At 40.3% G+C, this 144,179-nt stretch overlaps 1 protein-coding gene across 17 annotated transcripts; it reads left to right on the top strand.

The window, feature by feature from the left end:
• The first annotated feature begins 30,725 nt into the window (after positions 1-30,725).
• Positions 30,726-124,075, top strand: ELAVL2 (ELAV like RNA binding protein 2). Of its 17 annotated transcripts, none has more exons than XM_085043810.1 (8): positions 30,737-30,821; positions 73,693-73,783; positions 77,476-77,713; positions 98,371-98,474; positions 112,832-112,985; positions 115,440-115,665; positions 120,814-120,852; positions 121,320-124,075. In XM_085043810.1, exons 2-8 carry the CDS (start codon positions 73,712-73,714, stop codon positions 121,648-121,650), a joined length of 1,164 nt encoding a protein of 387 aa, XP_084899936.1. In that variant the 5' UTR covers positions 30,737-30,821; positions 73,693-73,711; the 3' UTR covers positions 121,651-124,075. The 17 variants fall into 17 exon arrangements, with proteins under 17 accessions (XP_084899947.1, XP_084899936.1, XP_084899932.1 ...); XM_085043806.1 differs by having other exon boundaries at positions 30,738-30,821; positions 77,473-77,713; XM_085043808.1 differs by lacking the exon at positions 30,737-30,821 and adding an exon at positions 30,959-31,579.
• The last annotated feature ends 20,104 nt before the right edge of the window (positions 124,076-144,179 follow it).

The following is a 144,179-nucleotide window of genomic DNA, read 5'->3' as shown; positions in this document are numbered from 1 at the left end:
GAACTGAAATCACATCTCTGCATTCACAAGGTTGGCACATTCACAGGGATAAATCTAAATTTACACTGGGCCCTCTGTACAAGGCTGAGTTAAGTTTCATTGCCCCAGGGAAAAAAATACCACTGTAGAAATTGAAACACAACAGTTGCCCACAGTGTACTTGCTCAAATCGTAAAAAGAAAACCATAATTTCTTCAACTGACAAATATTATGCAATCTTCAGAATACATAAAGTGACATAAGTGATTTAAATGGGATCGATTTTTTTGTATTTTTGTATTCCAGCACAACCTTATTGAAAAGTAGATGAACTAGGATTACTGCTTCAACCTCTATTTCAACGAAGGATAAAGTATAAAAACCATCAGCTGAAGCAATGGAGTGTTTAAGACAACAGAAGAGAAATAAATATTTCATGCTGCATCAAAAAACAAACAAACAAACAAACAAAATATTTCTTTTTTTTCTCTAGATCAGGATGCTCTGATATTTGATCATCATTTATATAACACATGCATTTTTTCCAAAGAAACCATAAGTCAGCAGGGAACTGTGTAGGATGCTGGAAGCCCTCTTAAGTGTAATTATCAAGAACTCCTTCACAGTAATAAAAAAAGCATAAATCTTGAACTGCACATTCAAAACTATCCCCTCAAACTGAACTCTGTGAGGACAGGTGTTGTCTACAGCAGCCTTTAAACATGCACAAGAACTGGGGCTCTGCTGAGGAAAAGAGAAGGAAACTCTGAGCAGAAACAGCATGTCTGTAATGTGCTCCTTACTCAAGCAGAACCCATGCATTTGGTCCTGTTCTGTTTCATAAAACTTCTTAGCTGAACTGGAGAAGGAAGCTGATTATGAAGAACAGTTCTGAAATTCAGCCTGCATCCTTCCACTCTTTTTGATGTTAAATTCTGAAATAATTCTAATATTCTTAGTGGCTGTTTATTTTAAATGTGTAGAAAATGAAGGAAATTTTTATTATTATCTGCATTCCAAACACATAATGAAAGGATACTCAAATACCAGAGCAGATCATATATTGAGGTGAAGTAGAACATCATGAAAACAGTCTGGTAGTACCCCTGACAGTTAATGTATGCTAAAGCAATAAAAAACTTCTAACACAGAGGGATAACATTTAGTGTACATTCTTATGAAATATTTGGGGAGGCCTTTCTTCCTGTTTTCACTTTCTGTTTTAGCTCAGACCATCTCTTTAACCACCTTTTCTACCAAAATGCACTTTTACAATTCATAATTTAGTATATGAATCAGACTGAAGAAATATTCAGACTCTCAAGAATTGAACACCAGTTAAACCAAGTTTTCTGCAGCAAGAGATACAAACCAGGAATGGTGTCACTAGCTAAACCCTAGCACGAACATTTTAAATTTCCCTCAGCAAACACTATAGAAGGAGGTATTTAGAACACTCAGCAGAAAGGGAAGCAACTCACCTGTACATACTTCACAACAAGGTGAAGTGGCATTGGTGTCTCTTGCCCAGAAGACAGAAAAAGCATGGCCAGTAGTGAAGATAAGAAAATTGTTCTGGTATTATTTGCATATGGTGTATGTAAAGTGAAAAGTTTTGAACAACCTGAGGACCCTCACCACTGAGAAGCCAAGGGTAAAGGACCACTGGGACACCACTGGATCCACAGGTGGGGAATATCTTCTAATTGATTCCTCCCTCCTCTGCCTCTGTCTCACTCTCTCCCTCTCCCTTCTCTCTCTCCCTCCCTCTCTCCCTCCTCCCCCTTCCCTCTTTTTCTCTCATTTCTTTCTGTCTATCTCACATTCCTTGTTAAACAAAACCCACACTACTGACTTTGGCATATGGTTTCATTCACACCTTAATTTGGGCAGAGGTCTCTCTCACAAATCAGCTCTTTACAAGGGGGACAGCCTACTACACTATGGTCTTCAGCAGGGGCTGCAGGGGAATTTCTGCTCCAGTGCCTCTAGCATCTCCTCCCCTTCCTTGTTTACTTGGCCTTAGTGTCTGCACTCCTCCAGCTGCAATATTTTTCTGCACAGTAACATTTTTTCCTTCTTAACTGTTTTGTCCCGAAGGTGACATCACTGTCACAGATGGACTCAGCCTTGGCTAGCAGTGCTTACATCTTGGAGCCCACTGGCCTTGGCTTCATTGGACATGGGAGAAGCTTCTAGCAGATTCTCACAGAAGTCATCCCTAAAACCCTCCACACCAAACAATTACCATGCAAACCCAATACAGTGTTGGTCTTATTAGAAAAGTTAAGAATGTATCATTTTTCTCTAAAAATCATATGACCTGCACCACTGAAATTTACTATTGTTTCATAGTTACTGTTTTCACTTTTTACCTCTTCTTTCCTTTCACTTATCATTCCTTCTGGAACAATATTGAATACTTAAATCCCATTATAATGACCAATTATTTCTATTTCAACACTGGTTCAGGTGACTGCCATGTTTGGTGGGGCATTTTGAATAACCAGAATGTTTTCAACACATCATTCATCCTACATATTTTTACAGGTAATAACATAATTGTGTCACCCACACAAAAGGCTCCTTGCGGTGTATTACTACTACTATTACTACTAATAATAGTTGTAATGAACCGGGGAGGGAGAGAGGAATAAAAACCAGGAAAGACAAGTGGTGAACGTAATTTCTCATCACCTGAGGACCAATGCCCAGCTCACTCCTGAGAAGTGATCAGCTGCTCCTTGTCAACTCCCCCCAGTTTATACATTGGGCATGACATTCCATGGTGTGGAAAATTCCTCTGGCCAGTTCAGGTCCCCTCTCCTGGCCATGCTGCCACCTGGATTCTTGTGTACTCCCTCACTGGCAGAGCATGAGGCACTGAACAGTCCTCAACTCAGGGTAAGCAACAGCCAAACCAGCAGTGTGTTATCAACATCATTTTCACACTGAATCCAAAACACAGCACTGTACCTGCATCTAAGCTGAAAACCATATCTGCAGAAACCAGGACACATACATTGGACACCTCTGAGGAAGTGCTTGTCTCAGACTCCCGTGGACTTTACAGGAACAGGAGCAGATTGGGGAATGTGGTTATAAGAAATCAGAAGTAGCTTAAAAAACTAAATTTATCCAAATCCAATGAGAATAGTAGTGAAAACTACATTTTAATGCCTATTACAGAGGTTAGGGCTCATACTAAAATGTCACTAAAGTCTGTGGCTTTTTAATGGAAATCTAATGGTGTTTTGAATTTGTGCGTAATCAGTTCCATTACAGTTCCTCAAACTAAATCATTCAGAGTATTCATTAATTATTAAAAAAGGTCTATTAGTTACATGACAGAAGGGAATTCTGGAGAGAGAAAATGTCATTTTAGGAATTCCAAACTATGCAGCCAGAGTGCTGAAGCGTCTTTAGGCTGTTGCTCTGAGGTGAAAAAGAAAAACTTGGTCTCAATGGAATAGTAGCGTATTTATGTTAACACAAAACCACAATAAGTCAGAGAATGGGGCTTTCCACACATACATGGTAAGCTCATTGTCCTCCAAATTAAGCTACTTTTCCAACCTGTTGTGAAAAGTGCTTTCTGAGTTTTGTTAAGCTTAGTAATTCCAGCTTAGAAAACAAATCTTGTAGTCCTCAGAGAAAAAAAAATTATTTTCCCTCCTTTCCGCTTTACCTGTGAAAATGATTTCTGAAGTAAGTATAATCACAGACTTGGGATCTGAGGTGAGAACAGAAATTAATAGCTCTTCTTATTGATCCTTCACACTTTGTAACCACTCACTAGATTGCTCACAACATCCTCGCTTAGCTATGAATTCCTGCTGCAGCCAGACTCGCATAAAACCCAGCACCACCTGCAGTGTGCTGCATTTCAGCAGCAATTCCCTTTCACTCACAAACCAATTTTATTGTGGCCTGAAACGCAAAGGGAAATCTTGGCCTTGTGACAGTCAGACAGGATTTTGCCAACAGATTGTTATGCTATTGGTTCATTGGCTCTTCCTACCACCAACTCTCTTATATCAAGATACAGTGAAACTAAAGCTAAGGGGATACTGAGCCAGATTTTCATTTGGCATGTGACCAGATGCATATTTCATGCACTCTTTCAACTCCTTCTCGATGACTACTCTAACATCAAAACATCCTGCAAATAAATTAACTATGTGTGCTCATGCAATCTGTTTACATATTTCTTAGTTTTCTCCTCCTCAAAAGCCTGGTCAGTCAGTATAGAGTATGCTCCAAAGTCTGACTTCAGCAAAATACCTTCTGTCAGAAAAAATTGCCAAATTAAGTCACATAACTAAGAAGTCATAGGATTTTTAAAAACATTTAATTTAAAAGTAGTGTTTTTTCGGAAGAACATTAGGTGCCTTTAGTGTTAATATTTTGTGATGCTACATCAAAGACTTGTACACACAGTAGCAGTCTGCTACTAAAACATGTAGAAATAAAATATGTGAGATGAAAAGACTTGCATATATACAGTTTTGCAGATACAGCCTGGTACCCACCTTTGGTGGGAACTTCTGTCACTTAATTCATTAGCTAAATTAACAAATGCATCAATAGTAGGCTTTGTGTTTTATGTGGTTTTCTTCTTTTTCTCCATTTTTGGTGCATATTTCTGAAGCCTCTAAGTATGTCCAACATCTATGTAAATTAGTGATGGGAGCTGGCATGGAGACAAGAGAGAAGTTATCCTTAAAATGAAGAGCAGCTTCAAATACCTGGGGACTTTTTTCACATTTTCTAAGTATAGTAAAATCACCTGGAACTCTTTTTCAGATTTTCACATTTCATTAGTGATTATGAAAAGAGATTTTCTCATTGATTTTGCCTTGGTTTACCCATTTACCAAATGTATGATGAAAATGCACTTATGTCACAAGACCAGGAAGACATCAACTTAAACTAATTTTAAGATGTTTGAGTGAAAGGCACTCTGAAAGTAAAAAAATATTTTTGCATTAGAAACTAACCACTTGAACTGTGTAACCAAAATAAAACAAACATTTCAGTCTATTTATCTGCCTTTAAATCTTTCCCTGTCTAAAGGCAAGAACTTGTCTTCCTAAGATTCATCTTTCATCAAAATGGTTGTAAGTCTATCTTCTTCTAAAGGAAATAATGGAAGTCCACATTACCCCTAAGATTACAGGTTAGTGTGAAATAGAGGATAAATTTCCTCCAACACCAGAGTCTGATGGTGATGACTATACACATTCTAATGCACATTTCTAGCTGAAATGAGCCTGCTCCTAATGAGCCTGCTTCCTCTTCTGCTCAGCAACCAGCCTTCAGAGTGGCTTAGGCAATTCCTGAAAGAGAGAAAAAGGTCTTTGCCATGCAACTAGATAAAAAGGAGTGAACCACATACAGATATTTCTCATTACAATGAAAAGCATTCCCATAAGGTCTTTTTTTATCTAATGGATGGGATGTGGAAGGGGAGGAGAAGTAAAGGCAAAGTTATTTCTCAAATGCAGTGGTGCAGTTCGCATGCTTCTTGGTAATTGTTGCAATGGATAAATAATGCAACCCTTCAAACTGTTGTCAGTTGGGATGGCTGACTTTATCAGCTACACGTTCTCTCATCAAAACTGTTGTCTGTCTATTCACTTTCTGAGTGAAAATTTCTTTTTGATTTTGTCATCTGATGATCTTTAAACTACATTTTGTGTTTTCACAGTTAGTGGGGCTTTTTTCTTAGTTCAATTGAAGATGGATGGCTGTAGAGGACTGACACGAAACAGCAGCTGGAAGGACAAAACTGAAAGTTGGCACACTTCCTACTCAGGCATTCCCAAGGGAACAGAGGTACAACCTTCTGTAAAGGAGTTGTTGGCATTTCTCCCCCACCCCCCACCCCCACCCCCCCACCCCTTCCATTTCCTTGAATACTAACTTTTCAGGAGGAGATGTTCAAACAGTAGAAGCTGTAACATCACAGAACAGAGAAATCAAATACCTTTGCCAGGAGGAGTGAGAGGAAAGATGGAATCTCCCCGACACCCATAAGGACATGAAGTGAGGTGAATCTCTAACTGCTTTTTAACAACTGGATTTGGTGTGAAAAGAGTGGAAACTAAATAATGTTGCATCTGTATCATTAAGCTGAGTAACTATATTACAGAATCATCAGATGATGCTGTTGCATCGTTAGCTGTTGTCACAAAGGTGCTGCAATGCAATGGTTTTGTAGCTCTCTGTAGTATTCTTTGATGATATGATTTATCTCCCACTGCTAAAGATAAAGTATCTCTGTGTTTAGAATAGGAATTTACCCTACTAATAGACAAAATTTATGTATTTTATTCTGACCCTGTTTTCCAGATGGTACCTAAGTATGTCCAGGCCCCAAGGCAGAAGAGAAAATTTGAAACTGCTTACACAGAATCCCAAAATGAAAGACAGGAAGAAACTAGACAAATCCTGTCATTGCAGTTAGGAGACTCACATACTCTTCTGCCACAGGTGTGCCTATAACTTGAGAGAGTAGTTCACCTATGCTAGGGATGGTAAATCAAAGTCACATGAGTTATCAGGGGATATATAAAGCCAAAAGCCTAAGTCATCTCGTCTTGGCAGAAAGCCAAGACCAAACATTTATAATTTACTAACATTCATTTTCCAGAGTCCAGAATGAAGACATATTTCTACCCAAATCCAGACTGAACAATAAGGCTTATATTATATATTTTTTTATAATGCTACTAATAAAATAAAACACTTGAGTACCTACGGAACCAATAGATTCTCAGCAAGTTAGATCTAAAAATAAGTTCATACACAAACTGAAATAAAATATATTAGCCATTTTCTTAGAGGATATAATAAGAAAAACATAGCAAATGGATTATATTCTGATGATATTTGCATTGGCTGATTAAAATCTGAGGGCATGACATTTGCCTAGCAGCTAATGAGAAACTAATTGTTCTTTGTTTGTCATGTTACATAAATAACATCGACCTAAAAACACAGATTGTGGGAGCACAAAATCTGTTGAAACAGTGAAGACAGATATGCAAATGGAATATGCACTCTTATTAGAATAATTTTGGCTTTGAAATATCTCATAATCAGACGCTGCAGTGACTCAAGAGCTGAAGCCTTACCTCCATACTTTGCTCAGGTTCAGATACCTGTAAACTGGTATAAAACCCAGAAAAGGAGGTGAGCAAGAACAGCCTCCAATAAGGAGAGCAAAAAAGCTATCAGTCAGAAATTTAGCTAATCTATAATAATCAACATGCTGTTTCATTATTATTATTTTTATTTGCAACAAATTTATCAGTACATCAGTAGGCTAACCAAAGAGAAATCTTTACCATCTATTATAACATTACATTAATTATTTTTTTTTTACATTCTTTACATTTTTGAGGGACAGAAATCTTGGCAGTGTAAAGGTTTCCTTTTTCAACGATGCAATCATCCTGATCTCCACGAATTCCAGACCATATTGAGGAAATTCACTAGTTTTCCAACTTGTTTCAATAACTTAAAACTGGGTAAAGAGAAGAAGCAGAGTAGAAAGATGCAGAAGAATCTAAGAACAAACTAAAGAAAACGTACATTTAATTCCACAACCACTACAGAGTACAGCAAACTCTCCTTGGACTTCACTAGCTAACAGGACATAACATCAATGAAGCAGAGTGCTTGTAAAAGCTTGAGAGAGATTAGGGACATTACAAAACAGGCAGAGAAGGACATGGCTTTCAAAAGCCATTTGCCCTCACAAATACTACAGGACTCTTGTCTAGATGGTCTTTTTGAACAAATATAGCCAGTGTACACTTTCTAAGTTAAAAAAATATGAAGGGTAGTATTGCTTAAAATAACTGTATAAACACTTAACACTGAACACAACAACTTTGTGACCACCAAATGCTTAGGGACTTTGCTGAGGCCTTTGTTCCTCCTACCATTTAATGGCAAGCTGTCATCCCCTGTCATTTTTCCTCAAAAATCAGCCTTTGTGCAAGGCCAGACCATCATTTCCAAGTGGGCTATGGGTGGAATAAGCCTTCCTCCAAACACAAACCTTTATCTTTAGGTCCACAGGTATGGATTGTGGTAGAGACTTCTGGTTCTCTGGAGAAACTGGGATCCAAAACCTGGGTTCTCATTCAGGGTTGTCATACAGTTTGTGCATTGTATATATCCTTATACATAAGAATAATTCTATTTTTTAAGTATTCATTGTGAGTATATAATTTTTAGAACCAAAATATTTGGGGTTTTTTTGTATGCTGCTCTCCAGCTCAGACACAGAGAAATGCAAATAAAAGCATATTGTAATTTCCTATTCTTCCATAGATTCAAGGATCATGGCAAGGTTGATAACAGTATACTTGTGGTGCCTATCATAGGTGGGGAAACAACAGATAGAAGATGAGGGTAAATAAAGGACTTTTAAGAATTTTAACTCCATTTGATTTATCTAAACTCACACCATGAAGCAAAGGAATGAAATGCACCCTTGTGTCAGGAGATGGATTGATGACTACAGAGGTACTCAGTTCTTCAGCCGGACAGCCCAGGGGCATGAGGAGAAGCTGTTGAGCAAAGGAGGAGGAAGAGGCAGCATGAGTTCATGATGGGCAGGGAAGACAGATGAGGAGGCATTATTTTCCAGAGAAAGGTGTGTACGGCCATGGGCTCCATGTCATCTGAGCGAACACTGTAACAGAGGAGCGGTGCCAGTCTCTGGGAGGAAAAGGAGAGTGTGTGAGGAGTGAGGGAGTCAGAGAAGGGCGTTTTGCAGACACGACAGTTTACGTGTGGATGTGCACATTGACTGTCAATGCTCCACAGTATTGGAGTTGACAATGCAAAACCCCTCTTGCCAAACACAAGCAGCAGCTTCCCCGAGGGACACCTAAAATGCCACTCACAGTGTCTGGCGTGCCACAGGGACTGGCGCAGGGGCACCGCTTCGGGCAAGGGCCAGGAGGCTGTCAGGAGGACGGCACAGGCTGCCCAGGACAGGGAGGGCAGGACGGCGTCTGGCTGCACGCTGGCGGGGTGGATGATGCGTGCCGCGGCGGTGCGGGTGCGCCAGGTGCGGCTCCGCCAGCATCACCTCCGGGCTGGACCGCCACCCCAAACCCGCAACCCGCAACCCCCACCCCTAACTCCGCACGCCAGCAGGTTTTTTTTCTTGGTTTTTTTTTTTGTTTGTTTGTTTTTGTTTTTGTTTTTTTAAGGCGGGTATTTCTTGCAGTCGGATGGGAGCGTAGGTCCCTCCCCTCTACCCACGCTTCTCCACCCACCTCCCTTGCTTTTCCTGCGTGGTCTGGAGGGGCGGGGGGGAGCGTTTGGCCCGGGCTGTGTGGGCTGATTTCCTAGGTGTACTCGGCAGCGCAGGCAGTTCCACCCATCCCCTCTGTGACCCCGGCACAAATGTTTTGAACACGCCTAACTATGCGCGCGTGTGTGCATGTGTGTGTGTGTCTGTGGGGTTTTCCTTAAGCCCATGACAAAGCACTGTGAGGTCAGAATGGTAAGTGTTTTGGTCTTTTTTTTTTTTTTTTAATTAGTGTAATTTCCTCTGGAATCGGGGGGTTAAAAAAAAAAAAAAAAGGAGAAAAGCAAAGGAGGAGGCAGCAAGCACTGGAGAAGAAGGAGGAGAAAATCGTCGCACGTAACATAAAGCTGGTGTCTAGCCGAGGTGCGGGCGGGGCAGGCGGCCGGCGGGACGGGGCTGCGGCCGGAGCTGTCCCCGGGGGTGGCGGGCGGGTGTCCCCTCGGGCAGGGCAGGGCAGGGCAGGGCTGGGCTGGGCTGGGCGGGGCAGTGGGGAGCCGCCTGCGGGCGACCTTCGCTGCGGCGCTCTGCACTTCGCTGCTGCGGGACGGGCGGCCGAAAACAGCGCCCGAGAGCAGCGTCCGTGCGCGCCGGGATGGGGCTGGGCACGGCGGAGAACCCCACCTCCCTCCTGGGCACCACGCACCAGAGAAGCGGGGCAGTGCACCGGGAGGGCTGATTTATTTATTTATGTATTTATTCATCCACTTATTTATTTATTTAATCTACCAAATTGATCTGATTTTCTTAAGGCACGGATGCTTAGAGCTGCTTGAGCCATCTAAAGAAATAGTAAGTTTCCTCGCTTCGTGATTGCCGTAGGTGACTTTGCTCGTTGCAACATTTAGCAATGGGTGAGAATTTATGTTGGCTGGTAGACAGCAATAGTTAACTTGCACCGACTTTGTTCTGTGTATATCAGGATAATGGAATATGGGTAGTAGTAATAAGTATTACTTAACTTCACCATTACTTAAAGCAATACGGATAATTTTCAGCAGCTGTAAATCTAGTCACTATTCTGATGACACTTTTAGACTATTGACTATTGTTGAAAGGACCCGAGTTTACCTGTAGCCTGAAGAGAGGTACTCTAAAGTGAGTCTAATAGAGGAAAAGAAAGGGGTGGAAATACGAAGTCTGCCCTGGCTGAGAAGGTTCCAAACTATGAACTTCCTAGATGTAGCTATAGTCAGGGTTGTTTTTCCCTATGATCATTTTATATTTAATAAACAAGATTTTGCTTTATCTTATTTTTTAATGTTGTCTATTCAAAGACAGTAATGTTTAGATTCATATTTTCCACGAATACAGCTAGGTGAACGCTCACATATTGCAGAATTAGTTTGCACTGTCTTCTTTTCAAAAATACTGTTCTTTCTCTGAAAAAGTCAGTAACCTGTGAAATATATGAATACATTCAGTTTACCATTCATTAGGAATGGTAACTTCTGCACAGTTTTATCTGGCACTACCTGCAGTTAGCTGAACCATTTGAAGAGACTGCAGGTAGTAAACTCTACGTGTATTTTTGTAGCCAGAAATCTGTATTTCTTTTCTTCCTATCAGAAAGGCTGTTTCTCCAAGGAAACTAGATCCCCCACATGTATTAATATTTTCCTTTTATAGCAACGACACAGAATTCAAGTGCTATAAGTATTTATAATTTTTATGTCTTCACTAATGGCTTACCTTTTATTTTCATCATATTTTAAGCACTAAGCAGGAGAAAAGCTGTGAGCGTGGAGAGGAAAAGATGTGGAATTTGTCAGGAAACTCACCTAACTAGAAGGGAACTCACTTTCCTCACATATATTCTCCACAAATGCCATTAACTTCAAGGGCAGGGAGTAGTAGATGGATTTACCTGTGACCATGGTTAGTTTGTTTTCGTATCACCCTTCAGGCAGATGCTCTCAGACACAGTGGCAGCAGCCACCCTCCGGTGTGCTCTCTGCCCAGCGCTCACCCATTCTGCCACAGTGTAGAGGCACAAGCAGTACCTTCATTTACCCTCCCCTGCATCTGCTTATGGAGATATCACAGGCTATGTGTTAGTGACCCTGGATGTAAGAAAAAAAAAATTAAAAAAAAAAATCCGAAACCACCACCACCACAAAAAGCCCAAAACCAACCAACCAAACAAAAAACCCCCCAAAACCCCCACAAACAAACAAAAAAAAACCTACCAAAAAACCCCAACATGAAACACCAAGAAAGCTAAAAAAGCCATATATCATATTTAGCCAAAACTGCTGATAAAAGAGTTTGACAGCCAAGAAAACTCGAAGACTTGTGGCTGTAATACTTGACAGATTTATCTTGCTTGACAGTGCTAAGAATTTGATTGCCTGAGTAGGTGATTGTAGAGGAAAGGCTTTATGTTCCTCAGTGATTAAAAGTACCTAGGGAAAAAATCTGCATGCTTGTGCAAACACATTGTGCATGCTACCTTCCTGAAGAATATGTGGATGGATGTTCTGATGAAAGTGTTACTGAAAATTAGAGCAGTGACTGTGAGCAAAACATACACAGAGATTTCCTGTGTGAAAGTACAGGGGGTGGGATGGGAAGCCCATGTATACACCTTTGAGCAGACAAGTAGGAAATGAGTTTAAATTTTTCAGATATCACACTTCCTAACTTCAAAGTGGAGCCTTAGTGTGAAAAATGTGAGTTAAAATTGAAGGGCAACAGCAAAAGTACCAGAACTACATCAAATAGGAAAGATTTTATTGAAAATTTATTGTAAAGGTGATTTTCTGGAGCTTCCTGGTCACCCTCTTCTGCTTCCTCATGACTTTCTAAATAATTCTTGGGGATTACTTCCTTCCCCAGCCACATAGAATCTGTGAAAGCCCCTGTCACTTGCTAGATGCCAAGTAGCAAAAATGCACAGAAGACATCAATATTTATTCAGTTAGAAGAATTAATTACAGCAATAGTTTAATATTTGCAATACTTAACAAGGCAGCAAGCACCTCTTGTTTTAGTCCCTTAATATAATTAAAAAATAAAAATAAGCACAGTTCATATTCTTTATTTTCTGGCAAAGTATTTGTGTGACTTCATAAAGTCTTGAGCTGTAATACTTTGAAAGTTTATGTTTTACAGGTTTTATATATAATCAAAGGATGATTTCATGTTGGACTATTTGCTAGTTCAATCACTAATTTTCAGTAATGATTCTCCTCCTCAGAATAGAGTTTGAAATTTTGGGAATCAAAGTTCTAAATGGCATTGCTTTGCCTATTTTTGCAGAAGAGATTGGAAGTAATGGAAAAATAAGATTGCAGTTGTTGCGGGGTTTCCATCCCCAGTGCAGATGTCTATTAGTCAGAGGTGTGAGAATCATTTAAAATTTATCTTAGCTTCAGTCATGAAATCACTGAGCACCTTACATATTTTAAGCTTAGTCAATTGTGTGCTTAAGTCTACCGCCTTCTAAAATTTCATATGCAGGAAAATAAAAAAATAAGAAAAAATCACATGACTTTGTTTAGGAGGTATCTGGGTCTTTTTAGACAAATATTATTAGCATCAGTTAATTTTCTTAACCTGAATGTTTGGTGATTCATATAAGGAAAGCTGTTGACCCAAATCCTGAAAATATTTTTGCACGCCTGTAAAGTAGAAAAAAAACCAGTCCAACTTTAGACATGCTCTTAGAGAAATGCATATATATTTGATTCTCTCTAAAAGTACCGTAGGTGTCATGAATGTGCTTTCATTCTGTACTTATAATAGGGTATTGGTGGATACACATGCACAGATATTTACTATTTACTCATATTTACTACAGACAACTAAACATTTTTGATTTTGTCTAGTCCTTGAAATTAAACCTTTAAGCATCATCAAAATGAAAAATACATTATAATATATACTTAAGAAACTCTTCTTTGAGTCACCAAGTCTTTTAAAACCTCAGTGCTTGAAACTTTTACTTTTTTATGTATTGGTGACATTACGGCCAGTACTTCAAATTTCAGGCATTCAGAAACCTCTGGCATTATAAGAAAATGTACTTAAGTACCTGTGAAAGAGAATCTGTATTGAAATGAAACCATTTAGGTGGTGGAGAGTGGAGTTCATAAGAGCTGTGTTTTTCTTGGAAGTTCACTTTACAGGTTGTGTTACTTGCCCTGGGTGTTGTTCGATGTCATGGTGACAAAAATGTCAGCCTGGTCTAGCTCAGAAGTAGAGTTGTATGGGTTAGAAATTGCAGGTATAAAAATCAGGGTTCACGTGACCAGGGTGTTACTCTACTGAGTAGTCAGCAATGTAGGTTTTTGGGGTAGACAAGTTGTTTCTGTGGAATGCAGAAGGTATTGACCAGTCTGCTCTGAGTGTTGTGATGCTGTGCTTGTCTTGGGGTTATGAAGAGAAGACTCCCTTCCCCTGTTCACCTGATACTTATGTTTGGCCAGAGAATTAAGACTGATTTCTCTTCTAGAAATTAAGTCCTCACACTCATCTGCATCTATGGCCAAGGAAGTGCAAAACTGGCACTTCGGAGAGCTGCTTTTTTAAGTATGAGATCTAAATAGCTAATGTCATTAGCAGTATCAAGAGGTATGGCCACAAACGGCCTCAGCATAAGGACAAATCTACAAATACTACCATTTCAAACACTTTTTTCCCCCCAAGAGCACAGTTTAATGTGTATAAAGTGTTTGCTGCTTCAGTGGCTACTTCTACAATGTGTCATAGCTGCTGGGGTCAACATAGTCTAAAGTAAAGCTGGTTATTCCCTCCAGGCATGGTTTCACACTGCCTTGTTCCTGTAGCCCTACTGACCATTCAGACAATCTGCAGAAGTGATAATTTATAAACAGAGTGACAGGAGTGGGTATTGAGACCCAGGGAGTACATGATGTTATTTTTAGCCAATATTTACCAGGGAATCAAGGTTTTTGTTCTGAGCTATATGAAGTTCATAATGCTTGTAGAGTTCCCTTTGCCTTTCTAGTTATGAAGTGTTCATTAAAGCAGGCTGGGATACTAAATCCAGATGATGTAATTTTTTTAAATGTGTTGAAATATTACATTAAAATATTTTAATATATAAACAAATATATTACAAATTTAAATTAAAAAAAATTACAAGGCAAGTCTGGGAGGGGAGAAGGTGAGACAAGAACAAAGAACAAGAACAAAACAAGTTCCCTGACTAGTGTCCCACTGTGAGTTATGGTTTCTTTAAAAGTGAGTGACTACAGGATTGACATTAAACTGAATATGTTGTGATGAGTTTTTACATCCCATGGCACACAGTGTTGTTCAAAACATGCAGCATATGAAACAGATGGCTTGGGAAGACTGTCAAAAAAACCTGCTGGGCCATCTCTGGTATTACCTTAAAGCAAAAGAGAGGATGAGTAAGTGTGCTGTAATTTTTGGCCTTAACACAGCATTCAGGAAGCTCAGCTTCTGAAGACATGCTTACTCAATCACAGTAACACATATAAAAACAGATACCTATTTGAGGATAATAGAACAATAGCAATTATTTGAAATCGTATGGGTGAAAGAAAGAATGGAAAATTGCAGTGGGGGAGAAGGGCAGACATTTGTTTCAAGATGCTTATCACAGGACTGACCAAAGCAGAAAAATAAATTTAATCAGGACTTTCACTGGACATCTTTAAATATTTTTGTGTACGATGTAGTGGAAGCTAAGTCCTTCAACCTCTAATTTCATTCTTTTTTAAATTATGATTTCATAGGTCTCCTGGTGAAAATAACACTTGTGCCTCCAAGACCTGCTTGGTTACGGTTTCAAAATCTCTAAGCATGTAGAATCTTCTAACCAAGGGCGAAAAAGGTATTTTGTACTAGAGGCATGAAAATCAGACCCTACTGCATAAATTTGAGTCCACGAGACAGTGTCTTTTTAGGAGCTATGTCATGTACTGGTAGTATTATAAATAGTAAGCAATCCAAATTCCTCACATTCTTGTCCACAATAAATTTTTAGAAATAGCTGGGTACGTTGTTGTTTTGGTTTTGGTTGTTTTTTTTTTTTTTTTTTAATCTCATTCCTGCAGCTGCATACTGTCATAGCTAACCTTGACTGAGAATGACTGAGAATGACTAGATCTAGTATTTCAAGTCAAAATTACTAAAAGTAATAAATACTTAGTAGTATTTAAAGAGCAATTCCATCTTTGAGTTCACAGTTTACTGAAATGAAGATTTATTTTCAGAAGCTAATATTACTAGGTAACAGTTCAAAACGTGGACATTGCAGCATAAGTAAAATAATTTTCTTTACTCATTGCTGAATTTCTGTTAACTGTAAAAATGACCATCTGAAATGATTGCTGAAAGCTTCATAGATAGTGTAAATTTTTGCAATTTATTTTTATAATCTGTTCTTAGTTTCTTTTAAGTATTATCATTGTTCAGTTGTCTTAGAAAGCTGAAATATTTAACTGTCTGTCTCAGCTATATTTTTATTTTTCAAGTCTGGAAAGTAATTGCACATGACTTTGCAATACAGTTACATCAGAGCTTTGGGAGATTAATACCACTAAATGATGATATAATGCTGAAGTTTATCTATTATTTTGAAAATGCACCTTTAGCCGATTTTTACTTAGTCTCTTTCTTGGCAATGGTTTTTTATTTCCATGTTTTAGGAAAATCCTATAAATGTTGTTATGTTACAACTTCAGAAGGGGAAGGAAAGGAAGAAACATGTGAAATACTCTTGTACTCATTTTGCTTGTGATTTTGAATAGCTTTCAAATTAGAATGATTTTCCCAGATTTTTATAGGCTTGCCCAATCCAGCTGTATATTTTATATGCTAATTTAAGTTCTATTTTTGTTCCCCTTGGGATTTTGAGTGATTATAATTGTTGCTCTTCAAAAGCCAAACAGATGATGATTGCTGCTTCAGGAATATACCAAAAGAAACCGGCTTTCATTAAACCTGCTCATCCACTTCATAATTATCTCCATTTTTTTCTCAGTAAGAAGCAGAAAAATGGCAACTACAGTTCATTGAAGCCAGTTCAGTTATTTAAACATCACTTTACTGACATAACAGGAGGTGTTAAAGCAGAGAGGCTTTTCAAACACTAAGACGTAGCCAGCACTGTATTGGGGTTGCCAACTGGAAGACCAGACCCTTCATGTCTGCTTGAAATGCAGTGTTAGAGGCCAGAGACAGCAGAAGTTGCTGTGATCTCTGCTGTGGCTGGGACCATTTCTGGAAGACAGAACATAGATTGACAGAGATTTTGCAAGGTATTTTTGGTCTTACTGTACTGCAAGAGATGAGAAGTGAGAGTAAGCAGAAACTTGGGGGAGGATGAAAGGAGGTTGGAGCAGGCACTGAACATAGACACTAAAGAAGATAATGAACAGGTAAATGGTACAAGCTTTGATTATAGGTTCACTCTTCGAATCTGTCAGCCCTAGTGATGTTTGGAATGAGCTGGGCTAGACCAGAAGGTTTCTCTACAATTTGTTTCAGCAATAAATTTTACTTTAATTCTAGTTTAAGAATATTCATAGAGAAGCTTTGCAGTGAAGATCCATGTGGCAGAGAAATTAATCCCCATGAATTGCAACAAGATGCTGCAATATCTGTCAGTCCATGAGCACTGGCATAAACAGGGGTAAAAAGACTCAGAGGTTTATCAAAATCTAGAAACATGTAGGCAGTTCTTTATTACACATAACTAGTTAAAAACCCCACACATTTATATTTTTGCAGATATCTTTTGATGTTTTCCTTATCTTACAAATGTAAATAGTGTTGGTTTGTTAGGTTTTTTTCCACCTGCCCTCTGAAGTTTGATTCTTGCAGTTTACAGGAAGAAGTCTGACCATATGTGTTGCCATTTGTCCTCTGCTGCTTTCTTTATGCAGGCAATTAATGACAGTGTCTCTGTATAAATCACAGTTTACCACTCAAGAGGGCCTATACAAAAACAGTTCTATCATCAGTTTCTTCTTCAAAGACAGACTGCAGCAGCTGTCTTAAAACCTGGATCTTTCCTCAAAGAAAGCAAGAATCTTTCACAATTCTAGTCTCCCACAGGTCACATTTAGGCAAAGGCGATGACCAGAAAAAAAAGTAGGGATTCACAAAGGGATTAATTTGGATTTTTATTTCCTAAATTTAAATACCTGTATGACAGCAGAGATTAAACTCAGCCAACCATCAGAAACTTCTTTCCATCAATCATGGAAGCAAAACTTACGTCAGCTCATGCCTTTCTAGCTTATCTGGAATGTTGCTGAGTTTTGGCTGTAGCAGTGTAAGCTGAGAGAAAAATTGCATGGCCCACAGCCTGGAGGGGGAGAAAAGAAAGGCCTTCCAAACAGAACAGAGCTGAAGCATCCACCATTGCAGTTTTTTTGGTACAGCATGGGGAGTCACACAGTCACTCCTGCAAACTCGCAATGCCTTGTCAGCATCAGCAGCACAATCCGCATCTCCTGGAGACCAAAAGGCAGAGGGTGCAATCCTGGAGCACAGGCAGCACACTGCCAGGAACATGGCTTTCTCTTTCAATTCCCGAGCAGCTGCATTCGGTATGGCCAGCAGTTTTGTGGCAGTTTCATCTCCAGCTAGAGTGTCTTAGAGCTAGATCAAGCTTCCCATGTAATCCAGGAGCCACAACAGTGAGGTCTGCACCGGAAGGATCGTCATGCCCTTGTCACATGTAGACCTGGATTAGGTTTTACAAACCTACAAATGCAGACTATGGCTGAGAGAGAGCAGAGGTCTGTTTCCTTTTGAAAACTGCTTTCAATTGAAAACATCATTTATGTCCTCCAAAGGTTTGATACTGAATCTACTTTTGTCTCCATTCCCATTGTTTAAGGAAAAGTTTTGTCTGAACTGAGCTGTGCTTTCCTCCCTTCCTCACCCTCTGGGGGAGAAGGATTCCAGAGGCCACAGCAGTGCACTTCTTTATGCAGCTGATCAGGAAAATGAAATGGGTTGCCGAAAGAGGAACCTTAACTCCTATCCATAGGGCAAATGAAGAATAGGTGACTGATCTTAAATGTAATGTAAGAGTTTATTAAAGCTATCACCTACTTCTCATTCATTATTAAGACATGTTTCATTGTGTCACCCACCACTGCCTAAAGACCAGAGCTCAGCCCAGAACAACAAGGGTAAGGAAATCCTGAGCTGTGAATCCTGTCTCCATGTTTTAACTTTCTTGCTTTGCCCTCCATCCTCTCTTACTTAATATGAATTTATGTTAAATCAAACCAAAAATGTATTTTGGACTTAGTTTTCCCATTGCTGGTAATTCAAACTTGAATCTGCAAAATGTCATGCACTTAACAAGGTAAGGAGCAGGAAAGTGTAGATTGTAGAGAATATTGTATTAATTCTTTTTATAAATGGATTGTTAAACAAACCCCTATATCTATGTTCTAAATTTACTACCTTTCCTAAGTTAGCTTAATTGTATATCTGCTTCCTAAACTATCCATGGTGTGTTTCTGTGCTAGTGAGTTTGTGGCATAACAGTGTGCATTCTGCCCTATCACTCTCAGATCAAACACCAGACTCTGGGCAGACAGTGCATTTTCACAGTGGCAAATGGAACTTCAGAGGCCTCTTTGCAAACTGGCCACACTGCATACCTTGAGTAGCAAAGTGCTCTCAGACTCTGCAGCTGAAGAAGTATTTAGGCATCTTCTGTGAATGCTTGACTGTGTTTCCTCCTTGTTACATTATAATTCAGACTAATGTAACAAGTGAGCCAAATTAACGTGGAAGGTATTGAAAGCATATGCAAAATAAGCATTGAAAGAAAACTGTTCAAAAGCAGAATATTTCATAATTCATTGAAAAATACCATTTTGCATGTTAGGAGCACTTCAACGAGGTAGAAAGCAACTGTAATTTGTATTTGGATTTATTTTTATTGTTTTCCAGGTTTTTGCTTTCTTAATGGTAGATATTTGATCTCATCCCCATGTTGTCTGCTTCTGGTTGTTTTCCTTATTTCATTTAGAATCAAAAGTTGCAGAATTGCAGAACATTCTTACAGAAGCAGTAAACACTAATAAATTAGCTGTGATGTTATAAAGAAATTGTTGAAGATGATGCCTCAGTATTTAATGGCTATGAATACAAATTGACAGGGTATGTTCAGAAGGAAGTTTAAAAAAATATTTTTTATTTTAAAAATATGGTATCTTTATTCTCAAGTCTTTTTTGCAGAGTTCTATGATTTGGAAAAAAATGAGAAAATTAAAGTCTACTATAGATAACAACAGTGAAGCCAATGAAAGAAAGAAGAAAAGGCTTAATTGAAAATTCTTGGCATAATAGGAGTTAAACTATGTAAGACTAGAAAGAATTCTTCTTTTCTCTGTAACCTAACGGCAGCATAGTAAGAATAAAAGAGATGTTCCACAGTATATAATGTCAGAATAATTAATGAAAATATCTGTTGCTACTTGAACATTTAAAAACATCTTTATTACACTTTACATTTATGCATTTGACTTATGATTACTAAAGCACTTCCTAAAGCAACAGTAATATTTATTTCTCATTTGAAACTGCAAAATTAAGAAGGTGGTACATTGCCATTCCATTTGAGAACAGCTCTTACACACAGTAGAAAAATTAACTCAAGCAAAATGATACATGTATAGGACACATGTGTTAAAAAATAAAAATTCTTTGAAGTTAAATAGATGAGACTTGTTCTACACATTTGACCTCACATTCTGTAGATATTTGCTTTTCTCTCAGTAAGATTGCCATAACAAGGAGAGAAAACTGTGTGTTGGAGTTTCCTCAGTATTACGGCTCTACATCACTACTCCTATGTCCTAGCCAAATGGAAATGACAAAAGTAATTTTCCACAATGGCAGCAAAACTTAAAGGCAAGGAAGAAAATATTCTGTCCACTCATCTGGTCTGTACAAACATTTTCTGGATTTGTAACTTTGTTCTTAAAGAAAAATAAAAAAGAAAAAAATTCTGTAGCTAACTTTTCTTTCAGTTCAAAGCATTTAAACTAATCAACACAATTCTGGCTGCGGCTGAATCAGCACTTTACAATCAGAGCTGGGAGAAGCAACAGTTATATAAAGACTAAACCCAGCTCTGTTGTTTTTAATAACCTTGTTCTCCTTGTCTCAATCGTACCAAGACAGAAGAAAGACATAGCCATGTAGACTGAAGAAAGATGTAAAGGTGATGTCTCCAAACAGCAGAACCTGATCAATTATCCTTAATGTGCTGTGGAGTTGCAAGAAGGGTGTCCATCAAAGTATGCAATTAAATATTTATTTTCTTAGGCTATATATCCTCTCTATATCTTAACACACACTATATTGAAACTCTGGTGATTCTACACAGGTACAAGGTATAAGTAGTTCATCCATCTGTCTTAGTCTTCCATGGAAAACACAATTATTCCAAGCAGAAAAGACTGCAGAATGAATAACTGAACATCGCATTACATAATATATTTGCATGACCCAAAATGCTCATTTGCATAGTTATTGCATAGTAGGCTTTTCAGAAATCAAACACCCAGTCAAAACAGAAAAATACAAAAAAAAATTAGGCTATTTGAGCATGCTAAAGAAACATGGGGGATCTGAATACATGTAACAATGACTGGGAGAACTAATAAGATCCCATTTGAAGGCAAATAAATATATATCTGATTGTTATAAAGTGAAAAGATGGCTGTAAGTTTCACAGTTCACTTTTACTCTGGCTCTGAATGCTCATTGACAGTCACAGGCATGCATTACGAGAATTAAGAAGGAACTGTAGCAAAAAAAGTATTAAATAATTGGAGTGTAACTTGATATTTACCTTTTGTTTTAATATAGAAGCTAGGAGCATTCTTTAGGTATTAGGTAGAATAAATACATCTTGTCAGTTTCAAGACTTGCCATTCAGGGAAAAGAGGAAAAAGGCTGTGGATGGAAAGGCTAAGTAAGCCTTTTTACAGGAGTTTTAATAATTGTGACTTAATTGCATTTGTTGCTTACATCCTCTTTCATGCACATTGGAAATGTTGATCTCATATTGTTGGGAAGGGCAGTGTGTTTCCAGAATCAAGATGCGACCTCCAGTTATCCTTTAATGCTAATTTTCCTTTTTTTCCCTGTCATCCTATTAAAAAAAAAAAAAAAGAAAAAAGAGAAAAGCTAAATTCCTTGTGCTTATAGGTGATTTGAAGGAGGGAGGCAAGTCTTAAGTTTGCAAAGCAAATTTGAGTAGCAACAAAGATACTTTACAGCTTCTTGACCCATGACATGACTTTATTTTCTGTGTTGTGTTAAATATCACATGATTTAAATCAGTTTTAAATCTCACAATGTATCTTCCATTTCCTGTAAAGGATGAAGAAAATAACATAGATATGATTGGAGAAACATTGTAGAAATCATACTATCATGAAAATACTGTTTAAAACCAGTTCCCATCTGGTTTTAGTCCCGTTAGGAACTGGTTTTAGATCATGAAAATTTAAACCTGGTCCTTAATCATATATATTTCAGTATTTTGCTATTTGAAGGTAAAAAGCAGATTCTTCATTGTGATTTCATGCTCTACGGGTTACAGGTGAATCAGTAGCATTATTGATATGTCTAATAAAGACACTTAAAGTGTAGAATTTTTTTCTTCTTGTAGGGAAGGAATTTGGTAGGTGTGCATTTATGCGTCTAATGCAGATTTTTTTGTAGCCCAAAGTTGTCATTAGTAAGTTTATATTTCACTGTTTTAAGTGCCCAAATGGAAATTATGAAAGCATGCGTGATTTTTCAGAATGCAGATTGTCTGTATCTAGCTTAATTCTGGATTCCCATGTCTCATGTGGACCAAAAAAACATAAATTGAAAATCAACTGCCAAGTGCTGAAAGGCACTTTGAAGTTAGAGGTCTGGAAGATCAAAAACAAATCCAAATCAACAATCACTCATTGAATTCATGTGAAAAAATGCTAGAATGCAAACAGCTTTGCTCATCAGACTTACAGTTCCTTGGTTTAAGTGCTTACTGAGAAAAACAAAAAAATGTCTAGAGAACTTGTCCAGTACTTTACATGTTTTTTAGCCTCTCAGATCTATTTCTTGGTGTGGGGTTTTTTTTGTTTTTTAATTGTTTTGGGGGTTGTTTTTTGTTTGTTTGTGATGGTTTTTTGTTTGTTTTAGTTTGGTTTCTTTGGTTTTTTGGTGGTTAATATGTTGGGTTTTTTTCTCAGACATTTGACTGATTATAAAAGACAAAAAGGGAAAAACAGTATTTAGAACTACAATCATTTTGGTGGTGGGGAATAATATCTGATTGTTACAAAACTGTTATTCTCTGAGAGAAAATAAACTTTACATCTGACTTTGAACCTCAGCAACTTGATTAAGTAATGTGACCCAGTACTTAACTGCTCTTTAAGAATTCTTTCCAGTTGCTAAACTAGATTTCATGTGTTGGGATTTTAGCCATTTTCTTCTTTTTTAACTTACACATGAAAACTACTTGATAATAATCTACCAAAAATTGTTATTTCTAAAAGCATTTTCCTGTATTTGTCAAAATAGTTTCTCTCTCCAAACAATTGCTCTCTTAAATTATATTCACTTTTTCTAAAATCTTTGCTTTCACATACCCTTTTAGGGACTTTCTCCAGCTTTTCTTCAAATAAGGAAAGACTGGCTGCAGTGTTCTATTTTCAGCTCATCAATGTCAAATAAGAAATGCATTAATGTATGTCTTTTGAAATCACACTCTTTTTGTTCATCTCAGAATGATACCCCTCTCTCTTGCAACATCATATTTCCATGACTCCTGGTAGTATCTACAGCCTTGTCTTCAGTACTGCTGTTATTCTCTGGTTCTTATTTGCACATTTGATTATGATCCTACTTTTCTAAGAGTCACAGTCACTTGCCACTTACCCTTATTGAGGTTTATCTTACTGGTAGGTTTCTCTGTTCTGAAAAGATCATGTTGTATTCAGCGCTTAAACAAATGCCTACTGCCATTCTGCTTGCTGCAGTGAAGAGTTTTCATAAACATTCACTATGTTCCATCTTCCAAAACATGGACAGAAATACCGTCTCAACCCTAAGAGTTATACTCCTGTGAGTCCTTATTTCATAGAGCCATTCATTTGCTGATGAACTATCTCTAAGTATTCTCTAGATATATTATTGTATACCCTTTTTACAATACTTTAACAAACACTATGCTTTCTTTTTTTCCCATGAGAATGCAATTCAGGTTGGCAACAAACATTTAAAAATCAATGTATTCTATGTCTCTGCCTTATGCAGGATGCTGATTGTAGAAGAAAATAGGATCTGCCCAAACGTTTGTTCCTCAAAGATCTGTATTTCTTAGTGCCATAATATTGGGGGCTTCTTTTGAACTAAGAAGCAGAAGTAAGACTTGCTAGTCTGTCTTTTTCCTGAATCTCTGTTACAATAATGAGAGTTAAAAAATATAGCACTTTTGTGCCTGTTCTGTAGTGCATATGTTTATGACATGATGACCAAATACACAGAAGAACTTTCAGGAGAGTAAGTGTCCATGACACTTACTCATCAGAATTATCAAAATCATTTGCTGTAATTTTATTACATATTTTGTTCCAGTAAGTTGTACAACAGTAGAGTAGGTTACTATTAGTGTGAATAACCTTTTAGATATCTGCAACTACATGACCCTTTATGATTTGGATTTGCTGATTACTCAGCTCCGGCAGAATCAAAGTAGTACAGAGCTATGCATAGTATTTCTGATGCAAAAACTGAATTGTATAAGCAAGAGAAACAAAACCTTCAGCATTTAAAGACCAGAAAACTAGGTCAGCAAGAGTGAAAGAATTTTGTCATCCACAAGTGAGTAACTTTGACATAAAAAAGAATAAAAAATAGTTATTTAAATACTTTTAAGCTTGATGGTTCAAAGAAAGATCTTGATGATCGATGTAAGATAAGGAAAGTGCTTTTTGAAAGTGAGATCTGTTTTTCTTATCTAGTAATTGCAAGAAAAAACTGACAAACATGTAACGTATAAAAGTAAAAGTAGAAAGAACTACGTAAAGTTACATGGCAAGCATGGAGTTCACATGAAAAAAGAGGTAACTGCCTTTCACATAATGCTATGAAAAAATAATTTTTTATATCCTTTCTCAAGAGTGTGTAGACAGTTGTCCACTCCCCATGTTTGTGCAGTTGTAGCAGGTGTGTGTTAAAAAAAGATGAACTCTATTTGGAGGAGGAGGAAGATAAACTAGTTTCATACACCTTCTGAAATCCTGCCCTTATATGTTAGTGCAGAGCACCATGTGTACCTCCAGTGACTCATAATTGCTAACTGGAGTCATATTATCTTAATTGAATAAAACAAACAAACAAAAAAATCAAGTTGATACTTAAAATTATGTGGAAGTTATTTAAATACTTACTTTACAAGGTAAAAAAAATCTATTACCTATGTGGTCTGATTATCTGAAAATTATATAATTGCATATTATACAAACACTGGAATTTACAAGGACTATTTCAGTAAAATAATGGTAGCAACAGCTACTATATTGCTTCACTGTGCTGTCAGCAGGAAATACGCTGGCATACTAAAAAAGCTATCTTTGAGTAATTCGGGTTTTCCACCTCAACAAATGAAAACAGACCCAGGCTGTTGAAAAAAAAGTAAAATCCATCTTTTTAGTCAATATTCCTGTAGCTTTAATACCACAAGAGGATATGCTCATTACAGTTACTTTATAGCCATACATCTTTTTCTTGGAGAAACTTATTGTTATGGTGGAAGTCTAATCTAACTGAATTGACAGTATTTGGGATGATTCACTGAAGAACTTAAAAGGACTTGTTATTTTTGGATAAAAAGCAGCATTAAAAATATTGATTGCATTTTTGTTTTCCATTGTCTCTTTCACACAAGGTTATTTCTCCTCACATTTACACAGTGTTTTCCTGGCAAGGGTATCAATCACTTCAGGCTCTGGTTACATATTCCACAAATTAGAAGGGGCAAGGGCAAATTGTGATAGCTGAGCTCTCTGGCTTGTGAATTTTATCAAAACTACCTGCCTACTTGTGAACTCTGAAATGCATCTTAAAAACCAAGTGTTTTTCTGATTCAGGGACACTGATTACTGCCACTTGGCAGTAATTTGCATGTGCTAAAACTGCACAGCAGACCTAAGTTGCCAAACAAGTTTGACCTCACCCACATCTGCCTTACACTATCTCACATCACACTCTGGTTTAGCTCTATGTCACATCATTAGAAAAGCCTCCAGATCTTAGGGACAAGCAAAAAGGTGTATCTAACAAAGTGCATGTGCCACAGATGCTTCCCTTCTCCCCTGATTCTGCCTTTTCTCTTGCCTCTGAGAAAGCTTACTCTCTTAAAATATTAAATATATGACTTATTTTCTGTGTCCTATCAGATATGTTTAAGTGACAGGCTAAGGCCAAATGTATGTGGTTAGATTGTCGGAGGACAGAACTAGTCTCACCTCTCTGTCCTCCATTTAATGATCTGAGTGCTAAGTCTTTAGGTTTCTGTTCAGGTTCAGGTTTCACTTGGCTTAAGTACCTTGTCTTTCATTAACAAATAGTTAACCTTAATTTATTATTTGAAGAAGATAGAAAGTTAGCTTAAGTGACCAAAATTAGATAACATAGTGTCTTACAAGCCTATACAGTTACTCTGGCTCTTCAAGAGGCAATTACAAGGAATTGAGTGCATGTAGCAAACCCGTCTTTAGAAAATAATGCTCTGTGACCTTAGGTTATATGCTCCAACTATATTCTTTCTAATTGCATTTTCTACAAAGGTTTCTTCAAAAAAACACAGATCAAAGGTAAATTGAACTCAGTCTAAAGCAAGTATTCCTGCTGGAAAAAGGTGGAGCTACAGTCTTCTAATCTGATTCTATAAAACTAAAAACACAGTTTGAAACAGGATTTTTTTTCTCCGATAAAATATATTAGTGTGTGTACCTTGGCTCATATTTTTTCAAGTGAACAATTCCAAAGGTCATTATAGATCCTTTTCACAGCAGCAATTAATTTTTGTTTAGCTGTTCTCACAAACACATACTTGTATTGTCTGCTACAGAATTGAGCCTTGTGTGCTTTAACGTGGGCTTGACTGTTGTTTATTAAAAATCACAGTGCAGTTCCTACTCCTGCAGAGGAAATGGGGAATTGAAAATAAGCTACTGCAGTTTCAAAGTGAAAGTGTTTTGTCCTTTGTAAAGAACTTGACAGCCAAATGGATGGTTTGTTCTGGGACTCAAAGATATGTCACAACAGCGAAACAGACAAGGAACCTCCACCCCAGTTCAGGTACTGCTGGGACAGTGATTTGGGATGGGGATGTTAAGGTGTTTTTATTACAGCAGCATCAAGTAAGAGAAACCTATTTCTCTTTGCTGAAAAGATCCTAATGACAGTTTACTTCACTGGATTATCAGCAACATGCTGGCTGCTGTGCCACCTGAATTTCAATTTCTTAATTTACAGCACAGATAAAATAGAATAGAGCTCAATCTCTGCTGCTCTCTACACTGGGCTGGTCTTATCAAGCGCAAAGTTTGGCGCATTGCAAAGCTATTCAAGTCATTATCTGTTGAGGACCTCTTGAGCCATCTCTATCTCTGCAGTGTGCTGATAAGACAGATGTTTCTGTAGCTGCACTGTCTCTCTGGGCCTCAGTCTTCTTTCTGTGCAAACTACAGCTTTGTCACTGTGCCCTGATGCTGTCACTTTCTCTGTTGTGCAATAATTTGATCCAAGCACAAAAGAGGTTGATGGCGGTGGCTGACTGGCAGGTGACACAGTCTTAGTTTACAATTAAATGTGCATTTCACACCACTGGAAATACAAATCCTCAATAAAAGGAGCTACCCCAGCTGTGGTGCAGCAGCAGACTGCCTTTTCCTGGTTGCAGTAGGAAACAAGCAAAGATACAATGGTTTAGATAAAGAGACAACTTCTTTCAGGTATTACATTTTTCCAGATGAAGGTTCCATAGCTGTCCGTAGAAAATCTGAGCAGTTGTGGTTACCTTGTGTGAAGACACCTTTTCAGTTTCAATTGAAAAAACAGTGAAACACCCCCATTTCCTTTCCCCACCCAAATGCTAACCCCTTTTTTAAAATAGTTTTTATTAATATTCAGACATCGCTGTGTAATAGAGAATGATGTAGTAATCTCAGTTGCAGTGTTCGTACTGGAGAAGAAGTAGGTAAGAATCCTGCACCCATTTTGAAGGACATGCAGATATGTTTTGTCCCAGGAAGTGTGTGTCTGAAGTGTGTGTCATGAAACCTTCATGCCTGTTACCGTTTGTTTGTGAAAATAATGGGAACAAACATAAGTCAGCACTGGGAAAGGAACCCGTAGCGTCCCCGTGGCTGCAGTAACACACATGCACACCACATACACCCGCATCCTTATGACGGCATCCCAACGCCACCAGTCAAAAACCATTTGTCCGAGGTGCTCGAGAGGGAGCGCCAAGCCCGCACGGATGTCACGTACAGCATCGGGGTGTTTCTCGAGGGTAGGGAGGGGACATTCCCTTCCCGGGAGCGGCCCTTCCGCAGCCGCGGCGGCACCGCGCCGCTGTCCGTGGTGCTGAGGCGGCGGCCGCGCGTTCGCTCCTGGCCCAGCCACTCCCGAGGGCAGCAGCCGCGCGTTCGCTTGCGGGATTTCTTATTTTCTCGCTTTCATTAAAAAAAAAAAAAAAAAAAAAAAAATCCCCTTTGTGCTAGTTGTTAAACATTTTTCTTCAAGCGCGTTGCTGTTGCTGTTTTTACTGCTATTCCCTGACCACTCAGTCCTGGCCAGAGGATTCAGGAGGGTTCAGCATGCATCAACAAGCAGTGCCCTTCTCTCCTGCTACAGCTTTCCATGTCCAAAGCCTGCTTAATAACCCATACACGTTTTAGCTAAAGGCTATGTCCAGACAGCCAGCTACCGCTGATCATAAAGACTTCTTTTCAGACATATTACCTAAGCAAAGGGGAACTCCACGAGAAAACGTCTTTCCCGGGAGAACAGAAAATTTTGCTTTCCTTTTTCTGCCATTGCTGGAATAAAGGGCCTCTGAATAGACATCAGAGATGAGAAGGGCCGATGACAAGGCAATTTGCTAAAACAGCTATTTTCTGCCTAATTTCACTTTAGCACTGTGTATTGACAAACATGACAGATGTGAGTGCATTACTGGTCGAGATATTAAGCCTCGAAAGAAAACGCATAAAGTTTGGATTTTGTCTCTAAAAGCTGGTCACTAATTACAGCAGGCAGACTGTTCCTTTTGGGTGGGGAGCAGGGGGTGGGGGGATGGGAGGGGGAGATGGAATCAGGAGGCCTGAATATCAGACCTGACAAGGAAGCTGCTTGGAGTAGAGTCTTTTAATTTCCTGAAAATTCAGAAAGACACACTTTTGGTTTCTAACGGCATGCATTCAGGCATCCACTTTAAACTAAGTTTCTTTATTTCTAAAAACAGAATGTGTATTCACACTGTTTTAAAACTTGGGGGAGAGGGGGCTGACGTGTTTGGGAGTGTTGAGTGAATGCATCAAGCTGCTTAAAAAGTCTAAATAACTTTTTGTTTTCTTCCTTTCTCTCTTTTCATATATTACCAATGTTCTGCACAGTTTTTACAGATGTTTTCTACTTGGTAGAACAAATAATATTTTTAGTATTTTTTTCGGGGACACATATATAAAACTTGTTGATAAATGCTCCCGTAGCATAAAGAACTTGAGCAGATTGATTTTGGTATCATTAGGAGACTTTCAGAAGCAGTATTGCCATATCAAAGGATAAATTTTGCCACAATTAAACAAGTCTGAGCTGAAAAGCAGTGTAGACCTTTTTGGATACTTACATTGCTAAGAGCACAATTTACACGTGCATCCACAACCTCTGTGTAAATAGCCATCGCTTCATGTAGGACTTCTGTATAAACAGCTTTAAGAAAGTAGCCACCCCCACCCTGTTCTTTATTTAGAGCCAGAAGTTTGGTACTTATTCCATCAGGGAGTTATTCACCTTTTCAGAATGCTGCTGATTTAAAACGTTGGTGATACATTGTTAATGATCAGACTGTGTGTTCTAGAAAAACATCAGATGCATTAAGCATAGAACTAATGATGTAAAATGTAAAATCAGTCCCTGCATAACTCTCAGTTGTTGTCACAGTGGTAGGATAGGGATATCATTAGAAACAGATGATACACGATTCATTGTATTAATCATTTATAAACAGGCAGGGACACTCTCATTGAAACACTATGTCTCTATTTGAAATCACATGCCTCTATTTTTGTCCCTTGCTACACGCAAATGCCAGAATATTCTAAATAAGCATTTGCTATGTACAGGGTGTAAGTGCTTTACTATTGGAAATACATGACACACACTTGTGTTCAAAAAGACAGAAGAAAAGCCACATTTAGGAAGCACTTCTGATTCTGAAAATAAATGAGCAAGTGTAGTGAAGGTCACCAGTATACAGAGTAAAAGGCATCCTTTAGAATACCATGCAGAATTGTTTCTTCCATACTCCTCTTTCTCTGCTGTGCAAGACTTCTTAGCCCTGCAAGACATAGGAATTGACTACATAATGAATAAAAGCTTTTTTAATGCATCCTCCCTTCCTTCCTTCCTTCCTCCCTCCCTCCCTCCCTCCCCTCCTGCCAGAATGTTTGTTAGAAGTACCACTCACTAATACAGCCACGCCCAGAAGGGCAAATGCAACGAGCGGTCCCTGGCCGATAATAATAAACTTGACACAAGTGCAGCCAGAACTGCGCGGAGCGGGGGCCTACAGCAACAACAACAACAACAACAACAAAAACAAAGAAGAACAAACCCAAAAAACCTAAACCGAACAGACAAATAACACAAAAAGAAAAAAAAGGGCTGCTTTCTCAGCAGCACTTCTTGCGAAGGAACGGTGGCACCGCAAGCCGGCCGCCCCGGGCGCGCCGAGATGCACCGCCCCGCTCCCACGTGGCTGACAGAGCAGGCAGCAGCGGCCGCGCCCCCGCGCAGCTGCCCGCGCAGCCGGAGCACCGCCCGCCCGCCCGGCGCCTCGCGGGACGCGCTGGGAGCGGAGCAGCCGCCGTGCCATGTCGGGGCCGCACTGGGGCTGCGCCGTGCCCGTGCCGGTGCCCGTGCCGCTGCCCGTGCCGGTGCCCGTGGCGGTGCCCGTGCCGGTGCTGGTGGCCGTGCCGGGCCGCCCGCCCCTGGGCCCGTGCCGGGCAGCCCGCCCCCGGGCCCGTCCGCACGCCGAGGCGGCCCCGCACGGCGCAACGCACGCTGAAGCGCGGCGCCATGGGCCCTGCCGGAGTGGCGGCCCGGGCGACCAATGGACGGCCGCCGCCTCGCCGGGGGCGGGGCGAGTGGGCGGTGGCCGGGCCAATGTGGGAGCGCGGCGCCGCCAGCAGCCTGCGTTGCGCCGGGGTGCGGGGACGCGGCCGCGCGTGGCGCCGGGGTAGGCGTGGGGCGGCTGCCGCGCGGGGGGGCGGGCGCGGACGGACGGGCGCGGGACGGGACGCGGCCACCCCTGGACGGGCACACACCCCCCGCCGCGCCTCCGCGGCCGCGCCGCCGGGCGCGGCACGCAGACGCACGCACCCCGGCGCGGCGGAGGGCAGGAGCCGGGCGGCGGGGCCGCTATAAATCTGCGGAGCGGTCCGCCTCCCTGCGAGGCACAGAGCAGCACCGCACCGCACGGCGTCCTCCCCCCGCGCACTCCGCGATGCTGCAGTTGGCTCGGGCGGCGAGCCGCTAGGAAGTGACCAGCAGGGAGAAAGGGAGAGAGAGAGAGAGCGAGAGAGAGAGCGCGTCTTTAAAATCGCCTTTCCATCCCTCTTTTCTTTGTTCCTTCATTTCTCCCTCCCCTCTTTTTGTTCCGTTGGGTTGCGAAAGGAGGGTCGTCCTGTCACTCTCTCCCTTTTGAGTTCTCCGGTCTCCATTTTTTCATTTTCCATTTTTTTTCTTTTTGATTTTTTTCCCTCTAGTGTTGGACTGTTGGTGGGGGAGGAAAAGGAGCTTTTTGGTTTTGGGTTTGTTTGGTTTTTATTTGCTTCCTTTTAGAACTGTCAGCAATTTAGCTCTTGTCTGTTGTCTTGAGAGAACTATCCATCTGCCTCTTACTCAACGGGAGAACCGCACCGTTACTTTTTTTTTTTGGTTTTTTGGTTTTTTTTTTTGTTTTTTTTTTTTTTTTAGTAAGCCGAGGAAAGGAAGGTAAGTTATGGCTTGATTGTTTCCGTTATTGTACGGGTGGGGTGGGGGCCACGCGATCCATTCCAGAGCTGCATGCCTTGTAGAATTACGCTGATCACCTGTGTTTGCCCCGTATTGACACGGTTCGTGCCGACGGCGCTGAGTGAGGCAGTTTGTGGGTACGGCAGCGTGCCGGCGGAGCTGAGTTGTTGGAAGTGTTTGCAGCCTGGGGAGGGCAGCCGCTGAAACTGGGGGACCGCACCGCACCCATGCAGGACAGCGTGCGCATCCCTACCTGGGCTGGCCCAGCTGCAAAGTTCCCGGCGTGACCGCGCCTGTCCAGCTGCGGATACGTCTCCTTGCGGCAAAGTATCCGAGGGGACGGACCCGCACCGCGTGGGTGAAGGGAGACGGTATCACTTTGAAGAGATAAAACCGCATTTCCAGATTAGCCGGGATAAGGCTCCCCTCGCCTAATTGCATTAGCCGCACGGTGTTTTGTGGCTTCCTGCGGGGCTGAGAGGCGGCTGCGTGCCACGGCGCACAAAGACGCGGTCGGCTGTATTGTCAGCGGGTGCGGAGAGCGAGCGGCGGGGTGAGGAGAGCCGCTGAGCTTTCCCGGAGAGAAGTCTATTACCGTCGGGCGGGGCGGGGGAGAGAGGGGGGCGGACCCGTGTCTTTTCGTGGGGATGAATAACCCGCCGCGGGAGGGGGCGCGTCCCTTTGTTCGGGGCGTCGGGGCACTGCGCGGCGGTGCATGGGCAGCGTGGGCGGGGCGGCCCTGATCTCTGTCCGTGGTCCTACTGGGGCGGCGGGGGACGCGGACAGCGGTCACCAGTGTGCTCGGGCAAAGTTTGCATCCGGCAGCCGCGGCAGGGGTCCCGGCGGGGCTCCGGGCAAAGGGACGGACGGAGCGTCCCGTTCTCGGGCGCGTCTCCCGTCCTCTCGCCCTCCGTCCCCGCGGCGGTGGGAGGGTCTGGGCAGGAGGAGGAGGCGGCGGTGGTAAACGCCGGCACTGCAGCGTGTGCTACCGGCAAGGACCGGCCTCGAGCACTGCCATTGTTGTTTAATTTATGCTGCAACCAGCACGTTACACAGTCCTCGTCTGTTTCACATACGAAAAGAACTAAGGTGAGATCTATGTGAGCTAGGCAAATTGATAGTTGAACCTCAAGTCGTTCCCACGGACCGGCTGTGAGACAGTGTATTTTGACTAGCTGGAGCGCCGGTAGGGCGAGAGAGACACCAAACCATGCGCTCCCGCTGGGACGGGACCACCATCCCCCTCCCAGTGACACCCTCTGGGCAATCGCCGGAGCGCTAGCTGCGCGGAGCAAGCCGCCCGAAGGAGCGCAGGTTCGGAGTGCAACCGCGGTGCTCGGCAGCCGAACCTTGCGGGAGGGCGAAGAGGGGTCCCCTCGCTGTCGCACGCCGCCGAGAAACGGGACGGCGCTGTCGGAGCTGCTAATGCGCGTCGCAGGTCGCGGAGCGCTCGCTTCCGCTGCGCCCCTTCGGGCGGGCGGCTTGGGGGGTCGTCCGCCCCGCCGAGCAGTTTCGGGAGAGGAGGCAGCGTGGAGCCTCCCGGGACTCGACATTTTATAGGGAAAGTCGGCCAGTCGGGGAGCCTTAGGGAGACGACCAAGACAGTGGGTGTCCTGCCGCTAACCCCACCGTGGAAGGGATGGGCAAGCTCCCACCCTATTCTGCTCGGCACACTCCGCTACGTCTTTCTTCCCGCCGCCCGAAGGTGCTCGGCGGTAGTCGCGGACTGGGGCCCGCCCGGCCCTGGCTCTGCCAAGTGCCCGCATTGCCCGGGGGCGCGGCCCCCCGGGCTCGGGGCTTCTTGAGTGGCCGCCGCCAGCGTCACTCAGGCGGTGCCCACGGGGGCGGGCTGTGGGGGCCTTTATCTTGCCCGTCACAGAGCCGCTCCCCGCTGTTGGCGGCAGGGTGACTACGGGACGGTGGGGTGGTTGGAGCACCAAAGCCATCAGGTGAGGTGGCTGCGGCGCGGCTGCGCCGCTCCAGCAGGCAGCGGACCTTTCCCCCAGCCCGCTCTCAGCCTCGGGCGGCAGCAGCAGTAACCACGCTCCGCGAAACTCGCTGCTCCTGCGGGACAGCGAGCAGATGGACCGCCGGTTCCGGGCTGCTGCAAGAAGGGAGGGTCGAGGGGCTGGGTACGAAGCCGGGGCTTACGGGGAGCCATGCGACCCTGGCAGAGGCGCGGCGGGACGCCGAACTCGCCCCGGAGCAAGATTGGAGGAGAGCTGGTCCCGGAGCGGGGCTGCAGCCCGCGCGGGGAGCACGGCGGGAGGAGGAGCGGCCTGGGCGAGGGGCAGGCTGGGCTAGGGGCCGCCGGCGCATGGCCGGAGTATTCCGACCAAAAGGGGTGAAACACGGCGTGTGCGGAGACTTTCACCCTCCCCTGCTACTGTAGGTGACCGGTGGCTTTCCGCCGGTACTGGCTTGTTGCGGTCCGGATTTCAAACTCCACGATACTAGCGGTGTTAGATCAAGAGGGGCTTCTTGACAGTTGCTGAAAGTGGGTTTTTTTCTGCGAACGGTTATTTCATTCCCTTCCTCCTGTCTCATACTGGATGGGTTTAATCACTTTTTGCTTTAGCCTTTGGGCTTCTCTGACTGTTTTCTTTGCCCTGCTTGCCCCTTTTTAATGTGGTACTAATTGGGCGATTAAGCACTTGTTCTCCGTTCCTAAACCCTTTGTTTAGTGAGCAGCATCCCTTTGAATGACTTTCATCCCACCTATCTCCTTAGCGTGGCCCTACCTACTCGAGCGCCTCTCGCATTCTCCCCCCAGTCTGCACCTTCCTTTCCCTCTTGTTCGCGTCTGACTTCGCTCTAAGCGGAGCGCTTACGCGCACCATAGTGCATCTGCCGGCGGAGCCGTGGGGCCGCAGAGGGGCGCGGGTGGAAGCGCGGGGGCTGTGGCTGGCTGCGGAGGGGCCGCAGAGGTGCCGCCGCCGCAGGGCTGCCCGCCGGTCCCGCCGCAGCTGCGCGGCTGCGGGGCGCGGAGGGAGCCGAGTCGTACCCGCGGGTGGGACCGGCGGGTCTGTGCGGCCGGCGGCAGCGCTGCCTCCGATGGAGCGAGGCGCGGTGGCCGCGGCGGAGCACCCGGTGCTGTCTGCCGGCCTGCCGCCCCGGGGGAGGAGGTGCGGAGGGTCCCGCCCTGCGAGTGCGGCCTGCCGAGCTGCGGAGTTTCCGCGCTGGAGAGAGGAGCCGGCGTTGGGGGGGCACGCTGCGCGGCTCCAGTGCTTTATTTTATTTCGGGGGTTACTTCGCGCTCAGGAGCCGAGTGTCGCACCGGCGTGGCGCATCGGACCTGGGTCAGACTGAGGGATCGCCACCCCGTCATCGCTGCTTTGTGCGCGGAGCATTACCGAGGTTCGGTGTATTGTCCGCCTTTTCAGATTGCCCTGCCCTAGAAAATTCCCATTCTTGCCTTGAATGCGTGGAGAGTGAGTTGATTTTGCTTCAGCTGCGTAGCGCTGGTGGTGAGGACTCCCCGAGCAGCCAGGCATCTCGGTACCCGTTTCACCTCCGTAAGCCCCATGCACGCCCATTTAAATGCAGGTGTAACTTGTTAGAATTGGAAAACTGATAGTTACAAAAAAAAATAAATCAGAAACTATGCAAGACATGCAACAACATTTTTACTTACAAAATAGTCTTGTAGTTGACTTAATTGAAGTCTGTAAGACTAAAAGGTGTTGCTGTATTTTTGAAGTTTTGAAGACAGCCTTGGTTGATAAGGTTTAGTAGCTGCTCTAAACCTTTGTCTTCTGTTCTTACAAGTGATACTGGATAAAGTGGTAACACCTGATGAGTTGAGTATTTCAGGATGTGTGTATTGTCTTGAAAGGTAATAGGTTCCCGATTTTTTGTGCTCTGTGCCATTTGGCTTTGTCTTTGCTTTGATGGCCAGTTTTAAATTCAACTGAGGGAGCCCAGAAGGTGCTCAAGTCCATGGGGACGTTTGGTGGTAGAAGCACCAGGGTATTAGTTGGAGCTTCAGTTTTCCTTAATTCCGTGAATTCTGAATCCTGAAATTACATTCAGTTTTTTCATGTCTTTACTTTGACCTGTCAGAAAGGTTGTATTAGAGGTGATAGCTTTAGCAGTGGACTTAGAACCTCATTTATAGTAATTATGCATAAATGATTTTGTTTGCAAATATCAAATAGGCAATTCTATATATACTGTGCAGAATGGGATATTACTTGGAGAGAAATATAGACAATTGAAGTTTTTGCCATGTTACACTGAGCATTTGTAACTACAGACACATACTAATGACCTTGAAATTACTAAGGAATTTTATCAGGTGTATTAAAATCTGACCAAATACATCTTTAATGCCCCTTCCAAAATGTCTTCTGGATGTACCCACACTGATGTTTCTATTTCTATAATAGATATCTTTATTTTTTGTGGTTTTATTCTGGTGGAGTGGTTAGTCTTTTCCATATGCAGTGGAGGTTTTCATTTCTTTAGTCTGTTATGGATATGTCTTAATATTTTCATATTTGCATAAATCTCGTTCTGTTAGGGTAATCATGCAAGTATAATAATTCTGCTAGTAAATTTATTGTGGCTTCACCATATTAGTGTGAGCATTGGTTTTTATTTTTCTTCCTGGATCCCTTTAAAATGCTGTTTTTTAAAAGGGAGGGAGGGATTTACTCACTGCCTTTTCAAACATTGTGAACTAGCATACTTGAGACTGAGCTAGGTCATCTAGGTAGAAAAAAAAAAAAAAAGACAAGCTTTCAGAGTATGTCCCAGGTTTCTAGATGACAATATTCCAACTACAGTGAAGGCCCAGGCTGAGTTCTTTTAAAGTCCTTGTAATACTAAGCTAGAACTTTTGAGGGACAATGCTAAGCTTGCTTTATTTGGGGACTCGGTAGGAAATAGATGACATGTGATCTAGTGTTCTAAAAGCCAAGGAATAGTTCAGCTTTCCTGTGCTTCTTAAAATATGTCAATGCCCCTGCAGAGGTAGACTTCGCAGTTAAAAATAGTACAAGGATGCAAGCACAAGCTCCTTTCTAGTAACAGTAATGCAGAAATGCTGCGTTTATAGGTGAAACTCTTTGTCTTACAACATAATGGCTTTTGATTATGTTTGTGGTCAGTGATGTTCTTCATAGCAATGAAGCCAATTGTGAGCTAATGGATAAACTCAATTTGTGATGAATATCCATTTCAATATTGCTTTAATGCCATCTTCACTTGTGCTGAAATGCTTTTCTAATAGATGCTAGTATCTGCGGAGGGCAGTGAGTGTTACCAGCTGGTGATAAAGTTTGAAAAGTGAGAGAATGTTGCCTTAGTGCACAGAGATTTCTTTTCCTGACAGCCCCCAAATCAATTGAAAAATCACACCACTGTCCTGCAGGATTAGCTGATGGTGTTTTGTGTTCTGGCATCTGTAGTTCCATTTCTGAAGGAAGCTGCTACATGTGTTTTTGATCTTGCCTGTGTTAAATCTACCTAATTTGACATACTCAGAAGGATTAGTTCTGGAGAAACTGGCATTAGACAATTTGTAAGTTTTAGCTGCTACAGCTGGTGGGCCAGATCAAGATGTTTTGTTGCCTAATCCATGTTGAAATTGTGAAAGTCACCCTGAATCTCTGGTGGGTGAATAACACAGGTAGGCTTCTTGATTGATTCCCAGCAAAACTCAGAGAAGCTTCCAATACTGAGCAAGCTGCTTTTGCTCAGTAAGAATTGCTGTTTCTTTGTAGGGTCTCCTTGCATCTAATACTCACAGAACAACTAAATCCAATGCTAGATTTGACAGAATCTGTGATAAGAGACCTAATTGCGAATTGTTGGTCTTCACTGGATTTGGAAGTGCAGCTGTGGAATCTGTGTTTCACATAGATTTTCTGGCATACAGCTGTGCAGTAAGTACACCTTGGGAAGACAACCTCAGTGAAACACTTGGCTTTAGTAGTCAGTTGTTTTTTATGAAATGTAGGTTTTCAGCTTTAAAACCAAGCAAAAGACAAACAGCTCACGGCAGAAATCTTAAGCATGCTTTCTTAGAAACTTATTAAAAAATTCTAGTGCCACATTGAGGTTTTGAAGTCGCTCACAGTCTAAATCTGACTTGGCTGGCAGAATATGTGGAGTTTTAAGAGCAGTAATTACATAATGTGGAAAACTGTAACGGGAAGGTCTTACTTTCATACATTTGAAAAATATGTATTGGGAACAAGCTGAAGCTTTCCAGATGGAGATTAAACTAGTGTCACACTGTTTTCTACTCTGTCTGAGCCACTGTTCCTCGTGGTACTCCTGTACTTAAGCAACAGGGGTTTTAATTTTTTTTGGTAGTTGTAGTAAGCCCAGATGTAACGAGGGTTTGAAAAAAGCTGTGGTTTCTTGTTCTAAGTCAGGATGAGAGTTAGGTGTTTAAATGTGCTGGCAGTGGGCATGCCAGCCTAGGATCAGAATGAGAATCATTTTAGGCAGTCCTGGACTTCACTTTGTAAAACATTGGTGATACCAGTTCTTTATTCCCTCACACAGTCCTGGTATTGCTGATGGCTCAAATAATCCAGCTGCTGATCAGAAACTGCAGATTCTTAGAGTAGATGAGGCTATAAGATATTGGAAGAATGAGTAGCTTGATTTGCTGCATTTAGCAAAAAAACAGGTATATACCAGTAAACCCAGTATAGTTTGAGTTACAATATACACATATATATATTATAGGTAACTATATGTAATACGTATACATAATTATATAACTATAACCTCACCCAAATGATGCAGAAGCTAGAAAGTAATGAGGTTGTGGAACGCTTATGATCGTGTTAAGGACTTAAGACAGTTTACTTAGTTCTTCAGCTTCGTGTGGAATAGAGGTAGAAAGCGTTATACGATGGAAAGTAACTGAAATGCCGTAACGTACTGTGAAGTGTGCATATGCTGTCTTGTGAATACTTACTACCTGAGTACTAGTAAAACAGGGAACACTTTAACATTCAAATACATTGTAAGACAGTCTGCACAGAGGTAGGAAAGACTACCCAAGGTTTCTTGGACTATTCACTGTGATGTGTTGGAGCAGCCTTTCTCTATGTCAGTGCTAGCTGCACTTGCTTTCAGACTCCTCAGGATGAGTTTGTTTATCTAAATTCTTACTAAGATTTAGCTGAATAAACTTTATGTATTTTTATGAACTAAAACTGCCACTGAATGATTGCTGGAATACTGATGTTCTTCTGTGCCTTAAATCTGGATGTCAGAAAAGAAGTTAGTAGGATTTGTTTTACAGGATGGATGAACAGACTTTTTCTTGGAAATTCAAATAAATACTTACAGGCAAATGCCTTAGTCACTTCCTTTTACAAGGGCTGAGAGAAGGAGATTCAGCAATGGAAAGGGAAAGGTAGTGTAAATTGAGCTTCTCTGCCAGTAGGATCCCTGCTGATTGTATTTTCCAATACTGTTATTATATGTTTTTTCAGAAGTAAAATTACGTGTTAGAAGGGATGGTTGGAGTTACCTTCCTGTGTGTTTTTTTTCAGTGGTCCGGTGTTTATTATTTATAGTATTGAAAATGGATGCCATATTACCTGTAGTGAGGTAGAGGAGGAAGCAGGTCAGAAGACAATATAGATTCTCTATGCCATTTCCACCTGGCTGAATTGGCATGATAAGGTAGTGTTTTCAGTGGATTTTGTAGATATTCACACTGTACCTAGATGTCATGGGACATAAACATTTGAAAGGGTCGTCTTGGTCTGGCTTTGTCTCTAATTTTTAAATGAGTAGTAGATACATTCTAACATTAACATTCATGGCACCTAAATAAAGTTTCTTAGGGAAAAAGGTGCTTTTGAGAGTCCTGAGCTTAGACCTGTCTCTCCAGATTAGTGGGATTTGGACAGTCAGTCTGGGTGTGCAAGAGGCTGTTTCTGTGTAATGTTGTGGAAAGCTTACTGTTAACATGCCTTAATGTAAATAAAATTGGCTAGGGATGTCATGGTAGTGTCTGTTGCTAATAATGTAGTATAAAGTGCCTTCAAGAAATGGTTCCTTGCTTTAGATTTGGTGTGGTGGATATCAAAAATGAGACATTAAATATCTAAACACTAGAAAAGGGCAAGGGTTTGTCTGCCTAGTATTCAAACTTGGCCTTATAAGCTTGCCACTTACAGTTTTGTGTTTGTAGCATGTGATTTTTAGTTTCAGTACCGAAGTGGAGCACTTCTGCCGATCTTACTTGTGATTAACTTATTTTCTGAATGCATTCTTGAAGTTATGGTCTTATCCCTTACGTGCTGCAGGAACAGCTATGCCTGAACTTAGCAGCATCTTTGGAGAAAAGTGTGCTGAATGGTGATCTAGTTTTTGACAGCTCGTGGAACCAGTGGGGTACAAATGTACTTGTTTATCTACAGAAGTTGTTAAGGCTCCTTTCAATGCTTCTCCAGGTGAGCCTGTGAGAAGTGCATGCAAGGTGGTGAGGAAGAGGAGAAGGTCCTCTCTTAGATCTCTGCTCTAGGAAGAGTGTTTCTGACAAGGAAGATGGATGAGGAAGGAGGTGGATTTTCTGGCCATCCATCTTGGCAGAAAAAAGATTGTTAATGGATGTTTGGATTGCTGAAGTTGCTTGGAGCATAGGCATGCATAGCTGCTGCACTGAAATGGGCAATATATTGTGGGAATGCTAGCATATGTACATTGTTTGTTTCCATTATATTTTTGTAATGGAGTCTTTGTTTCAGTGCCATCCATTTTGTTCATGCTCTTGAAATGCTGGAAATCTAATGCTGTGACCTCTGTTTTTATTTATCCATTAGCATTAAATTTCATATGCATCAATGCAGTTTAAAGGCAGAGCAAGGTCTTAGATTTAAGTTTTCTGTATCTGCTGTTTGTCTCCAGTCTTGAGCCAGCAAGCATAACTAGAGGTGAACATTTACTGGTTGCATAGCACAATTGATTTAAGAAGAGCTTTTAAGTCTTTTAAATTTAAATCTTAAAAATCCTAATACCTGCTGTAATTGTAATTAAGGGTATTATTTTTATCTCTAGTAACATGTCTAGAAATCTCATCAGACATCCTGCTGTGGGTCCTTTCTACCCAAACAAGCATTAGAAGCCACTTTCTGTTTCCAAAAGAGGGACAACTAAAGTTATAACTCTAAAATATATGCTGCTTGTAACAGACTATGCATGTACTGCATGTGTGCAGTAGAGAAGAAATTAGTGTATTAATGAGTTTGACTTTTTAATTTGTATGTGCTTATACCTTGAGCTACAAGCCCAAATTGAGGTCCTGACCTAAAACTGCTGTTGCTAATCTGACCAGAGCACCCATTCTGAAGAGAACTGGAACTGCTGACAAAGTGAACTGCATAAAGTGAAGAAGACTTTAGAAGCTGTTAGTGCATTCTGATAGCTAAACTGTGAAACTTGGCATAGCAATAGCTCTTGCCTTGGACTGCATCCATGGTTGAGATGTTGGTAGGCAAGATGAGAATTACAGCCTCATTAACCAACTGAGTAGCTGAATTTTTTCTGTAACAGTTGAGCAAACTGAAAGAAAATCAGATGGAGTCATGCTTGTCTTTTATAAATGGTATTTTTATGAGAAGACTGGTTCTTGTAGTGAAATTCCTCTGAACCAGTGCAGCTGAATGATACAAGCCATCATAGTGGAGACCAATGTTTTTTTAATTTTTTTTTTTTTGGACATACCTCTGGTGATCAAGAATCTCTGCTGAAATTGTAACTTGGCTGTAAGTTTTCTTTTTGTGTGTGGAAGGTTTCATATGCAACTTAGGTGTTTGAGATGGTGACTGTTTCAACATTGAATGGTAAAACACAGATGAAACATTCAAAGCTTTTAGCAACCTAATCTAGTGGAAGATATGCCTGTTGATGGCACAGGTGTTGGGAGCTAGATAATTTGAAGACTGCTTCCAACCCAGACCATTCTGTGAATCTAGAGGGAATTTCTGTGCAAGTTTGGTAGTGTTAGAAGTGTAGAAGAAGTTACAAAAGGAGTAGATACTGCAGACTTCTGCTGTGGCAGAAATACAGCTTGTTTTTCTTCTGTGGATACAGATTTATTTTTTTTATCTTAACGAATATTGTATGTCGTGTAACAAAGTGGAGTAAGGATTAGTTGTTTTGAAACATTTTAGGTGTTCTGAAATGAGGAATGAAGAAATGCTAAGTCAAATTGCCTGTCTTTGGAGTTAATTGCATAGAATGATTGAGTGCATCAGGTTTCCTGCTTGAAGAAATACATGAGAACAGAAAATGAGTTGATAGTTTTTGTAGGAGCAGGGTTTGTTTTTTTTCCCCTTAAATTAACTGTGCAGTGTCAGATGTGGCTTACACCTCTGCATATCAGTCTTGCATAATTTTTGTGTGTACGGAGAGAGTGTCCAAAATCAGGGACCTGATTTTTGTGGCTGCTGGTACTACTTGCTTGGTTATTCAAATACTGAAAATTAGTGACCATCTAATTGTAGCTGTCCTCCTGCTTTATAAATTGGGTTAACTTGCCCTTTTAAAATTTGATTTATCTATCTTTTCATGACTCATTTGACCTAAGATGGCTGTGTTGTTTTTGTCTGCATACATCTCAAAAAATCTGACCATCAGGCTATTAGGAAGAGCTGTAGACACATGATTTTAATCATGTGTTTAGTCCAAATTAGGATAACTGAGTAAACTGTTACTGAATGCAGTACATGTATGCAGGACTTCACATTGACCTACACAAAAAGACATGAAATGCACACTCAGAAACAGCATAATACTGCCTGGGCAGCTTTGAACACTTGAATGTGAGTGGTACATGTTTGTAATGTGTGATGTGTATGGGCTGAAGAGTTAGTTAATCCTCCTTAGAAAATGGGAATAAGAGCCTCAGTTTCATGAAACATGAAAAGTATTGTGGATATGGCAAAGAGGTGAAGGTATCTTCCATATCTGAATTCAATATGAATAATTTCAGTGGTGCCTGTAACCCATCTTTGTGAATTTGTAAAGCTAATCACACTCTTGAGATGTCTGTTTAAGGTATCCTTGACTCCATGTAACTTTAATGCCGTTTGAAAACTCAGCAGACCTGGCAGTGATGCCAGCAGGACTAGGAACAACAAGGCCCTGAGCCCTGTGGGCTGTGAGCTGAGTTGGGCTAGAGAGACAGGAGCAGATGAGGGAAAGTTTGTTTGGATTTCTTTTTCCCAGCAGAACTGCTGTGCAGTGGGCCTGGTGCCCACAGAGATGGATGGTGCTGTCTGCCTCCTTGGAGAGTTTTCAGCCAGTACAGTATAAAGCCCTGAGCAATCTCACTGCATGGCTGATCTTGCTCTGGGTGATGGGGAGATGGCCTGGAGATGACCTGAAGTTCCTACAGACCCAGATGACTCGTCTACCTCTTTTGCCTGCGTAACAAAACGGAATTACTGGACAGAGAGCTGAGGCATGGCAGAGTTTGAATCTTACCAAAAAATGAAACAAGCTCAAATGTAGTTGAACCAGCAACACCAGCACAGTATGAAACTACTGGCTGTATTTAAAAGTGCGTTTCAAGGTGGAATTCAGTCATTTACACAGTTTTAACAGTTTTAAGACTGCTTTGACACTCTCCTAGTCCTTCAGGCTGTAGGTATTTGGGATAGTAATTGGACAAGTAGTACTGTTACCCACTGTATGGGCAGCTGCCCTTATAAGTCTACTTTACACTTAATGCGTATCATCAGTCAGCACTTTTTCCATAAACTTTTTCATGAATGGTAGTAGTCCCAAACGTTTACTAATTCTTAGGAACTATATGACACTGTTCTTTTGAGAGAATTTGAGTGTCTTTTCCTCTGTGTAAGTTTGTGGCTAGCACAGGTCTTTCTCGTAAGAACATTCCGCTGTGTTTTATAAATAAAGATAAAGTTTGGATGTTTTTAAAACATTGTCTCGAGATTTGGACAGTTCAGGCCTGGCCAATCAGGCCTGGGGGGAGGTTTCTGGCTGACCAATCTGGGTGACCTCTGAAAAGTCTATATATATATTGAAATCAAAATAATAAACGCTCTTTCTTGCCACACTGAGAACTTGGGTCCTTTTCTCTGCTAGCGGCTCAACAGCAACATAAGTTGGCATATTAAAAGAATAATCTATCTGAACTTGTTTGCCTGGTGAGGATCAGCCTAGAGGCATATAGGTTCCATATATAGATTTTAAGTAGCCTTAAGAGCCCTCTGGGAGCTAAAAGTATATACCTCTGCATGAGCCACTTGAGATCAGTGGCTGTCAGAAGACTTTTCTGAAAATCTTTTAGTGAGGTTTTGGGCCAAATGACAATCCTTTGACAACTGTAAAGATTAGTGGGATGGTATTAGTGATGGCCTCTCTGTATAAGAGGTGAGCTACAGCAAGTGAGCTAGTGGCCAACAGTGGCCCAGTCCATGTAAAGCAGGAGATACTCAGAGTTGTTGCTTGAATGTCAGTTTAATGTGGGGTTTGCTGCCTCCTTTTTGAGAATACTGATTCAGATGACAAAGGGTGTTCTGGGCACACCTCTAGGAGAACATAGTAAGCTTTGGCCTCATTTAGGCTTATCAGAGACATGCTGTGGATCAGGGTGCCTTGCTGTGGGTAATACCTGCCTTTGCTTGTTAGAATAGATTTTGGTAGAGTAGGACAGGAAATGTGACTTAAAAGGAGATGAAAAATGGGGCTAATGCGATAGGAGATAGAAAATGGCTGTAAAAATCAAAGTAAGCCTGTTCATGCAGCAGTATTAGTCTGATTTATTTTTTGGTGTGTTAGATTTTGATAACCCTGTTATTCCACATGTAATTTTGCTGCATTTTTAGCTTCCTCATTTCTGGTAGTGGCTGTGGCATTATATGGTTAAATGGTAACTTAAAGAGGGGAGGCAAAGGACAAGGTACATATAAGTGCTTTTATGCATAGCAACTGAAACTGTAATACCTTTGTCTATGACTACTTTTGACAATGCTTCTTTCATGTACTTCTGCTCCCAGTTATGAGCTGGTAATGTGTTAAAGGTGTGTGTCTTTGTCAATTAACAGTATGTGACCAACTGCTAACAATTTGTGTGTATCCACAGTACCTTTCTTGCTGTCCAATTTTCTGTATTACATTATACTGGGTAATATCTGGAGGATTAGGGTGCAGAGATATGGTAAGGAACTCCTGACCATGAAAAGAAGTGATGGCAGAGAGAGCAAGGAGGGATTATAAATAGTTAAAGTATTGCTTCTGGCTCAGGTATTTTAATAATGGCTAGCTGTCCTTCTGTGTTTACTTCACTTTGCTTCAAAATTATTTAACTTGAAATATGATGTGGACAATTCTCTTACACCTTGGAGATAGGAAAGAATGGAATATGTGTTTAAGCAGCTTGTGCCACTGTCTTCTGTTGGACAAATAGTAATGGTCATGGAAACCAGATAGCAACCTGGAGGGTTACGGAGGATTGGAGAATGTGACTGTTTTACAGTGAAAAGCTAATGGTTGCTCTTCAGCTTCACCTTGATACTCATGTGTTCTTCCCTGTCTGCTATCCTTTGAGTGAAGTGATGTGAGTGACCTCTAAAAGCACTGAAAAATAAGGATCATAGCATGGTTTGGGTTGGAGGGGACCTCTGCATAGTCCAAGCCCCCTGCAGGAGCATCTTCAGTTTGCTTGGAGTCCCATCTAATCTGACCTGGAATGTTTCCAGGAATGGTGCATCTACCACCTCTCTGGGCAGCCTGTTACAGTGTTCTGTCAGTCTCTAATTGTGTCAGCCACACCACAGAGCTTGATGTTCTCAATCTTAAACTGCACTTCCAGTACATTCTATCTACCTCATGATCATTTTTTTCCAGGTAGCAGTTGGGACTGTCTATGCAGATCAAACCCATAATAATTTCTGTCTTATGTAGTCATGCTACATCTTGAAATGTGTCTTAAGATGAAAAAGGAAATTTTCTCCCTAAATTGGAGGAGTTACGTGAATCTAAAACTGCTCATGTGGAACTGCTAGTAGCTAGCCATTGTAGTGTTATCTCAGAGGATTGTAATTAGTGGCTCAGGGTCACGTTGGAGGCCTGTTCTGAGTGGTGTCTCCCAAGGTTCAATAGTGGGCCCAGTCTTGTTTACCTTACTCCTCAATGACTTGGATGAAGGGGCAGAGGCCTCCTCAGCAATGTCACTGACAGCACAAAGCTGGGAGGAGTGGCCAATGCCCCAGAGGGCTGAGCAGCCCTTCAGAAGGACCTCGACAGGTTGGAGAGATGGGCAGAGAGGAACCTCCTGAAATTCAGCAGAGGCAAATGGAGGTCCTGCAGCTGGGAAGGAACAACCCCAGGCACCAGCACAGGCTGGGGATGACCTGCTGGAAAGCAGCTCTGTGGAGAGATGGACCTGGGAGTCCTGGTGGACAACAAGCTCTCCATGAGCCAGCAGTGCCCTGGTGACCAAGAAGGCCAGTGACATTCTGGAGTGCATTTGGAAGAGCATTGCCAGCAGGTCAAGGGAGGTGATCCTGTCCCTCTAGTCAGCCCTGGTGAGGCCTCATCTGGAACTCTGTGTCCTGTTCTGGGGTCCTCAGTACAAGAGAGATGGGGAGCTTTGTAGGAGAGCCAGTGGAAGGCAACAAAGATCATTAGGGGCCAGAGCATCTTGCTTATGAGGAAAGGGTGAGGGAGCTGGGCCTGTTCAGCCTCAGGGCAGCTGAGAGGGGACTCTATCAAAATCTTTTAAGCATTTGAAGGGAGGCTGTCAAGTGATCAGAGCCAGCTGGTGGTACCAAGCAATAGGACGAGAGGCAGCGGGCAGAAATCAGTACACAGTAAGCTCCACCTGAATAAGAACTTCTTTTCTGTGCAGGTGATTGCACACTGGAACAGGCTGCCCAGAGGAGTTTTGGAGTCTCCCTCACAGATACTCTCCAGAACCGTCTGGATGCAAATCCTGTGCAGCAATGCTCTAGAATGAATCTAGAGCAGGGAGGTTGGACCAGGTTAGCCCACTGTGGTCCTTTCCAACCTCACCAAATCTGAAATTAATATCAGTTACTGTTTTGGCCTAACAGAATCAGTGGAAAAGTCTTGTTTTCTCTGCCTTTGAGTCCCACTATTCTCAGGAGAAGCTTATTGCTGAGGATTTAATCTTGAGAGTGATCTTGATGCATTGGAGTCAGGTAGACCAAACAGATGGTGGTGGGGCTAGCAAACATCCAGCTATGCAAATAAAATGTGGGAGTGCTGATACGAAGAAGCTTGCTCTATCTATCCAAGTTGCTGAATCCAGTCGCAAACAACTACAAAAGAAACTTGAGAAGCCTTGATAGAGACTGATTCTCCAAATAAGTCAGATGAAACTCTTGCATGTCCTTAGTTAATGCTTTTTCTGTGACTAAATGTTGAGATTGTTCTGCCAGAGAGGCTGCTCACAAATATCTAGGAGAGCTCTTCAATCTTATCCTTTCCAAGTAACATCAAGAAGAATTGTGTAAAAGGAATGCTTGATCACCCTCTTTTAGAGAAGTCCATGTGAATTTTTAAACATCTTTTCAGTCCAATGAGTTGTAACAAATTTATAACTTAATTAAGAATAGCCTCTCCTCAAGGTCCATTTCTGTAGTGAGCTAGGATAATGTCATCAATGTATTAAGGAGAGTGGCACTTGGAATGCTATTGATGGCCAGCAGCTGGTAATCTCTGTGGCTCTTTCTCTAAAAGCATACTTCATAACAGTTATCTGCAGTATACTTTCCTGGAACTGCTTTGCTGTTTTTTGATTAGGAAGTGCCTATGACTTACTGTACTTCATAGGTGTTGCCAGAGCACACCCTTTTTCTGTCTAGTCAATATTTTCCCCTTTTTCTTTCCTTTACTATGAAACATGCTTAAGATAAGTGTATTCACTCTTGAAACCTACTGCTGTGTGACAGTAAAACATCACTGGAAGTGATGTAAAAACACAGACCTGTGTTTGTTTTCTTCCCTACTTTCTCTACATCACACATACTTGGGTACAAAATTATTTGTGTTAACATACAGCTTGTAAGTGACCCTGGGATTTTGCGTATTGCCCTCTCTCATTTGTGAGAAGCAGGGTGTAGCGTTCTTTGAAGTTGTCGAACTTACATGTCATACTGTCCAATTTGGAGATGGGAGTGGGACTTGTGGGGACTTCAGGTAGCTGTGTTTACTTTGAGGGCTCCTACCAATGAGAAAACTATTGGTCCTGCAGTTGTATACTCCTCAGTTCAGTAGCAATAAGCTACTGTTGTTCATGTTGTAATACATGCTGTCTTTATTTTTTCATCTATATCTTCTGCTGAATTAATGCAAGATGAATCAAGAAGTGAAATATGCAGCTATAGTGGTGTTCTCTCATGTGCCTGATCTGCTGTGTGGAGCTCCCAGAAGCATAGGTGGCCTCTTGTGATTAGTTGTGGCTGCTTCTGGTATGTGTTTCTCCTCCTCCAACATCTGCCAAGCCAACAAAATCACTGATAAAGTTATGAAAGCCAGAGCCACTCGTTATGTTGCAGAACTGCTTGTTCTTAATGCCTCCTAGTGCATAATGTGTGTCACATTGCAAAACCGTATTCTATGTGAAATACAAGAGTGTATTTAAATACCATCAGCATTAAGCATAGTTTGATTTGTTCAGTTTGAATTATTTGTTTCTTGGTATGGATCTGTTAAATAGACATGTCTGTGTTTTGGGGTCGGTATTTGGGGAAAGTCCGGTTGTAGGTACTAAGTTAGAAGTAATTAGAAGATGTCTGACTCTAGTGGTAGCACTGGACTGATGTCCAGTCTTTCTGTCCTTCAGCATTTTTCAACAGTGTTTTAAAATTTCTTATCATGGAATCCCTCAGGATGGAGGGTGGTAGATCAAAGCAAAAGCACAGCCAACAGGAAGCTAAAGTCAGAGGTGATTGGTAGCTCCAGTACTGCAGAGGTGGTTGTAACAGAGGAACTCAGGTGTGCTCCATCTTAACAGGTGCTCCAAGCAAGAAAGGATTAAGCAGATGGGCATGGTGATGGTGGAATTTCTTCAGTATAACACAGCTGTAAAACAGGGCTGTCAGGAGATGTCAGTGGAGACTCTGATGAAGAACTACACAGGCAAGATGTGATGTGTTCAGGGGAAAAATCCTAGAAAGACAGAACAGTGATGATGAACTTGCACAATGGATCATGCAACAGTTACTGTTTGAGGCAATTTCCTTTTGCTTTAATTTATTCTGATGTGTGGTTTTGCCCTTCCTACTATGGCTTGCATACAACTGTTCCTTAACATTGAAGAATTCAGTTCTGAAGTCTCTGTTAAAGGCATGTCACATATTGTTTGTCTCTGGTTGATGAAGAAGCTGTCACAAATGGCCTTGAGGAGGCAGACTGCAGTAGAAATGTCAGAACAGACCTGGGAAGGTATACCAATTTGGTATTCAAGGAGCTGTATCTTTATCAAAAATTTTGAAGCATAAAGCTTTATTTTTCAAACTTCCTTGCTAAGTTTGGTAACTCATTATTTGCATTGACTTCCTTAGAAGGTGGAGGTGGTGTTGAAAGAAACGCTGTCTTGACACAGGTCTTAGATTTAAATTCCTATTCATGCTGCTAATAGTGGCAAATCTATAAGCTTGGGAGAAAAGTGATAGTTTTTAGAAAATGGGCTATTCTGAGCATAAGTGGAATGCTGTATGTACTCTTGAGAACATTGTTCTGGTCCATTTTCTAGAATGTATTTAATCTGATAAACTGGAGAATGGAATTGCATGTTAAGTGAAAAACAGTGTAAACAGTTGTAATGTAATGAGTTCATGAAAAGCAGTATTGAGCTGATTTTAAAAATTGGATGCTGATTTGCCAGGTAATATTTCTGGAGTCTTGTGTTCATTAATTCTTTCTCTGTTTATGCTGATTAATGGTTAACACAAGTACATCCGTTGTTTTACTATTGGTGCTTTCTCTAAAGATCATTTTACAGGTACCAGTCCATCCACAGGATGTATGAGTGATATGTCATCTTTTTATTTCAACATTATTTGGATTATATCACAATGCTAGTTGTAAACTTAACTAAAAAGAAAAAACACTAAACCAAAAAAAAGACTAAAAGCATGGTCTTAGTCTGAGAACTAAGGTCTTGGGTATTCCTTAAGGCTCTCTTCTCCTTTTTCTCATTGCCTTATCTTTCCTGTTAAGCAGTGTTGCTGTTGACAAAATTGTGGAAGGTAAAAATTGATGTATAGGTATACCATAATGTATTTCCTGCAAATGCTCTTGTATGGTAATGAAATATAGTGTAAGTGAGCACTGTTTGTCATTATAGGTGGAATAATAGGTGGAGTTACAGGTGGAATAAATCTTTCAGTAGATCTTTCTCTAGTTTTTGCAAGAAAACAGAAGGACATAGATGTGTGGTATATTCTTCTTGTGTTCACTGCTGTTTTCATTGACTGGAGTTGATGCTAGTGGTTAATAGCCCTCTACTGCATACTTTACCTTTTTTAATATATTAAAAACTCTCAAAAGCACTTATATTAATGACTGAAATGATTTAGATTGGCAGGCACCTGACGAGATTCTCAAGTTCAGTCCTCGGTTTAAAGCAGGATCAGTCTGGAGCAGGCTGCCCCACTAAATGTCCACCTGGGTTTTGGATGTCTCCTGTTCTGCCTAGAGAGAGTCTATATTGTCTTTGGGTGAACTGTTCTGTGCTTGTCAGTGTTCACTGTGGGAATTAGTTCTCATATGTTTAAACATATGTTGTCCTGACACTGGATACCTCTAAAAGGAGGGTGTCAACCTTATTTATTCCCCTCCATCTGGTATTTACACTGGTCTTACTGGTAAAGATCAAGGCTAAAGATAGATGAACTCAGCTTATTCCATACTTCATTACCAGATTCTCTTCCCCTTTCAGCAGAAGGCCCACATTTTTTGTGGTCTTTCTTCCACCTTGCTTTTTCCAGACAGCTTTCTTAAGCTAACATAAGTCTCTAGGACTACTGATAAGTTGTATTAACTTCAGCAGTTTTCAAGTACGCATGGTGTAATCAGCCAACATGCTAGCAGTTTAAAAAAATGCACAGAACGATTTGTCCTCCCTCTTTATTAAGATATAGGTGCTTGATTTTCAAGAGTTTGTGGCTAGCTGGTTTTAGTTCTGCTTTTTACCCTATTTACAAAAAGAGCTACGAAGTAAAGAGCTACAAAACAAATTTATGTGATGTACTGAAAAGTTAACATGCTTTTCATCTTTCCTAAGAGTAGTTAATATCCTTGTGCTTAAAGATGCGGCTTGGGCAGTAGTTTAAAATTGTGTTACACCATGAATATTTATTCCTTTTTGTTTCCTCTGCAGGATTTTAGGCTATAGTTGGAGACTTAATGTGGTATAGAGTGCATGGCTGAGTATTCTTTTTTAAATTAGTGGTTTTTTTGTAATCTGCTGTCCATATGATGAGTTGTGTAAGGATGCAATACTTACTAAGAGATCTGGTTTTGGAAAGGCTTTGGATGTGCAGTACCAGCTAAGTTTTTGTTTCAAGGACTTGTCTAAAAGAATGTGTCTGGTAGGGGTTCTACCCTGTCAGAAAGCCAAAAATAATCAAATATGTCTAGAGTTTGATTTTGATGTCAAATCTTTATTGGAAAAGCCTTCCACTACCTAAACAGTTGTTCAGGTAGAGGAAAAAAAAGCAACTTGTGTGTTTCAGAGGAGGAGTAAAGTCCATTTGTCATCAGCATCCTCTAATAAAATGGAGAAGACTGAAGACAGTTGATGGCTGAGTAAATGTACTAGGCTTGTCTTTGACACAATAAATGCTGTTGCTAAATCTCAAGGTACACTTTTGCCACAGCTGTCTCCATCATTTTTGCAGCCTTTGACTGAAAATGTTTTGGGGGTAAGAGATCTTCTATCTGGATAGGCTTGTTAGAGGAAGTCATTTCCACTGTGTTCAGGCTTTACTGCTAATGTAATCCTCGGAGTTCTAATCTGCGTGCAGGACTACTCAGATTGTAGTGGAACCTGAAATTATGCTAGGTGATTGTTGTTTAGGAAGATGGCTGTTTCTTATCATGTTTGTGTTTTAGTTAGGAGTTATATGGAAGAAATCCTGATTTTTTTTTTTTTTTTTTTAATATTCCTTGGAAATTCTGTCTGCATGCTGGCATTTACCTTCTCTGTTTGTAATGTTTTCTCTTTTTCTTGTGTTTAGCATGGAGGATGCTACATTATGGCTGTCTGTGAATGGATGTACCAATAAAAATTACTGATAATACTAAAGGCACAAGTAATTTTCTTGTTACAGAAATAGCTAGGTATCTTTTCTGAGCCAGTGCTCTAGTATCACTCCTCTATTTTTGACAAACTCAAGCATTTTATCATCTTAAATTAAATGAATTCTAAATAAAGGACAAAAATACTACTGATGAGACTAGAAATAAACTTCCACAAGTCTCTGAGCTCAGCAAGAAGGTTTTGCGGCACTTTTCAAAGTCACCTCTGTAAAAATCATAGAATGAGTTGGAAGGTGCTTTAAAGATAATGTTGATCTAACCCCCCTGCCACAGGCAGAGACACTTTGCACTATAGGTTGGTCAGAGCTCTGTAGCATGGCCTGGAACACTTCCAGGGATGGGGCATTCACAACTTCGGACAACGTGTTCCAGTGCCTCACCACCCTCACAGTAACGATTTTCCTCCTAATATCTAATCTAAACCTACTCTCTTTCAGTTTTAAGCCATTTCTCCTTGTCTTGTCACTACTTGCCCTTGTAAAAAGTCCCTCTCCATATTTCTAGTAGGCTCCCTCCAGGTACTGATAAGCTACAATTAGGTCACCCTAAAGCCTTTGCTTCTGCAGGCTAAACAGTCCCAGTTTTCTTAGTCTTTCTTTGTAGGAGCAGTGCTTGATCCCTCTGACAAACTGGCATCCCACCTTGACTCACTCCCACAGGTCCATGTTCTTCCTGTGCTAGGACCCCACAGCTGGATGCAGAGTTCCAGGTGGGTCTCATCAAAGCAGAGCAGAGGGGCAGAATCTCCTCCCTTCCCTGCTGCCCACACTGCTCTGGATGCAGCCCAGGACACGTTTGGCTCTCTGGGCTGTGAGTGCACATGGCTGGGTCATGTCCAGCCTCTCACCCACCAGCAGCCCCAACTCATTCTCACAGGGCTGCTCTTGGTCTTTTCATTCCCAGCCCTTGCTGATAGAGTGGTTGCCCCTACCAAGGTGCAGCACCTTGTACTAGGTCTTGTTAAATGTCATGGGATTGCCGCTTTTCCACGTCCCTCTGGATCGCATGTCAGCTCTATTTTGACAAGTTCAGCCACTGAGAAGGTGAGTGGAAGAAAATAGTACAGCATAACAAAAGCACAATTATTAGAAGTATCTTTGTATCTCTGGGAAGACTTTATAGAAAATACCATAGATTCTGGGCTGTTACTGTGTGAAAGTGTGCTGGTTTTCTGTGGGGTAGTTAATTTTCTTAACTGGGCCTGGTGTAGGGCTCTGTTTGGAATTTGTGCTGACCAGGGGGTTGATAATACAGAAATGGTTTTGTTATTGCTGAGCAGAACTTACAGAGAGCGAAGGCCTTTTCTGCCGCTCTGGTGAGGAAATTGGGGTGCATGGGAGCTTGGGGGGTGACATCACCAGTACAGTTGATTTCAACTGAACAGAGGGGTTTTCCAGGCCGTATGACATCATACTCATACATAAAGCTGGATGAAGAAGGGGAGGATGTTTGGAGCTGCAGCTTTTTTGTCTTCCCAAGTAACCATTATGTGTGATGGTGCCCTGCTCTCCTGGAATGGCCAGCTTAATTTTTGTGACACAAATAGGAACTCCCGTGCTTTAATAGATTTTGACTGAAATCGGGTTTTTTGAGTACAAGAAAAAGCAAATGTCTGGTATCTATTTCCATAGTAGAAGATGGTGATGAAAATGGTAGAAGATGGGTTGAACCTGTGTTAGTGTAGTTTTTCAGGGTAGGTCTGCTAGACTTACAGCTTCAGAAAAACAGGTCCAGTGAGCACATCCAAGCTTTCAGAACTCTTAAGCTCAGAGGAGAGCTGGCCATCTGTTTTAGGTTGTTTATAACTGTCAGTGTTTAAATAACTTCATCGTGTGCCAAAATTTGGAGTCCTTTGTACCAGTTGAGCTGAGCAGATGCAAAGAATAGAAAACGGAATCAAAAGTGCTTTGGCAATCTGTACAAAAATGAAGTGTTATGAGCTAAAGAAAAGTTACTATTTGCGCCTCATGCCCATTAACACTTCCAATAAGTTTGAATCATTCATTATGTGCGATTTCCTGGTTGTGAGACAGTGTTATCCCTGTACGACAGATTGTGCTGAGGAGGAAGGTAAAGGTTTGACTCACTGAGGTACTGGATTGAAAGAAATTCAATATAAACAAATTTGAATGCTGCAGAATACTTGATGCATGAAAAAGCCTCTCAAAACTGATTTAATAAAGGGACTGGATAGGATGGTAATTTGGGAAAAGTGAAGTTGATACAGCATGTTGAAATAGCCTGGCATGTTTGGGGTTTTTTTTTTTTTGTTTGGTTTTTTTGTTGTTTTTTGGGTTTGTTTTTTTTTTTTTGTTGGTTGGTTCAGTTTGGTTTTTTGCGGTTTTTTGGTTGTGTTTTGGGGGAGGGGGTGTTGGCTTTTTTTGTTTGTTTGTTTTGGGTTAGGTTTTTTTGTGTTTTTTCAGTTTGTGTGGGCGTTTCTTTTTTGTTTCTTTGGGGGGGTTAAGTTTCTTTTCAGACACCAGGTGGTAGGTTGAACATGGTGCTGGGTATCTGGTGTGTCAAAACTTGAATTGAATGCATGGAGTTGCTGTGAAGAAGCAGGTAGTATTAAGTGTTTTCAAAGATGGAATGAAGGTGGTCTGGACTTGCTTATTTTTTAACTCCAGTTGTTTCTGTATGAAAGCAACTGTTCTTGAAGTGAGATTCTTTTTTCACAGAGAATAGTAAGAGGAGCTTTTGGAATTCTCTTGTGTGACAATTTATCTGCTTAGAATTGGATGAGGTTGTTGGTACTTGTAATATGAAAGATTAAAGGAAACCTGTTTGAAGAACCAGTTTGTCTGTTGCAGCGTTTCTTTTGCAAGAGATTTACTGGAGCAGTGCTGGGAAGCTAACGGTTTGCCATAGATTTGAGGCATAAAACTGGTGATGCTGGTAATTATCTGTGACTTTTGATGCCTGTAAATGGCTACTGCTTAGCATTGTCAACGTTGAGATATCTCACATTTGTTCAAACACTATACAGTTGGACTTCTGAAACTTCAACTGTAAAAAGAGTTGGCTTTTTGTTTTATTTACAGTTGCAGTTGGGATGTCAGGGATTATTGGTATGAAAAGACAGATCTGCAAGGCTTTTGGGTATTTCACCTGAGGGTGCTTTGGGTACTTAACCCGTAGTTATGGGGGGGCTTTATCTTCCTGATTTGTACCTTTCACTGTATATTTACTGTTGATAGCAGTTCAGAGGGGTCATTATCAATCCCTGACACTTAGCACAGTGTCCTGGCCACAGCAGATATCTTGTGTGGCAGCAATAAAAGAAGGGCTTTAACAGCACTCAGACTGACTTTGCTAACACATTAGTCCAACATCTCATTTGTCCTCAAACGTCACATCTTGGTTATTTTGTATTTTGCATTGCTAACAATTGAAATCACGTATGTTTATATTCTGGCCATCTTTCAGGGAAAGGTGCCTTGCAATTAGGTCACAGGTACTGGTTTTCAGTTATTCTGGATTTTGTCAAACCACTGATAGGGTTAATTTTTTAGCTGTTATGACATGGAGGTGGCTCAAATGACTTTCACCCATAGTAGAAAGTTGGAAAATTACTTCTCACTTAAGCCTAACAACAGTCTCCTTCGGTTACTAACTCCTCAAAAGTTGAACAAAATACTCTGATGGTAAAGTAGTAGAGAGTGATAGTTGAGTGTTGAATATGTTACACTGCATTCTTAAAATTATGTAAATTTTACTAAAGTGCTAAGTTAGCAGTGAGTGGTATCTTACAGAATCTCAGAACAGATAGTGTTGGAAGAGAGAGACCTCTGGAGATTATCCAATCCCAACCCCCCTGCCAGGGCAGGGTTACCTAGAGGAGGTTACACAGGAACCTGTCCCGGTGGGTTTGGAATGTCTCAGACATGGAGACTCCACAGTCTCGGCGAGCAGCCTGTTCCAGTGCTCTGCCATCTTCAGTGCAAAGAAGCTCTTCCTCATGTTGAGGTGAAACTTCTTGTGTTTTTGTTTATGGCCATTGTTTCTCATTCTGTCTCTGGGCACCATTGAAAAGAGTCTGGCATTTTCCTCCTGGCATCCGTCTGTGAGATATTTATAAGCATTAATGAGATCCCCTCTTAGTTTTCTCCAGACTGAACAAGCCCAGCTCCTGCAGTCTCCTGTCATAAGGGAGATGCTCCAGGCCCCAAATCATCTTTGTGGCTTCTGCTGGACCCTCTCCAGTTGCTCCTTATCTTTCTTCTGCGTAAGAAATGAGAGCTGGACACAGCATTCCATATGTAGCTTCACTAGGGCTGAGTAGAGGGGAAGGATCACCTCCCACCTTACATGGGCAGAATTTCACATCCATTGAAGTACTTCCAGATATTCTTGCTCTTGTTCAAATTCTTGAGGTAGATTTAAGTGTTGAGTTTTTAGAGATGAAACGAAGGGGTGGTAGACTATCCCATGCTGGAGATGCTCAGAAGCTGTCTGGACATGGTCCTGGGCAACTGGCTCTAGGTAACCCTGTTTGAGCAGGGCAGTTGGACCAGGTGGTCTCCTGGTATGACTTCCAACCCTGAATAATAACTGTGTTAGTCTGTGATTTAGGTGGTCAGGTATTTTAAGAATAGTGTATGTGATGCTCTATTGAGCTGAATTTCAACTTCAGAAAACTTTTGGGAAACAGCATGTTTCTGGAGCAGGTATGGAATTTGAAATGTGGCAGGATCCGCATGATCAGGCTTGCAAGTGAAAAGTTTATTGTCTGTGCTCTGTGTGTAGGTTCTGAAATCTTCTTTAATAATTCAAATTCAGCTAGCAACAACAACAACAAAAAAAACCAAAAAAAACCCAGACCAAAATGAAAAAAATACTCCAAAATTAGTGAACTACCCCCCCCCAGCTTGTTGAATTCTGCTTTTTTTGCAGGTGAGCTTGATAAACAATGAGATTAAGCACAAATGTTCCTTACTAGGACATTAGGTTTTTTTTCATTTAGTAAGAATACAAAGTTGATGTGCTAATTTTAGGAAGTCCTTCAAAACCGGCTAGCTAGGGCTAGAGAAAAAGTATGTTGTGTAGTCGGGGTTTTCAAGATAAGTGGTCAAATCTGGGTGGTTTGACTGACCACTCAGTAGCACAGACAATGTTGGGATGTCTACTGTATGGTTATAAGCCATTTCCTCAAAGCTGTTGAGACACATCCAATTAGAGCAGGCTCTAACGGTTGATAACAAAGCTTTTTTTGAAAGAGGTGAATGAAGCTTTCAAATATGCAAGGTTTGGAAGTCAAGATTATTTGTAGTAGACGACACCCTTGAGCTCCCCGATGAAAATTTTGTTGATTTTTTTTTTTTTTCTCGTTACCACTTAGGTTATATTGATGTGGTTTAACATTTTAGGTCAATTTTGACTTGGGATATCCTCCTTCTTGATCTTCCTGTAAGTATTTACAATAAAACTCTTTAAGTTGTTGAGGCTTCAGTTCCTTTATATTTAAGGTTTCAGGAGCAGCTGTTTTTGTAAGAAAAACTTGACTTATACTCTGTCTGGTTTTGTAGTCTTATGCAGCATCAGTGGTTGGGGGACACAGCTTCATGGGGTGAAGGAGTTTGTTTCATGGTGGTGGTAGTAAGAGTGTTTACCTGCATAATGGACTCCCAAGATCCCATGATTAGGTGCTGTTCAGTCATTGAATCACAAACACTTGGCTGAAAACCAGAAGGAACAAACAGTTCCAGAAGCAGATTGCTCCCTAAGGTGAACAGAATCTGCCAGGTTAGCTTACCCTGGTGCAGTTTATTCTGGATCAGATAATCCAATTGTGATAGGCTTGCAGAACAATTGTTGCCACTTTCCTCCACTTGCTTTTCGAGTGCACTCTCTCTGCCGGCTGAATTACTTCTACCGCTTCCTGCTTTCTTAGTTCTCTTGAAAGATTTTGTGCTGCTGCTTTTCTGTGCCCTGTTTCAATAAATGGAGAAATTGACCTTCAGAGTTATCCTTCTTCTTGGAGCCTCAGGGAAGAATCTTGCTAATAATGTTACTCGGTATAGCTCATCTACTTACTGTAGTGGATTCTGTAGAGAAATATAAAGAATCTGTATTTTGCATAAGCAAAATAATATGTAACAGACTGGTGTGACACTTGTGAGACTGCACCACTTACTGTTTTTTAAAATACTGGAAATAAGAATAGTTTTTGTGGGGTTTTTTTAATCTGCTGCCATTTTATATTAGTTTTTAGTTGCTATTCAAAGGCTGTTTCTCACCTGGCACTTTTGTTGGTTTTGGGAACCTGTGGGAGGTGGTAGGGCGAAAAATACTTGGTACCTGTGTTGTAAATCAGCTATGAGGAAGGGCTTCACTGAGCAGTAGTGTCTGTTTTGAAATTCTGGATGAATAGAGTATTAAGTGGTTTTGGTACTGTGTGAAAAATTAAAAGGGAGAGAGAAATATAAGGGAAATTCTGGCATAAGCACTCTTTCTAATTTTAGCCTGGGGTCCTTGAGCATACTGAGTTATTTCCAAAATCCCTGTTAGTGTCTCTCTTCATCTGGAAGACTGTTTAAAGGCACTGCTGCTGTGTGTTAGAACTTGGTGTGTGGTTAATTTACCTCTTTTCCTTGAGGTTTACTTGTGTTCCTTCTGAAGGGTTTACTTAAGGATGTTGACTTAAATGTACATTTTCTTTGATTAATGAAGTAGAAAGCTCAAAACTCAGTAGTGTTGCACAAACGAAAAAAAAAGTCATTTATTGTTAAACTTCCTGGAACAAAGTGCTTGTTGTCTCTCAGTCATTGTTTCCCCAGTGGATTCGTGAATCTTTATATGTGTTAAATACTTCTGTGAAACAAGGGTGCAGCTGTTGAGTAAGATGGTGAAGTTTCTTGTTTTCAGTATAAGTCACTTTCCTGTTATCAGAATAGGAAAGGAGACCTTTAATCTTACTATTTTTCCTTAGACAGTGCTTTTTGAAGCATCTGATATGAATCAGTCTTTGTCAAAGCTGAAGACACTGAGTAGCTTCTGAGGCTTCTCCTGCACCCCCTCTCTCACTTTCCTCTCTCCTTTCTGACATAAGAGGAAGAAAGTGAAGCAAAAGCATTTAACATAATCTTTAATGCTTCAGTTTATTCACTATGATTTTTTATTTATTTATTTTACATACTGTTCTGTTTGATACTGGAAAACTTGCGCATGGAAAAGTGCACATGAAATTTTGGGGGAGGATATGGATGAAGTTCATGGTGGAACCCTGGCCTTAAAAAATGAACGTCATAAAAGCTTAAAAATATATCAAAGGCCAAATTCCCAGTGGGTAGAACTGACAATATTTTAGAGAATTAAGCATGAGTTTAGTATTCTGTCACTGGGACTTCCCACACACTATACACTTCTGCTCATTTTAAATAAAACTTTTACATAGTTCTTTGTGGGAATCCCTAAATTACTTTTGTGTGAGTGTGTAGAGGTAATTCATGGGTCTGTTCTTAACTGGCATTTAACAGAGTTGCATCAACACCTGAGGTTTTTAGATCCCCCAGTAGTCACTAGTTGTAAAGATGAGTTTGAAAATGTTGCAGACAGCAGATGGCATTCACTGTCTTCCATGTGGCAGATTGCAAACTCTTACGTCAAATCTGAGTTATCATTACCAGAAGTCTTTACGTCTTGTTCAGTGTTTAAAGCAGGTAGTACTTCAAGGATCAATGAATGCAGTCAGTCTCTGCCAGCAGCCAACTGTTTGAACATATCTGGTAGCATACCCTGCCTGGATACCCTCTTGATAATACATCCAAGAGATTACAAGGGTGGGGGGAGGTGGTGTTTTCTGGTTTTGCATGCTTAGCTACAGCACAGAGATCATTGACACTGAGCACAGCCAACTGAAGGATGCTGGAAACTTGCAGGGCGTTGAGCCACTGAGCTCTGTCACTTGCTGCAGTAATAAGCTTTTCTTTGCGGTTCATTAGATGCAGCTGCAGTGAATTAGAACCAGGTTAAGTAAACTCAACTAATCTGCTTTGAACGCTCTAGGTATTTTTGTCAAAAGTTAGAGGCTTGCTTTCTTTTCAAGCCTTTACTGGAAAGAATGGGTAGTTATGGAAGCTAAACAAACTTTGAAGGGGACACAGTTTTTGAGTTAGAGCTATGTTAGCTCTAAAAATTATTCCAAATTGATTTTTTCTTTATGCAAAAGATAAAAATCAGCTGAGGAACTGGTAGTTTGTAGACACCCATGTGATTTCTCTAACCTCTGATACTTAGCAGTCTAAAAATAGTTACCATATGGGATGTCTTTATTGTGAGGACAGCCTCTGCTAGTTGAGAACCTTTCTGTGTATAAGCACTTTCTGTGCCTAAACATTTTTAGCTATTTCTTATCTAAGTGAAGCTGTCATATGGCTTTAAATGAGCGCTGCTGTCGTTGTCCAAAGATGTTTAAGAAAAGGGAGTTATTCTCTCTGAATTTAATAGAGATGGTTACAGCAGCATTCTGTGTTCTTCTCTCTATCATGTGTATTCTAGATCTCTGTTAAAAACAAACTGAATAAATAAATGGATGTTACACCAGTGAAAAATGCAGCAAATTAAGACTAATACCTGTCTATATTTGTTTCGAGCCTTTCTGTTGGAGTTATTTAACTTTCTTGCAACGTATTGAGATTTTGTAGGTTCAGTGGAGGTTATTCAGAGCTGTGCCTGCCAAACCCTACTTCAGTAGTTCTTCATTCTCCTGTAGAGAGTTTAGAAAAAGCTGAGAGAAGTAGCAGATTATTTGATACTTGCTTATGTTGAGTCTATTTTTCAGTAAGCTCTTGTATGCAAATAGAATAATTCTTACAGAATTGTTGGATGTCTTTTCAAGATGTGCAGTAAAGAAAGCAGTCTAAACTTCTACATGCTTTTGCAGCAAAGGTTGTAATTAGTGTATGCAATCTCTGGTATTTTTCTGCTTTGAGTTTGCAGTAAGTTTGGGTGATAAGTTACCAATAGTCTGTTTTTTTGAAAATGGGAAATAATTACTATATTAAAAGCTCTTTTAATAGTCAGTCAAGTGATGCTTGATGGCAGGTCCTCACTGTCACAATGCTGCTCTTTTTCACTTGTGTGGGATCCCAATCTTACCCTCTCTTTGTTCTTGTCTCTTCCAATGTCATGGGCATTGGATAAAGTGACATTAGGCATCATGACTTTGACTTTACTTTTTCAACCTTTCCATGCACTGCCTTCTCAGAAGTCTTTTCAACATCAGGCTCCAGAGCTTTGGTATGGTTAAATGAACTGTGGCAGTCACAAGATTCAAACCAATATTAATATTTTTTTTCTACAAATTCATGGAATCATTAGTGTTGGAAAAGACCTCCAAGGTTATTGAGTCCAGCCTTTGACCAGACACAACCATGTCACCTAAACTGTAGCACTGAGTGCTATGTTCAGTAATTTCTTGAGCACTTGCAGTGATCTCCACCACCTCCCTGGGCAGCCCATTCCAAAAATGGAATATAAAATATGGAATAAAATGGAATATAAAAATATAAAAATGAGTTTATTGAAGAAATTCCTCCTGATGTCCAGCCTGAACTTTCTTCTGGCCCAGCTTGAGGCCATTTCCTCTTGTCCTGTTGCTGTTTGCCTGGGAGAAGAGACTGACCCCTCCTTGGCTCCAGTCCCTTTCCAGGTGGTTGTGGAGAGTGATAAGGTCTCCTCCCCTGAGCCTTCTTTTCTCCAGGCTACACCAGAGCTCCTTCAGCTGTTCCTATAGAACTTACTCTCCAGATCCTTCAGCAGCTCCTTTGCCCTTCTCTGGACTTGTCCCAGCACATCTTTTTCTTGAAGTGAGGGGCCCAGAACTGGACACAGGACTCGAGGTTCCTTACCATTTCTGATACAGACCAGGATGCCATTGGCCTTCCTGGCTACCTGGGCCCATGTTGGCTCATGTTCAGCTGGATGCCAACCAGCACCTCCAGGTCCTTTTCTGCTGGGTCACTTTTAAGGCAATCTTCCCCAGCCTGTGTCAGTGCCACACGGGGTTGTTGTGACCCAAGGCAGGACCTGGCACTTGGCCTTGCTGTACCATTAGCCTTGGCCCATGGATCCAGCCTGTCCATATCCCTCTACAAAGCGCTACTGGCCCCCAGCAGGTCAACACTCCCACCCATTTAGTCTCATTTGAGAACTTAATTGAGGGTACACTTGGTCCACTCAGCCTTGGGGAACCCCAGTGGTGACTGGTTGTCAGCTGGGTGTGTTACCATTCACCACCACTGCCTGACCCCAGCCATCCCAGATGCTTTTTAACCCAGTGAGGAGTTCACCTGTCCAAGCTATGGGCTGCAGCTTCTCCAGGAGGAATTGAAATAATTTACTGCAGATGCAGCTGCAGTTACCCTTAGGTAGCTAGTCCTGATGTGCTCTGTCTTCTTAGAGTAAAAGAGCTGTAATTCAGCAAAGTCTGAGCACTTGGAGATCTTTCATCTGAGAAGGAGTTTTGCAGAACTGACTTGCAGGTAATGTGTGACTGTGCATTTTGCACCGTATTTGTGCAGTGAGAAAAGATTTTTTTTTTTCTGTATTGATGCTGCTAGGAACTTACTCTTCCAGTATTTTACCCATAATCAAAGCAAGGAATAAACTTTTGAAGGTTAAAAGTTGAACGTTGCCGGGAAGGTACATTTAATATAGCATAGAATAAAATATCTGCAGAGTGAAATAAGTAGATAAAAATCCTGTTTGACTTGTTGGTTTAAAAATAACCTAACAATCACGTCTTTTTCAATATTGTATCTATATAATGGGACAAAAAAATACAGTTTTGAGCTTCGAGCCAGAGATTTGTGAGTCATTAATACCAGGGCTGCTGGATTTATAGGTGTTGGTCTTCATTTTAGGAAATTGGTGGAAAGTAGTTACCTGCAGTGCAAAGAAGGAAAATCCTGGCTTTATGGCTGTGAGACAATATAGCACTTCATATGAACTAACTCCTTTGCAGTTTTACTTACGCTGACTACAGCTTTATTTCCAGAAGTGGGTGATTCTTACACCTATGTTTTTACATTCTTAGTTAGCCTGTTCTTTTAAGTACCTACATCTAAACTGTGGGCAGAAAAACTTCAGTTAAAAGTCCTTCCAACTGAATAGTATGAACAAAATACTTTTCTTCCTGATAGGCTTTGTTTTAGAGGTAGAATGTACTGATATCCTGTGACACAGAATTCTTCAAACTCATCTTCTATTATAATTTGAAGAATCTGTTCCAGTGTAATCTGGATGGTACTTTTTTGACAATGACATCTAAGGAAGTTCAACTCTTAGAAACAAAACCAAACTACCTAAATAGTGGAACTTCTATCTTTTTAACTGCTTTGGACTCCAGTGTATATTTAATGGAAGTATATGAGGTGGAACAGTGAGTCCCCCTATCTGACACCAGCAAGGTTTTTAATACTGACTGTAGCACTTTGTTCAGATTCCTCCAAAGCGCTGATGCCTTTTGACTTCCTGTTGCCAGGGCTTACTTTTGATATATGGGGTTTTTTTCCTGCTGTAGTAAAACACCTTCTTGACTTTCCTGGGAAAGTATGCATGTAAGTACCCTGTAGTTTAGGTGACAGTCTTTTTTTGCAAGATAAAGTGCCAGGAGGGAAGATGTATACTGTTTCTGAAACAGTCTGCGTTAATTTACTGATTCCTGTGTTTCACAAGATGTCTAGTTCTCTGCCCAAGCATAATGTTGAGCCCATGACAGTGAACCTTCTGCTGTCTTGAAAGTCAGCTTCATTATGAAACGAAGGCTAAAATGTCCAAACGTGGATTCTTTTCTCCTTGTTAAAGTGTATGTTGCAGTATGAAATCCATCTAGTTGATTTTGAGTATTCTTCAGGACTTAAGAAGTCAGCCTTTGGGTGCCATGACAAATAACGTGATTTGACAGGTCTCCTTCAAAGGTTGCTAGAGATAAACAAAGATACAACTTTCTGATCTCAAACATGTGTGCTGGGTGAAAGCAGAAGCCCTTCTGTGGTGCCTCAAAGTTGGTGCATTTATGGAGTGAAGTGGTAGTAAAAATATGTCGATTAGCCTATATAGAAAGCAAGCATATTTTAAGTCAGCATCAGCATAATATTTTTCACCTGTTGATGTTCTCAGAGTAATTTTTTTGTTTTACTGTTATATGTGTGTCTCTTCCCAAGATGTTTCTTTATACTGTAGTGTGTATTATAGGGAGATTTATGGAGGATAGGTGACTTTCTAGATCTTGACATGCATTGATAGAGGGCAGAAAGTTTTTAGTTGGTTCAGAGCTATGTGCTGTTGGTCTGACGTTTTTGCTGTCATGCTATCTTAAAACTTCTTACCATCTCTTTTGCAAACAATTCTCTTGATTTTCCTTTGATATTGAAATTTGAAGATCTACACAGGGGAATAAAATAAATTGGCAGATACGATTTCAAGTGTTTGGGAGCTCTGTTACAGTGCCTTACTTCTGTTGCTATGTTTCTCTTGCTATTGAATTAGGCATATAATTAGTTTTATGGTGAAGTGGGGTACTAGCTCAGTTTTTGATGCAGTGATAAATATCTAAGTGAAATCAGCTTTTCGAAACTAATTTGAAAGGAAATTGCCTAATCTAGAATGTGTTGTTAAAAAATTTAATTTCAGTAATACGTATATGCAACGTTAAGAGACAGATAATATAAATGTTGACTGCAAAAATATATCAAGTTAAAGTTTTAATGGTTTTGGGTATAATACCTACCATAGAATAATACATGAAAGAATAAAGCATTGAGAGTCAAATCAAAAATAAGTGGGTTAGTCCATGTAAAGAGCAATTTAGTGATACATAGTTTAATGGTACTTGGACTACTGGAGAAAACTAGGAATGGGAGACAAGCTAGATACAACTTTCCATAAAGAAAAGGTTAGAAGAAAGAGCTAGAGCATGTGGAAGCCAAGTGGCCCCAGAAATTTCTTATTTATGGACAGAATAATAGGAAAATCTGATTAGCAGTATTAATGATGCATTAAATTATTGAAAATTTTAACGAGGGGTTCTGGCATCGCGGCTACTGTGTTTCTCTGTTTATGAATTCATGTTTGTGCAAGCATTCCTGTCAACAGAAGTCAAACTTTAAGACCTGGGCAAGATTTCTGTGGTGACTGAAAGCAAGAGCAAGATTTTAAATTAAAAAATCTTAAATATTCATTGTTCTGCATTTTTAGCTGGATTATAGAAATAAAGATTTCTGCATGCAAGTCAGCACAGCATATGGATCTGTTATACTATATCTGTGTTGCATTATTCATTACTCATGGTATATTGGGATTAAGAAATAAAAGTTCTCTTCATCTGCTATAGGAAGCCTTTGTACTACTTTCATTGGAACTGTGGTGACTTCCTACTCCAAGTGGGGCAGGAAGAGAAAAATCTTAGCTCCCGTTAAACTTGTTGTTTTTACTAAAAGATGTGATTATTGACTTGAGACCATTAAGAACACTTCTTAGAGACTGAATAGTCAGTCTTTATCCATAATAGATTTTGAGAGTAAACTGGCCTTGGCCATATTTTTTCATATAATTCTCCTGTGAGTTGTTAACAAGAATGGCTTGTTGATGTCTTTATTTTTTCTTGTTGAACTGAATCCTCTTTAAAGAAGTGATAAAATAGAAGCTTTGTAACTGTAAGTGAAATATCATCTGCTGTTTATTGAAGAGGGCAGAATATGCTAACTGGAAGTGTTTCAGTTTGAACAGTGTTTCCTTCTGTTCTTCCAATCCCTCATGTCCAGCTGTGGAAAGAAGAAAAGGCAGCTCAAGTCACTGCCACAAGTCCCAGTTTTTTCCTTTACATGCTGCCCTGAGGCCCTTCACAGAAGACTGAAAGCAAGTATTTAGTATTTGAATAATATTTAACCTCTAAAATGTGATCCTAGGCCATTTAAGCAATGTTGGACATCATGTCCTTAGCTGTTCAGGTAGCTTTTTTGCTGTCATATCTGCTGGAGTGCAGAGTACATGGCAAATGCCAGCACCTTCTTGTCCTATGTTGGTAGTAGAGCTGTTGTCCTAGTGAAGATCTCTTTGTCCCCAGAAAGTTTCCTTAATGGAAGGATTAACGTTTCCTGTGCAAAAATGACTTGATTCTGTGTCTGTAATGGTGCATGTTTCAGTTTGGTTTGAATATTTTTTCATGTTGCTCATAAGCTTTGCTTGTCGTGCGTTTTGGAGCTGAAAGAAGGACACAGTGACATAACAGTGTCAGGGCATTGATGATCTGGGCTAATGGGGACCAGCCTTTGTGCACATTGTGTGCAGCCATTGTGTTCTGTCCTGCCTGATACCACTTGCAAAGTACTTGTCAAGCAGGCTTTGGAGGAGGGGAGAGGCATGGAGATTACTGGTTTCTGACTTTCAGCTGCTTGTATTTTTTTCGTTCTTTGTATGGTGTTGAGGACGTCATTTTTTTTGAGCTAACTTCCAGTATACATGGGAGTTTAAGGTGTAGAGGTATTAAGTCATGCAACTTTTTCCTTGTCTAATCTACACTTCAGCTGGAAGTTCCCTGGGAGAGAAAAAAATTTCCCCTGAAGGGAGGAACGTGAAGGGGTTCATCCTGCAATTTGAAGAGTAGGGCTGTGATGGAGATACCAAATTCGTGCCCCGTGGATCTGCTGAGGTGTTCCTCTGGTGGGATGTCTGATGCTAGTGGGTTTTGAGCCTAGCCATCTGTCCAGTTTACCCATGAGCTTTGAGCAAGGAGTGCTGCCATGAAAAGCCAGCACCAAGAGAACTGTTCCTCTAACCTCATCTTCCTTTAACCTGGAAGATGAATCCTGTCATCCATCATTGGGCCCTCTGTTGCAGTGAAGAAAGTTTAGTGCATGAGGGACAAAACCATGTAAATACATTATCCTTCAGGAAGAGGAGTGGGAGAGTAAATGGTGCAGTGTGTGGCTTTGAAGTTGATATATGCTTTCTTGACTAGGAAGAGACTTCTAACTTGCATTTTTTGATTTGTGTATTTCTAAAGTCAGACAAACTAGTTTTGCTTTCTGTTCTGCCTGTTGATAAAATATCAGCTTTTGAAATTGTCAGTGGGGAAGAGGCATGTAACTGCAGTGTTAAAGGGGGAAAAGTTTTATGCAGCCCAACTAGAATACTGAGGTAAATGCTGAGAAATTGAAGTAGGCGTTTGTATTGGTTTGAAAACAAACCAGTGGGAGATCACAAGTCAAGATTAAAATTAATAGGAAAAATTAACAATAAGTGAAATAATACAAGGAAAAGCACTGACAAAGTCAGATACAACGTGACACCTGGTTAGGGTGGTGGTAGCAGTCCAAATGAAGTGGTTCAGTTGAAATGGTGATCCTGTGAAGGTCTAGTCTCCAGCTGAAGGTCCAGTGGTAGCTCTGGTCCTCTGGGAACCCAGTAGACAGGGCTGGTTCAGGCAGTTCCAAGGCCAGGTTATATCCAGGTGGGAACACCTGGCTCCTCCGTCCTGGGCAGAGCATCTCACAATAGGATAAGTCCATGAGTCACACGGTCGGTCCCTGATGGCCCATTGCCTGTCATCCGGAGTGGGTCATTAGCAGCTGGTAACAGCTAACAGCCCACAGCTGGTGGTAATAGAATACTTAAATACATTTATATTGTAACCTGGGACGGCATCCTGGCAAGTTCAAGTGGATGTTGACTTTGAAACCCTTCAACCTATCAAGTTGCTGTATTTGAAGAGTCATCAAGTTGTCTCCTTTCACCCCATTGAATTTTCTGTTTTCTTGTGTTAGTAGGCTTGAGAGGACTGCAGATGTATAAGGCTGAAGGGAAATGTCTGCAATAAGATGCAGTTACCTCTTGAAGAATACATATGCATTTTGACAGAGTCGTATTGCCTTGGAGAGCACTTTGCTGGAAGGCTGGGATAGCTAACATAGGAGACTGGGACAGCAAATAAGAGCAATAAACATAGATGGCAAGATTTTGTGACTGGTAGAGTGCAGTTGAAAAATCTGTCCTTTTAAAAATCAGTCCCATTTAAAATATTGGTTAAGTCTGTAATTGTTCCCAGCTTATTTATTTGAGACTTGAATAGCTGTATGTGTGATCCAGTCATAGTTTTGGTGAAAGTCTTGCTAAACATCAATATTGGCTGTATTCAAACAGTTTTAACTTGACATTTAGTTAAAATTTCAAATGCAACCAAAGTAATCATTTTCCCTTAGCTGGCTTTGAACTTTATGTGAAAGAGGGCAGTGAAAAAAAAAAAGTAAAATTTTGTGCTGAGTTTGGGGTTTTTTCTTGTATATAAGCTAATTAGTAATGTGTGGTAATGCTGTCTTGCTCAGTAAATATGGTATGTTGGTAGAAGTGATGTTGTGAATAGACCTCAATAATTAGGAACATAAAAATGCTTATATTTCATTTGAGTCTCACACTTGAGCTGATCCCTTAGTGAAATGTAGGTGCTTGTTTTCTTTACAGAAGATTGTTAGAGTTGTCCTAGAAACCATATTAGAAAGACCAACTTAAGTTACCCTGTATGTTTCCCTCCCTTTACCCCAGCTGTCAGGATAATCAGTAATTGCAGTCAGAAGAGATCCTATATTTTCTCTCAATTAGTTCATTGTCAAGCGATGTCCTTGCCTTGTTGTGCATGCATTATTTTTTCAGAGCTGCTTCCAGATATTTGTTGGCTTCGTTCTAAAAGTGTAGTAGTTTTAGGAGGGCATTGTTTAGAGTTTCCTAATACTCTTAAGTGTTTTGCAGGAATTTTTAGAGTTTCCAAAACCATTTCGTGCTGAATGGAGACTTCTTTTAATCAATGTATACATTTTTAATGTTCCTATAAATCCTTACATTCAGTAGATAATTTTCACTATCTTGCTTCTGTCCTTATAGTTTGATCACTAGCACTATTACGCTCTCTCTTGCCTCTACTAATAGCTGTTTCTTGTTCAACTGTCTGCAGTTTTCCACTTGTTTTCTCATTGCTTACCTGGATTAGGCACTTCTGATTTGGCTGCCTCTTCATTCCTGTGGAAAGCTTCTGCAGATTAACTTCTGCAGCACCAGTCACAAGGGTGAATTACAATCCTTTTGCCTAAATTTCTTTTTTTTTTTTTTTTTTCATAACTGTCTTCCTTTTCTTCACTTACTTCAACTCATCATGACTTTGAGGCCAAGATATAGAAATATCATGTGGTATTATTTCTTTAGTAATTCGTTGAAGAGTCAATGTGAAAAGGTTCTCCTTCTAACCTGCCAGTTTTGGGAGGCTAGAAATTACTTTTTATTGTTGCAAAGGACTCACATTTTCTGGGCTTAATTGCCTGTGTTAACAGTAGTAATTTCTAAAGTCATTTGAAAATTTGAGACCACCTCATTATCAGAAAAATGCTGAGTTTTATGTGAAGTTTTTGTCTTTCATCTGTTTTATCAAAGTTCTTCCCTACAACAGCGTAAATCAAGAGATGCTCTTCTGGTTGGTTCTCCGCAACTGCATGAGTTTTTTCTCAGCAAGCAATAAATACCCTGATGTGGTTTGTGCTACAGATTTTAAAATAATGTAATGGAGGGGACAGGAAATGAATGTATATGCAGGTGGGGAGGGTTGCTAATGGAAAAATGGTGGTTTATGCTATTAAAGAAAAAGTGAAAACGGGCAAAAGAAATAAGCATTGTTTAGCCTCTTTGTGCAGACTCACCTAGCACAAGATGTGCTGTTAATGTGTGGACATCACAGTAACGATCAAGCTTTCCTTGACAGCTGTCCTTCTTACAGGGAAACTGAAAGAGTAAGTAATGTTTTGTTCTGACAGACAAGGTTGTTAACTGAAGACGTGCCCTCCGGCCTGTGTGTGCCTTTACCAATAAAGAACTTTGGGATGTTCTAGCAACCTATGTAATGGTTTTTGCATTTGCTAGATTGAACAGGGTCTGTTATCTCTTACTGTATGACTTTTTTGAGTGTGCAAGAATTAGTACCGTCCTTTCATGCAGGCTTGTAAGATACTTGACCATTTGAAGAAGGGGAGTCCTTCAAATTCAAGCTTCAGTAAAGATAAAAATCACTAAAGAGGAAGCATGAATAACTGCTGCTATTCAAAGTGCCTGTAACTCTGCACTTCAAATTTTAATACCTTTTATTTTTTTTTTCTGAGTTCTGTTTTTTAAAGCAAAAATCAGCATCTCTATTGTGCCAGGTCTTACCTCTCACTGATCCCTCAGATAATGATGATTTTTTTTTTTAACATGTTTAGCAACAGTTCTCAGAGGCAAGAAACAGCTTGTCCTTGTTAAAATGTTGAAATGCATTAATTATGTTTGTAAGTCAAAGTACATGGTATAAATCCTCTGGAAACAGAACAAGTTCATTACAAGGAGACCAAAGTTCTGGTTTAGACTTTTCTGTCTGGAAGATACAGAATATCATACTCAGCCAGAGGTGGTTCTTGTTCTGCAGTTTGGTATTATGAAAAGAAGTCTGTAATATTTGGTTGTCCAAACGGTGACATGTCATAACTGTTGCATGCTTCCATTGCACTGGGAAACGGGAGGGAAGGGCAAATGCTAGATCCTAAAGTATGCTCTGAAGGTTGCCTGGTATGGAAGCCTTTAGGAGAATCTTCAGGTGCGTGTTTAGCATCTCTTAGGACTTTTTCAAGAGCATTATATCAGCTGTGTTCTCTTGAGGCTGGAGGCATCTCCTGGTCCAGCTTGGCTTGCCTCTGAACAGTGATAACATTGAAGGAGGCAGGTGTGTTTAGTATCTGCTGTCTTAAAATCAGTGTAATCACATTTATGTAATAATACCATATAAAAGTATGTAGTGTAATCGGGGCAGGCATCAGTGCAGTGCTTTTTTGGTGCAGTGGCTATAAGTAGGATTAAATTCTGTATATAAACCTGATGTGAAATGATCTTCCCTCCCTGCAATGACAGGGATGCGCAAGTATGTATGAATTGAAACAGACTTAGGCCAGAAGTGCAATGCACTAAATGTTTCTCCATAGCATATATACGCATCTGAGGCGATAATGGTGTATGAAGGCTTATTTGTTTTGTTACCTACTTGGTTTTGTCTCAACACTGCTGGCATCCAGCCTCAGCTTGCATTTTCAGCCAAGCATGAACAGTTGAGTATGTTACACACCAAAATACCTGTGTTGCAGGGAAAGTTAGTAGGTCACTGTGACTTCTGTTTAACCAGTCTTCATGTTGCTAGCTCCACTAGATTTTCTAAAGCTCTCATATAAAAATCTGCTGTTATAATTGGAACTGTTCTATGGCAACCAGAACTAATTGCATAAACCATATGGCTTTTGAACTACTCATGTCTTTTCTCTTGAAAAACAGAAAAGCCTACTTGCTTCTCTGCTAGGCAAACCTTACTTACAACTTGTTTGAACTGCAGCTAATTAGAAACTGGCATTCAGTTGATGCCATAAACAGTGTTTAATAGTGTTTGGGTTTAAAGTCTTATCTATTCTTGGTGAACTAAAAGTAAGTTTATTGAAAGATAGATGGCTCCCATGTACTGTATGTTAGAGGCAACCACTCAGTTTGCTGAACTGAACAACTGTATCTTTAGCTCTGCTTCATTTCAACATTTTAAAGAGAGCAGATTTACTCAGACAACTTGACTTTATTGTTCTCAATCAGAATGTATTTTAAGACAAACTTTTCCTTAGTAGGTGTAGAACCCTGTCTCCTGAACATTATGGTTTTACAGGTTTTGAGTGCAGTAACTGCTAAGCTATTTTAATAATCTGAGGTATAATACTGTCTCTGAGGCTAATAGTCAAAAATTGAATTAGCTTTTTTTAATGGTACTAGGGATTCTTCGGTAGTTCAGTATTGTAAAACTTTTTTTTAGAGGTGGGGAGAAAACTCACAGCTCAAATTCTATGTTAATGTGCTGTTTCAGTATAGTGTTTAGGCTGAAAACTCATTTCAGAAAGCTTTTTTTTTTTTCTAGAATGTAATTAGCTATATTTAATTTTTTCTAGGTCAGGTAGAAGTGTAAATAAAATCAGAACTCCAGTTTTCCGAATCAGATGTAAGAGAGCAGTCTGTACAGGTTTGAAAGTAATAAAAATGGTGGAAGAATTCACAGAGCAAAATAGGGTTTTGAGACATAATGGTTTTTTTAGTCAGAAAACTGACTTGCACACTGATTGCAAGTACTGTACAGAATGCTTCAGTGAAGATAGATAAGTTATGCAAGCTGGAAGTACTTCAAATGGCAGGTGCTCTTGGCTTTTTTTTGAGAAGTGCTCAGTGCTTGAGAGAACAGTGAAGTCTGTAGTGAGTACACCGAAGTTCTGTACATACAAGCAAGCTGTCCTATTGAAGTTTTCTATCTACAGCCTGATGTTCACAGGAAGCAAATAATCTGTGGGGTCACACTGCTTGCTGAGAGCCGCAGAGATCGATACATCATTTTGTGCACATCACTGCAGTCTCTGTAGGACAGAGTTCTGGAGACTGCTATTTTAATGCAGTCTTCTTCATAGAGCTTGTCTGGACTTTAAAGAAGTCAGTTGAGACATCCAGATTTCATTCATGTAATAAGCAGTTCATCAAACATACTTGGCTGTGAACAATGGAAAGCTCGAGAAGTTGCTGCTGTTGGTGTTGCGTTGAGACCACAGAGAATTGGCATGCAAACTTGCAGTTGATACTAAAGCCTCAGTATTTTGCATAAACAGGTGATTGAAGGCCTTTATTAACCTAAGTTAGAAATAAAGTCCAGATGTGAAGTCAGCTAACCATATGGACTTTGGTAGCAAACTGAAATGAAAAGTAACTTGCACCAGTTTAAATCAGAAAAAGTTTTGAAGTATGTCTTTATAAACCCTGGATAAAGCAGCCTTCTGAAGTCTTTTTTAATCAAGTTTAAACTTACCTCATCTGCTAAACAAGGGCAAGAAGGATGTTTTTACTAACAGCAGTCTCAAGCTGTGGCAGTGGTCAGGAATCTTTCTGTTTGTCCCTACTGTGGTTATATTTCAGATCTGGACTACCTGCAATCATCTGCAAATGGCCTATTAGCTTTTGTGGTATCCTCCTAGCAGCATTCAATGTAAATCCAACTGGATTTTCAGTCATGTTTTAGTTGAAACAAAAAGCAATCTTCTTGGATACAAAAAATACTCTTACGAAAAACACTTGCATATTTTGTTCCAGTTATTCCACTTGATAAATCCTTGACTCTGCTGCCACTTGTATACCCAGCAGTACTTTTAAACAGCTATTGCAAGTAAAGGTGGTGAATACCATCTGCACAAGATTTTAATTTACTTAGTTTTGAAAACCTGGGATTTTAAGAACAGACTGGATTCTAACAAAGTAGTTTGTTGTCTTTGTGTATTTTTTTTTTTTTTGCTTGTGGGCTGGGAAAGGCTTGTAAAGGGAGCTGTCTTTTAGGAGTGCATGATCATCTTGTGTGCTGATGGAAAATCAACTCACTGTATTTCCTTTCTTTCCTCTTCAGTCTTGAAGATTTAAAAATTTGTTTTATGGTATAGTTTCTTGTAGGCATGGTGTGGTTCTGGAGGTAGTTTCTAGGGTAGATGCAGGGGTAACTGGACTGCGTTACCTTTTAAATCTTCTTAAAAATAAGGATCTTATTTCACATATGAAAAATAATTTTACAACTGAATTTGGAAAGATTAGATTGGAATTGCCTCAAATCCAATTAAGCCACACTGCATGGACGTGCTGGGAATATAAATGCAATTACTGTAAAATTGTACAAACTGATTTGTTGCATTATCTTGCTAATCTAACATACGGTACTTTTTGTGTCCATATTGCAGACGGCAACTCCAAACTAACATGGCAGTCAGACTGTGTGATGTGGCTTCTCTGCTTAGAAGTGGTTCGTGGGCAGCAGAGCCTTGGACTGGGGTCTGTGGGACTTTTCTTAAATTCTGTAGGCTACTTTTTGACATGTTAATAGTGCTGAGGCCATACCAAAGTCTTTAACCTTCCATTTCGAATGCTAACTCACTTATATGTTTCATTATAGGCTGTAGGTTGTGTCCTATTCTGTGAGAGCCTAGAGCACACTGGCATACCAAGACAACTTTTTCTATAATACGGTGATCTCCTGTAGAATTTACACTGCAGTGGCTTGCCTTTCTTCTAATGTCAATTAGATTTTAGTACTAATTGAAAATACCCGGTGGGTAATTGAAGAGTAGTATTGTACTAAAATGGTTTTGGTATGGTCTGAATGCTAAATTGCAGTAACTTTGAAAACCTGTATACTTGTGTATTTATGATTACTATTTTAAAAGTATATTTGCCAGTCTATTCTAAGAAATTTTTTAAAACTGTAAATTTATCTCAAACTATTTTCCTGAGTGAAAGATATTTAGTGCTTTGTGCTTTGTCTTTTATGAACAGTCCTCTTTAGCCTGTTAGTGGGATATACATTATTTGTAAAACATAAGCATCACTTTATTCAGAGCAGATGATGTTCTATTGCTGAGAGATGCTGTAATTTTCAGAACACACAGGCTACTGCAGCTGTTCACTTGAGTGTTGGCTTAGGACGTCATTTTTGCCACCTGAACATGAAAATAAATGTGCAATTAAGTGAGAATTGTTTGTTGTCCTTGCTAAATCCTGCTATTTTTGATCAATGAGCACTTCAAATTTGAGAATAAAAGACAAAAAGGGGAAAAAGGCAATCCTACAGAGCTTCAGTGCAGCATTTGTGACTACTACCTTTAACAGACATGCTAGTGTTTTGAGAAGTAATTTATCTTAATTGGGATAATCTACTTTATCATCTTTTCATTGGACTTGTTTCCTCAGTGCCAGGAGCAGGTTATCCCTTGGAGTTTGTCACAAGGGAAGAAAATGTTGTTCCAGTTGTAGCTCTTCAGGAAAACTAGATCACGCTTTTCTAATGAGTGTTCTTAATAGATGTATCCCTTCTTTGCGTTGTGCTAAAGTAACCTCTTGGAAAATACTTCTGTATGCAGAACACAGAAGTGTGTTCCCAGGAATGTCTTAAGTTGTACTTTTGGTAAGAAACTCAACTTACCCCTCTTGTGTTACTAGGAAATTCAGTTATGCACTCCCTGAACACAGTTGACTTCATCAGCTGTTTGGATATGCACTGATTGCAAATGATGCTTTAAATAGGACTGTTAGGACAGACCTTTCAGAGGTCCTGATGCTGCTCTGTGATTTTGCAAGAGGCTTTTTTTGTGAGAAGTTCTCTTAGCAGTTTAATATGACGTTGAATTTCAGTGATTGATGGATTTCTTGAGTGAACTTGTGTTGAAATATGTATTACTGGAGAATTAGTTTATATCATTTTCTCTTACATGTTGTTCTGAATAGTTGGTCTCAAACAGGGTAGGCTGCCCAACTCTTAGGTATTAGGCTGCCATTGAAAATCTGTTGTATTTACCAGCTGTTGCCATTCTGTCACTGACTGAGATGGCAGAAAGCCTTTTGTACATGTGGCAGCTTGTGGACAAGTCGACTCCTCCAAATTATTTTTGCTGCATCTTGCAATCATAGAAGTTACTTTGGGGTGAGACACAGTAGAATCAGAATGGTTTGAGTTGAAAGTACCTTAGAGATTGTCTGTCTCTGAAGTACTTGCCATGAACAGGACCACGTTCTACTAGATCAGGTTGCTCAAAGCTCCATCCAGCTTGACCTTGAACATTTCAAGGAATGGGGCATCCACAGCCTTTCCGGGAAACTGCCTTACCACCCTCAGGGTAAAGAATTTCTTCCTAATATGTAATTTAAAACTACTCCCTTTCAGTTTGAAGACATCTCTCTTTCTCCTGCCACTACATGCTCTTCTACAAAGTCTTTTTCCAACTTTCTTGTAAGCTCCCTTCCGGTACTAAAAGGCCACAATTAGGACGCCCTAAAGTCTCTCTTTTCCAGGCTGAGCAAACCTGATTCTTTCAGCATTTCATCACAAGAGATGTGCTCCACCCACCTAACCCCATCCTTCCTATGGACTCACTCCCGCAGGTCCATGTCCTTCCTGTGCTGGGACCCCAGAGCTGGATGCAGTGCTCCAGATGGGCTCCCTCCAGACAGAGCAGAGGGGCAGAATCCCCTCCCTTCCCTGCTGCCCACACTGCTCTGGATGCAGCCCAGGACACGTTTGGCTCTCTGGGCTGTGAGTGCACATGGCTGGGTCATGTTCAGCCTCTCACCCACCAGCAGCCCCAAGTCCTTCTCACAGGGCTGCTGTGCTGATGCCAGGGGTTGCCCCAGCCCTGGTACAGCACCTTGTAGTAGGTCTTGTTAAACCTCATGAGATTCCCAGGGGCCCACTTCTCCGTCTTGTCCAGGTCCCTCTGTGCCTCCCAACCTTCAGGAGTGTCAACAGCACCACTCAGCTTGGGGTCATCTGCAAACCTGCAGAAGGTGCACTTGATCCATTTGTGTTATTAGTGAAGACATTGAATAGCACTGGCCCCAGTATGGATCCCTGAGGGATACCACTTGTCACTGATGTCCATTGAGACTCTGAGCTATTGACCACCACCCTCTTGATGCAACTGTCCAATCACTTTCTTATCTGTCAGTAAGCTACCCATAAATAAGTCATCATTTTAGAGAGAAAGGTATTGTAGGGGACTGAGTCAAAGGCTTTACATAACTCTAGAAAGATAACATCTGTAGCCCTTGCCTTGTCCACTGGTGGAGTCACTTCATCAGAGAAAGGCCACTTGGTTGGTCATACAGGACTTGTCCCTGGTGAAGCTATGCTGGCTGTCTCAAATCTCTGCCCTGTTCTCCATGTGCCTTAGCACAGGTTCTAGGAGGATCTGTTCTGTGATCCTCCAGGCACAGAGTAGTTCTGGAGTGGTCTAAAAGTAAATAGAGTTCGGGATTCAAACTTAACTGTTCCCAGAGTTTAGGAGAGGGAAGAAATAAGAACCAGGAATTGGCAGTTTCATCAAATAAAAGCATTTAGAAACCCGATTCCAATGATATTTAGAAACCTGATTCCAAACCTGATGACAGAGGTTTGACTTGGATTTTTTCAAGGAAGAGTATATTTTCCATCCCAGCACATTCATGTATCTAAGTAATCTCTTTACTAATCTTGATTCATGCAACTTCTCATGAGAAATATTCTTTGGATACAGTTAATGCCCACCTCTTTCTGAAAATAATCAAATGCTACCACCTTAAAAGCTGTATTTCATGTTATCTCAGTAACCAGTTGTAAGTTTATAGATATGATTACTCTTGCAACACGCCAGTTTTGTTTGGTAACTTCTACTATAGAAAGACTGTGATTCCCCTAAATGAAGGGAATAGCAGAGGATGGAAACTAAGCCTTGAGTGCTGATTCATTTAGTGAGCTTGTAGAAGATACAGTTTATTTGCCTGCAAATTTTTAAAGTATTGTCTTGACTGACAGTTAGAAATCTTTCTGTCTAGGTGGTTTTTTTGGGTTTTTTTAATTGCATGTAGAGGTAGTATATGGCCTTGGCAGTACCACTGCTGCATAGTGACAGGCCTTTTAGGTTCTTGTTTGGACTTTCCTCCTAGATGGTGAAATACGAATTTTGATGATTCTTGTTTTCTGTATTTTTCAGCAGGTAATTGCTGCCATGGAAACACAACTGGCTAATGGACCATCTTGTAATAACACAGCCCATGGTTCAGCCACCATAAACAATTGCTCATCACCAGTTGATTCTGGGAATACAGAAGACAGCAAGACCAATTTAATAGTCAACTACCTTCCACAAAACATGACACAAGAGGAACTGAAGAGTCTGTTTGGCAGCATTGGGGAGATAGAATCCTGCAAGCTTGTCAGGGACAAAATAACAGGTATGTTGGTTTTGGAGTTTTCTGCATATTTTCATTTTTCCAAGCAGTGAAGTCTCAGATGGTGTTTGCAAGTCTCTTAAGTAAGGGAATAAAGGCAGAAGGAGCCAGCATAGATGTTGATAGTCAGAAGGAACTTAGATTAACAATATATCTGAAAATGAAGTGTCCGTGTTTGCATTTCATTTAGGTTAGTTTGAGTGCTGTAAATGCTAACAGGACATCTAAACCTAAGCTTTAGAGTATTAGCAAAGAAGATTCACATGTGGAAAAGCAGATATTTTTGCAAGGTTTCCTTGAATTTTAATTTCACCTCATTGAAGTTAGACTTCAACTCTTGGTCGTGCAAAGCTGCTTCTTTTCAGGGATGCTGGTAATGAAGCTTGTACTTTGGAAAAAGGGCAGTTACCTTACTTCATAGATTAAGCTGTTCTTGTGTTGCAGCACTTGAGCAATTTCTTTAGGATGCACACTTCAGTCAGTATGTGCTCTTTGCCTTCCGTCTTACTGAACAGTCTCTGACTGAGTACAGTTGGATGGATGTCATTTGCTTCCCCTATGGCTCTGAGTAACCAGCAGTTCTTCCCACAGCAGATGACTTGTTCTTAAGACGTTAGGCAGTGGAAGGAGTAAATCTGAAGTACCCTGCTTCAGCATGGTAGTCTGGGATACTGAAATCACTGCTTTTAGCCATTCTGGGCTCACCAAATCTCAAAGCAATCTTTGCTCTTCAGTGTGAAGAATATGGAATGTTTTTGGGGATGCCAAAGAAACCAGAATGGGTTGATGCTGCAGCTTGCTGTCTTCAGGTGAAGTTTGGTTGATGGAGAAAACAAGCCTGTTTTCTCTGTAGCTAATAACTTCAGTACTTTGAAACAAAAGATCCCTTCCTTAGGTATTTCCTTACCTTTTGTTCTGGGAGTGGGAAGATGTAACTGGTACTTCATCAGTTAGTGGAATGGTTATTCAAAGTGTTTGTCTCTGTCTTGAATATCTCACATATTTAGCATTCCTTATCAGAGTTGCTTAAGAATGACTTCATAAACTACTGCAGGCCCACAGAAGTGACCCTCAAGGTCGTAATGATCAATGTCCAAATTGTCCACATCCTTACACGGTTGGTCTGGTGTTTAATATGCCAGAAGCGTACCATTGCTGCTATGTAGTTTCAAGACTCCTTACCTGGGAATAGAGCTAGATGTGATTGTAGACCTCTTGTCTCAAGGAATGATGTTTTCTATATTGCATGAAGTGATGCCTGAGAAGGATCCTGAATTTACATTCTCAGGATCTAAGAACTCCCAAGTTGAAACTATTGGATATAGCTTTTCAGCTTTATCAGAGAGAAGCTCCTCAGCTTTGAAGCATACTTTCAGCTGCCAGCAAAAATGCTGCATCAGTCTTGTTCCAAAAGGTTTTAGTATTATAAGTGAGTTTGAGAAATATGGTGTCTGACCTTGTAACTGCATTGGGAGCAATACTTCTGATATAAGTAGCCTGAAGCAAGATAACCTTGTGTTTGTAGATGCTGAGGAGAAAGCTCTCTAGTTTCAATTCTCCTCTTACTCATGTTCAGGATTTCTACAGAGAGTTCTTGAAAAGCAAGTTTTTCTTTTCCTTCTAAATTCAGAACAGGGATTGTTACCAGATTCTGTGGAGGAAGAGATTTGGCATGAATTTCAGAGTTTTTTTTGTTTAATTCCTCTGTTAAAAAGTAGCATTTTTTGTCCTTCTTAAATGACCTGTCATGAGTGCTAGTTACTTGGTGAGTACCTTTAAATGATAAGCATAGGGTAGCATAGAAGTTGAAATACAGTTCTATACTGATGGTATCACCAAGGTCTGTAATGGCTTGTGTCTCCACTGCTCTATGCCTACTAGTTTGGGAACAGAGTGGAGTTTGGTGGCAGGACATGGGGGCCAATCCAGTCTTGTCCTTGGCTTAAGGGTGGTACAGTCCTGCAGGTTCGATGTCAAAGGCTGCGTTCCACTTCATGGCCACTGTCACTGGTGGGCAAGGGCCACTGTAGGGAGGCAGTAACCATAGCCCACAGATCCCCAGGACAGACATCAACTTGTTTACCCCAAAGGGCATCCAGTGGGAACACATGTGAGGTGTGATCTCTGCAGCTGTACCCAGTTAGAAACCACAATCCTGTCCTCAGAATCAGTTACTTCTGCTGTGATTACTGGGTTGGCAGGGCCATGTGCTGAAATTCAGAGGGATCAAGGCCAGCCACTGTCATCTTGACCCAAATACTTACTAGTGTCCTGTGGATTTGAACCAAGTTGTCTCCTACCCTATTACTTAGTACTCACTCTGTGATCACATCTGCAACACTGAAGTGCGCTTGCATAATAATAGAATCACAGAATGGTTTGAGTTGGAAGGGACCTTAATAAGCATCTGATTCCAGCCTCCCTACCATGGGCAGGGTGCCTCCAGCTAGAGGTGGAAGTGCCCCATTTCCTTGAAACTATTTGCACACTTCAGGATTGAAAGGAGTTGAACTTGAAGGCCTTCCTGCTCTGGAAAATGTGTTTAAGGGGAAGGAGGCACCCTAGAGGTCACTTACTAATGTCGTGTGAGCAGTTTGAAGTCCAAATCCTGATTATGTTATTGATTTTTAGTTAGGTGTTTACTTGTGAATAAGGTAAAGGAGAAAGCTGATCTGTGAAGGTTCCTGGTAGTCATCTCCAAGAATGCACTTCATGGGGACAACTTTCTGTTGGGTCAGCATTAGTAGCTGAAATGAGGTCTCCTTTCTCTATTAGTGGAAAACCATTGCAAATGTTGTTAGTAAGAATTAAAATAGTTGATTGCTGTTTTGTTGCTTTAGTGAAGGTAAATAAATGTTGATAGCATTGAAGATTTTAAAGGATGTTGAACAAGAGTCTCTCTCCTTGTGAGAATCCCACTGACAACAGCATCTGATAAGTGGGTCATGAACGTCACTTTATCTTCACTTGCTAACCAGAGACTCTGTCAGGAATGAGTCATTGTGCCTAGATATTTTAGAGTCTGTGTTAACTCTTATGTGCTTTGACTAATGCAGATGTGTGTCAGTACAAAGTACAAAACTATGGCATGAGTTAATTGTAGTTGTACAATAGGTAGGAGACCCTGGTCTCAACAAAGCAACACAACTGAATTCCAGTCAGCCACTCGAGATAGCTGTTTAATTTAGTTTAAGTGCTTCTACTTATTTAAAGGCAGCAGAGATAGAATTTATCATATAATGATAACATTTTATGTAATCTAATGTTAAGCACATAAAATTATAAAAAATAAGTTAAAAATACTCTAAATATTAGGGAAGAGGGTAAAATGGGATGAAATTTAATTATTGAAACTGCCCCTGGTCAAGCACTTTAAAGCACATGCTTTCTTTTTGCTTGCACAAGATAGGTGGATTTAACAGCTTTTGAAAAAATACGACAGACAGTAGTAGCTACCACTTAAAATGTGAGAAATACCATCATATGGCAAACATTTCCTAGAGACCTGCTTTTCTGAAACTTGAATGTGGGTTAAAATGTGACTAAATGTAGTCTTCTTGGAAAAAAACACTGCATTCTTTCATACAAATTCAGTTGTACATGTAGAAGATTAATGCTTAATTTTCATATCATAGAATAATCTCCCTGTTTTCAGTAGTGCTTGTGGCATTGTTAGCTAAACTGTGGAATAAAGACACCCTTATTTCAGACAGCAGCTAACTCAGATGTCTTAAATTTGGGGAAATACTTGTTTTCTTGGCTTCAAAGCTCCCATACTGTTCTCTTATTAAAATAATCACATGCCCATAAAATTCACAATTTACTTTCTTTAAAAAAGAACCTGCTTATTCACAGGTCTAGTTTTCTTGTCTCCTTAACTGTGTTTGAGCTACTAATAACGCTTGTATGTGGATTTCATTTGCAGTTTAGCATGCATGCTTGTTCTGCCTAGAAATTGAGGCAGGATGTGCTTAGGGACCTAGCCTGGGACTGTATTTCACATTCATAGACTTGTGTAGCTGTGATGCTGTGGTAATAGACTCTTACCTTTAGTATAAGGAGACAGGTGCTCTGCATCTCAAGATTTCATCACTTCCTGCTGCCTTCTACCAGCTGTGCTTGAAGATAAAGAGACAGTCTCCTTCAGGACATTCCTGCTGATTACTGTTAAATGGCATTTTTATCAAATGTGATCCAGCTGACTTCCTGTGCATGTTGGTTGAAAGCCTGATCCTCTTACACACTTCTTTTAAAAAAAAAAAATCTGTGTTCCTGTTTGGCTTGTGGCTGGCAACTATCTGTCCAATTGTGATGCCATTTCTTTATGGTCAGTATTAGAGGCTTACAGAGTAAAATTCTTCAAGTCTTATGTGACCCCTCAAAAATTTCATTTTGCAGTCTAGAGTACAATCCGGTGTACTGTAGTCTAGTCTACAGAGTACTGTGATGAGTAGAGGAAGGGTTACATTTCTGTCTCTTACTCCTCTTTCCATAAGCCTAAAGCTAACAGGTTGTCTTGTTTAATTTTGCAAATTTCATCTTGTCCTCTTGAAGATAATAGTTTCTCAAATACTTTCAAGTACTCTTTCATGCCTGTGCTGTACAAAGTGAAGATGTAAAATGCAGCACGCAGTTCAGATGTCTAGAACCGTAGTTCTAAAAAATACTGCCTAAAAGTTGAATACTTCCATATAATTGTAGAAGCAGCTGTGTCATTATGTTTGCAACTAAAGTTTGTACAGAGAATTTTAGTTCTCTTGCATGTTCTCTGTTTTCATTGACATACTAAATGGAAATGATTCCGAGTTGGATGGTGAAATAGCAAAAAATATCTAGAGTTGTCCATGATGTCATCAGACTGAGTTTGTGTTATTCACTGGTCACAGTTCAGTATGACCATGTGTATGCATGTAGTCAGTGCAGCATTAGGAGGGACTCTGCTCTGTCACATCCTTGGTTATGGAGCATTCAGTCTCTTCTAGTGCAGAGTTGGAGTAAACACTTGTCACAGTGCTGAATTATAGTCTGCCCAAGCAGCTGAGGCCATGACTTGGAGAAGGATTTTCCTTTCTGAGGTGGAAGTGCCCAGTTTCAGCAGAGCACGACTGAAACACTGCTCTCTTAGAGATGGCTCTTACACTTGTGGTGACTTGTACAGTAATCTTTTGGTCATTGGTGAAAACCTGTTTGTCTCCTCAGTGGAAGCAATACAAAGTGTGTTGTCTGACTGGTTGCTTGAATCTAGAACATGTGAAACTTGTTAACCTCTGTAGTGTTGTCTCTTTCTATCATAACATTGTAAATGTTAGTGACTGGCAAGGGCAGAGCTGTTGGAAACCTTATGCCTTGTCACTGCTACTGCATATCTAAAACTCCTGACTTTGAAAGCGATCTTGGTTGAGCCTGGGCTGCCAGTTTCTTTCAAGTCTCTTGTCACTGTTGCTCTGAGCAGTGTCAGCTTTCTCTTCAACTCTAAACCCTTCACGTCCTTTATTAGACATCTAATTTTAGGGCATCTAAACTAACCTTACAGGAAGATGGGGAAAAAATACAGTTATGCCTGAATCTGAGATTCTTAATCTGAGGCTTGTTACTGCCTTGAAGATAAGGTAGGAGGCAAACTGGGGGGGAAGTAATTTTCCTTTCTGTGTCCCAGAGGAAGCAAGAGGAGACAGTGTGACATATCTGTGGAGTGGCTTAGTGTTCAAAGTTATTTTATTTACAGTGTAGAAAGGTTTAAGTATTGCCATAACCAAAAAAAATTTTAAAAAAAGGAATTTTTGAGCATGGCAGGGCAGCAAGTAGCTGGAATTTCAGGTATTTGCACATATAGTACAAGTGCCTGATACAGGAAGGACCATATGAATGAACAGAGCACAACAACTTCATCATATTCCAAGACAGGTTTGCTATTTTTGTGACACTCTGCAGCTCTTTTTCCCTCTTAGCCTTTACTCCCAATGTGTTTGTTTGCAGTCCTGTATCACTCTGATGCATCAGATATTTTTGCAAGGTTTTGTGTACTTGGCTGGGAGAGTAATTTGGCAGCTAAAGGAAGAACTAGTTGAAGATGCCTGCTTTTTTGTGATGTGCTGAGTCTGTGAGAAGTGGGAGTACTTGCTAGCTTCTGCTAAGTGGTGCGCTGAGATGGGTGAGTTTTGTCAGCCTGACAATTTCTGATCAGGGCAGGGATGGGGACTAAAGGCGCTGCCTGGAAATCTTTTGTCTTGCCAGCAGAATGTGTTGTGCAAAACTTGACTATAATGTGAAATCAAGAATAAAAACCAAATGAGATTGAAGGCCAATTTCTATTTATTTGAATTTATAGATATTTATATATGATGATTGTCAGCTCTCTGGAGCATCTTGCTCAAAACCTTAAAGCATAGATCTTCTGGGGACAGGGAAGATGGATCTTAAAATCACATTTTAATTTTCAAGTTCCTGTTTTGAGCTCTGCAGATGTTATTATGCAGTCTCTGGTGTGGCCTGGGGACTTGGTGAATTGTAGCATGGAGTTAATAAAGTGATTTTAAACTTTGTGTGCTTGTTGGAGAAAAGTGCAGCAGCAGAGTATTGGCTTACTTAGCTAGCTTGGGTGCTTGAAGTACCATGCTTTTGGCACTGCAGGGATAATCCTGAAAGAGTTAGTTTCAAACAAGCTTTACGTGTGGATCCAGAGCACAACTAACACCTTAAATCTGCTAAGGGGTTGGAATTAAATAATCTTTAGGGTCCTTTCCAACCCAGGCCATTCCATGGTATTTCATACTTCTCTGATTGCTATTTAATATTACTAAAATGGATTTAGCAGCATTTACTGTGCCTTTTCATGGTAAACTGCATAATTTATTGTACTCTGCATGTCTCCTGGAAATGAGTCATGTAAACAGGTGAGGATGAAGGAAATTGTTTCACCTTATGTTATTCAAGATAGCACTTAATTGTCTATGTATTTCCACATGATTTTCACTGTTACGGAGGCATAACACTGTTTTGACCTTTCAGAAGTTCACAGGCTTTGTTTTTACAAGTAAAAAATGGAGAAAAGACCTGTTTGACTAAACCTGCCAGGGATTCACTCTTAGTGCCAATATTGTGTCAACAAGCTATTTTTAAAATGATTATTCATGTATATATTAACGCGAATTAATGATTTGATCTCAATATACAGCATAAGCAAGGACTTGATGTTTTAAAATTCAGCTCTTTTTATGTGACTAAATACAGTTGGGTACCTTTCTGAATGTAATGAATCAGAGCATCACCAGATCACTCTAATATTCAGCAGGCACTGTGCTTTTTGATGGCGATGAATGCAAGACACATTCTCTTGCACTTTTCTGCAGACAGTTTACCATCCACTTTTCTCAGTGGTTGCCATAACTTACAAGAAGCCTGTGAAAGCACTGGGGTTTGCAAACTGGAATTGGTCCTGCAGTGATGTGGGCTATTCTGTGTGCTTTTGGCTAAGGCATCAATCTTTGCTTTCACGTTGTGAGTCCCGGGCTGCCAGTTTGGTGTATCTTATCGCTGTTTACTCTTTTGTATGTATATGTAGGCATGTGTTGCTGTTACTTTTTGGTGATCCTAGGCCAGCTCTTTGAATAAATGTTGGTTCTAGTGGAAGCTAGTGTGTGTGAAAGACCTTCAGTAACCTGAAGTTTTTACAGCATAACTGCCTTTCTGGTAACTGTGCTGTGAGATTACAGCCAAGTATTTATACTAACAAAGATATGTTTCAGTGATGTCTACCTCAGTTTGGGTAGTGATATAACTGACCTGCACACCCTGAAGCTTTCACACCAAGGATGTGTCCCGGGTTAATGATAAGACTCTCTCTCCTCCGAGAGCGAAGGGCCCCCACACCCCCACCCCCACCCACAACAGAACCACTTAGATGGAAGTGAAGAAAAAACTATTTATTTGACAAAACCACGCAGAGTGCCCTGCAAGGCACAGGGGAAGGGGAAAAACAAGGTGAAAGGCAGTTATTCAACCTGATTAAAAAGTCCTTTTCTCAGACGCAGTCCCTCTCCTCCTCGCCCCCCACCCGGGGCCGGGTGGAGCTCCCTGGAGAGCTCTGCTGTCCTCTGGCCCTCCTGGGTCTCCGCGTAGCAAAGCAGATCGAAGAGAAGGGGTCCAAACGAGGAAAAAGAAGAAGAATGGAAAAAACGGGAACAGAGCTCACTCCGACCCCCGTCCAGCACGCAGTCTCTGCTGGGCGACGAATCCTCCCCCGGAGCGAGGCTTGGAGAAAATGTTTTCAAAACAACCCGCGTTTCTCTCTTCGGCTGGGTGTAGTTAAAGAGACAGGACCACACATTTTTACACAGTTTTTTCTTTCTTGGGCATATAAGCCAACGATAGGGGATAAAGTATTATCATAACATCAATCCAAGACAGGATGTCATGTGAATTATAAGGACCTGGATATCCCTACAGAAAGTAAATACTTCCTCTCAGCCTCCACAAGCTGAGTGGTAAGTAAAGACTTCAAGCTGCAGATGGTTCTAACAGGCTCATGGTTGGTCTATTACGTATTGAAGTAGCTAGTACGTTTGATTTTAGAAGCAAGACCTTAAAATACATGGAAGGAACTTGGTAGCTGCATGCGTTTATTTTATATAAAATACATGTATATCTACATTTTATTTTCTTTTATTATGGTATCTTGTGGTTTTCTGTGTACAACTGCAGAAAAGGGCTTATATTATACTACTCTTTGTGGAACTTTATCTTCCTGGAGTACATCAAGTCAGAGCAGAAGTAGATAGAAAGTTGTAGAATGCCACAGAAGAGAATTGTAAAGCCTGTGGTTTTAGTGACCTAATACTTTAATCCACAATAAAGAGAAAATAAATGAGAGGTAGTGTATTTCATTTTATGATTCCTTTAATATTTTTTGTTGATCTACAAACTCCCACAGTTACCAAGGACACAGCTATGTTATCTTCAAGATTTCTACACTGTTGACCAGCTGTTGCAATTACTTTTTTTTTACCTTTGCCTATTTGAGACATTTGGTAGAACTGACTAAAACAGAAGGGGATTTATAATCTGAATTCTTTCCTGTCTTCTGAGTTTCTGGATCTATTGAAGATACGAGTTGCTGGTTTTCTCATAGTCTTTCTGGTAGCTGTGGCTTTGTGCATATTAAACCAAAGCTCTTTATGAAATGCACTTAGAGCCTGATAGTGCTGCACAGTTGTTACAAAGTCTTTCATCTATAGTAAGATATATTGATTATTTCACTTCCCCATTCCTCTGCACTACCTACTAAAATAAGAAAGCCAAGCTTCCTTACAGAAGAATTTTGCTGTGTTCATGTGAGAATTAGTTTGTGGAGACACAGTCCAGTTTCAGATAATGAAAACTTCAGCTTTTCTCAGCATATTTTTTTCCTATGTGCATTTACCAACTGCAAAGAGAAATGGCCTTTTCCAGCTACTCAATATTGCAGATTTGTTTTGGAATCAGTATGAAAATGGTGTTGATAACACTGATGTTTTGGCTGTTGCTGAGCAGTGCTTACCCTGAGTCAAAGGCTGTTCAGGGTTTCATGCTCTGCCAGTGAGCAGGTGTGGGGCATAGGCAGGTTAGGGAACCTGAGCTGGCCCAAGATGTATTCCACACCACAGAACCTCATGCCCAAATAATAAACTGCAGGAGTCACCTGGAATGGGGGCTGATCACAGTTCGGGGATAGGATTTGGTATGAGCCAGCAGGTGGTGAGCAGTTTTATTGTGTGCCACTTGTTTTTCTTGGAGTTTCTCTCTTTTTAAATTTCATTTTATAAGTAGTGTTACATTTTACTTTGTTTCAATTACTGAACTGGTTTTCCCTGGCAAGATTTTTTCTTAAATCTCCTCTCCTTTTAAACCAGGATGTGAGGGTGAGTGTTTTCAGTTGTGGCTATGTGTTCTTGGTTGCCATCTGGATTCAAGCCACAACAAAGTGTTACGCCATTTTTTTACTTGGGTGAACACATTGCCACAGGTTTTGAAACACCCCAACAGTAGAACAAAGTGCTTTACATCCACATTCGGATTGAAAGTGACTATGTGGGTACAATAAAGCCGAAAATTTAACACTGCTGGCTTTATTCCTGACAAGGAATTAATTGACTGCAAAAGACAAAACTGAGATGCCTGGAACATGTTTACTTCGAATAATGGTAAAAATTAAAGGGTAGAGCTAGCTTTGAAAAAAGTACTTGGTTTGGCAAATTCCATGGTATTCTTTTACCTTGGAATGGTAAGAAGCTTCTCCTTGTAATATGACAAGCAAGTTTGTAAGAACATGTGTGTGTCTGGATCAGTCTTTGTTATTTCAAGTAGTTTGTGGTTGTCACTAGTTATGTTTGAACACAAGGCAATAATAGGGCAAGGTTGACAGTGTTTCTCCTCCTGTAGTGTCCATAAGCATTTGCTGTTTCTTTTGCTTGTGCAACAGCATGCGCCTTTCCATGCAGTCCTTGCATTCAACCATGCTTTCTGGGGTTGAGGTTTCCTGTTTGGACGTGGTGTATCTGTCAGTAACCTTCTGTTATTGTCTCTTCTGGCTTGCTGAGTCTCTTTATCAGGTTCATGAATGCTTAGCATCCATGGTATCCCCTTCCACTGACTCTCTCCTCTTGCTGCAGGGGAGAGCTGGAGCTGCACTGTCACTTTTGTATCCCAGCATCAACAAGCTCATGTTGATAAAGCAGCAGATGATGATGTTTCTCACGTGTGAAGAAGGATAAGCTATAAGGCAGGAAGATGGCACCAAATTAATAAAGAGTTGAACCTGGCTTAGATTAGACATAATCTGCTTATGTGTGGCAGGATACACTGCCAAATACCTTGTTCAGTGTTTGATCCTTTTCATTCATTCTTCACCTTTCATAATTCTGGATTTAGAGTGATAGCTGAGAAATGGTTTGGGAGAAAGGCATTGTAGTATCAAATACTGAAATCAAGTAGTGATCATAGTTTACATGTGTCTTCTTGCAAGCTGCCCAGCCTTGCCAGCTCAGTGATGTATGAGTGGTGTGTTCAGTAAACAGAATCCATCTGCTGGAGCTATAAGCAAACTGCAATTAAATTAGAGATTGTTCAATGACTTACGCAGTTTGCCTCATTTTGCTCAGCTGCTTTTAAAATGCAGTCCAAGCCTTCATGCAAACTAAAAAGTGGTTTGAAACTTAAGCACTAACTTAGGTAAAAGGTAGATGGAATGGAGGTAACATTGATGGTGTTCTCTACTTACTCATTTAGCCCTTCTTGTTACACCACAGCCATGTAGGGTGTTTCAGGCACAGTTCTACATTTAAATGAGTTGTATGTCTGAGTGTGTGCTCCTAGCCTTATTCAGGATAATGCTGTGCTAGTCTCCAGGGCATTAATTAGATACAGATGACAGTAGTGACTTTAAAAGATGCAGCAACTTTTTAATAGAAGAGCTGGTACCAGCTGAATGAAATCTTATCTTGGCTCACAAGTCCTCTGTGTTGTCACTCCACAGGATAACTCAAGCATAGTGTAGAGCATTCCAGTATCTTAAATTGTAAATCCACACAGACAAAAGGGTTCTTACTTCTCTATCAGGAACTCTGTTCAACTTTTTGTGCTTCTAAAGCTGGTCGAGAGTCTAGAAGTACTCTTGTCTTTCCTGTAGCCACACTGGCTTGCTTTCAGGACAGCACAGACTACTACTTGCAGCCTTTAGGTTGATCTTAACACAATGCTGTTGGTTTTCTGTAGTGCCACTTCTGCTTTTGTGAACTGGTCATGGAACATATCTTTACTCTGAAATTTTAGGAGACTTGTAAAAAATTACATGAGTCCATGAGATGAATTGTGATGAGAGCTTTATATATGGTCTTTGTAGGTTGTCATGGATGCTTCTTTTAACAGCATTCTTCCACCAGTGTGTACAACTTCAGGAGTGATGAAAGGCAGAATAAAACGTAATGTCAAGTTGCTGTGAACTTGTCTTGGTCATGATTACAAAAATACAAATTTGTCTTGGTCATGATTACAAAAATACAAAACTGACTCATTCTTACAGTAGTTTAGTGGATCTTTGCAAATTAACTTTGTACATAGAGACAGAATTTTCTGGCTTTAAACAAAGTTTAGTTTATTGAAAACAGCGTTTGTAAAATGAACACTTACATGTTTGGTAGCAGAGAATACATTACTGTTCACTAGAAAATAGACTATTCTCTTGCAGTTAAGCTTTGGATGACAGATTTTTGAAGGAGTTGAAGCATTGAAGGCAGCATATGTAACTAAAGTTAAATTATAAAAAGAAATAAGGTTCTCAATCTTCTGGAATTCTTTTGAGTTCTGTTTCTGTAGACATGAATTTCAGTTCCTAGGGTTTATTAACCGCAGAACTGTGTTCTTCACTGTAATATTGATGCTAATACTGTATTCCATTTGGGTTTTTTTTCAAGATAGGCGTTTGGCCATTTTTTCTGTAATACTGAAGTTCTTGCTGGTTATATTTGTATAACTTGGCCTTTTCAATAAGATTTTTTTTTGCAGGCTAAAATACCCTGATATGTCTGAAATGCTGATACAGTGAATTTGGTGGCTATAAAAACCCCATTTTTTTTAAACCTGATACTGTTAATTATCCATTTTGTTTAACCTTCAGTCATTACAGGAATGTTTAAGAATTCCAGACAAGATACAGGATTACGTGGGCACTCTGGTAATGTAACCAATTGCTTCCTAAAGTTAGCTTCCTCAGCCCTTGCACTTGGGTATTCCATAGCTCTGATGGGAAACAGCAGCCAAGGACTCCCTCGTGTGGTGGGTGTCCTAGGCTTTCAGAAGCAATTACAATAATGCAAGTGGCTGACTGCAGGAAGAAATACAGCAATGGAAACTCTGCTGGTACTGAAGCTGCTCTCCCTTCAACACCTGCTAGTCATCTGGTAGTCACACCATGGTATACTAGTGGAGTAGCATTGGGGGAAAAACGGTACCAGCTGTGTGCTCAAGCAAACAAAAAGTGCTACAGTATTGGCTCTGGATTCTGTAAGGGAAGACAAGCCTTCTCAGTCATGCATGTAGGAAAATTATCTTCAACAGCAGCTGTTTAGAGAGGGAAATCATAAAAACACCAGTTTAGTAGATAGCTGGACAGCAGGAAACATCAGGATCAGGCTTTATATCAGCTAGGAATTTCTTGGTTCAAACCTGTGTAAATTTCTGCCCAAAAAACATTTAGAGAAGACCTAGTAGAATACCAAGATCATGAAATAAAAGTACCATATTAATCAGCCATTGTCTAATCATAGTGTTAGGCAGAAAGCAATATCCATTCTTCTCAACAGCTAAAAAGTCCTGCAGGACTACTGAAAATGAAGCATTTAAGTTCACTGTGCATTTGTGAGGGACTTCGCCTCTTTTGAAAGGGCTTTTTTAACAACAACTTATTTAACAATCTGCCTTTCAAGTCTTACTTTTAATTTATAACAGATATTTAATTGAACATTTTCAGGCAAAACAAATAGCTCAGATAACTGAACTCTTAGAATGGTTTGGGTTGGAAGAGAACTTAAAGGATAATCTAGTTCTAACCTTCCTTCTATAGACCGGGACACTTTCCCCTAGACCAGGCTATTCAAAGCCCCATCCAGACTGGCCTTGAACTTCTCTAGGGATGGGGCATCCACAGCTTCTCTGGGCAACCTGTTCCAGTGTCTCACCAGACTCACAGTAAAGAATTTCTTCCTTACAACTGTTCTAAACCTGCCCTCTTTCAGTTTAAAGCCGTTCTCCTTAGTCCTATCACTATATGCCCTTGTAGAATGTCACTTTCCAACTCTCCTTTAGGCTCCTGTTTGTACTGGAAGGTGCTGTAAGGTCTTCCTGGAGCCTTCTCTTCTCCAGGCAGAACAAACCCAATTTTTTTAGCCCATCCTCAAAGGAAAAGTGCTGCAGTATCCCCTCCCTTCCCTGCTGCCCCTGGTGCTCTGGTTTCAGCCCAGGACACATTTGGCTTTCTGGTCTGTGAGTGCATATGGCTGGGTCATGTCCAGCCTCTCATCCCCCAGCACCCCAAGTCCTGCTTGGCAGGGTGGCAGCTACTTCATTCTCTGCCCAGACTGTGTTTGTCCTTGGGATTGCCCCAACCCAGGTGCAAGAACTTGCACTTGGCCTTGCTGATAATTAGGTCCTCTCAGATGCACACACCTCTCACGGTGTCCAAATCCCTCTGGATGGCATCCCTTCCCTCAAGCATGTCAGTGGTACCACACAGCTTGGTGCTGTCTGTGGGTTTGCTGAGGGTGTGCTTAATGCCATTGTCTGTGTTGCTGACAGAGTGAAACAGTGCCAATCCCAGCACTGACCCCATAGGAACACTGCTTGCCACTTGTCCCTGCTGTCCACTTGGACCTTGAGCCATTGACTGCAAGTCTTTGAGTGTGACCATCCAACCAATTCCTCAGCTGCCAAGTGGTCCCCCCATCCAGGTTTCTACAGCTTACAGACAAGGGCATTGCGTGGGACAGTATCAGGTGCGTTGACAACTCCAAGTAGATAACATCAGTCACTCTTCTCTCATCCACCAAAACTTTAACCCTGTTGTAGAAAGCTGCCAAGTTTATCTGGCTCAATTTGCCCTTAGTGAAACCATGCTGGCTGTTGTCACCTCTGTGTTTGCCATGTGCCCTACCATAATTTCCAGAAGGATCTGCTTCATGATCTCACATACACAGGTGAGACTGACAAGCCTATAGTTCCCCTGTTTTATTTATCTTTAATTCCCTTTTTGAAAATTGAGGCTATTTTTCCACTTTTCCAGTCAGTGGGAACTTCATCAGATGGCCACAGCTACTCAAATATAATGGACAGTGGTTTAGCCATTTCCTCTGCCAGTTCCCTTAGGAACCCATGGATGTATCTTACCAGATCCTATGGACTTGTGCATGTTCAGGTTCCTTAGACAGTTTAGAACCTGATGCTTTCATACAGCAGGTGGTTCTTCATTTTCCCAGTCCCTGTCTTTGCCTTCTAGGACTTGGGCAGTGTGGCTGGAGCACTTGCAGGTTAAGACTGTGAGAAAAAAAAGTTTTTCAGTACCCCTCAGACTTTTCTATAACCCTGGCAAACAGGTAATCTTTCTGTTCCAGAGAGGGCCCACATTTTCCCTAATGTTTTTTTTTTTTCCAACGTACCTATGCAGAAGCTTTTGTTTGCCTTGACATCCTGGCTAGATTTAATTCTTAAACTTTCATAGAAAGGACTGTATCCTGCTTTAAGGAATATTGCTGCTACTTTTAAAAGCAAAACATTAAAAATGGATAACACTTATCTACCACATCTACTTTACATTACCTCTTTTTTCTGTGGGTAGCATGTATTTGTTCTGAATATGGGATAGCAGAGGATTTTCTTCATGCTTTTTCAGCTGTATGCATTATTTATAGTTTCCAGGAAACATTTGTGAAACAACTTGGGCGGGATAAAACTAAGTTATTTATGATAATTCCCTGATAAGTCTTGTAAATTAGCCTCTATATTTTTAAAGCTATAAAAACCAACATCTTTTAAGGCACAATATAGTAAATGCAGGATTGCTGTGACCATAGCTGTGCTTTCCCACTTACTTATTTCCTTTTCAACTTGAAACTCTTTTGATCTTTTGCTGATGGCTGTCTATGAAGTCCGTCTGCTTCCTTTCCTAAATACTGAATCAGTGTGTTCATTACTTGTTTTTTAATGTTAAATTACTTCATTTATGCTTTTCTAGCGTTAACTTGGATTTCCAATCAGTCTCTGAAGCAGTCTTTTCAAAGAATGATTAGGATTAAATTGTATTAAATTACTTTTTGCCCCTTCCCCTCTCAAAATCTGTTCCATGTGTTGACTGTAGTCAACAACTCGGCATTATCTAATAAATTACTGTTTAAATTTGCATCATTGTACATGGCCATCATATGGTATTTTTGAAGCTCAAAAATGTAAAATTAAAATGGAAGTTTCCCCTATTAAACTGAGAATCATAGTGTTTTCTGCACATTTTCTTGTAGGCCACATACTTAGAGGCTGAGCATCTCTCAGTCACTAACGGTGGATATAGCATGTCTAGGTTAAAAGGGATGCCTAACTGAAGAGGGTTTTTGGCACTTGTGCTTGAATTTGACTTTGTTACAAGTGTCAGTTACATAAAACATAAAATGTAATTAATAATTGTGAACTTCCAATGTGAATTTCCAAATAATAGCTTTTGTTCTTAACTCCTTTCCTGTCTTACAGGCTTGTGAGATGCAGTACTTCTACTATGTGGCTTTTGGTTTTTCAGATTTTTTTAAAGAAAATTCAAGTCAGACTGCTTTTCCTCATTTATTTCCACATTCCTTCCAGATAATTTCATCATTTTTACTTTTCCTGCTTCAGGTGACTTTTACCAATCATTTAACTAACAGTTGGGACTTTTCTGCACCATGTTGTCTAAAATTCATAGTGTCTAAAGCATAAGATCTAGTAGGAAGTTTGCAGAAACAGCTTTAAACAGGTTTGAGAAGTAGCCACAAGAACTATCAAGGAGATTAAGCTCAAATGATAGTTAAATTTTAAGAAATTCTTGACACTCCTTTATTTAGGATAAGTTAAATTCAATACCACTTGTAGATCTGAGTTATGAGATAAGGAGCTGATGACACAGGTAGTCTCTTGTCTGTGTTGAGGCTGAGTAGGCCTTTATTTTTAAGATCCTCAAAAAGCAAAACTGGATATTCAAAATACCTAAACACATAGTATCAGACAGAACACCAGGACAGCTAACCTGGAGAGCAGTAAGAGTTTTTTCAGACAATGTCATTAAGCACAAATTGGAAACACAAAGCTGGCGCAACAGCTGGCTGGAACTGACCCTGTCTTTAAACAGTAGGAGACTAAGCAGTACTTTGATACACATTTAAGTCTGGGGATTGTGTACCCAGCTTGTGAGTAGCTAGAGATTTACCTTCTTTCTTCCATCACCTTTTTGCAGACTCAGACACATAATGTACATTTAAGTGTGTTACTAGACTTAGAGTCAGATCTGGGTTCTGCAGGACATTGCTTTCCTGATAAATGGAATTTGTTGTAGAAGAGGCACAGACTGAAGAGTCCAGTTCTGTCATTGTTCAGTTCAGTCCTTACCTTCAGGCAATATGAACTAGTCATTACATTCATTAAATAATGAAGTTCCTCTTAGATCTCCTAAGTGGTGGCTGATTTGGTTTAAGTGCATCTAGTTTCTGCTTGTTTTGTCTTGAAAGCAAATGTTTAGACGTTGAGCAATGAGGAAGAGCTGCACAGAAGGAGAACTGGTTTGAGTTGTCCTGGCCAGTTGCCTCTAATTTTATTTGAGTAAAATCTGTGCACAGCAAGTGTGGTGGTCTCTCTGTCTGAAATCCATAATAAAATGAGATTTCCTTCTGGCTTGTACAGCCATAGTGGTACTTGAATAAGTTTGGACTGAAGTCTTTTTCACTTAGAACTTAGAAACTCAGTTCTTCCTTTTAACCCACTTGGTACTTTCCCACCAGGTGTCAGACATAACTTGGAATAGCCAAGATACCTGATGGGGAGTTCAAAATAGCTGCTTTTGCTGCATTTTATTAAATGCTTGTCTGAATTTTCTGGAACTCAGCCATTTGTGTATGAGCTGACAAACTTCTTAGCAAGTGGTTAATATAAGCAGGAAGATTTAAAAGGGTTCAGTTCCTAAAACTATTCCTTATTAAACTGCAGGGTTTGCTAGCTGATCACTTACATAGTGACTGCCTTCTAACTAGGAGCATGTTTGAGCCATGAAAAAAAGTTCACCTCCAAAAAGGTTTGTACTTAAAAAGCAGTGCAGAGCCACTGAAAGACAACTGAGACAAAAATAAGACAGCAGTAATTTTGGCTGAAGTGCCTTACCTCAAATGTCTGATCCCAGAAATCAGGTTTCATTTACAATTATTAGTATTGCTTATTCGAAGTCAACATTTATGTGCTGTGAAGAAGGTGATTCTTGACTGTCAGTTATTGATAATGTCTAATTAAACCACTAATTTTAAGGCATAATTTCAATCTCTTAGGTTTTGTGTTTTCTTAACCTTTCTGAATAAATAAAGCTTTTAGAGAACGCTTTTGAAATTTTAGATGATAACCTAAATTAAACAAAACTGAAGCAAATAGAATCTCATTCACAGATTCACTGAGGGTGTAAAGAACTTCTGGAGATAATTTAGTAATTCCTTGTTTTTTAAGCTGATTCTCCTTCAACAGGTTGCTTAGGACCATGTCCAGTCAGACTCTTGAGTATTTTTGGGAACGGAGACTTCACAATCCCTCTGGTTGCCTGTTTCAGTGTTCTACCACTGTCATGGTGAAAGCTTTTTTTAAATTGTAAAATCATAGAATAAAATTGCATAAATTAATTCAGACCCATCCTGAATAAATTGTGGTGTCTTTTTGGTGCACCTTCCTATGCTAGTGTCCTAATATTTATCAAATTTATCTAATAGAGTGTCTCCAGAGGAACGGTCATGATTTGAATCCTTTTAACAGCTAGGTAAGCTCTTTGTCTGCAGCGGTCTGGGTGTTTCTACTGTGAAAAGTAGATCACATCAACAGAGGGGGTAGGAGAAATAATTTCTTCATATCTTTTTCTCTTTCATCTGGAATGAGTGAGTACTGTATTGGGAACATCATGTATGAAATAGTTTTCTTTCTGAGATTTTAACATAATTCAAGGTTGTCGTTTAAAAGGGTTCCGTAGGAGATTATTAACAAACGCCTGAAATCAGCATTTCTATATTGGGAGATAAGACTGAAATCAGTCATGCACAAAAAGATGTTCCTCTTTTTTGGAGACACCATTGGGAAGAGTTTCTGCAGACAGTGGGAGTGATGGAGGTGACAGGTACAGAAATTGCTCTACTGTAATCAAGCTAATAAGGAAAAAGGCTTCTAGGATAAGTGAATTCACTATCTCTAGGTAGAACTATAAACGAATACAGAAATGCTTTTGGGTATTTCCATATGGCTGGTTATAGAAACATGACAAACTGCTGAGGTTGGAGGCATGAAAAACATGGAGTCTAACCTCCTGCTCAGAGCAGGATTCTTTAGAGTAGGTGCTCAGTCTTCTACCCTGTTGGTGATTGGATTCTCTATTAATGCATGTGTTAACCTGTTCATGGCTCCATCTAGACAATTTGTGGTTTCCTGTGGTGTTTTGAGGGTGAGATGGGAGAGAATGGAAGTGACTTTGGGGTGTGGGATAGTGGTGATGTCCTGATCTTTGGTGCCATGGTAGGCATAATTGGTGCAATATTATAAATGCCAGGGGTGATGGCCTTGTTAGTAAACCCTCTCATATTTAATTAAGTGCAAAATTTCCTGTTGTTATTTTCGCATTACATACTGTTAAATGCTTTCCATATAGATACCATACAAGAACTTGATACAGCGTTAAGTGCTGTTACATCTTTTTGGCAATAAATTAATTTGCCATTTGCGCTTTATGTAATGTTTTTTATCCTTTTATACTGTTGTGTATCCAAGCTAATCATTCTAACCGGCATTTTGTGAACTAATATGTTGGATGCTTCCCTACTGCTTGTTCACAATTTTTTTGACCTTGTTTTGGTGTCTTGGAAAAAAAAAAAAAAACTCCAACAAAGAAACCCCCAAAAACCCCAAACAAACAAACAAAACCAAACAAAAGCTCAGCATATGGGACCGTTTCTGGAAAGATTTGTGCTAATAAAGGATAGTGTTCTTACTAAGTGGTATCCTTTCACTGTGTTAAAATTTTCCACCTATTTGCATTCTTATGCACTAAAAGTACTTCTAAAGTTAAGTATGCTAGTTTGGAGCGGTATACTGTAGGTTTTGAAGTTGCCAAAAGATGACTACTACAGAACTTAAGTGTTTAATAGGTGCTTAGGCAGAATAACGATTAGAAAGGGATGGTTGTTCAGAGATGAGAACTAATTAAAAATGCTTTATGTCCATATGTCATCTGAATTTCAGACACTAAAAAAATCAGAAAATAATACTGCATCTTTAGCCGATATTTAGTTCTTGATCGTATACTTGTACCTGTTGTTTAAATATTGGAGTAAAATGAGCCTTTAAACTCCTTGTTACAGAGAGACTGTATGTAGTGCATGACCAACATCTATAAAGTATTTTGGCTTCCAATTTGGCTCAAATTCTGACATTGAGTGAGTTTCAAATGTACTTCATTTTCAAGCACTAGTCCAAAATTTTGCAACTATGCTTTTTATGTTCAATAAAGAAGTTTAAGAGTGAGTAGGGGATTCCTGATGTCACTTTAAACTAGATGCTTCTGCACATCCTCTTGTGTCTAACAGATCATAGTATGCTCCTGAACCTATTCTCCATATCAGTTTTTAAGTGTTGCATTAAACTGAATGTAGCAATTTTTTTGTTGAACACAAGAACACAGGGGGAAGCTACTTGAAGTCTGCTAATGTTAGTGGGAAAAATCAGATGTTGTGATCTTTCGCAATTTTTGTTACTTGGGGCAGGTACTGTTCTTCGATATAAGCAGTGTTTGTTCAGTCTGTCTCTGTAGGTTTTAAACAGTTAGCTATGCATTGATTGGCAGTGTGTTATTAATGATGACTCTTATTTGTCTTTTTAATCAGGACAGAGCTTGGGTTATGGTTTTGTGAACTACGTTGACCCCAAGGATGCCGAAAAAGCTATCAATACCCTGAATGGATTGAGACTTCAAACTAAGACTATAAAAGTATGTAGTGTTAAAATAATTTAAAGAAATTGAACTGTTTTGACTTCCTGATTTGTTTACCTTCACAATTGTAATGAGTATTCTGCTGATGCCAGTAGAATAAACTAGGATCTAATGTAGCAAATGGTCCTTTGTAACCTGGTTAGATTAAGTATAGAAAGTATAGAAAATTTCATTTTCTTAACCCACTTAACACTTTATATGTATAATCGAATTGTTTTAACTGAGAAATCATGTCATATGCTTTAGATGAAGAAATGCAATATTGCATGTTGTTTGAACACCATGTGCTTCCTCATTTTCTCAAAGATGTGTAACTTCCTTATTAATACTTCAGGTTTTATGTTGCTAGTTTTCTTGCTTGTCTTACAAATCCTTAAAATGAAATGCTGAAATAATTATTTTGGATTTCTATTAATTACTCCATTTCTAGGGCTCTGGTCTTTAGGTCTCTAATGTTTGGTATTCCTGGGCTTTTTTTTCTGTTGTGTTGTAACTCCTCACACACTTGTTTACTAAATTTAGTTTCTCAGATTTCTGGAGACAGAAAACTTGTCATCTCCTCTTTTAATCCATTAATAAAAGACTGAGGATACTCATTTGAACAGCTGAGCTCTGAAATACTGAGAGAGGAGATGAAATAAAGTTATCAGGGAATGCAGAGTTTTGAACATGTTTCATAGGTGTTGGTGCCTGAAGGCAGTATATATTCCAACGAGCCCATTCTTTCTCATTAAACAGAAGGGTTTGCTAGCTGATCACTTACATAGTGACTGCCTATAGTGCAATATATATAGTGCCTATAGTGACTGCATGGTGACAAACTAGGGAGCATGTTTGAGCCATGAAATAAAGTTTACCTCTGAAACAGTTTGTACTTAAAAAGCAGTGCAGAGCCACTGAAAGACAACTGAGACAAAAATAAAGTAGCAGTAATTTTGGCTAAAGTGCCTTACCTGTTCTGGATTCTAAGATTTAATGAAGTGGATTACACTATTTGAAACTTAAATACTGCTTTGTAACAAATGGTGACTCATGGCACACAAGTACAATGGATGAAAGGCATGGACAGATGCTTTGCTGCTGAAAGCTCCCTATTTTGTTTCTGGCATATGCCTTGCCCAGTCTCTTGTTTTCTGCTTTGGGGGAAAATTGAGTAATTTTGTGCTCCAGGACTTTTGAAGCTGCCTTTTGGGTGGTGATGAGAAAGGGAATGTGTTTGTGTTGCAGTAGTATTGTTTTGCATGTGAGACTTGGATTGAGCAAATATGACTCATATGTCCCGGGTGGTAAGCTGGAAGCTCTGTTGACTATATAGGCAAAAAAGGAGGTGGTTATAGAGAATCAAGCCAGGTCTCCCAAGTCAAAATGTTCCCTTCAGGGGGGTTTCAGTGATTTAATTCATGCTGCCAGTACTTGAATTCTTAATCCTTCTTCAACTTGCTAAGGGATTAATATAAAATAAAGTGAAAATTGAGTATACAGATGCAAGTGATGACAGTCATGCTTTTTCTATCCTGCTTTCCCAGGACCAAAAGGTGGAACTGTAGGTTATATATACCAGGCAGTGACCCTTGCAGTGAGACAAAAGTTTATGTCTTAGTTTTCAGGTATTTGTATGTAAGGTATCTTTAGCTAAAGGAAAGCTGAAACGCTGGAGTTGTCACAAGCCAAAATGGTGGCCTCTTAGCCAAAACAGAGAAAATCACTGTTTAATTAGAGAAAGGTGTCTTTAAATGCTGATTGATAATGTTACAAGTAAATTCTGACTCTATCTACCCACATTCAGCCCTGTTGGACTTCAGCAGCACCTTTCAGTGTTAGTGTGCATGACTTGAGTGGAAAAACTGCTTTGCTCTCTTCTTGATTTATTCTTCTTCCTTCTTGGACACTGGGTTCCAGGACTGTTTTTTTGACTGAATTTTCCAAGATCACAGAATCATAAGATGTTATGGGGTTGGAAAGGACTTTAAAGATAATCTAGTTCCAACCCCACCACATTTATCTGTGAAACAGTAGAAATGCCCAACCTACTGTGAATCACTTTGTAGCTTACATATTCCTCAGATCAGCCAGGAGGCAGTTGAGAGCAGAGGTCAAGTTGATGTCTGAGGTCTTTTCTGCCTCTGGAGGCAACGTCTTTGGTGGAGGAAGTCACTTATGAGGTCTCAGTCCCAGGACCTTTGCAGAGATTACTTCCTGTTTATAGACCTCAGTGTTAGTATTTGTCCAGAGCTGATAATTCAATTACCAAAAAAACCCAGAAAAAAACCCCCACCAAAACCAACCAAAACCCCAAAAACCAAAATAACCAAAACAAACAAACAAAAAAAAAAAATAAAACCACCAATCCCAACCTGCTTGACAAATTCAGAATCTAACCCTTAATTTTCAGCTTCAAAAATGTGTATAACTGAGATTTTCATAAATATCTTCAGGTAAAAATTTATTGAATAGGAGTGTTAGTGGATATTTAGGCTTCAAAAGAAAAAAATTAGATATTTGTTCTCTGTACATTTTTGGGACTTCTGTAGGAATGCTTAGTACTTTACTAGATTGATGGTGGCAAGTTTGTTTCTCATTAGTGTACAAAACTGGAAGGAACTTCGTTGGTTCAGTCACAGTGTGATACAACCTCACATTGTGACTGAGCTGAGTGTAATCCTACTCAGAGAGAGCTGACTGTCCTGACCCTGGTGTGTGATGCCCTGGACTGGGGCTGTGACAGGTATGTCTGATCCACAGCTTCTATACTAGCCTGCTGATCACTGGATATATTTGTTGGATCCCTAACAGCATACCGCTTACTGTTCTCTTGAAATAAAATACATTGAAAAATGTGGATTTGCAAAATTCTGGCTTAAGGGTTTTTTTAATATTGGTAGCAATACAAAATCTTATTACCTCTGCCCTTTTTTAAAAGAAGATCCTGTGGAATGCTTTACTGGATACTTTACTGAATTCTTTGCAAAGTATATTAACCAATTTTCAGGTGTGTATCTCCAAAGCAAGTCATAGCAGTCTTAGTCTTGTTTAGCCTGGTGCCCGTTGTGTGTTGTCTTCTCATTTAACTGAATAGTAAAACATCAGGGTGGGTATACACTGGTGTTAAAGCCACTTACAGGTGTGTTAGATATGTGAACCCTGCTCTGCTAGATGGTATTTCTCCATTATTATATAGTGCCCTCTGGCATAATATACAGTTTATCTGCAATGTAAACAGGCAAATGTGTGCTGCAGGTAGCCTCTGAAATTTGGGGTTCATTTAATTATGATTACATAATTAATTTAATTCATTTAATTATGATTACTTCAGTGTAAAAGAGAGTTGCATCTTACAAAAAGTAAAATATTTTCTGTGGCTTCTCTTGGAAGATGATGCTGCTGGCAAGCTCTTTACCTCTGTTCTATTTCAGAGACTGTAAAAATGTGGATTTTTGTGCCTGGAGTGATTTTTCTGCTTGCCTGCTTGCTTGTCCATGACTTTCTTCATTTGGTTTGTCCTGGAAAGATCAGTTCTTCCCAAATATGGAAGACTCAGAGAAGCAAACAAGTTATGAGAGTTGCTGATTTACACATAGTGATAAGAAAATTGAGTGCATGTTTTTGTTGTCTTGGCTTTTGCTTGGGAGAGGAGAAATGCTCCATAGCTTCCCCTCCCCTTGTTTAAGGGGTTTTTATGAGAAAACTCCTAAAATGAAGAAAAGATACAAGTGAATTTATTGAGAGACTATCTGAATAGGAGTATCTTTCAATGTGGAGTAAAAGAGTTCTGCGTTAAAAACAAAGTATATTAAGATTCTCTGTCTAAAAAGGAGAGGGCAAACCAATGACCTGTCTTTGGACTGTCTGAGAGCTGTGCAAGATGGTGAGTAGGAGGCACTAGACTTTTTAACTAGACTGTTAGGGATGGGTAGCAGGAGGACACAGAATATTTTTGGCTTTTTTTCATGGGTGCCTTAATGATGGACACAGCCCTTTGTGGATCGTAGCTGCCAAGAGGACTCTGAAGATGACAGTAATGCTTGTTACTCTGATTTGAGGGCCTGAAGTGGCAGAACCCCTGCACGCAGGACCTGGCACTGTCTCACCAGCATTCTCTACTAAAGTTCTCTTAATGGAGAATGCTGGAGAGACATGTACAGGTGTATGCAAATATATGTTGGAAAGGGGGAAAAATTGTTTGTCCAGGCCAGAGGCCTAGGAGTTGTCTTTTTTTATAAGATAGCATTTGTAAGATGGCTGTATTCTACTTAGCCTAGTGCTGTTTAAAAGTCAGTTTTAATAAGGTGTTCCTCCTCTGAAGTGTTTTGGATTATTGGGATGTTTACATGAGTAATTATTACCTGTCAGGGGAATAGAAATTTCAGAAATGTTTTATCTAAAGTATTAAACCTGTAGGTTTTCTTCCCATTCCCTTATTATTTTGTGTGTAATGAAAATAAAAACAGGCTTAATGTGTAACAGTCTGTTAGCTTCCTGTTGGAATGAAGTTTGACAAATTCTTTGGCTGCAAGCACAGGATGTTCTACTTTGCCATCTTCACTTAGTTGACTGCCCCACTGTAGAAAGTGGCGTAATGAGAAGAGCCAGTTAAGACTTTAGTAGATGAGTGAATACTAAGAAGTCAGCTTAGCAAGGGAAGACTTGAAGTGAGGGGTGTGCTGCAAGCTTATTAGTGTTCTTTGCATCATTAGCCTTAAAATTTGGCATTATGCAATGGAATTTCAGTTGGTGCCTTGAATCACCATTTGGATTTACACCAAGACTCATTGTAGAGGAATTATGTTCTAACTTAACTGTTCAGTAGCTGCATCCTTAAGAAATTTTACCAATGACAATTCTCTTGAAAACATTTTGTATACTTAATGGAAAATAGCAAAATACTTAAAGGTACGTGCTTTCTTTATTTCTGAGTTTAATGCAGCAGGTCAAAAAAGATTGAGTGTTCCTGTGTTCACCACTGATACTTGCAGACAAAAATTTTGGTAGCATCACTTTTTTGTGGTGATTTTCTGCTAACTAATATCCCTGGGTAGCAATGAAGTACACGAGTTGTGTAAAAAGTCTATTAAAATACCAAAGGTGAGTGAGCTGTGAAGTGAGAGAAACCCTCCTTACCTTTTTTTTTTTTTTTTTTAAATCAATTCCCGCTTCCCCCCCTCCCAGTATTAAAGAACATTGATCTAGTAAGGAGCAAAAGGGAATCCTGTGTGAAGGTTTAATTAAAGCTAGTGAGTTTCACTGATGTTGTCAATCAGCAGAGACTGAGAGAAGGGCTGTGGTGCCAGAGCATTTAGTGGTCTTGACAGAGTAATTAAGTACCTCAGGACTTTATTCCTAAGGTAAAATTGAACTGCTCTAGCAGATCTGAAACAGAACAATTTTTCTTGGAAGAAAGGTATAGGTGGTTTTTTGCCTTAAATTTGTGCAGGAGTTACATAAATTATAATTATTCAGTCTTTTAGCTATATGAACAGTTAAAACTTTGACAGCATTTTCATTTTAATACTACACATACACACACACGCCTTTTCACCCCCAGGTAAAATGTGTTCTTCACTGAAATTCAAATTTCAGACCTTGAATGTTACTTAACTAGCTTGAGCTGGCTGCTTGGTTTTTATGTAGCTGAATAGTATTGAGAGGAGGATTCAATTCTCAATGCATATTGCAGTCACTTCCTATAAACCACCTGATGGCCACATGGTTGTTTGTTCATTCACACACAGTGTCAGGCCATACCACGAAGTGTGTTATTGTCACCTTCAGCTATCGCAGTTTCTTTTCTTTTGAGCCCCAAGTGCCGTGTTGCTGCTGATTAGAGTGTCTGACAAGAGCCCATCCCTGTTTCTCTGAGCGAGAGAATCCTTGGACCTGGGCAGCTCACCCTGAGGCTGCTGAGCAGGTTTGCAGCCAAAAAGCTTCAGCAGTTCAGTAAGGTCCTTCCTGAGCTGCACTGTGGATTCCTGACACAAATGGACATACCAGAGGGGGCCAGCAGTACTGTGTAGAGCTGATGAGAGTCTGCAAGCGTAGCTCAAAAGCCAGGTTTTATGCAAGCAGAAACAACAAAGCCAACAAAAGTTGCTTGTTGCCACTGAGATTAGTGCTGGATCTTTGTGCCCTGCCCTGCCCATGCTATGCCAAGTCCTCTTAAGAAGGTTGTGGCTTTCTGCATGGATTCAAAATGCTGTAAAGGCCAGGTATGGAGATCTGACCATTGTTTTCAGGGGGGTTGTTTGTTTGTTTGGGTTTTAAATTATTACTTTTTTTTATTTTGTTTAAAATACAGTATCTTTGTAGCACTGTTTTTATTGCTGTAAAATATGGTTGTGCTTACTTTTGAACTTATGGCAGTCTTGAGACAAATACACCTCTGTTAAGATAGCAGCTTTCAAGGTTTTTCATCTTATAAATGTTTATTCTGTTGTCTTTCATCCATACAGTAATAGTTTTCCCAGAAAGGTTGTAAGATATTCCAGTGGACTCTATAAGTTGCAATGAATATGTTCTGTGCATTTCTAGATGTTCCTGTGGAATAGTGCAAGAGTAATGCACTTGCCAGAGTCTCTCTCAGTAGTAGCAGCTCCTTAGGTATAACCTGAGGTTTACTCATTTCCTTCAGGAAGGTAATTGAGGTCTTCTGTTCTAAGATTTTATTCCTGTTTATGTTATTCATGTGGAGGGATTAATATTATACTATGTACGCTTTCCCTCCCTGAAAGGTAACTGCTTTTTTTTATTCCTAGTGTGTCTGAAATTCATGGTGCTCTCACTATTTGAGTGAGCATCAGAATCATGAATGTGAAGTATGAAGAAAGGTCTTTTGACCCTATAAGAATGTGAAAAGTATGAAATTAAAAGTATTTGGAGACTTCATCTCCTTTCTTACATTTTGTTTGTACTTAAGTCAAGTATTTCTTATTTTTAGCAATACAGTGATAGTTACTGACTGCAAGTTTAAAAATACTCTTCTGTATTGGTCCTTTTGAAGGCAAAACAACATAATTGCTATTCTGTGATTGTAGTGGGTAATTCCCATTTCAAGTTTTATGTCCGTGAACTTGATTGTTTTTTTTTTTATCAGAAGTTTATGACCCTGATTTAATGTAGGTAAAATGTAATTGTTTACAATTACAGTTTCTTTAGGACTTCTGAGAAAACCTCTGTTTCTGTTTTCATAGGTAGCAGGATTTCCAGCTGGTTTCTGGTTTTAGCATACAAGTACATTTGCTTCTGTCCACCAAGTGGTGTTTTGGGTGTCAGTTGCTTTAGACCAAGGCTTCTGAAAGCCTGTTTCTGGTGTTCCTCTGTGCTACGTATGGCAGCATTTTATGAGGTCTTCCTCTTTGAGCACTGTGCTGTCCTTAATTGGTTATATCCTGAGGAAGCCTTCTGGTCCTCCTTCTCTCAGACATGTAAAGACTGGTCTTAAGTCTAAATTTGTCAGGTTGGTCCATTCAGGCTCTCAGCTGAGTGGCACCAGATGTGGATCCCATAATCCACATCAAGGCTGTGACTGGCATGGGTTGTAGCTGTTAGAGCTGGAGCACTTCGAGATGTGGACTGAAACAGTGAAACCTCTTCTGATAATAATGCTGAAGGCTTTGCTTCAGAGTCCATTTTTTCAATTCATTCCCTGTTGCACAGCAGTCTGTAAAAGCAGGGCCTTTATGGGATATGCTTGTATTTATGAGCTAAATCTAAACTTGTAAGTGAAGCCATGTTGAGCAGTTTCTTTTTGTAGTTCCGCAGAGTTGGGTGTGAGTTGCTTTTGCAAAGGGAAGGCTAGATTTCCAATCTGCTCTGTCCACAGAAGTGTGCTACTGCAGACTTCCACCATGAGCTCAGCACAGCACATACATGTTCAACAAGGCAGTCTTGTGTATGCTGGGAAGAGTGGCCTTGAAGCTTTGTTTGGAGTGGAACAACCTTTATTTGAGGGGATACAGGAAGTCAAATTGATGAATATACAGCGATGTACTCTACTGTTCCAGGCATCAGCCTGTCACTGGCTAGTGACAGGTCAGACCTCATCTCTGTGGTGTACTGCAGCGTCTTCTTACTAGAAATCAAATTAAGAAGAGTTCTTGAGTTGTGGTATCTCATACAAATTAAAGTGCAAGTTAAGAATGCTTGCCTGGCACAATGGCCTCTGAGAACATTGCTGTAAGAAAAGGCAGTATGTCCTTGTTTTTATTGTGCTTGCCAAGGAGGCATACATGGTTCTAATGTATTCCTGTTCTCAATATAAATCTGTCTGCTTTGTAGGCAGGTTTAACCTATTTTCATCTGCACATACTAAATGGCAGTTTTTGGTAGGAATTTTTTTTTCCACAGAAACATGCATTTTGAAGGAACTGGATACTGCTCTCAAGGGCAAGTAGTGCTCTAAGCAGAAAGATTGCAGTTGACAGTAATGAATGTAAATATGTACTGAAATACTGATTTTAACATTTAAAGATTCCAGATTTAAAGACTTTGAAGAAAACATTAAGTAAAAGTGTTTAGGAAGAAATGATACTACATTCTTAAGTTCTTTGTGAGAATACAAATATTATGTCCTCTACTTGTAATAAGATGTAAGATAAAAGAGCGTGGTACTGAGGTGTCTGTAGGTAGTAGCAGATAGTAAGAAACTGAAACATTTACTTGTAGGGACTGTGCCACTTTATTATTTTTGGGAAGTTCTCTGTTTAACCTGCCAACTTTCACAGTTCTCACTTGAGCATTGTAAATCAGTTCATCTTGATGTTAAAAAATTAAAAATTAAAGCAGTGAAAATACTTGGATTTGGTAGCGTAATGCTTGCAGTTCTAGAAACAAGTCTTTCCTACTAACTGCAGTGGAAAATTTCAGTAAAACTGTTTTTAAATTGGTATCTCCAGAGTGGTGCTGTTCAGTGTTGTACAGTGTGTGTCATCATTCAATATTTAAAACTGCAGGCTTTCAGGCTCTTTCTTGACTTGCCTTGTGTTCGGTGGTTTTGACATTGCATAACTGTAATATGCACCTATTGAATTATCTGTGGAGTTAAAATCTTGGCACAGCTCTTAATTCAGTCCATATAAAAATTGTTTAAAGAGGCTAAATCTAGAACTGTCAGTAAGTAATTACTGAATGAGCAAGGTGACAAGATGTAGTCTGGAGAGTCTCTGCTTTAAATTTGTGTTACAAGTGAAATAGCTGGACTTTGACATAAAAAATGAAGAGGGATATGTCCCATGTATAGCACATACTCTAAGCAAGGTTCTTTTCTATAGAAATTAGTTATACCACTAATATTTCTTAGTGTCCTTGTTTTTCTCTAGTGGTTCTGACTTGAAGTAATCGTGGATTACTAGTAAAGTTTTTCCAAAAAAAGTCAAACTTAAATTACATCAGGTTTCTGAAGTTACATGTTTCTTTGAGATTTCTTGCCTGACCAGAAGTTCTGGTGCTTAGCAAGATTGTTAAATATAATGTTCAGATATTGGTGATGAACCACTAATTTTAATTTAATTTTTATTTTGTTATTCCTATGACTAATGTGCCCAAATTCAAGTGTGTCCGAGACTGAAATAGTTCATGCCTCAAACATTGATATAAAGTTTTGCTCATTATAACAAAAACGGTATAAAGAATCTACAACCAAAGGGACCTCCCTGAAGGCACCTGACTGGGACTTTGGACTGAAAGTTACACTGCCAAGATAAGATATTACTGTTCAATCTTCTTAACGTAGGGGAGAAACAAACAAGGCTGAAGGGAAAGGAACACATCCACAAGAGAGTCAAATGAAGCAGAGATTCTTCCCCAGCTGAGTTTGGGGTGGGGGAGAGCACAGCCCACAGAAGCCAGGTTTGCACAGACTTCCCCCCCAGCCGAGGGAGGAGGAGGTTTTCGGGTGCATGGCATACCCCCTGGTCTGAGGCAATAAACACCCATTCATCCTCTGTTACACAAACTGCCCAGCTGTGGAACCCTCAACCCCACAGGCCACATCCATGGGACTTTCACATGAGGGGCAGCTGAGGGGGAGTCACAATCCATCACAGACCCCCCAAAGTGCTCCCCAGAGGCCTGGCACCAAAGGACTGTACCTGATGCAAGCAGAGTCTGCTGCTAGAGGCTGTCCCCTCTCCTGGGGGGACATGCCTGGACATTGCCCCTGGCCTGAGTGTATATTAACCCGTGGGATTCTATGCTTTTTGGGGTGACCATCACCACCAAGAGCAGCTGGAGAGGATCAGTGTAACATCATTGGGATCCACAGATGGTGATATTTTCTTTATTCTGTATCTGTCAACCTCTTTCTGTCCCCCCCTCTATTCCTACTTTTCTTTTCCTCTCTTTCCTTCTCTCTCTCTCACATATTTACTATCAAATAAAACCCATACTATTGACTGTCTGTGGTCTCATTTGCACCTTAATTTGGGCAGAGGTATTTCTAAGAACGTTAATAACTGGATCTTAACAATGTGTCAGGTGTAGTCACTGGGATACTTTCTGTGTTGTGTAATCTGTGATCAGCATTATGTTCTTAGATGTGAAAAATACCGTGTAAACACACTTCAGGAATTTGAAGGTAATGACACTGAAACTGAATTAGTAATAGTTGTGTATACTGGTTAGAGCATTTATTGCTTTCATTTACTTGCGCTCATGAAATTGTGTTTAATGTAGGGCTTGACTGCCATGTCAAACTCTATTTGAAATGTCTTTTACCAGCGAGGGCATGGGCAGTACTGGATCAGCTGTTACCATGAAAGAACTCATAGTGACTTACCAGAGGAAAATGAGAGAGGTTTGTAGAAACTGCTTTGTGTACTGACAGATACCAGTTCTGTAGCATAAGGTAAACTGGCAGTAAGTTTGCAATTATTTCTTGCAGGTTTTTTCTCTTCTGATAGATGCTGTGAGTTTGTATTCTTAATATGTGGCGACATGTGTCCAGCAGTGTGAATTTTCTCTTCTCTGTCTGGCTGGGAAAGCAGTGATCGAGCTTGATGGGTACCTGGTGCCCAGCCAAGGTCAACCCACTACACAAAGACAACCTTTGTTGTTGCCTTTCAGCAACATCTGTCAGTTTTCTCAGCTCTTGCAGGCACAGCCTTTCAGGCCCCATGGACTTCTCTCTGTGCAGTTCAAGCATTCTTCATTGTGATCCTCCACCATTGAGGGCATGTGTTCTTGTTTCAAGCTTTTCTACTGCTCTTGGGCCTGGAATCCCTGAAACTCCGTTTTGCTAATAAAAACTCAGGCAATGAGAGTACTAAGTGTTCTATCCTTTTTTTATGTCCACAGTCAGCAGTTTTCCTGTCCTGTTCAGCAGTGGATTTGTTTCCTCAGTCTTCCTTTTGCTGACAGATCTTTTTTTGTTGCACTTCAGGTCTCTCACCAATTTCAAATCCAGCTGGATATTACTTTCTCTAACTTCATCTGTGCGTGATTGGAAACCATTTATATTTCTGTTTTCACATCTTTTACTCATTGGGTTTATGTTGGAGTTTATTTCCTTATTCATCCAAGTAGGTCCCCAGACACCTGTGCTTGATTTCCAGCTTGCTAGATTTGGATTAGAGGTGATTCTTCAGTCACTGGAGGTGGCAAGCAGGGACATCAACATGGTTTCCAGACCTAAAAGCAGCTTAATTTGTAGGACCTGTGGTATCCATGCCTGTGCTGCCAGGCTGCTGTAATCACCAGGGAGGTCAGGGCGATGTGTGGGTAAGAAGAGAGAATTTTCATTTCATTTTTGTCTCAGTTGAATTTGAACTGCAGATCAACAGACTTTGTGAGTTACTTACTTTCTTCTAGTCTGCTTAAGTGTCACTGACCAGTGGGAGGCAGGGTCAAAATCTTTGGATATTAAGCATTACCTCACAGGTCACTTACTTTACTTAAATTTTTTTTCTTTTTATATGTCTTTTCATACAGATCACAACTCTGTTTTTTCTGTTTATTTTATCTTCTATTTTATTCTGTCTGATGTGTTCAATTATAATGATTTTGACAATTAGGAATGGGCTACTCATTGCAAGGTCCAGTTACTGCATTGGATTGCTTAGAAAGTGGAGCTATTATATGATCTGTCACCATCTATAGAACTACTTCTAGAGCAAAATCTGGATAGTTTGGAGACTGGGAAAACAAGCACCACAAGGTACAGCTTAAGGGTCTTGGCAGGCCTTTGGTGTCTCTATTTGTACAGAATTTTTTTGTCTTGTTTGAAAAGAGCTTGTGAGATGAACACTCTGTAGCCTCTGTTTTGAGTACTCACAAGTGTGCATGCTTAGCAAGCAGCTTTGTAACAGGTATTCGAGTTCAAAGCTAATGTAAAATCTAAAATACCTCTCTAATGTTCAGCTAACTGTGGGAGTTTTGGTTTTTCAGTAGTGAAACATTGTGTGACCGGCAGTTGCATAGCTTTTCTTATTAAATTTAAAAATAAGTCACTGTTTTTTGTCCTTCCTTTGCTGATGGTCACTCCCAGGAATTGTCTATTTTCACCAGAGGACCAGACCGTATGTGTATGGAAAAAGCTGTATGGACAGCTGGAAAAGGATTGCATAGGACACTATTCAGTGTATCTCAAGTTCAGATGAAATTAAAAACTCTAAAACAATTCACCGTGTTCAGTTATAAACGAACTTTGTTGCTGTGCCCACCTACATGTAGAGATAAATTCTTGGGGTGGGGACAGAGGGGTATGGAAGAGAGGTGGGTCGGAGGGTTTTGAAAACGAACATTAAATTAACTATTCAGAACTGTTTGGCTTTGGTAATTCATTATTTTACTGGGACTAGTCCTATTCCCCAGGCAGTCTGTCGCCATTCCTTGGCCTGGGGTCTCCTTAAAGTCATCCTGCCCAGTGAGGAATGGAAGTTTATTTCTTAGAGAAGCTCAGGGCCAAATGGGCAAGTTGAGCAAGTTGGTTCATTCCTTAGGTGTTGTTTTATTCTGCCTGGTAGAAGAGGGTAGCTGTCACAGTCCTTGTTGCTTCTTTGGCTGAATGCAGGCAAACTTTATTCTGTGTTTTCCTGTAACTTTGAACATGGGTCTTTAGCTCTTGTGGGGCTCTCATGTGGAAAGAACAAGGCAGTGTGCCTTACAAGGCTCTGTGCTGGATAGCTACAAGTTTGTGAGGTCAGTGCTGTTCAGCCAGTCCAAAGATAGCTTGCAAAAAGCCTGTGGGTGGAACTTGAAGGATCACAGCAGTGTTTAGGGTGCTGCTTGTTTAACCTCCAGCATTCTGTCTTCTGTTTTGCTTCCACAGCAGTCTTAAGGGTCTGCTGATTTGCATGGAAATGAAACAGGAAGGATTTGAAAGGAAATATCAAAGAATTAGGCAAAAGGCAGTGACAGAAAAGTTTCAGCTGCCCAGTATTGGCTAATAGTGCATTGGAGGGGAGGGAAGGAAAAAAGATAAATCTGACTACTTCTTGAGGATCGTTTTTATTTTTACATTTTGCATAGGTGAAAAGCCTAGATAAAGTATTATGTTCTGTTAGAGATATTCTGTCCTAATCATTCTTGCAGTAAGGATGAAACCACTTGTAAGACTTCAGTAGGAAGTAGTGAGTGTGCTGGTTTGTAGCATGTGTCTAAAGGTTGAAGAATGTACTTGATGATCTTAAAATATTTCCGTCTGACTCTTTGAGGCAGCAGTTAAAAAGCTTCTGTCCAAAAGGATCTGAGAGGCTCACTGTTAAATGGCATTTGATTTTAAGGCCTGTGTTGCAGCAATTGACAAGCTGCTGAACAGGCAAAATACAGGTTGGATTCCTGCTTCTGCCATTCTATCTTAGGCCTGTGAAAGTGATGTAGCAGTTTATCTTATCCTCATGAATGATGGTGATTATGTGTCATTTGGTAGCAAGCTCAACACATAAAAAAGACACAGTACTTGAAAAACACTTGCAAACCTCTAAGTGCTTCAGATTGTCTTTCTGTGCCTTTGGCCTATGTGTCACTCTGAAATATTAATTCCTTGTATGTTTTAGTGCTTTTTAAGGAGAATTCATGGAACATTCATGGAACTTCTTAAATTTGTCTCTTTAATCTTACAGTCAGGTAACTGAAAACACTTTCTCCACCAAGGCTTGTTAGAATGTGTACCTAACTTTTTCTCATATTTGGAAGTACTTTTCATATATGAGTTCATGTAATCAGCTTCTCCTATGAAACCCCCCCCAGAAAAAACAAAACAAAAAACGAAGAAAGAAAAAAAACTAAACTGGCTTGGCAACATAATTTTTCTGTCTTCTCTTGGAGATATTTTAATGTCTCAGAACAAATAACACTGTCTTATTTCATCTGGTTTTAAAGTGTTTGTTTTCTAGGACTTTATAATGATTTTTTTTTTTCCTAAGGTTTCTTATGCACGACCAAGTTCAGCTTCTATCAGAGATGCAAATTTGTATGTTAGTGGACTTCCAAAAACAATGACCCAGAAAGAACTGGAACAGCTCTTTTCCCAATATGGGCGCATTATTACTTCTCGTATTCTGGTTGACCAAGTCACTGGTAAGTAGGCATTTTTGCATGACATCTCATTTTTGGACTCACAGTTTAAGAAATATTTCATTATTCAGTGCAATAGCCTAGTCTTTATAATGTATAAAAGGTGTATGTAGGCCAGAAAATGCGTTTTTCTCTTGGAATTGTTCATAAATATGCATGGACAAAAATAGACTCCGTAGTGTACTGAGCCAGATTGAGTCATTTCCACCCTGAGGGTGCAGGTTTGAAGCTTGTTTGATGACTTATAATAAATTTACAGCTGCCATAATCTTCCTTTCCAAGCTGCTGCATGAAAATAGTCTCCCAGTGCCTTACAAAATGCTATTAAACCTTTTTTTCCTAAGAAGAAAATTTTATGCAGAAATGCACAGCTGGTTTTCTGAGGCTAGAATTACAGAAGCCCCAGACTGGAAATTGTTGTTAAGACTGTTTTCAGGGCTAGTTCATTAACTTTGGGCACACACATGAACTTTAAGTTCCTCAGAAGCAGATAAAGTTCTGTGGTTACCCATGTCTTAAAGTACTAAGATGTACCAAGTTATTTGCATTGTTAGAGTATGTGTCTCAATCAGAAAATGGTTGTCAGTGACACTTTGTGGTTGTGCTTCAGACTTGGACAGTAATGCCTGTGGCTTTTTGCTGTCTCAAATGGTTGATCTTTAGGAGCTTTACGATTTTGTGCATCACCTGCCATGAGGTCTCTGCCAGAAAGAAGCAATCGAATGAAAAGCCAAGTACATGACAGGAGTATTGAGTGTACAAAGCAACATACAAAGAAGCAGGGCTCTCCAAGTTCTCCCCTTTCCGCAGCACCAAGGGGTGGGATGGAGGAAGTAATTTACTCACCTAATTATTCCCTGAATGAGCTAGGCTTGAATTTTTTTTTTTTTTTTAATAGTTGTACCTTTTTAAAGTTTCATATCCTCTTGGGTGACAAACAGCTTACAGCTGGTGAAGGTCATAAAGTTTTTAAATTGTCCTTCTTTGAAAAGTTTGTACATGCAAGTGTTTGAATCTTGGCTGACCTTTAGAGGAACTTCCATTTACTCCTTTGAGTTCCTCTAAGTTAAAAGAAATCTCAATGTTGACACCTAATACTTACAAAGTGTTTTAATAGTGTGCATTGAGAGGCATGGAAAGGAATGCTGAAGGCCAAATAATACTTGTTACAGATTTGTGGGACAGATTCCTGATCTTTGTGCAATAAATAGCTGTTCACAGTAGGTTCCTGTATATTCATACATAGAAATAGATGCTCTTAAACAAATGGGCCAGTAAGTAAATATAACTGAACTTCAAATATGCATGGTAATTCTTTTCATGTTCATAAATCCTGCTATTGGTTGCATATTTTTCTGTCATATAGACTGTTCTTAAGGTTTAAGCTTTGTTGCCTCCTTCTTCTTAGTAATTTGGAAGAAGTACACTCAAAGTGGTATGAATAATAAAGTTGTGACACAAACTGACAGATAAAAAATGCAGAGTTGAAGCTGTGGCATTTGCCTCTTTAAAGCTTTCTTATGCCTGTTCATTGTCACTTTGATGGTTTAAATCATCATTGTTTATGAACAGAATATGTTTCTTGTCTTTAATGTCTTTCTCAATTGAGGACAAGTGTCGAACTCATCTGGTTATTCATGAATAAAATGTAAAGGCCTTCTAAATGGCACCAGAAATGTTACAACCAAACATTGATCTAAGTAATGTTGGCTGTTAGTAGCTTTAATGTTAATTGGTTCAAGTATCCACAGCTCAATGTGGTTATGTCTAAGACACTATGAATTTTTGATATGTGATGTTCCCAAGACCTTCCATAAACACTTCAGGATTCCCTTTGTCTTTGACTTTTCTTTATAAAGAAAAATTTCCTTCAAAAGCAACACCTAGTGATGTATGGTCTTTTGCTTAGAGGTAACCACTGACTGTTAAAACATGGCCATAGCTCCCATTATTGCAGTCAAGTACGTGCATATGATCATCCTTGCAGTGTGTTTGGTCTAAAGAGAGCTTCAAGGAATACTGCAGGACAACAAAAGCCATTTTTTTGCTGCTAGAGAGCAGAGAACTGAGCTATTTACAGCATTCTTGAGAATTTAGGTACTGCAGTGTAGCATGAGCTGACCAGAGGTTACAGTGCAACTGCTTTGGGTTCATCTCCATCCTCACCAAAATTGCTTTGTTTCTCAATTCTCACTTACGTTTAAGTTGTTTGGAGGGTTGAGGGAAAACAGTGGAAACTTTTTACACAAACGTGTCTTACATCAGTTAAATTAAAAGTTAAAATCGAAATTACAGTAGAAAATTCTTACTCTAACCAAAAGCTCAGTTCTATTAAGCTCAGACTTATCATGTGCAGTTGACCATTAACATAGCAATTAGCCACACAAATAAAATTGTAACATATAATATTCTGGAGTCTGTGAATTCATTACTGTATGCTTTTTTCACCTTGTGCAGGGGTGTCAAGGGGCGTCGGGTTTATCCGGTTTGACAAGCGAATTGAAGCAGAAGAAGCTATCAAGGGTTTGAATGGCCAGAAACCTCCAGGTGCCACAGAGCCCATCACTGTAAAGTTTGCTAACAATCCAAGCCAAAAAACCAATCAGGCCATTCTTTCCCAGCTTTACCATTCTCCAAACAGAAGGTATCCCGCACCTCTAGCTCAGCAGGCTCAACGTTTTAGGTAAGTCAAATAATGTGCACAACTGTGCTGAAACTTGCATGTTCCCACAGGCCTGTTTGTTTGCCTCCACTCCTGTGCTTTCCTGCTTGTGTGACTTCTGTGTGGGAAGGAAGCACATGAATGTTGAACTTCAGCTATGCTCCCACAGGACAGCTAAAACCAAAAATGCATGCTATCCTGTTGTTAGCATTTCAGTGTCTAATAAGCATACTTAGTTCAACCAAGGTGGCATCTTCGTTCTACTCGGTCACTAAAATTTTTTTTCAAAGATTACTTTTAATTTCCTAGGTTATTCTTGATTGATGTGCAAGTTGATTCAGTTAACATTGACCTAGGACTTTTAATGTTTTTTCTTAGCCATATGATATGCCCCAGCTTCCTCTTACCTACCCCTACATTGTTCCTTCCCATTCTGGCTTTTGGGTTTTTTCCTAGTTAGTTGTCTATGTCCTCTGTGCCACACTTCATCTTTTCTTATTACAGCCCTTCATAATGAAGATTATTCACATATTTTCCTCATGTGTTTTTTGGGATTTATGTTCCCATCATGTTGAAACTACAGCCATACTATTTAGTGTATGGATACCGTATGCTATTTAGTGTATTGGAAAGGGTAGATGGTGAGAACAAAGTGAACAAATACTGTATTATCTACATCCATGAGTGCCTTGGAATTTTTTCAGTGATTTTGCTCATTTCTTCCCTCTGCCCCTGAACAATGTGCCTGTGGAATGGAATGTGTTAAACAGTGATACACTCAAAGAATATTTCTATATTATTTTTCAAGAAACAAAACCAGTTGACAGCTTGCTTCAAAGAGAATATACCAAATTTCAAAAGCTCTTCATTGGCTAGGCTGGCTTATAGGCCGAATATTCAAGTATTCATGGACAGCAGTTCTGTCAGAATTGCTGAATTTTTCTTCAGCTTTTCAGCCTTATGTGCTGTGAGTGTCTCACAGGTTTTGAGGACTAGGCAATCTGCCCTAAGAGAGGGGATAACAAATTTTCTATACTTTTTCATGGATCTTCCTACTGTTTCTTAGGTGATAAAAGGGTTACCTTACAACAGTGTTCTGAATATTGCATGAAAGGAGGCTTGCCATTTTTCAATAGACAGAGTACAGGGGCAGAAACTGGAGGATGGACTCAAGTGCATTGTATGGAATAAGATGATGGGTGAGCTGTTGAACAGCCTGTGTGTTACAACATTCAGCATGTTCTGGCAAGTCTTGGCCTGCAGACTCCTTGAGTTCCTCTGATTACACATGTTCCATGGTACTCCTCTGTGTTCACTTTCACTCAGGTGCTGGCTAACAGACACTCTGGGTAGGTCTATCAAGATTTGTAAAAATTCTCCCAGCTTTCAGAGGTCTGGGGATTTTTTTTTTATAAGAACTATTTCTTTGCACTTAGGTAATTTCAACAGACTACCCCTGTCCTGCCACTTAAAGCTTTGTACCTTAAATTTTGACTGGTAGGGATTTATTTTTCTTTAAACGGAAGTGTATTTTTATGAATGTCTATTTACATTTCACTGGCAGTTGGTTTTTTCTGAGATACGAAGTGTAAAGTATGCTTGAAAGCACCTTAAGAGATACTATAATTGGCCCCACATACAGGTATAATGGTAACAAAAAGCATTGAGTAATACCAGTCTATACTAAATAGGAGAGAAAAATTCCTCTCACTTTTTTTTGATGTAGAAGGAAGAAAGAAAAGGTTTAACTGACTGGTCAAAAGGTAAGCTGAGCCTGCAAACAGTGTTTTTTTTAAATCAAGGCTTTCAGGCTAATGCTTCCTCACTGAAAGACAGTCTTACCAAATTTTAAATCTTTTACCCTGAAGGGAAATAATTTTTTCTTGTCTTTTAAGTTTTTGTTTTGCATAGTTTCATCATTCCAGATCTGGTGCTGACTACATAGTTGAGGTGGCACCAGTGCTTCAGATCTTTCATGTGTTACACGTGCAAGAAATCTTATCTGTTGACATTTCAGACAGGATTACCTGATGCAGTTGCCCCATCTCTGTTAACAGTTGACAGAGGCCGGAAAACAGCATAAACTTTACTAGTAAAAGCAACAGAATCAATAAAATGCTTCCTTTTTTCCTACTAAGAGAAAACTTGAGCTGGACTTTTAATAGCAGCTTTAAATGATTGTTTGTCAGTTTCTATAAGATGTATAACCTAAAGCATCTTCAAAAATTTTCCAGTGAAAGTCCCTGAGAATTTTTCCAGAATATTTTCAAGTCTTCAGGGTAACTGATGAAAAATCATGCAAGTGATACCATTTCTGTATTAAGTCCTTATCTGACTGCTCTATAACAAGGACCTGTGAGTGGTGGTGTTTCTAGAACTCTTCACCTTACTCTCCACCCCAGCTGTCAATTACAATAGACCTCCGTCATTCACACTAAGTCTATTGATGGTAGTCAAGCATTTCTCAATTTCCTTTTTCCTGCTCATTTAGGGGTTCAGTAGTTTCTTCTCTGTGTATTCTGCAAACCCAGCTCACTGCAGAATCAGTGCTCAGTAGAAAACTAAATCAAGTGCGCATTTTTTACCTAAGCTCATATTTTGTTGAGTCTTGAAGAGAATCTATAATAAACCTCCTCTTCACATGTCTGGGATTTGACAGGAAGAAACAAGAGCTTCTTCCAGGTAGACATTTTATGGAAGATGCAGTTTAAGGGACTCCAGGAATAAGAGTAATAGGAGTGGTATACACTGCATATTTCGAGTATTGGCTAGGGTTTAGAGTTGTGGTAGCACACTATATTTAGGGGAAGGTGAGGGAAGAAACATATGGAGAAATCTTATAAATTATATATATGTATGTGTGTGTGTATATCCTAGAAGCACTTCATCCTGGAAGATCACCAAGTCATAGAATATCCTGAGTTGGAACACACCCACAAGGATTATCAAGTCCAGCTCCTGGCCCTCCATAGGACTGCCCCAGGCGTCACAACATGTGCCTGAGAGTATTGCCCAAATAATTCTTGATCCCTGTCAGGCTTGGTGACATGACCACTTCCCTAGGGCACTGTTCCAGTGCCCAGCCACCCTCTGGGTGAAGAACCTTTTCCTAATATCCAACCCAAACCTCCCCTGACACAACTTCAGGCCATTTTCTCGGGTCCTGTCGCTGGCGACCAAGGAGAAGAGACCAGTGTCTGTCCCTCCTCTTCCACCCATGAGGAGACTGTGGAGTGGGTTGAGGCCATCCCTCAGACTCCCCAGGCTTAACAGACCAAGTGACCTCAGCAGTTCCTCATATGGCTTCCCCTCAGGGTCTTCACCATCCTCATGGCCTCCTTTGGCTCCTCTAATGGCTTTATGTCTTTCTTATATTGTGGCACCCAAAACTGCCCCTACACTGGAGGTGAGGCTGCCCCAGAGCAAAGCAGAGCAGGACAATCCTCTCCCCATGAGGCTGCTCTCCAGTGTCTCATTCCTGAGTCTGTCTGTACATCCTGGGTTGTCCCATCCAAGGAGCAGAATCTGATACTTGCCCTCTTTAAATGTCATGTGGTTGGTGATTGCACAGCCCTCTAATTTGTTAAGGTGTCTCTGCAGGGCCTCCCTGCCATAAGGGGAGTCAACAGCTCTTCCCAATTTAGTGTCATCGACAATCTTACTTAGTATACGTTCTTCAAGTAATTTATGAAGATGCGAGAGAGCACTGAAATGCCCTGTGGAATGAAGCCCTGTGGAGCCCCATAAGTGACCCCATTAGTTACGAGCCGGATGTTACCCCATTAACTCCTACCCTTTGTGCCCAACCCATGAGCCAGTTGCTCACCCTTCACATGATGCATTTATCTAGGTGTGTGTGCTGCACATTTTGTCCAGAAGGATCCTGGGAGAGTCAGTATCAAAAGCTTTACTGAAATCCAAAAGGCCAATTACATCAGCTGGCTTCCCTTGATCAGCTGGGTGTGTTATCCTGTCATAAAAGGAAATTAAGTTTGACAAGCAGGACTTTCGCCTCATGAAGCCATGCTGGCAGTGACTGTGTTTTCCAGTACTTCCCAGAAGAATAATTTTACCAGGCATTAAAATGAGACTGACAGGCCTGTAGTTTCCAGAGTCATCCTTCCTGAAAATTGGGATAATGTTAGCCAGCTTCCAGTCAACTCCATATTCTGAAGGCCCTTAAAAAAATTGAGAGAGACCTCACAAAGATACCAGCTAGTTCTTGTATGAATTCCATCAGATCCCATAACTTTGTAGGGATCCAGCTGGAGCCGGAAATCCCACACAAGTTCGGGTTTGTTCACCATTCTCACAGCCATGGTCCTCCAGCTCAGGACACTGGGACCCTCTTAGTCCATCATCAGTGTTAAAGGTGGAGGCAGAGAAATCATTAACATCTGTGTTGTTTGTGTCCCTGTTTGTGGGGTGAGTGTCCTTATTCAGTAACAGGCCAATATTATTTTTTAACTGCACTTTGAGATCGGTGTATTTAAAGACGTCTTTTTGTTGTCCCCCACATTTTTGGCAAGTTTCAACTCCATTTCAGCTTTGGACACACAAATTTTTTTGCCTCCAGTGGCAGGCAATAGCTCTGTATTCTTTCCATGTCCCCTGACTTTGCCTCCACTGCCCTTTCACTTACTTTTTTTGCCTTGGTTCCAAAAATCCCTGCTCAGCCAAACCAGCCTTCTGCTTCCCAATGTGGAATTGCCAGGAGTAGGAATATGAAAAATCGTTATTTGGACTTCATGTTACAACAGCTGCTACTGGTCCAAAATACCGCATCTGTCTTGATAGTCGTGTCAGCAAACATGTCAGAAGCCTCAGTGAAAGCCTTCATCTCAACCAAGTTAGTAATGTGGAAAATTCCACCAATGTGGTCACTGACTGTAACTTTATTCTGTCACTGTGTGATTTTGGCTAAACTTCTGGCAGTGGTGCACTTTATAAAACGAACTTCATGTGGTTGTGGTTACTACACAAGAATATCTGTTTTGTATTCACTATCTATCAGGTTTAACAAGGTACCACAGCTCTTTCGGTGGTGATACTTTAACATTGCATGAGGTTCCCTACAGTGTAATGGATGTGACAGTGATATGCTAAGTTTCCTTAATCTTAAAGGGTGGAAAAGTCTGGAGACTGAACATGTTGCTAAATATTTTGCAGGTTGGACAATCTGCTCAACATAGCTTATGGAGTAAAGAGGTAATAAAGGATTAGTTGGTTCATAACAACCAAATTATTTTGAAGTATTTTGCAAACTCTTACTTTTCAGTAAGACTTATGTTGGATTTTTGCATGTTGAGACTTCAGCTGAGATTGTGCATTTTGCATGAAATAGACAACCTTTTGTAGCAGTTCCATAGAATTCCTGTTTCAAATGACTTGCTAATCCTCACTGGTTTTATAGCATGCTTTCCTTTTGATTTCCTATGTTACATCATTTCAGACATACCTAACACTGTTCTCCCTATTTGTGTATATATTTTACATAGTATTTGCCCAGTTAGGGGGCAAAAAATATTTTTGATCTTAACTTTCTAGTCTGAGCAACATGTTCATTCTGTGAAAAGCTCTGTATCATTTTCTTATTCTATTTTTGACATTTCTTTGCTGGGATTTTGTGTGAACAGCTATATTATGATTCTGTTTTGCTTTCCCTTATTCTTTAGTAGGTTTCCTCCAATGACCATTGATGGAATGACCAGTTTGGCCGGAATTAATATCCCTGGACATGCAGGAACTGGGTGGTGCATTTTTGTGTACAACTTGGCCCCTGATGCTGATGAGAGTATCCTCTGGCAAATGTTTGGACCCTTCGGAGCAGTAACCAATGTGAAGGTCATCCGTGACTTTAACACCAACAAGTGCAAAGGTTTTGGATTTGTGACTATGACAAACTACGACGAGGCAGCTATGGCAATAGCCAGCCTGAATGGATACCGCCTTGGTGACAGAGTATTGCAGGTCTCCTTCAAAACAAACAAAACGCACAAAGCCTAACAAGTTATTCTCAGTGCATTAATACATGAAAACTATACAACAAAGGCAATTTACAACAAGCTTTATGAATTAGTAAATGCCTTTGTTGTATGCCAGTGTGGAAATGGGGATAAAATGACTACTTAGCATCCTAAGAATATGTGAGATTTTTTTATTGCTAATATTTGAATTAGAACTTCTTAACTATCTTTTGTGTTTGAGTATTGACAAGAGGTACAGGGTTTTTACCTGTCACAATGCGTATTCTATTGCCTTCTTTGAAGAAGGTGGACCTTTTAAAATGTTTCAGCTAAGGGAAGAAGTTTTTTTCTTTATACATGACTGCCTTTAACCTATGAGTAAATATCGAGGCTTTGTGTAATACTATAATTTTTTTGGTCATTTCTTGATCTGTTTTGTGTTTAATTTACATTGTAATGCATTATTGTTTTGTTGTTCAAGAAAAGTATCTGAAGTTTACATTTTATTTATAAAGTTATAAGCAGTATTTATTTTGTCATCTTCATTTGGGTTGGGGAATGGGAACACATTATAAAAGCTTATTGTAAGAATACTGGAGAACTTTTCGTAAAGCAGTACCTTGCCAAAGAGATAAGAGCCTCTTTGATGTGGGTTTAAAAAAAGCATCTATTTTTATAAAAAAATAAAAAATTTGGAGAAACTTTTTACTGGTCCTGGAACAAATATTTTGACTTGAATACTTTGAGAAATCTCTTCATATGACACCTAGTGAGCTTTTAAAACTTACCAGGAAATTTGCAGTTGTTGGGAAAAAATTTAGAACGATTTATGATGTAGAACTACTTTTGAGACCTTTGTATTAAGAAGTCAATGGGATGCACTGTTGGTTTCATTTTTGTAACCATCAGTGGAGTCATTGATTATCCTGGTTATTAAGTGATAGGTGGCTCACTTTAATTTGTGATTTTGAAACAAATGAAAATTTAAAAAAACAATATAAGAGCAAACAGAAGACTTAAAATACTGAGAGATGGGGGAAAAAAATCTGTTCTTCCTAAAGAATTCCCTTCAGATAGAGCTCATGGTGTTTAGTGATGTACTTGCTATTGTTTGAAGAATTGTTTTGTCTTAAGAAAAGACATTGAGAATGGTTTGCGCAGTAGCAAATCAGCAGAAGTGGCCTGAGTTGGATACATTAGGAGGTATTTTGAAAGTTATGTTCAAGGCTAACACCTGAGCTTTGTGTAATGTAAATAAGACCTTAAGTTATGAGCCTTTCAGCTAATTTTGGTTATAGTTTGTTTTTTAAGTTACATGCCAAGTGATGTTCAACTTTAAATGTTTTTGTATAAGTTTTTTCTTTGTAAATGGCATTAACATTTTTACTTGATGTCTGCTTATTCTTTTATTTTTTACTTTTTTCTTTTTTTTTCTTTTTTTTTTCTTTTGTCCTGAGGACTTGAATTTACAGTGCATCTGATCTGTTGCTATTTTTGTCTGTAGATAGTCTAGCTTCAGCTGTTTATGGTGATGCAACATTTTTGTTTATAAATATGTTTGTGGTAAAAAAAACAAAACAAGTATAAACATATGTTTTGAGCAAATTTCCTTACATTTTTCATATGAAAACCATAAATACCTGTATGCTATTGAAGTTTAACTTTGTATGATGCTTAAATCACTATTTGGGGAAATAGAAAAAGTCTCTACCATGTATTGAAGAAATTTAAGGAAAACAAATACAGAATATTTTCTGATTAGCATCTAGCTTATAATTAAATTTTTAAAAAAAAGCTGAGGGTTTGATGCCTTCACCAGGATGCACTGACAACTATGTAGTTACGTCCTGCTTTTTGTATAAACTGAGATGCTCATACGCTTCCCCTTAGAAAAAGCAATGTTCTATGCATAACATAGTTGTACGCTATCTTTGCAGTTGTTTTTGGTTCTTATTCTTTTAAATTGTAGTTATAAAATTTTCAGTATAGTACAGTAAATATACTGTGAAGCGCGTGCTAAAGTGAATAAGCAAGTTTTCATGCTGACCCACTCAATGCTATTCAAAAATCAATTGGCTTCCTGAGTACTTCTTCATTCTTAGATGCATTTAGATTGTAAAAGCTAATCCTCTGCATTAAAAGTTGTATATAGCATAGAAATCACAAACTTTCCAATGTGGGAGAAATAGTAGCTACATGCTTCTTTCGTATACTACTGTAGCGACTAACGGCATTGATGAGAAGGCATGTAAATTGGGCTTCACTTTACAGTGTTTATCAGAGCACTTAGTAAAATATAAGGCTGGTATTTATTTGAAGTTGTATAGTATGACTTAATTCACATTTGTTGGAATAGAGAATATATTCTGTTGGGTATTTAAGAGGTTGTACATGTTTTCTTTTGTGTTTGGATTCTTTGTACTTTTTCATGTTCAGTACATCAATAAACAAAGTTGAAGGGAAAACAGTGTCATGAGCTGGTCTTTCGACATATTTCCCACTGTTTTAATGAGTAAGCAATCTGAGTGAAAGGTTTTTGCAAAACTCCTGAGCTACTGGCAATTTGGGTTAGGATCCTAGGTCCCAACAAGGAGATAAGACAATGGAGCTGTGTACTAGTTCAGTTATCTTAGAATTAGTGTACAATCTCTTCACTTTTATTTTACATAAACCACTCTATACTTATGGTGATAGAATAAATGAGTCATTAACCACATTCAGTAAAAACTAATTTTCTGTCTGTCTAGCAGGCTACTCTCCAGTTTTACTAAGTGAGCTGCCCTAGTGTGTTTTCCAAGAGATGAGATAGAAAGATTAAGAAGTATCAGGGACTCCAAGGAGGAGATACATCAGTAGAACTGTGCTCTGGAAGGAACTGACCTTCCTGACAGAGCAGCAGAGACCAGAAAGAAACCGAGATCAAGAGCATTGTGTAATCTCCCCCTGCCAGGCTGGAGGTGGTAGGTCAGAAGGAAGGGGTGAGAGGAGGCAAGTCCTTGCTCAGTGCAACAGGCAAGAAGCTCTCCTTTCCCACCTCACCCTCCTTAGTGCCTCTGTACAATAGGTGTGAGGCTCTGGATGAGGTAGGAGTATCAACGGATGATTCAGGTGAAGGTCCATCTCCAACAGAGGAGAGTCTGCCTCCCTGGGGCATGGGTTACAGACGTCACCAGGAAACCTAGCCTGGTTCAGCCATCAGACAACTACTGCATGTTGCTGGCTCTGACCATGCATGATGCAAAACCATGTAGCATGTGTTGTCGAGCATCGCACTTCAGTGTGGTGGAATTGAGATTACTTGGACGGTGGGGTCTGTGAACAACACACATGGATAATAGCACCTCAAGATGTCAGTTGTAGCCAGTTGATAAACTGACTCTTTACTTATAAAATAATGTGTGCTGATGGTTTTTTATATGGCTATGTGCTTTGGTGGCTGGAGTAATGAGAGGATGCAAGAGTGTACTTGGCAGTAAATGAGGAGCTGTATGTGGAGTTCATACTCCAGCAGGGACATATGTGTGTTCAACTTTCATAGAAGGATAGCTTTTCGTTTTCAACTTAGACCAGTTTGTGTACAGTGTAAGTAGCCACAGTTGAATTATTTTGTTTTATGAAAATGAGGACAGAATATGCTTATGTGAATGTCTTCAGCTTAAAATGAAAAGTGCTTTAGCTTCAGCGGAGGCAGCAGTCAAGGAGCAACGCTAAAAATTAGCAGTTACAAATACAGTTGCACAGAGGAAATAGCAGTGCTGAAAAATATAAATTTGATTATATGTAGCTGACCATTTTATACAAAGATAGTACTTTCTTACTATAGTAAAGTTTTATGATAAAGCTAAAGGAGAAATTGTGAAGCTGCCTCATCCAATTTGGTGGAGGACTAGTTGCTTTTGTATGTAAACAATAAGAGTTCCAGGAACATCTGTAAATACCTGTGAGGGAACTGGAGTGTTAGCTGGAGCACTTGTGCAAGGGCTTTGTTACTGCAAAACATGCTAGTGGTTTTCTTTGTTTTCCCTAGCACCCAGAGGTCATCTAAGAAGTCTGGGATATTCTTACCAGTACTGCTGAGAAAGCCTGAGTGATGTTAAAACCCCTTTGTATTGTCACTTCAAATATGCTACGTGAAGGTAACCTAATGTATAGGAGTGGTGACTTAAGTTCGGTCTTGAAAAGCAGTGACTAACTAGGACTAAATTGTAGATGTATTTCATTATTAGAGATAGTATCTCTGGGTTTTCATCTGAAAAAGTTTGAGAAATGGACACAATTTGAGAGATGCTCCATCATGGATAAAATAATAGCCTGGATTGTGCAATTTTAACCACATCAATACTGTTGATCCAGCTGTGCTTGCACATTCTTTAATTGGGCTCTGTTTGCCCAGTTGTGGCATTTGGACCTCCGCATTTCAGTGTGTACATCTCATAATGAAATGCAGCTCTTCTCACACTGACATTTTCCTAATTAAATTTCACTGTAGAGGCACCTTCTGCAAAACTGCTGCTGTGATGGCTGCTGGTTTGGGCCAGCAGATGTGCTAGCACATCAGTGGTCATCTGGGACAAATAAAGCTGGGGGAGAGGCTGGGGCTTCTGGTGGGGTAAGGTAGCACACTGATAATCTTGGAAAGGCTGCTGTTGGGGTGAAGAGCAGTTCTAATCTGAAAGGCTTGAATCACTGCCCATGCTTTCAATAACTATGGCAGAAACTGAGGAAACAATGTAAACTTTCAGGTGTTTTCAAAACAATATGAGAAACTTCAGTGGATTAAGAGGTTTTTTAACTTCATGCAATGAGGTCTAATGGATTACTGTCTCGTAATTATTTTCTTTCTTCAATCAACTTTCTGCTCTGAGAAGTAAATGGGAACAATGAAAACATTATATTTTTTTAATATTTGTACGGTCACCCTAAAAACCAAACATAACTGCAAGAGTTTGTAAAACTTGATTTCTTATTTTATGTACTATATCATGTGATTCCTGTGCATATGTGAGTTTAGATCAATATGACATTTTTAGTGACCTTGTAATAAAGTGAAGTCACTACAAGTACCAGCAGAGTATTGGTTATAAACATTGCATACTTTACAAAAATGTAAGGACTGAACTTTCTTTTGAAGCAAGTCTTACTAAATTGTTCTTTTATATGCACTAGGGCACTTCATTAGTACAGCACTTGTATTTCTGTTGCTTTGAGTGCAAGGATGTTCTTAGTTTCAAGTGTTTACTTGAATGTTAACTTCTACAGCTGTTAAAAGCTTCTTCTATTAAAAGCCCTGATAAAACAGTGCTGTTTTCCAGCACTTATGAAAGAAAATATTCTCTCATAAAAATTAAATATCTCTGAAAGCTGATCCACCACTTCTTGATATCTACCTGTCTCAAAAGTTTGGTATTAATTTTTAAAAGTACAAGGTACTCTGTAGCAACCTGTTATATCAAGAACAAAGAGAAGATCGGTCAAAGTGAAACACTTCTTACCTACTACTGTCAGTGCTTTGTGCCATCATTCAAAGTACAACAAGCTAAAGAGGCAAATATATTTTTTCTGTCCTTGATTAATATTGGCACTATATCTGATGGATCCAAAACAGATCATTTGTGGCCTTTGCTTCAAGCTGTTTGCCTTCCCTGTTTGACCATTCGTGTTTTCTGAGGAGTTAAGATGCCAGAGACTTTCTGGTTGAGTTACTCTTGAAGTGTTGTGCTGCATATTCATTGTGAGTAGATACAGAATCCAATTTTATTACCACTAAGTCAGATATGTTACAAATCTGAAATCTGAATGTAAATGTAGTGCTTGCAGTAAATGTCTGTTAGTGGGTAAGGTAAAAATTAGATAAAATCAGTCTTCATATATTTCCATTAGATTGCCTGTCCAGGAGTTAATATGAGCTGATCCACAGCTGATTAACAACTTACTTTCAAATGTGCTTATTCCAGAATGACACTGGTTCCTTTCTGTATTTAAAATAGGGTTTTCTACATTCTAAATAGCTTAAAAAGATTTGCCATAAACCTGAAGTTGATACTTTAGGCTCTTACATGGACATCACTCAGAACAACAGGGAAAAGAGAGGGAATCCCAAAAGGGTCAAGTCTGGACCAAAAGAGAAATCTGTTGAAGTTGTTGGAAATTCAGATTTTGTCTAAAGCTTATGACTTCTCTTGTTCCAAAGACTACCCTCTTTTGGCCTTGGGCCTGTTATGGCTTACACAGGAAAAACAGATAATTTCCTGTTACCAAGATAGCTTATCCAGAAAAGCAGAAACAAAGCTAAAAATACATGAAAAAACTATACACAAAGGCAGCAGAAGCCAGAAAAAGATCTTTCAAATTGTGATACCAAATTTCAGCAGGTCTGTTAGTTGATGATGTGCTTTTTGAAACTTGCACAAAGCATGGAAAGCAGAAAAAAAATAAATGTAAAAATTTAGAAGTGAACTTCAAATGAAATAAAATTTTAATAAAATAAAAGTGAAGTCTGGTTGGCTGAATTGCCACAGTGAATACAGTGAAGTTTGTAAATTTCTGGAGAACATTTTGGTAATCTCTGAGAGTACTCTGAGAGCCTCTGCTCTAAGCTTCTATTCAAAATAAAATTCTGTAGCTATTACCTAGAAAAGGAAATGAAAACTTTCAAGAATGTAATGATTAAATTTCTTCCCTTGTAATCACATTTGAAGTAATTATTAAGTTACTTTATACTCTGTTCCACACAGATATTTTACCTTAGCAGTGGCTCTAGGTGAGGATTTCTATAGTACAATGACGGAAGTTGTCCATGCCAGGCACTTAAAGGCAAATTCAGCTTTCTTGAAAAATGGAAAAAAAACTTGTAAATTTCTGAAGATGCTGCTGCAAAGTGTTTCTTTCACCTCTTGTCTCAAAACTAGCAGAAACTGTCTTCTATTGATGAAGATCATTTTTGTGAAATATGCCAGCTGGGAATGTTTGTGTTTTACTTCAGTGTACTAAAGCTGCAAGCATCTTGCAGCATGGTCTCATTCTTAATCTTTTGCTTTTATAAAATTTGAACTGTAAACAAGCTTTACAAGGTCTAAGTCAGGGCATATGTGGTGTATCATTTCAGGGAGTCTTGTCAAGGCATTGTGTGACCATGTTTGCTGCTACTTGACAGCATTTTCTCTGTAGAGAGTTCCTAAACATGAAAGGTATGGCAGCATTGTGACAGATGTCACAAATATTCCTCCTCAAATTTTGATTTTTAGTTTTTTTCAAATACCCTGTTTAGCAAACAACCCTATAAACTGATGAGTCTACTGTCTGTCAGGTAGCAGAAGGGACTTTGAAGAGTTGGGTGAACTTGCAAAATCAAAGTTATTTGTCAGAATCCAGCAGTAGTCGCAGTAAGAAGTACCAGCAGGTTTTGGATGGGAGCTCATTTGATATTTTGTGCGAATTTGGGCAAAGCAGTCCTCTCCACATGGTTACACATTGGGAGAAAGAAGTGTCAGGCTCTGGGAGAGACATGTTCCTAACATAATCTGGCTTTGCTTGGTCACCAAGACAGGTGGCAAATTAAGAGCTGATACTTTGGGTTCAGCAAGTTGCTTTGAACTTCTGTAGTGTTTCTCCAAGAATTCATACACAATGCAGTGGAAGTCACCTGTGACGTGCCAGTAAAAAATGGGATTAAGTGAGTATCTGTGCATTTGAATATGGGAGCCTATTAGGGTGATGCACTTCAGCTTCCTAAACAGCTCAGCCTGGTTGTGGAGGAGAGGAGATTGAGTCTGTTGGAGGCCTTTACTGCACATCTTCCATCAGACATGCTGATATGCTCTTCTTGACCTAAATGGACTAACTTGCACGCCAGAGCTTTGGGAACATAGCTACATTTTTATTCATGTTGGTACTGGCCTTTGGTTATTGGCAAACCTTAGAGATTCTGAGCTATTCTTTCTAAATGTAGACAGCTGATCACCAGCTGGGCTCTATCAACCCTCTTAAGAATCAGTGTTTCCTAAGAAATGAAGCAAAGCCAATTTGGGAGAGGGTATTTTGTGTTTCATCTCTCAGCTGCCTATGTATTGTCACTCAGCTCTGATCTGATACTTTGAGCATAATGCTTTATGAAAAGAGCATTGCCCCATGTCGAGGTGTATTAATATTAGTACATCACTATGGCCAGTGTTTTTAGACTCTGAAGAAGAGGGGAACAGAAGGATGTGAGAGTGTCATTTCACTTCAAACACTGGCATGTTTTCCTCTCCTTTTGGCTACTAGCATGCACTTGCTATCTAGGCATGTTTCACCAAGGCTGTGCTCTTTCTTACTATGTGGATTAAAGTGCAGCATTCAGCTCAAACGTGTCTGTGTTCTTAATTTCTCTGTCCCGAATTTACGGTAGTGCCCTCTTGCATCTATTGCTGATGCAATCAGAAGACTATAAGTTCAAGTTATGAAAGAAATCATGTGCTATGGTACTACTATAGATTCTGTAGATATGCAGAATAAAAATAGAATTCCCCAAACAACACAGAAAAATTGGGGGAGGTAAGATTTAGGAGAGAATAAGAGTTACCTTGATATGCAAATAATATTTTTTCACCTTTACTTTAGATTGCATATGCTTTTTCTATTGTTGCAAGATGTATGAGTGCAGTTGACGAGATGCATCTGTTCAAGGTGCCAGTAGGGAGAAAACCCAAAGAAAGAAGATCCAACCACCTCATTGACTAGGAGGGTGGAAAGACACTTAAGCAATTGAAAGCTCCTCTGGATTCCCTGCCACAGCAGCCTTTACAGGTGAGAAAAGATTGCACTGTTTGCAACTTCAGTGCAATTTCTTTCATTCTGTGCATTAAGCACAATCTTTTCAATACTGCAGAGTTAAAAGGAGGATTTGGGAGGAGTGTAGCACCAAATACCCAAGTGGTTTTATGTTGTATCATGGCCCGGGAGGGTGGCACAGGCCGGCTCCCCCCCGGACCGGGTCTCTGGTTCTTGTAAATCCCACCGGATCCGGGGCGGGCAGCCCCCGAGGTTCTGCGGCATGGCGGCAGTCTTCTAACCGCGTCAATTCAAGCAGGAAAATAGTGATACGAAGGAAGAACTGGACTCCATCTCTGTTCTGCTAGAGGTTTAAATGGGGTAACGGGAAAAGGGGTGCAGGGAAGGAGAAGGGGGAAGGGACACAAGGCAGGGAGGGGATGCTAGCAGCCCAGAGATGGAAAAGACCTCGAGGTGATCCAGGCTCTGCCTTATAAAGGGAAAGGAAGGGGTGGAGGCTGGCTCTCTCTGAGCCAGTCCCAGGAGGATGAAGGGAAGATTGGCAGGAGGGTACACACCAATAGGTTTTGAGGTACAGCAGAGCGTATTTCAAAATGAACCAATGGTATACAAAGCGGAGGGACAAAGGAGCACATGGAATCCTAAAACCCCACGTTGCTACAGTTTTAAGTATGAAACAGTCATAGAACCATTCAGAATAGAAAAGACCTCCAAGAGCATCAAGTCCAGCCTTTGACTGAACAATGCCATGTCAAACTAGACCATAGCACTAAGTGCAATGTCCAGCTATTTCTTGAACTAATCTAGAGATGGTGACTCCAGCACCTCCTTGGGCAGCCCTTTCCAATGCTTGACAAACGTTTCACTGTGGAAGTTCTTGTTGATATCCAACCTGAATCTGACCTGATGTATCTTGAGGCTGTTTCTTCTCCTGTCACTGGTGGCCTGGGAGAAGAGACTGACCCCCACCTGGGTACAACCCCTGAGTCTCCTTTCCTCCAGGCTAAAAAAATTCAGTTCCCTCAGCCACTTCATGTAAGACTTGTGCTCCAGACCCTTCACCAGCCCTGTTGCCCTTTTCTGGATCTGTTCCAGCACCCCAACATCCTTCTTGTAGAGAGGAGGCCAAAACTGGATGCAGGACTTGAGCTGTAGCCTCACCTGTGCCAAGGACAGAGGGCCAATCACTGTTCTGATCCTGCTGGCCACACTATTGCTTATCCAAGCCAGGATGCCATTGGCCTTCTTGGCCACCTTGGGCACATGACTGCCTCCATCAACCAGCACCCCCAGGTTCTTTTCTGCTTGGAAGTTTTCCAGCCACTTTGTCGCAGCCTGTAGAGATGCATGGGGTTGTTGTGGATGGAGCACAGGACCCAGCACTTCACCTTACTGAATCTCAAATTGTTGACCTAGATCGCTCTGAAGAGCCTTCCTACCATCCAACAGATTAACATTCCTGACCAAGTTACTGTAACCTGCAAACTGACCGCAGGTACACTTGATTCCTATGTCCAAATCATCACTAAAGATATTAAAGATATCACTAAAGGACTGGGCCCAACACTGATTCCTGGGGAACACCACTGGGGAGCAGCCAATACCTGCTTGCAGTACCATTCCCCACCACTCTCTGGGCCCAGCCAGACAGACAGTTCTTAAACCAGTGATGAGTACACCTGTTGAAGCCATGGAGAATGTCATGGGAAACCTTATCAAAGGTTTTACTGAAGTAGATAGCATCCACAGCCTTTCCTCAACCACCAAGCAAGTCACCTGGTCTCATCATAAAAGGGAATCAGGTTAGTCAGATAGGATGTGCCTTTCCTAAACCCATGCTGGCTGGGCCTGATCCCTTGGTTGTTCTGTATGTGCCACATAATGATTATTTTTTTCCATAACCTTTCTGGGCACTGAGGCCAGACTGGCAAGCCTATAGTTCCCTGTATCCTTCTTTCAGCCCTTCTTGTGGATGGGCATCATGTTGATCAGCCTCCCATCCTGGCAATGGTTAGTTAGGACTGACAATAAATGATGGAGAGTAGCTTTAGGAGTTCTTCCACCAGGTCCCTCAGTATCGTCAGGTGAATGCTGTCCAGTCCCACAGATGAGTGTCTAAGTTAGGTCACCAAGTACTTCCTCCTGGGTTGCAGGGGGTCCATTCTGGTCCCCATCCCTGTCTGCCAACTTAAGGTTTGGTTGCTCCAAGGATAACTGTTCTTACTGTTAAAGACCGGGGCAAAGAAGGCATTAAGTACCTCATTATCCTTATCCTTGGTGACAGTGTTCCACCATGTGTCCAATAAAGGATGGAAATTTTTGGTTCTCCTTTAGTTGTTAATGTATTTATAAAAACACTTTTTATTATCTTTCACAGTGGTGACCAGATTGAGTTCTAGCTGAGATTTCGCCTTTCTAATTTTCTCTCTACATGACCTAACAATATCTTTATACTCTTCCTGAGTGCCTACCTCTTCTTCCAAAGTTCAGAAACTCTCTGTTTTACCCTAAGTTCCAGTGAAAGCTTCTTGTTCAACCAGACTGTTCTTCCATGCTGGCTTGTCTTTCAGCACATAGGGATGGTCTACATCTATACCTTTAATATTTCATTCTTAGAGTATGTCCATCCTTCCTGGACCCCTTTGTTTCCCAAGGAACTGTCTGAACCAGTGTCCTGAACAGGTATAAATCCCCCTCAGGATCAAGGCAGAGGTTTTATTGACCCGCCTTCCTTACTTCACCAGGAATTGAAAACTCTATCATTTCATGGTCATTGTGCCCTAGAAAGCCTTTGACCAGCACATCTCCCACCAGCTCTTCTCTCTACTGGTCTAGTGGGTCACTGTCCCTTGTAGGGTCACTGGCCAGCTGTGTCAGGAGGTTATGTTCCACACACTCCAGGAACTTCCTAGACTGCCTCCTCTCCACTGTGTTCAGTTTCCAGCTGATATCCTCAAGTTAAAGTCTCCCACAAGAACAAGGGCTGGTGATCATGAAACACCAGCCAGCTTTTTGCAGAATACTTCATCTGCCTCTTCATCCTGGCCGAGTGATCTATACAAGCACCCTGTGGTTTTTTTGTCTTGTTGGCCTTCCTCTTGATCCTTACCCACCCCACCTTATCATCACTGTCCTTTAGCTCTGTACAGTTGAAACCCACCCTGATTTACAGAGCCACTCCTCCCCCGCTCCTTTTTGTAATATCTGGGCCCTAGGAAGGCAGAAGCCTTCCCTGTGGAATGGGCCCAGTCAGAATACAGTGCCCTCAGTTCCCTTGGGAAGGGCGTCACCTACTAAATTACCCTTTCTTTCCTAACACATGTAGTTGTGATGTGCCCAGCGGCTGACTTGCTCTGGGCAACCCCCCAGACAGACCTTTATCTCCACAATCATTTGCCTGACCCTGGAGTCGCAGAGCCTCATGTCTGTTCCATAAGGCCACCTGGAATGGTCAGGGAGGCAGGGAGGGTATTCTTCTGCTGCCCCAACTGGGGATCTGTTTCAATTTCCCCCATCTTTTAGGTCCCTCCTTTTGCCTGATGGCAAGAGGGTTGGGGCCACTTTGACTCTTGCCTAGCCTCCATACACTGCATTTCCCTCAGGGATTTAGCCTGTGACTCCACCAGCCTATTTCACACAATCCCAACACTCCTGAGCCTCTCCACTTCCTCTTTAATCTCTGATGCTTGATACTTCTGTATGTTAATCCCTTATGAGATAGGAAAGTCCATCATGTACTTTTATGTGTGTGAACAGCACTTACATTCCTACATAAGTGTGGCATTTTTCATGCCACTCTTCCCCCACAATGTATTTCAGGCATGTGTACTCTTGTAAATAACATAGTGAATTTTTAACAGGAGTAGGTTCCAAACATTCTAAAGTCTTCACAGTTATGGCAGATCCCTAACAGCACACATCAGGCAATCATAAACTGTCATACAGTACTAAAGATACAGGAGTAGCTACATGGGAAGGCTGAAACAGGGCTCTTGGTCTTTGCATGCGAGAGTTGTGTTGGATATCTCCTCAGTCAGGACTGTCAGGCTGAGGGAGCCATTTACCCCTTGTCCCCATCTTTCCTCAGAGACAAGACAAAGGCAAGACAAAACCCAACTTCAGAGGTAGCGTGGGACTGCACGCATCTCTGGCTGATGATGGAGAGTTTGCTTGGTCACCTCAGCAGAAGGACTGACTGCATGCACAGGGTCAAGCTGGTGTTGGAGGACACTGGAAGCCCCAGTATAACTTCCCTCTAGCCACACTTCTCTCTGTTGCACTTGTACAGGTCACTATCCAGGGCATACCTTGGCAATAAGGCAGGCCTAGCCTTTAACCTTTATGGGCTACTCTGTCCGAAATCTGGCTTTTTTTTTTGGAAACTGATGCTTAAATAGATGGCAAATGTTAATATGACTTACTGGGACAGTCTTTCTGTGTGGTTGGGTTTCTAGGATTCTTTGCCCTGTGAAATTTCAGAAATTCACTGTACAAAATAGAGATGTGTGTGATATTGATGATTTCAAAGGATTAAAATGGTGCTAAGGTAGAATTGCTTTACATTTTCTGGAACGGAAGTAATTCTAATAATGGTAATTTTTTACTGTTTCTTAACCTTCCTTTCTGTAGCTATTTATATATTCTCTGCTTCAAACTCGGTTTGTAAATATATTGAAATTTTTGAAAGCTGCTAGTTATTATTTTTCCTGTAAGTAGGACACTTACACATTTAAAAGGTGCTACAAATTGTATCTGTAAGGTTAAGGTTAAATTTATGATTAATGAAGCTACTAACCTGTGTGGTTGTCTAGTCTCTGGATGTTCAGCATTTTTCTCAGAGGTTAATGAAACACAGAAAGCATTGTGAAACCAAGATGCTGATTATTGTGGGGAAAAAAAATCTGTATAGAACAATCATTAAGATTGAAATAGTCTTTAAAGGCCTGAATCTATGAAAATGCTTTCTCTTCCAAGACTCTGGATCAAGGGGAGATGCCTATTTTTAGTATTAATTATTTGGTAATACTAATAATTCATTTCCCTTCAGTAAGAATGGTTATCAGCTGTTCTGTTTGATAGTGGTAAGAAGATTTTCTGTTTCCTATCATAGTCAAGGGAAACATATTTTGACCCTGTCTACTGCAGGAAGATAAACTGTTCAAAAACAAACCACCATTTATTTTGATCTCTGTTATGTAAATTCCACTGCTAATGATTCCTTTATTGCACATTGCCACTGTGGAAAGGAGCACCAGACTTCACACTGATTTGTGCTGTAGCATTAGAAGGTGAATCTATATGCAGTTTTGTTGGGATTGCAAGATCAGAGGCAAAATGGGTCTTCCACCTCTATGATGTGAAAACAATATTTTTGTGCATACCAAGAGGTATTATATGATGAGCTGGGTAGTCAGCTGAGGCAATCAGATAGAATTTGATGATAAATTCTGTAGTCTGGCAACACCGGAGCAAATATTCTGTGCAAAACCAACAGGAAGGAGAAGAAAAGAGACAAGGAGATTAGGAAAATGAAATCTTTATCTAGGCATATACAATTCCAAAAAGATTTGTTCTCTATGAGATTCACTAAAACATGGACCTATTGCATGAAACCAGCAAATTCGTAAAAGCAACTAGAGGCATATGGATCCCTAGAAATGATTCATGAAAATAAATGTTTTTTTGGGAAACTTAGTTTTCAGAAAGCCATGTGTCTCCTTTTCCTGATCAAGACCAAGAAGACATCCCAGCTTCAAAGTATAGCACTGATCAGCCATGATTGTTCAGCTAATGCCACAAAGACATCTTTTGCTAACAAGACAAAGGCTCAGTTTATGAAGTTATGTGCCAGGACAGGAATGAGCTCCTGAAGTGTTTATCTTTATACTCAATCCTCTCCAGCAGAAGAGCTGATTTCCTCTGTCCTTAATGTGTACTAATCATGTGAGGATATTATTACAACCATTCTTTATAGTATGCTTGCCATACCATGGCTGTGGCTAGGTCCATTGCGTGTCGATTCATCTGAAAGCACTGTGGTGTGAGGCACTGGAACAGGTTGCCCAGGGAGGCTGTGGGCTCCCATCCCTGGAGGTGTTCAAGGCCAGGCTGGATGGGGCTCTGGGTAGCCTGGTCTAGTGGAAGACTCCCTGCCCCATGGCAGAGGGGTTGGAACTAGATGATCTTTAAAGTCGCTTCCAACCCAAACCATCCAATGATTCTATGATTAAGTAATGAGTATGTGGTTCAATCTGAGCTCAAGCAGTACTATAGTAAGTACACAACCACCTTCCCTCTAAGTTGGAGAGAGATGGATTTTATGAGTGGACTGCTGGATGGATAAGAAAGTGGTTGGATGGTTGCATCCAGAGGGTAGTGGTCAATGTCTCAGAGTCCTGATGGGTGTCATAATCATGTGCTATTCTTCATGGCTTGTGCTGCTGAAATAGGGAGTATCTTTGATAGTTCCTTCAGATTGCTGCATCAGTTTGTGTGCCGTGGAGTGCTGCTGATTTGAAATGCCTAATCAATGACTGCTAAAGAGCAGATGAGTGCTGAAGAATCACTGAAGTGCTGCATTCATCTGGGATAAGGCACACCATCATGGCTTATCATCGTGGGCAATGTGCTCAAAGGCTCACTGAAGAGCAATTCCAAAGGAGTTATAGTTATGATCCCACTTCAGTAGGGAACAAGATAATAAAAACTTTAACCACACTTACGGTATGCTGTAAAATATTTCCATGAAGAGGTGGTGTTATTCAAGAGTAGATAAGCAAAAGTCTCTGAAACTGGTGGAAAAGCAAGCGCAGAAGATTTCCTGAAATCTTTTCCAGATCATGCAACCCTTTTTACTGATCTGTAAAAACAGGTAGAGGAACAGCAAGTTGGAGAAGAAGTTTCATCTTTGAGAATTCTTGAACCAAAGTTCCAAGCCAACAGCAGCTGCCTAAAAATGTATTAATATTTCTCTGGCAGAGAGCCTTCTTCCTGTAGTGATTGTTCATCCTTTTTGTTGCTGGTAGTAGCTGGCTAGAGCACAGTCACTTGCAGCTGTTGGACACTCTAAGTTCCAGCAGAGATCATCAAGGCTTTGTGTGCATTAAGGTTCTGTTTGGAAACCACTGAGTCCCCAGAGCAGTTTACATCAGAGAGTACTTTTGGTGGTTCTACTAAAAGAAATGAGATAAACTTATGTTTTCAATTTTTAGTTGACCAGATGGGATCCTACTGTGCAATCCAAATTGTGTGTGTGGAAAAAAACCCAACAACCAGATTGACCTGTGTGAATTTACTAACCAAAAACAACTAAATGCCCACCAAGCCAGGTGAAAAACTTTTCCACATCTCTTTTCCCTTTGTGTACATAAAAAGACATTTGTATACAAAACTGTTTTCTGGAGTGATAGATGTCTCACCTGCAATGAGACAAACATAAGCACCAGTGGATAGGTTTTTTCCTTTTTGCAGATCTGGAAAAGAGAGCTAAGAGAAATCCATGGCTGAGTTCTAGTGTCCTGACCTGTGGTTTTTATATGTATTCAGAGAACAGGCAAACTTACTTACTGTTCATGGGACTGTGCTTTGTGGCAGCTAACTGCAATGAGGTACCATGTAGGAAACTGAGTTTCATGCAAGTGACACACAAGTTCTACCTTGAAGTTCAATAGGTTGCTTGATATTGGGTTATCCCTGAGGAATAGCATACGTGTGAATCCATGATGACTTCTTTAGCTATTCAGGTTTAGTTTAGCTGCCAGCTTCTTTCAAAAAGTAACAGAACACTAAAGTCAAAAATTCTTCATGTTCTTCAAGTATTTGAAAGCAACTGGTGGCATCACACCTGTGATTCTTTCATTACTTTCATTTTTACACCTCTCTTGGAAACGAACCCCAGGCTTTCAGCCTGGCAACCTGTCACTAGTGGGGTTCTGCAGGGCTCCATTTCAAGCCCAGTTCTCTTCAACTTCCTCACAAATGACTTGAACACAGAATTTGAAGGGATACTAAGTAGGTTTACCACTTACACTAAATTGGGAGGAGCTGTGAACTCCCTCAAAGACAGGGAGGCCCTGAGGCCCTACAGAGAAACCTCCACAAATTAGCGGGCTGGGCTAATCATCAACCCTATGAAGTTTAACAAGGGCAAGTATTTCAGATTCTGCACCTGGGATGGGGCAACCAAGAATGTACAGGCAGACTGGGGAATGAGATGACGGAGGGCCACACTGCAGAAAGGGACCTGGGGGTCCTGGTTGATGGCAAGGTGAACATGAGCCAGCAGTGCCCTGGCAGCCAGGAGGGTCACTCGTGTCCTGGGGGGCATCAGACACAGCATGGCCAGCTGGGCAAGGGAGGGGATTGTCCTGCTCTGCTCTGGGACATCCTCACCTCCAGTGCTGGGGGCAGTTTTGGGTGCCACAACACAGAAAAGACATTGAGCTGTTAGAGAGTGTTCAAAGGAGGGCATGAGGATGGTGAAGGGCCTTGAGGGAAAGCCTTGTGAGGAGTGGCTGAGGTCACTTGGTCTGTTCAGCCTGGAGGAGACTGAGGGGAGACCTCACTGCAGTGTACAACTTCCTCAGGAGGGGAGGAGAAAGGGCAGACACTGATCTCTTCTCTGTGGTGATAGTGACAGGACCAAAGGGAGTGACCTGAAGCTGTGTCAGGGGAAGTTTAGGTTGCATATTTCACCCAGATGGTTGCTGGGTACTGGAACAGGCTCCCCAGGGAAGTGGTCACAGCACCAGGCCAAACCAAATGATCAAGAAGCATTTGGACAATGATCTAAGGCACATGGTGGAATCCTTAGGGTTGTCCTATCAGGGCCAGGATTTGGACATGGTGGTTCTTGACATTTTTCCAGCTTGGGATATTCTACGATTCTATGAAGTCACTAACAAATCAGCAAAATGTAAGGTTTTCTTTGAAACATATATAGTTTTGGTTTGTGGGGAGAGTGGCTTGTTGTGGTTTTTTTCTTTAATAAATACTGTAAAATACTATCCTGACATCTGGTCTAAGTACTTAAAATTATAAAATACTTTTGTTGATGGAGAATTTGTGTTAAATCTTGTCAGTATGCTTGTTGTTTGAAGCATAATATTTTAAATCCTATAAGGGATGGTTTTTCCCAGTGAAGCTATCCTTTGCATTTCTGTTGACATAATACTTAAAAATAATTTCAAAAGAAAAGACAGACAATGTATATAGAATGACCTTAGAGAAAATATCTCTTGTTGTATGAGACTGAAGAATACTGAGAAAAGACAAAGTTCACAAAATTAGTAACTTTTGTTGTCCTGGATTAAAATTCATAATAGTTTATACAAAACCAGATTAATCTGTGATTTTATTTTGCCTTTTTAAAGGTGTCTTGCTTACAAAACTATGTCTATGCTCAGTTGTTGCATGCACAGTTATGTGTTTTCATTTATCCCTCCTTTTTGCCCTGAAATTGAGACAGTTGTAATAGCTAAATGTTTAAAAATTTAGAAGATGTAGTTTTAATCAGCTCTGGAAATATTTGTTTATATTTTAAAAGGGCTGCAGTCTCAACGAAAAGCAGTTTGTTTTCATTAAAGAAACATTTGGAATATGATGCATAAAAAGCAGAAGCTATCTGCTCACTCAGACTATAATTGCTTATGTGTGTCTGCTTGCCATACTTAACAAATATATTTTCAGAGAGTACAATGTAAATGAAAGTAGGGTTATCCTTGAAACTAGTATTACCATTTGTGAGTATGTTGTGTTATCTGTAAAACACAAAGGCAACATTACTGTGCTGTAAAATAGTGCATTTTATGCAGGTTCCAGTTTTTGGAAGGAGTTACTTATTCTCATGAATATGGGGAAAGCAATGTGACTTGTTTGAAGTCTGTACAAGCATTTCACAATACAGAAGGAAAAGGTACTACAGCTAATTACCTCAAAATCAAGTGCATTTCAAAATTTTCAAAATTTTCAAAATACATACTGATCTGACAAACGGATGATCAGTAACACTGAAAAGGATACTGCTTCCAGAGCTTGGATTCATCTTCGGATAATAGCAGTCTACATTCCAAATCACTTAACCAGAGTGTGTATAGGAATTAATGAGCACAGGGGACTAAATGCCCAAAAGTTGTCTCCTGACAAGTCATGAGTATGGCTTCCATTTCCTATTTCATGCACAGTTAGTTACTCAGGACATTTCCTCTATGGCTGCACTCACTAGTAACTAGCAAGGGAACAACTGAGTTGTTTAAGATTGCAGAAAAATCTACTTTTGAAGACCAAAATCCAAGAAATTTCATATTTTTGTTCAATGAGGATACTTTGGACAAGACACTGGTCCAAACTAAAGGTTTGTTTTTGTAGTCATGTTTTCTGCTGGCAAAATAATTACCAGTTAAAGATGTTGACCTCATATTCCACTATGGTGCTCCAGGAACTCTCCCTGGATTTCTAGGAATCCTGTTCCACCATTTTAACAAGCAAAATGCAGTTTAGAAGGGGATTGTGGGTGCTTTGCGAACCCTTCAATGACTAATTAAAAGTCACTTTGACTATATAACTTATGTCCAGATGCTTTGGGTTTTTCTGTGATTTTTCTTATTTTCTTCTCTCAGGAGGGGTAATTTATAAGAATTTACATCTCATGTAATCTTCTGTCCTTGGATTAGAACAAAATCTGTAGTCAATGTGTCAAGGTATTCAACCACCATGTGTAGCATCGCAGTCTTTCCTCCCTACCTGCATAGTGGCCTTGATTTGAGGGTGGGGAACATTTTCAAAAGAATTGCACCATATTCAGATCTATAAGAAAGCTGAGGTCCTTAATTTTTTTCTGCTTCTGTATAGAAGCCTGTCTCTTAGAGTATAGCTTGACACTTAATGTGTTGAAACTAATCTCTATTTCAAATGTGAACTGTGGCTAGCTGCCATGAGTAGGCAAGAGAATCTGTGTTGGTTTTGGAGACAAGAAGTGATACTGCAGTGAGACAGGAAGGTGTGACTGCAATTTGCACCTCTGTTTCATTTGCCCAAAGGATCTGTGTTTTCTTTATGAGTGTTTTAGAAAAATGACAAGAGGACACCAGCCAAATGCACTGTTAACAGATGTAGCAGTGGCACTCTGAGTCAGACACTGAGTCCATCATTCATGCATAAGCTTTCTTCTTAAACAAATGCATTGCAGGGGGCCCACAACCAGCTGAAAATATTCACTGATTGTCAGCCAGAGGATGAATCATTTCACTTGTTGTGGCACTTTCAAATCAGAGCTGCTGTGTTCAGGAGGGGAGGATTACATTTATCTTCGATAGTCTTCTGCCACACATCCTGGTTGGCAACCACTGCACGTCTAATACAAATAGATGCCATCAACCCTTGCTGAACAGCAGATCTAATTTTGCTGTTAAGTCTTTCTCATTAATACATCAGTCAGCTTTTGTTAGACAGTCATTATACCCTCTACCTGTATGAGGACCTATGTTTAATAGAGATTTAAGCAGGAGCAGCATTATTCATCACCTGCAACTTTTGCTCCCATGAAGGCAATCACAATTTGAACAAGGAAAACAAGCTGTGGCCATGCTGAGGAGCAGACCTGTGGCCTGGGTTTGGTTTATTCTGCCATGATGGAGCAGATGCAGAGATAGTAATTCTGGGCAACCTTTGGTGACAGGTGTTATTAGGACGCCTAACAACAGAGGTGCTCTGGCACTTAGATACCTTAAAAATCCATGCCTGTATGGATATTGTCTCGGAATTGCCAGGTGGACACAAATTAGGGTAATTCCTCTGGTTTTTAGGGCTGGCATGCAGGTGATTGATTGGGCAGGGAGGCCCAGGGGCAAGCAGCTCCCCTGTGACATCATCCATATGGGTGTCACTTGTCAGGCTGTGAGCTGGAGCAGAGCAGCCCTGCTCACTCAGCGGCTTAGCTTGAGGAAGGAAGGTTCTGGTTTGTTTCTTAAAAGGAATCTCCAACCTTTCACATAATTCAAAGTTACTCCTGTAAGAATTGTTACAATTTTTCCAGCTGGCACTGTATGGGAGGAGAAGTCCTGATGGAAGGACATAATCTGATAAAGTAATGATCTCTGTTTTACAAATACCCTAGAGGCTGTAGCTACTTCTCTAGCAGCCTGTGTGCTGATTGTGCATGTAAGCTGTACAAAGTGCTGTTTTTCACACACTTGTCCAGCTGTGCAAAGTATGTAAATTATTCAGATTCACTCCAGGAGTGGGGAGAAAAAATCTGTTTCATAATACAGCCAGTATGTCACACACATGCTACTGTAGAAATGTATCTTTGCTGGTGTCTGCACAGGCATGCATGTGAAGTTTAATGCCATGGAATGTTTGGGACTTGCTGGGTTAAAGCTAATTAATCAGCTGTCACCTGAAAATTTGGAGCAGCTCTTGCACTTCTCAGATCACAAGCACACACTCCTCTTAAGGGCAAAATGTATCTGTTCTCTTTCAATGTGTTTAGGCTGACAGTAAATCCTGTGGAAGCTTATCTTTGCGTGATCATTTGAAGATAATTATTGTAATTGTGCTGAATACGTCTTTAAATCTGTAACACCAAAGGGTTTTCTTGACAACTTGAAACAACTGAATAATTTATTTTGCCAAACTTAAGCAGTAAAGAGTGAGAGATTTTCTTGCTGTGGGATCAGACCTAATCACTGCAATGCAGGAGTATGGTATGGTCTGCCAGTATAACTTTCTTTTGCTGTCCTGAAATGGCAGTGCTTCCTGTGCATGCTGCTATTTAAGATACTTATTTCAGAGCACCTACTTTTCACACATTTAGTTAATGTGTATGGTTCAGGAATACTTAAACCTTAAAAGGTTACACATAAGCAAGACCAACACACCATGTCTGAAACACTCCCTCAAAATGAAGTCCATAAATTCACTAAGAAGAGGTTTTTCTATACAAAAATGAAGCTGGAGGGAATGCTATGTACCCATGTATTCTGTTGTAGGTTCTCCAAATATTTTTATTACTTTGTATAGGAATAACTTGGAATGTGTGTACGAATTTCATGCATTTTCCGTGGCTGTCTGTGCAGATTAGATTGTCTACGCCAATATCCAAAACATTAGATTTACTGAAATATGTTTTCAAACCTTAAATGTTGCTTTACTTCAATATGTGAAGAGGATATACTTAAAATAATGCAGAAGAAAAGGCTTATTTTTGTTCAAGAAATTATTTTAGGCATTTTAGGAAAAGAGCAAATCTGGCACCTTTGGCTTAAAATTAAAAAATCATTCCATAACAGAGCAATTTAGATACATTTAAAGCAATTCAGCTTAAAAATACATTTGTCTGGAAGCAAATCAGTTTTGCACTTACTGCTTAAAGAAAAAAGATCTTTTGGTGATGTGATTGGTTGACCTTGGTTGGACCCCAGGTGCTCACCAAAGCTTTTCTATTCCTCCCCTCCTCAGCAGAGCAGGGGAGAGAAAATATAACAAAGGGTTTGTGGGTGGAGATAAGGACATGGAGAGATCACCCACCCACTACCATCACAGGCAACACAGATTCAGCTTGGGAAAATTAATTTATTACAATCACATCAGAGTGAGATAATGACAAATAAACTCAAATCTTAAAAACACTTTGCCCTCACCCCTTCCTTCCTTCTTTCCAGGCTTAAATTTATTCCCTACTCTTTACCTTCTCCCCTGCCCCTTGCACAGGAGGGTGGGGAATGGGGGCTGCAGTCAGTTCATCACATGTTGTCTCTGCTGTTCCTTCCTCCACAAGGGGGGAACTACTCACGTTCTTCCCCT

Source organism: Lichenostomus cassidix, chromosome Z, assembly GCF_008360975.1.
Source record: "Lichenostomus cassidix isolate B80296 chromosome Z, HeHo_3.0, whole genome shotgun sequence".
Classification (NCBI taxonomy): domain Eukaryota; kingdom Metazoa; phylum Chordata; class Aves; order Passeriformes; family Meliphagidae; genus Lichenostomus; species Lichenostomus cassidix.
The sequence above is the reverse complement of the archived record's forward strand: the minus strand, read 5'-3'. Positions and strand labels throughout refer to the sequence as shown.

What these genes read in the sequence shown, in the direction of transcription:
- ELAVL2 (XM_085043806.1), top strand. Translation starts at nt 73,712, where the DNA reads ATGGCAGTCAGACTGTGTGATGTGGCTTCTCTGCTTAGAAGTGGTTCG. An exon ending in TCTGGTTGACCAAGTCACTG is followed by an intron (nt 112,986 to 115,439) that starts GTAAGTAGGCAT and finishes CACCTTGTGCAG; the next exon opens with GGGTGTCAAGGGGCGTCGGG. An exon ending in CAGCAGGCTCAACGTTTTAG is followed by an intron (nt 115,666 to 120,813) that starts GTAAGTCAAATA and finishes AATATTTTGCAG; the next exon opens with GTTGGACAATCTGCTCAACA.